The sequence below is a fragment of the Sprattus sprattus genome (genome assembly GCF_963457725.1).
Source record: "Sprattus sprattus genome assembly, chromosome: 16".
NCBI classification, from domain to species: Eukaryota; Metazoa; Chordata; class Actinopteri; order Clupeiformes; family Clupeidae; genus Sprattus; species Sprattus sprattus.
In genome coordinates, this window is record NC_137914.1 from 30,109,465 (window position 1) to 30,245,301 (window position 135,837).

Below are 135,837 nucleotides of genomic sequence, written 5' to 3' on the forward strand. Positions count from 1 at the left end.
CATAAATATCAGTGTATGTAGAGGCTCAGAGTCTTTGAGATGTATATAAAAAACTACGGATATTTAGCTTTTGGTTTTGTTGATTTTTCTGTTTTACTATTCAACTTTTAAAGAAAGACGGTATTTTGTACAGTGGGTGTAACCTGTGTTGAGTTTTGTTGCGCCCGTATTAGAGGAGGGAATCCCCAAGATAGTAGTGAACTCCGGTGTGGTTCTGGTGTGGTTCTGGCTCTTGCTCTAACCAGGCCTCGGTGGGGGTAAGAACCGAGCTGATCTGTGCCAGAGGCGCTCGCTGTGTAGGCAATAAGCTCCAGGTGTACGTTGTGGTGCGGCTTCTTTAGATGCATCAAGGTCTATGGTATCTGTGAAATCTATGGTACGGCTGTCAGTAGATCCCCTCTGCTGATCGTACACCTCCCGTCCCCCCTAGCAGTAGATCCCCTCTGGTGATCGTGCACCTCCCCACTAGGAGCAGCAGTAGATCCCCTCTGCTGATCGTACACCTCCCGTCCCCCCTAGGAGCAGCAGTAGATCCCCTCTGGTGATCGTGCACCTCCCCACTAGGAGCAGCAGTAGATCCCCTCTGCTGATCGTACACCTCCCACTAGGAGCAGCAGTAGATCCCCTCTGCTGATCGTGCACCTGCCCACTAGGAGCAGCAGTAGATCCCCTCTGGTGATCATGCACCTCCCCACTAGGCGCAGCAGTAGATCCCCTCTGGTGATCGTACACCTCCCCACTAGGAGAAGCAGTAGTGCAGGTGCTGTGCTGTGTGGCCGCCGTCAGGATCTCCATCTCAACAACATCAGCAAATATTTGCAGTCACAGTGTGGAGTTTAGATTGTGTGTGTGTGTGTGTGTGTGTGTGTGTGTGTGTGTGTGTGTGCATGGGTGTGTGTGAGAGAGTACTTGTCATGTCATTATTGTCATTATCCCTATTTTAAGCTTGTTTTCTTGCTTTTTTTACAATGCATTTTTCCAACTTGGCATTTGTACAGAATTATTTATACTTTGCTTTTAAATTGTGGAAATCGGTTACAGTTATTTATTTAACGTTATGTTTCTGTCCCAGTGCTTCAAAATAAATAAGAAATGTATTAAATAGAAAGCATTGGCTGTACAAGGAATCCACACTGACTTCCTGCTGCAGCAGAGAGAGAGAGAGAGTGGGTTTACACAAACACATCTTATCATCTAACCGATCTTTCAGTCCCAAACCACTAACTTATCAGCAAGTTCTGTTATTGTTCATTATGTTTTATGAAACTTCAATGGATTTGTCCATGAGGATATATATATATTTTTTTTTTACATAATTCTTCACTCCGCCATATGAATCTCTTTGAAGGCAATAGCAGTGCATATACATAAGACTTCATGACTTTTGAGCTGAGTGTTTCATATTCGCCCCGCGGCTTTCCGGAAACCCTCTTGTTCTCTGACATGCATGGATGTGGAAGAAGATAAATGCTTTTAACATTTTGTACCATCCCATATGAAGCCTTTTTGTATGTATGTCTCAAAAGTAACATTTGCAGGATTGCTTTGTGTAAATACATCAGAACTTAAAAACAAAAACAAAACAAAAACAAAAACACTTTATGAAGAGTTGTTTGTGTTTAAGAAAAAAATGTGTCTGTGCAATTCATGTACAATTGCAGCTAGAACTATTAAAGTTTTATTTAGCTATTTTAATATTCTACTTTGCTCATTTATTTCTCTTCAGCTTGTGCCTGTGTTAAAAGCTCTCTGCTTCTGTCACGTAGCAAACTTGGCTAACTGGCAAATAACCTGATGTGCATACTCCCTTAAGACTCTTCAAACGAACTTGCCTGGATTGAAATCTAATTAGTCGGGTTAGTGGCCTGTATTTAATTGACCCTTCTGTGACCACTCCCCAAAACGGTAACTGATCAATCATAGCATAGCAACGGTTACTAAGCTCGGGACTTCAGTCAAGCGAGCCATTTTGATGAATGGAAGTCAATGAGAGAGACGTCTGCTCGACAAGAGAAAATGAAATGTTGCGCTTATGGAGTGTGTAATTCTGGCAGCCGATATCTAAAAAGGCTGGAGGGAGGGGTACAATTGTATCCCTTCCCGAAACCCAAGACCCAGAGAGAGAAATGCCTGCTGTGGATCAAAAAATGTGGACGACCCCCCCCATCAGCTGAATGTCAGCAACGTAAACAGAAGCACCTACGTTTGTTCCAAGAAGCTATGTCGCTAAAATCTGCCCACTGTATCGAAAACGTGAGAAACCCCTTGCTTAAAATACGATTCAGTTTTACCACCTTACATGTTTGCGTAGCGGCGACTGTGTAGACAATAGAACACATAAACATAGCTGGAATGAACCTGTTAGCCTTAGCATTTGTCTGTCTACAAACACGGCATGTAATGTCGTGGTTGTAGCCTATATAAGCATATTGCAGACCCTTTTGCCTGCTTCGATCTGAAATCTTGCCGTTTTTCCAAAAAATGCTTGTGATTTCTTTGGGTAGAGCTGAAATTGACACGGGTGAAAACATGTTGCCACGCCATTCATACCAATGCTGAGAACCTGGGAAACGTGAATGCTTGACTGATATAGCAACCGTTGCTAAGGGGGGCGGAGTTTGCGGAAGGGTCCATTGTATGTGTTTAGCCTGAAACGTAAATGAGTTTGGTCGACCACCAGGCTGCTCCAGTCATCTACACACAGACAAGACAGACGTGACGGAGCTGGAACCACAAACATGTGACTCTCAGGCAGTGGGGTCGCAGCCAAAGCAACACCGCTCAGAGGGGTTGTGTTACAGACACCATGTGATTGCCGTTAGTGTGTGTGTGTGTGTGTGTGTGTGTGTGTGTGTGGGCCTCATTTATAAAACGTTGCGTAGAAACCATCCTACATTTTGTCTAAGACATTTCCTGAAATGAGCGTAAGTGAGATCAACAGTAAACAGACGTACACACAAAAAACACGTGTACGCCAATCCTTCAAATGGTCGTGAAATTGTGCACAACTAAATCTCCGCCCTCAAAACGCCCCTATTTAATCTAATCAGCATATTATCAATGCACAAACAGAGCACATCCTCAATGCACAAACTCTCTGTGACAGTGGCAAGCAAGAAAGAAACATGTAAACAGAATAATTAAAGTGAGGCTGGCATCGACGTTCTGCTGACGGAACAGCAGATGCGGGCCAAAACATTGTTAGAAAGCCTGTCTGGTGGCGTAATGGCAAAAGCAAAGTATTTGACATGTAGTAGACACGTCTCCGAAGCACCAGCACCTGCGGTACGAGAGGCACCAGAAGCCGCATCTGCGGCAGCAGCACCAAGGCTTTGGTGCGCTCCACTACTGACCTGTGCTGTATTGAAGTGGGCTTCCTAGGCTTTCTGAGTGTGCGAAATATGGACGAGAATACATTGGGAAACTTGTTTTACGCAGGAAATCCTCTTTCACATTTTGCTGGGCACTGTATGGAAATCTAATAAATTGCGGGCATATGGGATAGTATACTGCGAAGAACATCGGGCAAAATTCTGCTTAATGATGACGGGGATTGCTCGACTGGTCCCATCGGAACGTTACTGTAGGCAGGAATCCAAGAACGGACAATAGCCTGAACGTGTATGGCCTGGTTGCCTCTGGTGCGCCTCTCTAGACGAGAGGCCATTTGGGCACAACCAGTGGTGTAGTGGTCCCTGGAGAAGTGGGTGAACTCTTTATTTATTTTTAAGCAGCCCATACAGCACATGATAAACGCCCTGTTTTGAGAAGTGGTTAATCCAATGCTGACTGAAAAATAAGTGGGTATACTCCGTATACCTGCGTATACCCTGTACTACACCACTGTGCACAACGCTCTCGGCAAGCGGTAGCTACCTGCTTATCAGACATACATCCTCCTGTGTCAAAAAGTCTGCATAATCACAAAAAAAACTTTTCTCTCCTTATTGCGCAGTTGGCAATATCCTCTAACAACGCCAATGCAGCCATATCTCCTACTGAAAACTAAGCCACTTTTAGTCTTTTTACAGGCTATAAGTTTGAGCGAAATGTTTTACACGTGTGAAATTAAAACGGAATGCCTATAAGATGTGAATATCATTCATGTGTAAATTATTCTAATAGTTTATTTGATTTTATTGAGCGAAACATTAATTTGGCCTTTCACCATTAGCCCAAATGGTGACGTTGATGAAACTGCATGTCGGCTGTCGGCGCTCGGAGAGTCCTGAATTCCTGCAGTACTCCAGTATTGCCGCAAGGAAATGTACTTACAGGAACTGAAACCAGACAGAGGGCCTCATTTATAAAACGTACTTACGCACAGAATTGATCTTAGACTGTGCGTGCGATCAAATCCACGTCTAAGTACAGATTTATAAAAAACGTCTTAGACGTAGAAAAGGACGTATCTCCACGTCTGGTTTCAGTTCGCGTAAGTACATTTCCTTGTGGCAATACTGAAGTCCTGCAGGCATTCAGGACTCTCCGAGCGCCGGCAGCCGACACGCAGTTTCATCATCATATCATCAGCACCATTGGTGAAAGGCCAAATTAATGTTTCGCTCAATAAAATCAAATAAACTATTAGAATAATTCACACATGAATGAGATTCACATCTTATAGGTATTCCGTTTTACAGTATTTCTCTGTTCCTAAAACACATTTTTTCAAAACATGCCACTGTTTCTCTGAACACTAAACCCAAGTTCCAACTCCCTAAACCAATTCTGCTAAACTTTAAGCACAATTCTCTGCTTTAAACACAGATTTCAATTGTTAACCGCACTTTCTTCAAACCACAACACACAATTCTCTGCTTTAGACACAGTTTTCAATTGTTAACCACATTTTCTTCAAAACACTAAGCACCGTCCTCTCTACTTTGCATGCTTCATCAATGCCAAAACCTCATTGTGTTCAAACAGAAAACACTGCTAATCAAATGACAAAACTTCCATTTCCAAAGCTGTTGTGCAATTTGAAATCAAAACTTTAGCTCCTAGTTTGGAGAACAATTTATGGCAACATTGAAGTGAGTGGTGATCAGAGGGGCAGAGGAGTGAGAGTAAGAGGAGGAGGAGGAGGAAAATGATGAACAGGAAGAGCAAGACGGAGAGCCATTACTGTATCTCTGATGAGATTCAGGCCAATGTGTTCAACCATGTGGTCAACATGGGTTTGACCATGCAGGAGGCTGGCAAGGCTGGCCAGAGGGTTCAACCAAACATAAGCCGCTTCTCAGTTGCACCGATTCTCCGGACATTCAGAAGAGAGAATGGGTAAGAAACACTACTATGACAGTAAAACACTAGTTTGAATGCCTTACTGTATCAGGAGCATAGTATTCTTGTATTTTACTGTAGAATATTTTACATTGTACTGTATTTGTAAAATTACAGTATACGTAAACAAATACAAAGTGCAACCATTGATGACCAAGACATATTCCTAAACATCAATACAAAGAGCCTAGCCACAGTGGACCATGTTCTAAGGCAGAACATCTCGAGAATGAAGCAGGTGTACAGGGTGCCTTTTGACAGAAACTCTGATAGAGTCAAACAATTACAGTATGATATGACTATGTGCAAGTAAGTCATATACGTTTCCACAACTGATTACGTCCTATCAGCACAGAAACATTACTGTACTGTATTGTAATCCAATCAAATGTTCAAATCAAACTGTATTTTCAGATGTTTCACAACACAACAATTGTCGATATTGTCTTGAGCAAGAACAGGATGCAGTCTAGTTTTTTTGGCCTTTTATTATTTTACATTTTTCTTTCATTTTTGAGTTAAAACATTATACAGTTACAATATTTTACAACAGGAGAAAGTGTACAGTAACACTGGAGATGAAAAGGCATAATACTCCTGATAAGGCCTTCATACTAGTGTTTTCCCATTTCATAGTAGTGTTTTCCATTGAGCACATCAGTGTTCAATCAATGCTTAGAATGTCTACTCAAATAATGGTCTGTGTTTGTTGTTTGAAAACAAAATGCCCTTTTGAGGTGATATAATAGTGTTTTGAAACCAAAGTGTCATTTTGCAAGAGGTATAAAGGGTTTTGCATTTTGTGTGAGTGGTTTTGGGATTTGTGTTTAGAGCTAAGAGAAACCGAGGCATGCTTTGAAAAAATGTGTTTTAGGAACAGAGAAATACTGTAATTGCACAAGTGTAAAACATTTCGCTCAAACTTATAGCCTATAAAAATACGTATGTGGCTTAGTTTAGATATGGCTGCATTGGCGTTGTTAGAGGATATTGTCAACTGCGCAATAAGGAGAGAGAGGGTTTTTTTGTGATCGCACAGACTTTTTGACACAGAATGATGTATGTCTGATAAGCAGGTACCGCTTGCCGAGAGCGTTGTGCCCAAATGGCTTATCGTCTAGAGAGGCGCACCATAGGCAACGAGGCCATACACGTTCAGGTATTGTCCGTTTTTGGATTCCTGGCTAGAGGAACGTTCTGATAAGAAATTGGAGACCAGTCGAGCAATCCCAGTCATCATTAAGCAGAATTTTGCCCGATGTTCTTTGCAGTATACTATGCCCGCAATTTATTAGATTTCCATACAGTGCCCAGAAAAATGTGAAAGAGGATTTCCTGCGTAAAACAAGGTTCCAAATGTATTCTCATCCAGATTTCGCACACTCAGAAAGCCTAGGAAGCCCACATCAATACATTACAGGTCGGTAGTGGAGCGCACCAAAGCCTTGCAAATACTTTGCTTTTGCCATTACGCCACCAGACAGGCTTTCTAACGATGTTTTGGCACACATCTGCTCTTCCATCAGCAAAACATCGATGTCAGCCTCACTTTAATTCTTCTGTTTACATGTTTCTTTCTTGCTTGCCACTGTCACAGAGAGTTTGTGCATTGAGGATGCGCTCTGTTTGTGCATTGATAATATGCTGATTAGATTAAATAGGGGCGTTTTGAGGGCGGAGATTCAGTTGTGCACAACTCCATGATCATTTGTGATTTATAACCGAAGGATTGGCGTACACGTGTTTTTGTGTGTGTACGTTCGTTTCTGTGGATCTCCCATACGCTCATTTTCGGAAATGTCTTAGACAAAATGTAGGATGGTTTCTACGCAATGTTTTATAAATGAGGCCCATAGAGATACGTCCTTTTCTACGTCTAAGACGTTTTTTATAAATCTGTACTTAGACGTGGATTTGATCGCACGCACAGTCTAAGATCAGTTCTGTGCGTAAGTACGTTTTATAAATGAGGCCCTGTGTGTGACAATAGAGAAAGCGTGGCAGAAACTTATTTCAGGTGAAACTTGTTCCAAAGTAAAGAAGGTAGAATAAACATGTCCAGTAAAATAAATAAATGTGTGTCTCATTCTACCGTAGGCTTAATGAGTGTTTGATTGTAGAAACATGCTTCATTATCCTGATTGCCTTCAAGTCATATACCCTAATATGGCGTAATACAATGCCATGTAATATTAGCTTCAACATTCATATACACATGCAAATCTTTAAACGCATCTAACATCTTTATTGAAACTGCAAATCGCACATTTTTGTTCAGCCTTTCAAAGCAAGTGGTGCATTTAGTACATTGACTGTTGCTTAGTGCTAAAAGGTTATTAGAAGCATACATGGGTAAGTGTTTATCATACATTTGAATGACACGCCGGTGGAATACTCCAAAGATTAGTGGAAGTTGTAGTGCTTAGACACACCTTGAGAAAGGCCCTTCTTACGCTCCAAGCCAGTTTGAAAATATTTTAAAATGTTCCTCTGTGTCTTATAAAATAATGGGTAGCCTCTGTGGTCTCTACAGGCAACCCAGTAGATGGTTAGATAAGGTATCAGGAGATGCCATATTATGAACCGCTGTGCTCCTGGATGGCGGGATCAGGAGGTGCCATATTCTGAGCCGCTGTGCTCCTAGTAGGCGGGCATCAGCTCCTCTCGGATGGACGGCAGGTAGATGAACTTCTGGTAGCCCTGGTAGGAAGCCTGCGGGAACTCAACCAGCTCCACCGTCCTCCGGCGGCGAGGCTTCAGGCTCAGGTTGCACACGTCGTCCAGCGGGGTGCACATCACACACCCCATGGCGGCCCGCTGGAGCCCAAACTCTGCCCGCTCCTGCGGTCACGGCACTGCTCAGCTCCTACGGGCGAGTTCAGGCTTACGCCCACGCCAGTCCTGATCGGAGTACGTGGAGGTGAGGTTGACCGCAGAAATAATGGGCCATTCCGCGGCCCCAGAAGATAGAAATGTGTGTGTGGACCACCTGCAGTACATCAAACAAAGAGTGTCCATTCACAGAGTGCCCTCACTGTGGTCCTGGGAATAATCAATTGGGCCACAATCAAATGATAATGATATTTTACAGTTATTATTTTCTAAAAATATTCCAAAAGTGTTTTATTTAACTGATTTATGTTTTGATTTAAGTGATATATTGTTACATTTTCTGTTTTGGTGGGTTACACTATGCAGTCACTCAGTGGTGAATAAAAGTCTACAGGCAAGCTGGCCATGTCAACATTGTACACATTGCAATGAGATCTAAGACGTGTAGTTAAAAGTCACCCAACATGGAGACATAGTTCTGCATTTAGTAATGTGACATCTAAAAGTGACCTTAAAGCCTCTCAGCATCTCCATGCCTGTTTTACTAAGCTGCCACTCAGTGCACGGGACATAAAGACGTGTCAACAGCATGTCCATGGCTGACTGCACGTTGTCCTGCCACTAGCTGTGTCTTTAGACAATTTCACAAACATAGTTCAAACCAGCTGCACAAGTTGATGTCTCCACTGATTAAGACCTGCTGCAGGTGGGAGAACAGACAGTGTATGCGCATTGCCTTGACAGGTAAAGGAGAAAACAAGCCTACCTTGAGTGTGCTTCTTCCTCAGGACCGTCTCTTGACTGTCAGTGTGTGTGTGCATTTGGGGGGAAAGCCAGTGCTGAGAGGCAGTTTGTTTTTGAATGTGGTCTTTGTGTTCCTGTACTGGCTGTCCACACTAATTATCTATTTAGAATTAGGATTTATCCTCGTGATTCTCAGGACTAATCAGCCCCCACTCAATAAGCACTCAATGGCGTTTACATTCCTGGAAGAGGCCAGCATTTAGCATCACGCAGTACAGTATACCTGCATGTCCAAGCCAGACAGTGGACTCAGACACAGCTTTGGCCAAAATCTGACAGGCAGCATTATTGAATATCATCAGTCACAGACATGAAACACTTTTATCGTAACATTTTCTTTCCTCCATGTTAAGAGGATTATTTATTAGTGCATAGCTTTCAACAGTGTTTTCACACACACACAAAAATGCAACCATAACACATAAACAAGTAACAAGTAAAACCACAAAGTCAAACTTCCATCTTCTGTTAAGTGTCCCTTTTCTTTCTTTTTAGATGGTCACATACTATCTAGAATAGAGAACCATTATGTGCAGAATGCATACATACATATACAGTCCCACTCAGCAGTATTGGCACCCCTAGTGAATATGAGCAAACAGGCTATGAAAAAATATGTCTTTGCTGTTTATCCTCTTGGTCTTCCACTCAAAATATTCATAAAAATCTTACCTTTTCATTGAGGTAAAATAATTGAGAGAAAAGGTTTTTTTTTTTACATTAAATAAATATTATTCTTCAAAACATGTGTGCACAGGTATTGGCACCCCTTAATTTAATGTTTTGTGCAGCCTCCCTTTGCCAAGATAACAGCTCTGAGTCTTCTCCTGTAATGCCTGATAAGGTTGGTGAACACATGGCACGGGATCTGACACCATTCTTACATACAGTATCTCTCCAGATCCTTCAGATTCTGAGGTCAACGCTGGTAGACTCGGCTTCAGCTCATCCCACAGATTTTCTTTGGGGTTTAGGTCGGGGGACTGTGATGGCCATGGCAAAACCTTTATTCTGCGGCCGGTGAACCATTTTTGTGTTGATTTTGAGGAATGCTTCGGATCATTGTCCTGCTGGAAGGTCCAACCATGTCCTATTTTAAGCTTACTAGAGGGGGCTGTTAGGTTTTCATTTAATATCTGCTGGTATTTGATCGAGTCCATGATACCATGTATCCTAACAAGATGTCCAGGGCCTTTGGAAGAAAAACAGCCCCACAACATCAAAGATCGGCCACCATACTTCACAGTAGGTATGGGGTGCTTTTCTGTATGGCTATCTTTCTGTCTACGCCAAACCCACCTTTGTTGTTTTTGCCAAAAAGCTTTAGTTTTTTTTTTTTGGTCTCATCTGACCATTTAACTCAGTCCCATTGAAAGTCTGACTTCCATTTGGCAAACTGTAGGCACTCTAGTTTGTTGTTGATTGACAGCAGAGGCTTTTTTCTGGCAACCCTTCAAAACAACCTGTGGTGATGTAGGTGGCGTCTGATGGTAGTTTTGGAGACTTTCTAACCCCAAGACTCAACTAATGTCTGCAATTCTCCAGCTGTGATCCTTGGAGATTATTTTGCCAGTTGAACCATCCTCCTCACGGTGCGTGGGGTCAATGTACACACACGTCGTCTTTCAGGCTGATTCTTAACATCACCTGACGCTTTAAACTTCTTTGTTATTTCCATGATAGTGGAAATGGGTATTTTCAACTGGTACGAGATTTTCTTGTGTCCATTTCTTGATTTGTGCAGCTCAACAACTTTTTATTGCACATCGTCACTGTGTTCTTGGGTCTTTCCCATTGTGATGAATGACTAATGGAATTTGGCCTGTGTCATCTCATATTTGTACATCAGTGGAACAGGAAGTCATGGTTAACCTCTTAAGAGTTCATAATTAAACAGGTGAACTTAAAAATGTAAAACATGACTGGAAATATACTTCAGTTAGATTTCAATTATAAGATTTTTCTAGGGGTGCCAATAATAGTGGTACACATGCTTTTGTAAAAAATATTTATTTAATCTCAACCGTTGTTTTCTCTTACAATAATTTAACTTCAATGTAAAGGTAAGATTTTTGTGAATATTTTGAGTGAAACACCAAGAGGATAAACAGCACAGACATATTTTTTCATACCCTGTTTGCTCATATTCACTAGGGGTGAATACGGTACGGGTATAGACGACACTTTTGAAAAGGTCGCCGACACAAATGACGTCATGGAAGACACTTTAAACCGTCGTTTTGAAGTGTCGGCTACATGGAGAAATTTCTACTGGCGCTCAAGTCGTCACAAAGTGTCGCGCAAGTGTGATTGGCTAGATACAACTGGCCCCGGTGCCTGTGTGGGGATATTCTCAGCTTGGCTATGGTATCTGCTAGGGGGCGTCATAGAGACGCCATTTTGCCCGTCGCGTGTTGACGTATCGAGTGCTCATTTGTCAACGGAGCATTTACATTCCGCTACTTCATTGGTCAGAATTGTCTTTGCTGTCCGATTATTTTGCCGGTAGGACCCCCGTAAGCAATGAATTACCACTATCGTACAGTAGCTACTTAGCATGCTAATAGCTAAGTGATCAAGCTATTCAGGAAAGTCATGATTCATTCCCGACACGACACACCCGTTTTTTTCTTGTAATCAACAACACAAGTATCAATAATGGCTCGGCAGTTAGAAGGATAGGAGTTGTGCATACAACGTTATTGATACGTCCCTGTAGTTGTAAATAGCTCGCAGGCAATGATGAGATATGACCAGGCAAAACTTCTGTCTGGCTGGGGGACTACCCAGTTTTCCGAAAGCTCAATATTTCGAAAAATTGTCCGAAATATCTTTACCAATTAAACCATCTGTTCAGAAATGCCTTTGTTCCAACCAGTGGTGCGGGATTCATGTTTGTGGTGTGGCAAAAAGTGCGTGTGCAAGGTGAAGAATGCAAGAGGTCAGTTCACTGGAGGAATTTTCAGTTTTTAGCCTACACATAGGCCAAACAAGGAAGCTGCAAGTGCAGGCTCTGGCATAATTTAGAAATATTTTAAGTGGCACAAAACACATGCAGCATTTAATTTACGCAGCAGAGACGCTTACCGTATGGAAGTTTATTAGACTCTTTATTCAAATGGCAATTCAATGTGCAAATGACAATGCAATCCGCAATCCAGTTTGTATTATTTTGAATATCAATTTGAATGAGCGCTTATCGCATTGCGTTTCATATTGACACGGTCTTTTAGACTCTTTATTCAAATGGATTCAATGTGCAAAGTGGCAATGCAATCCGCAACATATCAATATCCACGTGATGTCAGTCACGTGATATGTTAGTATGAACCTCAACTGAGGGGAAAAAAACCGCCACCAGCACACAGCTGAATACAGGTGTTTACACGACTTTTATATGTCTACATCGACTCGGTTTGTTGTTTATATACTATACGAACACTGTCAGGGCAAACTGAATATTGTAGGTCTTAAATTAAGCTCTCAACCGTAGCATGTAGCGAGTGTCAAGTAGCAAGTTCGGCTGCAGTGCAGCGCTAATAGCATTTTAGCAGCTACCTTTTACATGGATCTTCAATTGAAGTGTTAGCAGCACGCTAACCATAACGGTCGAGAGCTTAATTTAAGACCTACAATATTCTGTTTACCCTGACAGTGTTCGTATAGTATATTAACAACAAACCGAGTCGATGTAGACATATAAAAGTCGTGTGAACACCTTTATTCACATACAAATATTTCCAGTTATACAGTCTCCCGAGACCTAGGATTAGCAGCTAGCTTCTACATTGATCTTCAATTAAAGCGTTAGCACCCAGCTAACAACAACGGTCGAGAGCTTAATTTAAGACCTACAATATTCAGTTTGCCCTGACAGTGTTCGTGTAGTATATAAGAAACAAACCGAGTCGATGTAGATGTATAAAAGTCGTGTAAACACCTGTATTCAGCTTTATTCATATCAAATATTTTCCAATAACAGACACGAGAGGCTCCGCCATCTTGTTTGAATTCACCGGGCTTCTGCACTACGTCGAGCTCCAATTCTGACACACGCCGCGCTGATTGGTTATAGGGGTAGAGACCCGCGCTGATTGGTTATAGGGGTAGGGACCCGCCTTGATGGGGCGACTGACAGATTGCATTTTCATTTGAATTTTGCAACAAAAAGAACGTGATGACAAGTAATGCTTATGCAATATACTGGGGGTGCTGTTTAGCTACTACATTGAATTCCCATTTGAATAAAGAGTCGAAAAGACCGTGTCAATATGAAATGCAATGCAATAAGCGCTCATTCAAATTGTTATTCAAAAATAATACAAACTGGATTGCGGATTGCATTGTCATTTGCACATTGAATTGCCATTTGACAACTGCTTTTCCATTTGAATTGCGGATTGCATTGTCACTTTGCGCATTGAATTGCCATTTGACAAATGCATTTTCATTTGAATTAAGAGTCGAAAAAACCGTGTCAATATGAAATGCAATGCAATAAGCGTTCATTCAAATTTGTATTCAAAATAATACAAACTGAATTGCGGATTTCATTGTCATTTGCACATTGAATTGCCATTTGACAACTGGTTTGCCATTTGAATTCCGGATTGCATTGTCACTTTGCGCATTGAATTGCCATTTGACAAATGCATTGCCATTTGAATAAAGAGTCTAATAAACTTCCATATTACCGGGCCTTTACGCATATAACTTTTCCTATTTGTTAACTTAGCCTACTCTGCTTTTGAATATAGGGTACCAATCGTGAGAAGGAAATCACCGGCAGATTGTCGCAGGACATTACGCAGATCTTGTTAAGCACTGACAAAGCATGCATGCTAAAAGCACATCAAAGGCTTGATTTATTCAATGCAATGCCATTTTGGAAAGTGTTGTGCGTGTGTCTGCTGGTAACAAGAGGTAGGCTAATCAGCGAATGTTGCATTTGTTTCGCCAACTTTATTAGGAGACGGGCAAACCCTGTCTCTGCGCTTAAGCTGCGTCCTCCACATGAGAAAGTGGAGGCGCCTGGAGAGAATTGCGCGTCTCAAACGCGGTTACAATCAAGGGTTCCGCACGCTGCAGCAGCTGGGCAGCAGTTCAGATCTTGGTCCACAACTGTGTTTGACTTGTTTTGAAAACATACATTTTACCCAGGCCAGAAATCATCATTGCAAATCTGAATAGCCTAATACAAAAATACCAAAGAAAATAAGAACGTATTAATTTCATTGTATCGTGTTTTAATAGTTTATGTAGTGTATGTTAGATTAGCATATACCTTTATTATAGCTTGCTTCCTCCACAAATAATACCTACCTGTTAAAACGGATATATATATATATCACTAATGTATATGTATATTTTATATACACTCTTCATAATTATGTCAGTGTGATTAGCTAGATAGACGGCACGCGCCGTTGATTTTCAAAAAGTAAAATGTAGTGGCAGAAAAATGTCGTTAGCGCCTCTCCCATTATGACGAACTCGGCGACTGTTCACCTGAAGTATAAACAAACCTGGCCTGGAAGACACTTTTTTTTGTGTCGGCGACCTTTTCAAAAGTGTCGTCTACCGAAGTATAAATTAGGCTTAAGAGTGACACATTAATCATATGGGCTATTCTGAATAAGACTTGCACAGCGATGATTTCCACTGCTGATACTGATCCTGAGAGTATTATTCATTTAGCACTGAATGGTACATTATAACAACATTATTCTGATGACTTGTAACAGACAGTCTATGGACTCTGAGTTCCCCTGTCTTCAGGGTGCAGAAAGAGTTACAGAAATTGTTACTACAGTAATAAGAGTTTGCCAACACAGATTCAACGCTCATGAGACTGGTAAGTATAGATACACACAATGGTAGGTAACAGAACCCCACCAGTTAACAGATATCACCATTCCTCCTTGTACAAATGCTTAGTCGCTTTGACTGACACATGCTTGATCACTCTTGATCAGCGCTGCCAAGTCACTCAGCCTCAGACCAGGCTCCAGGCCCCAGGCTTCAGACATCAGGCTCCAGGCTCTTGGCTCCAGGCTCCAGGCTCATGAGGGGCCCATGGTGATGGCCTGCAGGGCGCTGGTCTTCTTCATGATGTTGGGCACGAACAGCAGCCCTGAGGCCCTTTCGATGCTCTCTATGGGCACCAGGAAGCGCTCCAGCGGGATCTTCTCGTCCACGGGCATGTTGGGCATGACGTAGGAGCGCAGCTCCACCTCCCCCCGCTGCTTCTCCAGGATCAGCACCTTGAAGAAGTGCGTCGGCACGGCAACGTGATTCTTGCCCACCACCTGGTACTTCACGTACAGCTTCCCGTCTTGTTCTTGCCTGGGTATGAAAAGAGATTGTAATTGCATATGCCTCAAGTTTTATGTCAACATCAAGGTCCAATGATCTCTAACACACTTTGCTATTTTTCCCAGTATTACCTCGGCAGGTAGAGGGGTCCAGTGCACACAAACACATTCAGGTAATGCTTTGTGAGAGAGCGGCAGTATTGCTCCAGGTTATTCCATGCATTCCGATTCATATGGGGATCCTAGTTAAAAGAAGAAAAGAAAATGTTGGTACCCGTGGGTCTATAATATTATGGCAGTTTAAACATCTAACAGACTATGGTTACACACATTAATTAAGATGTCAATCACGTATCTTTCCACCTCGTGATTCTCTCCTGTAAACTCACCTGCGGTGACACATTGCTGAGGTAGAACGTGTCGTCCATTGCCTTCTGACTCCACTTGTGATTGGCAGCAGCGGCTAGGTGCCCTCGGTCAAATCCGGTTCCTTTGTAATCTGCATTAGTCGCCCTATGGTACATATGCACTGAATCATCAGCTTTGAAATCGCAATTTTTCCGGTCTGAGGACCCCGTGAGTGTTTCGGGGTTCAGTTGCTCTATGACCCACGCGGCAGTCCTATTCCTGGGGTCATAAGATGTCACATAAGACTCTCTGGTTTTAATGTTTGCCAGAGATGGGAACCCATACTTCATGGCTGCAGTAGATTTGGAGACCCCAGCCTGACTTGGCTGATACGGTATCAAATTGGAAGCGGCATCAACGCTGGGGATAGGTATGACAGGGACCCTCTCGAGAAGTCCTCGGTGTGATTTAAGTCCCCGGCTCTCATCGTTAGTATTAAATCCTACCAAGGCAGCACCTACACCGACGCCAACTACCAAAGATGCCCCAGACACAAATGACTTATAGGAAAACAAACGCTGCATTTTGTTACAATAATTTACGTACATTTATTTTAAAAACAGAATGCACTCAGTCCTGTCAGTCCATGACCCTGAGCTCGCATAATCTACACATGCTGTTGAGTCTGTTTTCGGCGCAGAGTGATGACGCACTCTACTTCTCCGCCAACATGGTGCTTGTTTTAGTTTATAATTCTTTTTTCTGAAGTAGTGCACAGCCTTTTCAACATGATTTTACTTCGCGCTAATCTGTCTTAAACGTTTTGTTATTATAATTATTATTGTAGAATTTCACAGTTTTCTTACATTTTCATTTATAGATTTGTGTTTGTTTGTTTGGCTTTAGTTTCACATAGCCTACAGACCATGGAGCAAAATGCAAATGTCTCAAAAGAGAAAAGGAAATATCTTACTAAATAATTCACTGTTAAGTACAAGCTGTAGCCTACTGTAGCAAGAAATATGAGGGTTGGTTTATCAGTAGTGCTGACATGAGAGTTCTGGGCTCTTTTACCTGCAGCAGAGTTAAGGTAGAGGAGGCTTCCATAGCAGCAGAACAGGTTAAGGAGTGAGCTGGAGAATGACAGAGTGAGACAGACAAAGACCACTTCGATAAGAGTTCTCCTGTGGAGACCGAAGAGAGCTGAGGTAAGAGACAGAGTGGGGCGAGAAAAGAGGAGACTAGCGGAGTCCTAAGAGACACTGAGAGGGACAGACGAGGAAAAGGATGTTGAGGAGGACAAGAACCAAGAGAGCAGAAGAGATGACAGACAGCAGGAGACTGATAAAGTGGAGGAAGAGATAAATTCAGACCTGGAGAAGACATCTTGTGCAAGGAATAGACTGAGTGTAAATGGAGAGAAAGCACCAGAGAACAGAGAGGGTGGGTCAGAGGGGGCGGAGGGGGAGGCAGAGATCCCAGAGCCCATGGGTCAGGTGGTGGAGCAGACGGTGTAGATGCAGTGGGGATTCTGGGCTCCATCCCAGAGGATGCTGGGTGTGCCACAAGTGAGTATTTACACATCTGGTCCAGATCTAGCAGAGAATCACCTGAACAATGTGTAGATATAAATTCATCTAACTCATTGACCTGAAAACTATTTTGTAACATTATAAACAACCCATCTAACCGTTTCACCTGAACACTTTTGTGTTACATTATAAATCGACCTATCTAACGCATTCACTCAGTAAGCTATGCTCTCTGAAGTTGATTTAATAACAACTCCTATTGAAACTCCTGTGTGGTATTTTTAGCTATGACAGAGAATAACAGTTAGTGATGATAGAAGGGTGTTGGGGTCAAGTCAGTTTGTACGATTGAACGTCTGCAGTTGTTCATTCATGTCTACTACTGAACATTATATATTCATGTTCCTAAGCATATCTCTCCTATCACAAGAAACTTCTTTGAATGGTTGGAATAGATGCCCAGCACAATATTTCCATTCGATTCTAGTAGGGCAGTTTGTGCAAAAGAACAGTACAGGAAAGAAAAGGAGAGACTTAAGAGACAAAGAAGCAAAAACGTATTCCTCGTCTCTAAATAACACATTGCCTGAACCTGCACCTGCAGGGGACCATAGGAGGTTTGTATCCAAACCTTTTTGGCTGACTTAATTTTAAACTCTTGGATGTCAAATGAACATAATAAATGACTAGATAACATAGGACTTTAATAGACTAAGAGTGTGATGGATTTAACCCCAAACTCACACAGGAAGATGAGAGGACATCTGGAGTTGAAGCTGAGGTAGCAGCCCTCTATAACCCCAGAGAGGGCCTCCGCCATCTGGGTGAGTGAGCTAGAAGACTCCCTGTGTCTGACTCCAGACCTAGAATGATGGAGAAGGGGGGTGAAGTCCTTTTCTTACTCAGTGGTCTGGTGTTGGTGTGGGGATGGCATGAAGCCAGATGGCCGGGTGGGTCCTATTTATTATTCACCCCCTTGGATGTTTTACCCTTTTATTGCTTTTATAAATCAGTCATGGTCAATATAAGTTGGCTTTTTGGACAAAAATATCCACAAAATAGCCTTCTTTAATGTCAAAGTGAAAACAGATTTCTACACAGTATTCACCCCCTTTAAATACTGAACTTATTCAACCGAGGTCCCGCCAATTGGTGCTAGAAGTCTCACAATTAGTGAAATGGGGATCAGTGTGCAGTGAATGTGTCTCGACACCTGTGTCTGGAAGGTCCATTCACTGGTCAGTATTCAGTAATCAGTATTCCTGGCTACTGTTACACCATGAAGACCAGAGATCACTCTAAGAAACTCAGAGAAAAGGTTATTGAAAAGTATAGGTCAGGGGAAGGATACAAAAAAAAGTCCAAGGCACTTAACATCCCCTGAAATTCTGTTCAATCCATCATCAAGAAATGGAAGGAATATGGCAGATGTGTAAATCTGCCTAGATCAGGCCGTCCTTACAAACTGAGTGACCATGCAAGAAGGAGACTAGTAAGAGAGGCCACCAAGACACCTATGACTTCTCTGACGAAGTTTCAAGCTTCAGCAGCTGGTATGGGAGAGACTCTGCATACAACAACTGTTGCCTGGGTTCTTCACCAATCAAAGCTTCATGGAAGAGAGCCACTGTTTAAAAAATGCTCCACTTTGGTCTCATCAAACCACAGAACCTTCTTCCACTTGACCATGGAGACTCCCACATGCCTTTTTTCAACAGTGGCTCTCTTCCATAAAGCTTTGTTTAGTGCCTTGGACATTTTTTTGTATCCTTCCCTGGACTTATACTTTTCAACAACCTACTACTCTATCTGCATCAAAACCCTGGAAATCGCTTACACATGAAGAAAATATTTGTGATAAAAAAGATAGTCATCTCTTTGTCTCTTGCAATCGATTGAACTGAATTCAGAGATTCAGTGATTAAGTGTACTTCCTGTAGGGAGTCATTGGTTTGACTTTTTATGAACTGTGCTGTACTGATCACTTTGATTCCCCCTCTGCAGTGAAACCCAGAGTCAGGCTCCTCCAGGAGAAAACTCCCAGACCAAAGTGCCAAAGTGACCTGCCTGGCCACTGGTTTCTACCCCCGTCACATCAACTTGACCCTGCTCAGAGACGGCCCGCCCGTGTCTGACCACCAGATCACTGGGGGGGAGCTGCTACCTAATGGAGATGACACATACCAAATGAGGAAGAGTCTGGAGGTCAGCTTAGAGGAACTAAGAGAGAAACACCTTTACTCCTGTACAGCCGAACACCTCATCCTGGACAATAAACTAGACATTTACTCAGTTATGCCTCTTGTATGTGATTTCATTATCTTCTACCTAGGCAATTATCATACAATTATCATACCCTTACATTGCGCCATACAGATTTCCCTTGAGGTCAAAATTGTTTTCTTTAGTGTCTCATTTTATTTGCAGATATTGGTCCAGGTGTAGATCCTGTGCCTACAGTGCCCCTTGTGATAGTGGTTCGAGTTGCACTGCTTTTGATGTTTGCCATTGGAGCTACAGTAACTGTTGTCATGTGACGCAGACATTATAGACACACGCGCACACACACACACACACACACACACACACACACACACAATCACACACAATCACACACACACACACACACAAACATAGTGTCATGTGTTTACCAGTAGTGGCTTGTGACCAATGTTGGTGAAGCAACTCATTCACCCCATCAAACCCTACAAACACACCCACACACACACACACACACACACACACACACACAAAATTCACCTCTCATTCTTGAAACAAAATAACAACTGAATTTACAAGTGTGTTTGTTTGTTTATTACCCAGTGACTGAAAGAGAGTGTTTGAGACCTCCCCAGTGACAGTGACTGTAAGAAATGTTTGAGACCTTCCACGTGACTGTGACTGTGAGAGAGTGTTTGAGACCTCCTCAGTGACTGTGTCTGTAAGAGAGTGTTTGAGACCTCCTCAGTGACTGTGACTGTGTCTGTAAGAGAGTGTTTGAGACCTCCTCAGTGACTGTGTCTGTATGAGAGTGTTTGAGACCTCCCCAGAGACTGTGACTGTGAGAGAGTGTTTGAGATCTCCCCAGTGACAGTGACTGTAAGAGAGTGTTTGAGACCTCCTCAGTGACTGTGACTGTGTCTGTAAGAGAGTGTTTGAGACCTCCTCAGAGACTGTGACTGTGACTGTAAGAGAGTGTTTGAGACCTCCCCAGAGACTGTGACTGTAAGAGAGTGTTTGAGACCTCCCCAGAGACTGACTGTATGAGAGTGTTTGAGACCTCCCCAGAGACTGTGACTGTGAGAGAGTGTTTGAGACCTCCTCAGTGACTGTGACTGTGACTGAAAGAGAGTGTTTGAGATCTCCTCAGTGACTGTGACTGTAAGAGAGTGTTTGAGACCTCCCCAGAGACTGTGACTGTGACTGTAAGAGTGTTTGAGACCTCCTCAGTGACTGTGAGTGTAAGAGAGTGTTTGAGACCTCCCCAGTGACTGTGAGTGTAAGAGAGTGTTTGAGACCTCCCCAGAGACTGACTGTATAAGAGTGTTTGAGACCTCCCCAGTGACTGTGTCTGTGAGTGTAAGAGAGTGTTTGAGACCTCCCCAGTGAAATCCATGTAACCGTAAATATTACTGCGAATTGAAAAAGTTTTGTATTTCTTTTTGTAAAAAGAAAATGTGATGCGTAGATCAGTAGACCTCCTGGAGTCCTGTGGTAAACCGTGGTGAGGGAAGCTACCTGATTTGGCTGGTCGGCCACAACCTCATAACTGTACAGATCGACTCCAGAAATATTCGGCTCAGATCGTATCCAAGTCATCTGCTGTAGTAGACTGTCTTCATGCTGTCACAGTTGGTCTCCTTGGAATACTTCTCAGCACTAGTCCAATTTTTTTTCTTGTGTTACGCACCAGATCCTGTCCATAGGCTTGGTTTTATTGTGTGTTAGACTGTGGAACAAGCCTACTATAACAGCATTATTGTTCCCAGTGACAAAAGTACTTTTGCGAGGTCTCAAGAATCCAAATTGAATTACTGTTTCAAGTTTTTGTGTGAAAAATAGTTTTTTAATAAATTTACTGGTTTTTGCAGTGTAAGAATGTTCTGCAATAATTAAGCTAGAATTCAAACAACTCCTTTCCCTTTTTCTAAAAGATGGAAACAGACGTATACAAGAGGAAAGAGAAGGAGAAAAAAACAACCATGCCAAAGCTCCAATTTATGAACTTCTAGTCCATTGCGCCCTGTCCTAGACAAGTCATTTCGGGGAGACGCAGCTAGAAAGTCATACTTTAATGTTTCAATGTCAAAGTAATGTTTATGATGTGCAAAATCGTTCATCTCCAACAGATACAATGTCTTACATACATGATACAAAATCTTCATTCTTGTGTGGGTTTGATCTTTAATGCCCCTTCCAAAGTAAGTAACACAAATATGTTTTCTACCTGAACTCTTCTCTACTGAAAAACCTCTTCTTTGTGCCATGTCCTTCTGACACCCGTACAATAAGGGATGGCTAAGAGCAGTACAGTAAGGACACATTCCTATAGATGTGTCTTGGTTCATATCTTACAGTATTGTCCACAGACATTGCTCTTTCTAATGCTGTACAAAAATATCAGAATATGTAGTTTTTGGAGAAGACTTTATTGATTCATTAATAGAGAATTAAGAAGATTTTATGTCCATTTAAAGAAGTAAGAAAAAAGGTTTGAAAATGAAGCTAGTGGTTATGGAGCCAACAATGTAGCCTCAAGGCCTGCTGTGTAGTCATCTGTGCTTCAGCTCCAGGAATATCCACTGGTCGTGTGTGTCTGTGTGTCTGTGTGTCAGTGTGTCAGTGTGTCAGTGTGTCAGTGTGTCAGTGTGTCAGTGTGTCAGTGTGTCCGATGATGTGTAAATGGGGGACTTTTGTACTTGCGGGCTGCACAGAGAGATGACACACGTCAAAAACTCAACAGCAATATAAACTTTAAACTCGCTAACACTACATGTTCTACAGACTACTCTACTGATCTCTACAGACTACTCTATTCAAATCTACAAAATTCTCTACTCAACAAACTTCACATTACACACAAACGGACACTCTACATTCCACAGCAGATCATGATGACAATCTAAGGCTCCAACCACCAAAAGTTCCAGAGTCTGCTGCTGTGTGCTATGTTGCCCTTGGAGATGATGTGATCAGTCTCACCTGTCCTTCTTCAGACGCCCTCAGACACACACACTCCTTTAAGTCCTTCAGTCAGCTTCACAGAGTCCATATTCACTGGGTCTGTGCTAGAGTTGAACAGGTCGGAATGTAAACTCAGACACTACAACACCACAGCCAAGAGTTAGGACACATAATGCAACACTAAGCAATATTATAAAATAGAGCATTTCAATTTTTCGATTTTAGGGGAGAACATTGATGTTACAAAATGGAACATTCTAAAACAGACATAATAAGGGACTATGAACAGAACTAGCCAATACTATGCTCTGGCCTTTACTTTACTTTGGACTATGAAGAGCTGGTTTTAAAAAGATGTTTTAAAAAGTTATAATATTTGATTGAAAGGACCATACTGAAAACGGCAAACATATTGTTTAAGTGGAATTGTAATAGCTCAGTGTCCTACCTCTTGCTGCAGCCCCTCTGGTCGGGAGCGCAGTGGGATAGTCCCTCACAGGGTGCAAAGGTGAGAGGTCACTCTCCCACAGAGGGGCGCGCTGGACTGACTGAAGGGGGGTTATCCCCAGAGCTCACCGCTTGAAGACGCGGTAACCTCGAACAGGGAGTCGGGTTTTCATGGTGAAGGGGTTGGGCCTCAGTAGATCCAGGGTGATGAGGTTGCTGTCAAGACCAAGAACTCTTCTGCCTGTAGAGGGGACCTTCTCCAGAGGGACGGCCTCCTCCAAGATGACATTTCTGCTGTCATCCTAACCTCCCTTCTTCGTGCCTGGTGTGGACAGGTTTGTGGTTCCCAGGGCGGGGATGAGGGGAGGGATGAGGATCCTGAGGTACTCCTTATTGAGCGCCCGCTGGCCTGGCACACATAGGCATCATCTCTGGGCAGCTCAGGGCCGCTGTAGGGGGGGAGCTGGCATGCAGAGTATCCACCCATCAGCACGGCGATGCATCTCCGCCCGCAGCTCCAACAGGGGTCACCTCCCAGACAGTTGGCGGGACAGGGTAATGAAGCAGCGGCACAGGTCGTCACGGCGCTTGCATCACTGTCAACAAACGCACGGATCTGACTCTGACTGAATTGCTCTAGGGGTGGGGGCTATGGGTAGTGTGTGATGCCTTTTCTGGGAGGCTTCAGCTCAGGGTGTAGTTCCTCCATGTGGTTCTGGTTTCGCTGGCTGGCTCTGTCTCCGCCTGGAGGTGGAGTCGGTTCCTGAGAGGGCGCGCTGGGGATAAAGACAGAGGAACTGGATGCCTTCGGTGGCGGCTTGGGCTTGTAAAGAGCCTCATCAGTTAGGGTCAGGCATGGCTTTAAGGCTCTGACTCTGGTTCTGACAGCAGCGGTTGTCCTCTCAGGCTCCTCAGCCTTTGGGAGACTAGAGCAAGTCTCTGCCTTTGCAGGAGGTTTGGGCTTGAAGAAAAGAGGCTGAGCAATGGTGCTCTGGAGCAGTTCCACTCTTCTGTTTCTGCGCCTGACAGAAGATTTTTTAACTGTCTCTCTGGTTCTGTTACTCACGGTGGAATTATTTGGATTGAACGGCACCTTTACCTCAAAGGGTGGCACCAGTCTTCTGTATCTTCTGACGTCTGAAGCTGGGGATATCTCTCCCTCCTGGCTAACCACAGCGGAACTTGAGCTCTTGACTTCCCTAGCTAGAGGCTTGGGCTCCCAGAGAAGCTCATCCATTGGTCTTGGGTGGCGCTTTGAGAGACGTTCCCTTCTAGCTGCGGCTTCCTGGACAATCCCTCCGGCCCTGTGAACCCCAGAAGAGCTCTTGACCTTTGCTGACGACTTCAGATCAAAGAAAAGCTCATGATTGGGGATGACAGGAGGCTGCTGACCTCTGGTTCTTCTCCTGACGGCTGCTGATGCTACCACCCCAGGCTGGGCAATGCGCGCAAGACTGGAGAGTTTAGCCTCTTGTGCAGGTGGTGTGGGCTCAAATAGAAGGTCATCACTGGCCATCACAGGAGGCTGCTGGCCTTGGTTGTCCCTTTTCTGGCCAGGTGCCAGGGAAGCCTTCGTAGTCTGGCAAACCATATTGGGCCAAAAGGAATTGGCGTCTGGGCTTGGAGGCTGTATATGAAGGATGAGTACCTCTGCAGGGATATGGTTATATTGGGTGAGTCTGTCCCTTCTCCAAGCGGCAGAAGTCTCCTTCGCAGCAGCAGCCTGTGTCAGCCTTCGGTCTGATAACTGTGGGAAGCTCGTGTTTTCATCACAAGCTGCAATTTTACCACTGTCCTGTGTGCTTAGCACTTGCAGATGGTTCAGCCGACGTCTCCCTAATTGTGCCTTCTGACGTGTCTCGCTGGGTGGACCTGGGACCTTCATACCAGGGAGCAAGTTCTCACTTACACCCATCTTGGCTTAATCGTACACACTGATTTATTGTTGTTTTTCATTAGATTAACGCACATGCGATCTGATTGGAGTTACTTACTAATCTCAAGTGCTGCATGCAAACAAGGTACGTGCGTTAAATGCTGCGCTTGCGCTACCATTTATGACATAAGAGGACCTTTTGTCTATGACGTTATTGTCGCACCTAATGGGTTGTAGAATTGAGCAATAAGCCCCAAGAGGCCGTGGTTTGCGCTGATTTTAGAACAGGTAAGGGGAGTTGTTAGGCAATATACTACAAATATTTTATATGGTTTCATAAATAAAGACAATTCAATTTAAGAAACAATAGTTTAATGATAAACCGTCATTCTTCCGCCACTAAAAAAATCGTTGCCACGCAACCCTTGAAGCAACGCAACAGCCAGATAGAACACTGGGTATGAAATGCGCTATATGAATACACAGCCTTGCCTTGCCATTCGCTGCGCAGTTATATGGAATGTTATCATAGAATGTTATGAGGACAAATTGTAAGGTTATGCTGGATTTTACAACGGCTTTTAGCCAATCACAATCAGTTTTAGAACGTCTAATAATGGGTTAGACATCGTTTTCAATCAATGCGTCGTAACCGTTAAACGAGGCCATTCCTTTCATGAAAAGTCACCTGACACTGTGTTGTAAAATGTATTTAAATAGGCCTGCATTCTTTCAGTGAATTACGAAAATGTAAATATATGTTTTATTATTTAACAGTTAGTTTGATGTTTTCTTCTGATTCTTCATATGTTGGTTCGGGCGATTACCTTCGAATGTGCTTTTATTTGGCTATATGGCTGAATTTGTAAAGGATACAAAGTGAAGTATTTATTCAGTGGCAACGCCAGGGAGATGCCATACCACCTGATCTAGGACAATGACCACGGGTCAACTGGACTAAATTACCTGGGCCCTGTTCGGCGTACAACTGAAGCTAATGTCACGGGGTGACTATGTTCTGTGGGGGAGGAACCACGCCCTCGGGAATTGGGTCCCCAGGGGAACACTTTGAGCGTAGCACCCTGGACCTAGAAACAACAGCCCAGGTGTAGCCCATTATCTGCCGTATCAAGCAAACTAGCTACAGCTGCAAAGCAGAGAATAACCTAGCTAGTCATTGGCTAACTGCAGGAGTGGAGTGCTTTTATACACAGGTAACCGTCAGTATGGAGAGGGGGGAAGGACTTGGAAGATGGAAGGAGCTAGAGAGGCAGAGAGGCCGAGAGGCCTGCGCTCTGTTCCGTTTTCCCTACCTACCGTACCTACCATCCTTAGTGTGAGTATGTAGGGTGTTCCGTATCTGGACCCGTATCTGGGTCCGTATCTGGACCCGTATCTGTACTCATAACGGTCAAAACGCTGAGTGTGGAAGCAGGGTACACTGTCCATTCTCAGCGGCCGCCATCTTGTCAACGTAGCGGAAAAGGCGGACCCAGGCAGAGCCGCTCAGCTCGAAAAAGACGAACGCGGGGCTTGTCGCGATCGTAATTTCCGGTAAGTGCACCACGGAGTATTAGATTTGGAGCAGCACTCACCTGCTGAGAATCTGCGTACCTAATGAGTGTGTACTGTGTACTGCGTATAAGTATAGGTACGGTAGGTACGGTATGTAGGGAAAATGGAACATAACGCTGGATCTGAACGGGGTACGGCGCCTCAGTCCCAGACGACCAAGGAAGGTCGGACGGACTGACAGACCGACAGACCGACATGCAAGCCACGGAACGGAGCTCACAGAACGGCATACTGCCGGAGCTGGACATCGTGGTCTTCCCCAGACAGAAACCGGCATTGTGTCGGAGCTGAACGTCGCGAGCTCCCCCCTGTAACGCTAAGTAACCTAACTCCTTGTTGTTTTACAGACTGTCAACTTCAGGTTAGCCGCTGGCTAACGGTTAACCTGTACTGTTCTGAAGGAAGCTACCTTTTGTCTGCTGCTGCGTTCGCTTTACCCCTGCTCCCCAGAAAGACATTGGTGCACCACCCAGCTAGCCTATGAAGCCTATTGCCCGGACTGTTCCAATTGTTTTACTTAAGTCACGTGAGTTCACTGTGTTGAGTGCCACTGTTGGAGTGACGTTACTGAGGTACACGTAAGAGTGATTGTTACAAGTTTCCACCAAGTCCCTGCACTGTCGTTCTACTACAGTTCCGAGTGACTGGCTATACGTAGCCTGGGTAGGCGTTACCAATGCATATACAGGGCTCGCCTGATGACTTGTTTCCGCTAATCTTCCACGGCCTAAGGTCCCCTGCTGAAGGAGGCGAGGAGCAACACGCACCAACTGCCCCAGACCCCTCTACAAGAGGCATGGTGAACGAACGCCGTGCCACGGACTAGGCACCCACTGCACCATTCCTCGGCCCTCTACACCACCATTATAGAGACTCTTCTTTTTAAAACTATTTAAATAAACTAAACTTTTGAAATGTTGATTCCTGCAGTCTGGCATCATCTTTGGGGTGGGGATACGGTTTTGCTCCTCAGTCAGGGTGACAGTTTATAAATTAAGTGGAGGCCCCAGCGCCTCCTACCTGTGACACTAAGATAATTAATTTAGCTCGCGACTGGAGATTAACTAGCTTGCTAATTGAGAACAGGCCAAGCCCGTCTGGCGACGGGCGCTAATTTATTTTAACCTCTCGTTAATTTGTCCCAGGCTAAAATCATCAGCTAAATTGCGCGTGCACGTTTACTTCAAAAGGCAGGATAGGTCGATCACTGAAACCATGATTTTTTTTCCCGAACAAAAGTCTAAACTCAAAGAAAAAGACTCATTTTTTTTCTCCGCTAAGGCAGGATATGACCATGAACGCGTTATGAAGAATTCAAGACCATAATCATGTCAAAATTCAACACTGTCTCGTCTGTGACAGCGATATAAGAAACTGTCTTTAGGCTGTCTAAGTTGTGATTTCTTTTCCAATGTCTAATATGTGACTCTGGTGCAATGGGTAGAACTCATGGTTTGCATGCTACAGATCGCTAGTTCGTACCCCTTTGATTCCCTAGAAATTGTAGTTTTACATCTCCTTGTAAATAGCTTTGAATAAACCGTCTGCAAAATGACTAAATGTAAATGTATTTATAAGAAATTCAATAAATTGAAGCATGAAAATATATTGTGTGCATTTCTCTCTTCTTATCATGCATCCACCTTTTCTACAAAAAATATATGCTGTGAAGTAGACTGAGGTAGACTTTATTAACTAGGCTACTGCACAAAAACTAGACACGTTTGCAAAACTATACGTTTGCAATGATGTAAGTTGCATTTGTTGATGACTATGGTTAATAACATCGTGATTGTGGGACAAGATCTTAAACAACTTTCGCCAATATCTCCGTAATGGAGATGGGTTGTGCTCAAATTTCCTGGGATCAAAGAAAACGTTAGGCTATTCATGTGCAAACTAAAAATCACATCTCAGGCTGCGAATGAAAGTTATTTCGGGTTTATCAACTGTACCAATATCATATAATTATAAGGTAAAAGGTAAAGGTAAGGTAACTTTATTGATACCCGGAGGTAGATTTGTTTGCAGGTGAAAAGTAGAAAGCTTGCAACAACAGCACCACACAATACAATGACAGTGACACAGGACAACAGACAGGAAAATAACAAACCAAACATTGACAAACAAACAGACACACAGAACAAAAACAAATGCTCTGGGTACTGTTCGGCGACGCTCGCTAAGCGGTTTAGCGAGCTAAATTCCAGGCTAAAAAAAGACAACACCGCTTTAGCCAGATCGGCGTACCAACTTTTGCTCAATAACCATGGTAATTAATCGCTTAGCACTAACCTGCTCCAGGGCAGGCTAACCAAAGTTTAGCTGGCTAAACGTGCCACACCCACGCCAAAAGGAGGGATCCCATTGACAAGGAGTCATATTAATAGTTTGATTAGCGTAGGAAGAGTTCTTTGCGATCGCCAAGAAGATCCATTTTTCCATCATGATGAGTTCTTGTATGAGTGCTACCGATCCACCCGACAAGGAATAATTAATTTAAAAGACCTTCTCGAGTCAATTATTGCATACACCACCGTCGAACATTGAATGTCTTCTATTTTTGTAATGTCGGTGATGCGGAGAACAAAGCACTTATAATTATATGACATTGGTACAGTTGATAAACCAGAAATAACTTTCATTCGCAGCCTGAGACGTGATTTTTAATTTGCAAATGAATAGCCTAACGTTTTCTTTGATCCCAGGAAATTTGAGCACATACCTGTTATATCTCCACTTTACCATAGCATTACTGAGATATTACCGAATTGAATCTAAATAATATGGACCACACTTGGACACGTCTGTTGCTTACCGAGCACGAATTTTTAATGAATACCCACCACCTCCACCTTACCCATAATACCATTGAACATTCTAATAGGGCGTGTTACTCATGGACATGACATCCCCCCTTTTCTTAGAATTAAACTGTTTCAGTTACAGAAAATAAAACTCAAGATTATTCTTCACTTTCCCGGAATTCTGAAATCATAAACTTCCTGGGCAGTCAGATTTGTAACATAGCTTAAGCATATTCATTTGTGGTGAAGCTATCAAAATCACTTCATTGCTTAGTAAACATATTGCTTTCACTTAAGAAACCTTCAAAATCATGAACTGTAATATTTTTCTATTACTAGATATCAAACACATCCTGTATATCTACCTATAGATTTTAACTCATGTACAATGTGAGAAAGCTCTTTTTAGTTTTTAAATCATTCAAGAATGAATTCAGACAACCCCTTGGGTGTTCGTTTGACCCTTTGTGGCCTGGATGGCATGTGTGTTTCTATCTGTGTGTCGTCTTTGTTTTTGGTTTGTGGACTCTGAGTGTCAGTGGTGTGTGTGAGTTGTTCTGTCGCCTCACTGGTTCCTGCGTCATCCTCAGCTTCCTGTATTTCCCCCTTTTCTTGGAATGTTCCTTGTTTCAGTCCATTTTCTTCGTATTTCTTCACGAAAGTGGTGTTTCTTGCATACCTCACTCCGGTTGGCGATTCCACTACCACCTTGTTTCCTGTCTTGCTGTAGATCTTGTGTGGTGTTGCATTGAATGTGGTGGAGAATTTGTCAGTTTTGTCTTGTCGCAAGAGCACAGTGTCACCTACACTGACCTCTGATGGCTGTGCTCCTCTGCGAGTATCTGCATACAGCTTGCTCTTTGTCTTTTGTTCTCTGTCACGATCACATACTTCCTGATCAGCGTGTATTTCAATCAGTTCAGGTAGTTTTCCTCTTATTTTTCGGTTGAAGAGCAATTCAGCAGGGCTTTTACCTGTCGTTGGATGGCTGATGCTCCTGTAGACTGAAGCATACTTTCGCAGTTCTTTTTTCCAATCTAGTCCATCTGATTGAGCAATCCTGATTCTTTTCATGAGTGATGCGTTCTGACGCTCAACTTCTCCGTTGGCCTGAGCATATTTTGGTGTAGTTTTCAAGTGTGTTATGCCATTTTCCTCACAGAACAGTCTGAATTGTTCGGAACGGAACTGTGGACCATTGTCAGATTTACATGTGACTGGCAATCCGTGTCTGCTGAACATGGATTCCAGACTGTCTATGACTTTCTCTGCTGTGGTGGTGGTCATGACATCATACTCATAATATCGGCTAAAGTAGTCTACTACCACTAGAATTGAGTGATTGGACGGAAGAGGTCCCAGTAGATCGACTGCGACGTCCCGCCAGGGTCCATCAGGTAGCGGTGTAGGCCTCAGTGGTTCAGGCAGGTCAGGTCTAGCGACTATTTGGCATCCGTGGCAGGCTTTACAATGTCTTTCAGCTGCCCTGTCCACGCCAGCCCACCACACTTTAGTCCTAAGATGTTGTTTTGTGCCAACTATGCCCAGATGTCCCTCATGGGCTAGTGCAAGTGCACGTGTTCGCAAGGCCTGGGGCAGCACTATACGTGTGCCTCTAAGAACAAGATACCCTATTTTGCAAAGCTCATTTGCAACAACAGCATACGGTTTGCACTTCTCATAGTGTCCAGTTTCTATGGCCTTGCGTACCTCTTGTAGCTCTTGATCAGTGGCAGATGCTTCCTCCACTTCTCGTGTAGTGAGTGCCTTTGGAGTCGCGTTCACTGCCACAAATCGTACGTACTCCTCAGCTCCATGAGCATGTTTCGCCTGTTCCCCTGTGTTTGGCAGAAGTCTTGATAGAGAGTCAGCGATATTGTTTTTTTCCTGCTATGTGTACTACTTTAAACTGGTACGGCTGTAAGCGAAGAACCCACCGCTCTATTCGTGCACATGGTTTTGAGCGGGGACCGTATATTACTTCCAGTGGCTTATGGTCTGTGACTAAGTCAAACTGTCACCCATACAGATATGGGTGTAGCCTCTCACAGGCCCAAACTAGACCTAGTGCCTCTCTCTCTGTCTGGGAGTATCTCCGTTCACAGTCGGTTAGGCTACGGCTAACATAGCACACAGGGACCTGGATTCCCTTCTGGTTCTGCACTAAGACTGTACCTAACCCCACAGGGCTTGCATCCGCTATTACCTGGGTGGGTGCCTCTTTGTCGAAGTAAGCAAGGGTGGTTGCTTTTGCAAGGGCTGCTTTGAGAGCACTGAATGCTTGCTTCTGCTCCGGTCCAAAATCAAAAGGTATGTTTTTCCTGGTCAGGCGCCTCATTGGCTCTGACAGAGTTGCAAACTGTGGGATAAAGCGGCTGCTGTATCCAACGAGCCCAAGGAAGCTACGCACCTCTGTGGCGGTCTCCGGCTCCCTTGCTTCTGTCACAGCTCGCACTCTCTCCTCTGTTGGGCCAATGCCTTTTTCCAACAGCAGAATGCCCATAAAAATCAACCTGTCCATGTTGAACTGGCATTTTTCTGGATTCAACGTCCATCCTGTGTCTCTGAGTCTTTCCATGACTGCGTGCAGCCGTTTGTTGTGAGTCTCTTGGTCAGACGCATGTATGATCACATCATCAGAGATGTTCTCCACCCCTTCAATACCAGCTAATGCACTGGCTATCTCATGTTGATATTGTTCGCTGGCGGAGGACACACCAAACAACAGTCTTTTGTACCTGTACACTCCGTTGTGCACAGCAAATGTGGTGATGTCACGTGAATCAGGAGTCAGTTCAAGTTGATGGTAGCCCCATTTTAAATCTAACTTGCTGAATATGACTGAGCCATTCATGCCTTGAAGTACCTCATCCACTGTGGGGATCGGAAAGCGTTCCCTCACTATGGCCTCATTGGCCCGTCTCATATCCAAGCAAAGTCGGACATCATTCCCTGGTTTTGGGACAATCACAACCGGATTCACCCATGGGGTGGGTCCATTTACCGGCTCAATGATGTTCAAGTCCACTAATTCTTTAATTCTTGACTTTACTGCCCCCCTAAGGTGGAATGGAATGCGCCTGAGTGGCTGGGCTACTGGTTTCACCTCTGGGTTAATGTGTAGACTGACCTGTCTTGTTTTCAGTTTCCCGACTCCACTGAACACTTCGGGGTATTGCTGCTGGAGTGTTTGTTTGATGTCTGTGATGGCAGCAATGTTGGCACCTATTCTTAGCACCCCCAGTCTCATTGCTGTCTCTTTTCCTAGCAGCGGTTCACCACTTCCCCTGACTACGATGAACTCAGCATGTTCCGTCTTTTTTCCTATGGACACTCCACACGTGAATGCCCCTTTGACTGCTAATGGCTGATTAGAAGCATATGAGTAAAGTTTCCTCTCTGTCTTAGGCACATAGGAATGGCATTTAATGTTTTCTGCTTTCAACTTTTCCCATGCATCTTCTCCCATCACATTACTTGTTGCGCCAGAGTCAATCAGCATTTTTATATTTACTCCCCCAACACAGAAGTTAAGTCTCTCTGGCATGTGGTTATTTTCAATGGCAAATGCAAAGTCCTCACGTACATCAACCTGGTTCACGCTTTGTTTCGGTTTCCCGCCTTTAGTGCGGCATACTTTTGCAAAGTGATCTTTCCCTTGGCACTTGTGGCACGTTTGTCCTCGTGCAGGGCATTTTGGATCACGGCCCATATGATCAGTGTTCCCACATCTGTAGCATTTCCCATCATTTCTACTGTCTCTGTTCGGTTTACCTTTTGCGTTCCCATATCCATGCTTTCCCTTCTTTTCTTTAAGCGCAATTCGGTTGACGGTGTCTGTGGAATGTTGAGTCGACACGTACATGTCCGCCATCTGTTCATCGATGCTCTCACAACGGGCAGCTATTTCCAGTGTAGATGCTAGCGTCAATCCACCACCCTCTTCTAAAAGTTTTCTTCTCACATAGTCTGACGTTCCTTTGCTTAATATTGCGTCCCTTATCTGATTGTCAGAATCACCCCCGTAACCACAGTCTCTCACAGCTTGTCTCAGGCGTGTAGCAAATTGCTGTACTTTCTCACCTGGCTTCTGGTGCAGTTTTTGAAATGCGTGTCTTGCTAACGCTGCGTTGACTTGGGGTACGAAGTAGTCGTTCAAAGCATTCACTGCCTCGTCGTATTGGGTTGGCTCACCAGTGGACGGTAGAGTTGAGAAAATGTCCTGTACGTCTGGTCCAGCAAGATGAAGTAGCAGTGCACGTCTCCTTTGCTTCGTAGCGTCAGGTGAATCCCCGGTTAAGATGAGCCCTTTGCCATCAGCATATAGCTGGAATGACGTTAGCCAACGCTTCCATCTTGAGCCTAGCGTGGCTGGCTCAGTGTAGCATGCAAAATGTTGAATCCCGGATTTCTCCATACTAACTAACTAAACTGTAATTTTAACTAGCTAACGCAAATTAATCCTCGTCGCCAATGTTATATCTCCACTTTACCATAGCATTACTGAGATATTACAGAATTGAATCTAAATAATATGGACCACACTTGGACACGTCTGTTGCTTACCGAGCACGAATTTTTAATGAATACCCACCACCTCTCCACCTTACCCATAATACCATTGAACATTCTAATAGGGCGTGTTACTCATGGACATGACAATACCCATCTCCATTACGGAGATATTGGCTAAAGTTGTTTTACCTACTTCAACTTATATCATTGCAAACGTTTAGTTTTGCAAACGTGTCTAGTTTTTGTGCAGTAGTGAATGGTGGATGGTGGAGGTGGATGGTAAGGTGGATGCATGATAAGAAGAGAGAAATAAACACAATTTATTTGCATTGCTTCAATTTATTGAATTTCTCACATTTAGTCATTTAGCAGACGGTTTTATTCGAAGCGATTTAAAACTACAATTCTTACGAAGGTGAGGGGAGTCGAACCGGAGATCTACTGCATGCAAGTCATACGCTCTACCCGCTGCACCAAAGTCACATATTCGGCGTGAGAAAAGATATCACTTCTTAGACAGCCCATAGACAGTTTCTTTAATGCTGTCGTAGTCGCAGCAGAGTTGAATTTTGACATGATTATGGTCTTGAATTCTTCATAACACGTTCATGGTCATATCCTGCCTTAGCAGAGAAAAGAAAATAGCCTTTTTCTTTGAGTTTAGACTATGGTGCCGTTATAAATATCATGGTTTTGGCGATCGACCTCTCCTGCCTTTTGAAGAGGGACGTGCACGCGCAATTTAGCTGATGATTTTAGCCTGGGATAAATTAACGAGAGGTTAAAATAAATTGGCACCGGTCAATTTAGCTCGCAACTGGAGATTAACTAGCTTGCTAATTGAGAGCAGGCCAAGCCCGTCTGGCGACCGGCGCCAATTTATTTTAACCTCTCGTTAATTTATCCCAGGCTAAAATCATCAGCTAAATTGCGCGTGCACGTCCTGCTTTAAAAGGCATGAAAGGTCGATAACCAAAACCAGGATTTTTTGAACGGCATTATAGTCTAAACTCAAAGAAAAAGACTAATTTTTTTCTCTGCTAAGGCGGGATATGACCATGAACGCGTTATGAAGAATTCAAGACCATAATCATGTCAAAATTCATCACTGTCGCGACTGCAACAGCATTAAAGAAACTGTCCATAGGCTGTCTAAGTAGTGATATCTTTTCTTGATCCGAACATGTGACTTTGGTGCAGCGGGCAGAGCGTAGGGCTTACATGCAGTTAATCACAGTTTCGATTCCCTTCACCTTCGTAAGAATTGTAGTTTTAAATCGCAATTGAATAAAACCGTCTGCTAAATGACTAAATGAAAATGTATTAATAAGAAATTAAATAAATTGAAGCAATGCAAATAAATTGTGTTTCTTTCTTTCTTCTTATCATGCAACCACCTTACCATCCACATCCACCACTGCACAAAAACTAGACACGTTTGCAAAACTAAACGTTTGCAATGATGTAAGTTAAAGTAGGTAAAACAACTTTAGCCAATATCTCCGTAATGGTGATGGGTTATGTGCTCAAATTTCCTGGGATCAAAGAAAACGTTAGTATTCATGTGCAAACTAAAAATCACGTCTCAGGCTGAGCATGAAAGTTATTTCTGGTTTATCAACTGTACCAATGTCATATAATTATGAGTGCTTTGTTCTCCGCATCGCCGACATTACAAAAATAGAAGACATTCAATGTTCGACGGTGGTGTATGCAATAAATGACTCGAGAAGGTCTTTTAAATTAATTATTCCTTGTCGGGTGGATCGGTAGCAGTCATACAAGAACTCATCATGATGGAAAAATGGATCTTCTTGGCGATCGCAAAGAACTCTTCCTACGCTAATCAAACTATTAACCTTGTCAATGGGATCCCTCCTTTTGGCGTGGGTGTGGCAAGTTTAGCCAGCTAAACTTTGTGGCAAGTTTAGCCAGCTAAACTTTGCTTAGCCTGTCCTGGAGCAGGCTAGGGCTAAGCGATTAATTACCATGGTTATTGAGCAAAAGTTGCTACGGCGAACTCTCTAAAGCGGTGTTGTCTTTTTTTAGCCTGGAATTTAGCTCGCTAAACCGCTTAGCGAGCGTCGCTGAATAGTACCCTGGTAGAATAAATGATAAAATAAATAAATAAATAAACAGGCCTAGATGGAAGATGGCTGCTCCTAACAGGAGATCATATCCTTACAATTACTATTCAGGGCCTTAATAGCTGAGGGGACAAAACTAGATCTATACCTTTTGGTTTTGCACACAGGTATTATGAACCTACGGCCAGAAGGGAGATACTGGAGTTCACCATGTAGTGGTTGAGATGGATCATCTAAGATGGACTCAGCTAGTCTCAGTAACTGCCCATTAAAAAGGCATTCTGAGTTTTGTTGGGGCTCTCCAATTACTTTACTGGCCCACCTCACAATCTGATTCAGGGAGTTTTTGTTTTTTAGGGGTAAGTTGCCAAACCAGGACACTAGGCTAAATGAGATTATAGATTCAATAAAACATCTATAAAACATAGTGAGCATCTTTTTATCAATGTGAAAAGATGACAGCTTCCTTAAGCAGTATAAACGTTGGTTTGCCTTTTTATAGACGGCCTCACAGTTTTCCACAAAAGAAAATTTGCTGTCTATGATTGTCCCAAGATATTAGTACTTTTCAACACATTCCACTGCCTGACCTTTTATGCTGATTTGTTCCTTGTCTTTGGTGAGTTTCCTGAAGTCAACATGCATATTTTTTGTTTTTAAGATGTTTAGTTGAAGAAAGGACTGCTCGCACCAATCCACAAAGTCCTGGACAATTGGACCATGGCCATTCTCATCTGCCCTCCCTGCTACTCTGGCACATATTAGTATAGAGAATAAACAAAAGAGGGGAAAGAACACAGCGTTGAGGGGATCCAGTGGAGGTACACATCTGGTCAGACAGTACTCCGTTGACCCGTACTCTTTGTGTCCTATTGGTTAAAAAATGTAGCACCCAGCCCAAAAGATTTTTGCCCAGATTAAATTGGTCTAAAAGTCTTTCTATTAAAATATGGGGTTGAATCGTATTAAAAGCAGAAGAGAAATCAATAAATAAAAGTTGGGCATGTGTTCCTTTACCTTCCAGGTGTTTAAAAAGCGTGTTTGTCAAAGATAGAGTTGCGTCTTCAACGCCTCTTCGTGGCCTATAAGCAAACTGGAATTGGTCCATATCGGACTGAGTCTCTATTAAAATTACATTTCTTACTAATTTTTCAAAGGTTTTCATGACAAGAGAGGTCAGAGCAATAGGCCTAAAATCATTCTGTACTTTGGGGCACTTTGTCTTAGGAACTGGAACAATAATAGCATCCTTCCAACATTTTGGTACGTGCTGGGTTTGTAGAGACTTATTAAAAATATGGTGGAGCATAGCTTGAGGAGTTTACCACAAATGTTGTCAGGACCACAGCTCCTGTTTGCATTAGTGTAGTGTAAGGCTTTTTCAACAGCATCCTTCACTATTTCAAAATGATTCTGATCTACTAAATTAAGACCAAGCTCCTGTATTTCTGTACTGAAATCATAAGTATCAAAACGACAAAAGAAAGTATTAAGAACATCAGCAAGATCAGAATCTGAATAAAAAAATTCTAAAATGACACTTCTCACATTCTTCGGGTTACTAATACCTGCAATAGATTTCATGCTTGACCAGGCGGAACCCAAATTATTAGCAACCATTTTATTTTCCACAGTTGTTTTGTAATCCTGTTTAGCTCTGAGGATTTCAACTTTCAAGTCCTTGGTGGCTGTATACAGTTCAGAGGCAGTCCCATGTTTAAAAGCATGTCTCTTGGCCTGTATGCAGGCTTTCACTGATTTTGTGACCCAAGGCTTGTTATTTGAGTAAACTTTAACCTTTTTGCATGGAATAATTAACTAATTCAACTAATTGATCTAGGTCATCACCACAGGCCTCTGTGAACACATCCCAGTCCGTACATTTAAAACAGGCCTTTAGACACATAACAGACTCTTCATTCCAGTCTTTAATGTTCTTGGTATGGACTTTTTTTTTAATTATGGGTGCATCGCCGACATTACAAAAAGTGAAGACATGCAATGATCTACGGTGGTGTATGCAATAAATGACTCGAGAAGGCCTTCTAAATTAATTATTCCTTGTCGGGTGGATTGGTAGCGCTCATACAAGAACATCATGATGATGGAAAAATGGATCTGCTTGGCGATCGCAAAGAACTTTTCCTACGCTAATCAAACTACAATATGACTCAATGGGATCCCTCCTTTTGGCGTGGGTGTGGCAAGTTTAGCCAGCTAAACTTTGGTTAGCCTGCCCTGGAGCAGGTTAGTGCTAAGCGATTGGTTACCATGGTTATTAATAAAAAGTAGCTTCAGCGAACTCGCTAAAGGGATGTTGTCTTTTTTTTGCCTGGAATTTAGCTCGCTAAACCGCTTAGCGAGCGTCGCCGAACAGTACCCTGGTCTCTGAATCAAGTCACACACCAAGGTTTAGGGACAAGATGTTTATTTCTTATATTTTCTAAAACACCTTGGAGAGGGAGCAAATTAGGTAACCTACAGGGGGCAGCAATTAGGCTTGTTTAAAGCCCCTGTACAACTGCACCCTGACGTTTTTTTAATAGTTGTTTTTCCATCACTCATGTTTTCCCCTTTCTAAGCAGGTGGCCTAAATGATGTCCGCTTATAGCCTATCAAGAAAAAGATGTAGAATAGGGCACTGATCTCCTAATGTGAATCATCAATGTGCCTACTATACCCCATCCATACAAAACTACTGATCTAATTACGTCTTTCCTTGAGCTCATGATGTTTTCCATTGAGGTTAGGGAAGTGGTTAGGAAAAGATGATCCTATCTACTTTTCCTGACAATTTTTCCTTAACCTCAACTGAATAAATACACGCCATATATTCCACCAACACTCTTGTGATGTTTATTTTGAAGAATAACACAATAAAACAAACTCCATATACAGCAAAAAAAAAAAAAAAACTTGCCATGCCCAATCTTTTCATTATACTTATTTTTCATCTTTCATTCAAAATATTGGGCTTCTGGACCCATATATAATGCAGATTACTCCTAATGGTGATTTTTCTGGTACAATATTGAGCTTCACAATAATCACGAAAAAAGTCAGGGCCATCTGCAAGTTTCAAAAATCCTAACTTTCATGTAGGCAAATTTACAATACACCTGAACCCAACCATTATGTGAGAAAATTGTCCTACAAATTTCTAAAGACAAACCTGAAAAAAAAAATAGTTTTTAAGTAGTCTGCAGTCAGACAACAGACAGTGAAGACAAAAACCCTGCATACAAAACTAGGACAAAATTATGATTGGGCCAAAATAAAATGCATACAGCATATGCCAACAGAACTAGATTTGAAGCCCAAACCAGTTATATTTGACTGGATTAAATGGTCTGTGAAAATAAATTGCGACATCACAATTTAAAATGATATTGTGTATATACACACACATCTCAAACTTCATATATGCATATATACACTATGCATGATGGTACATCACAGGAATTTAAACATATCAGCTAAGTTTTACAGTCACTGCATTACAGCTGATGTATATTTACAAGCATTTTTACAAGCCAAAAACACTGTTTTAATACAATGCTGAAATGTCTTGTTTGTAGCCTCTGACAAATGTTTCCTCATGCCTTGTTCTCCAGAAGGGCTTGGAAATCAGGGGAACAAACGAGCTTATGCTTGATGTGCCCCAATACAGACATGGTTCCACTCCGGCCCTCAATGCCCACTGATACTAGCTCCTGAAAGACCAAAACATTAGCTGATTAAGAAACAAGTACAAGCAAGTAAGGTAAGGTCAGCTTTACAATTCAGTATGCAAACATTGCATTGAACATTCATGAACATTCAATTAATTAATTGACTATGAAAACAATGGCACTCATTCTCGACAGCAGTTGGGAAGACTTTCAGAAGGAACTCCACTTCGGTGGATTTAGGAAAACATTTGCCATTCTCCATAGTTTTTTCACCTGCGATTTCTTCTGAACTTCAGAAGACTTTCAGAACGCGAAATAGCAGTCGTAACTCTTCCGGAATCTTCTCAAATGCGAGTCCACGGGGCCATCTTGTGGTTATTTGAGGAATCGCGTTGAGGAATGACATTTGAAAAAACTGTGTTTAAAGGGTTAACGTCACGGTATAACCTATAGGGGACCAAATAGGGACATCACCGAACGTCCCCAGGACGTCCTATGTTAGGTGGGAACGGTTGAATTTGTGAGAACCCGTTGGTGATTGCGTTCAGGTCAACTCTACAGACATCCTCGGATTAAAATAATTATGATAATAATAAATACGAGAATATTTGTATCATTAACAATTAGGTTTCACATTTATAGTCATATTTCTACGAGGTAGTTTTTATTGTTACACTAGGTCTCTATTGCTCGTAGCTTGACTGTTCTCTCCCTTGTACGTCATTTTGGACAAAGGCGTCTGAATGCGAATGGACACGAACACTGCAAATGTAAGTGAATAGATAAATAAACGCTAAACCCAATCTATAAGAACCAGGACTTAAGAATGCACTTACTGCATTTTATACTCCTACTCGTGACCAGTCTTCACACTTATGGTGGCCATTTAGATAGTCGGCACTGACTGCATTTTATACTCCTACCTCTGACCTGTCTTCACACTTATGGTGGCTATTTTTCGATTTAAAAAAAAAAAGTGACTACTTAAATGTGTTTTACGGACTTCGGAAGTTCAACCTAATAAAAGATCTCCACCTTATTAATGAACACCACGAGTTGCTTTCGTGTGGATTCGGGAGATTGCGACAGCACACGTTTCTAAAATTGCGTCTCCTAATAAGGAGCTGGCGGGGCGTGTATGTATGCAAATCCACTTTCACGAGAACGCGCATCAATCTAATCAGAAACTAATCGGAAGGAACCCAGCTGAGAAGACTTCGGCTGCTTATGAACGCATTTTCAAGCGTGCGGGAATGCAGTGGAAACGTTTCCCTACGTTGTTTTTGCGAAGTCGTGTAAGAAACATTTCTGAAGAATTACAGAAAAAGATTGAGAATGAGGGCCATTGACAACAACAAGTGTGAATTGTTAACAGTCAACCACTGCCCCAAAAATATGATGTCAGCCTGTGTGATACTGAATTCATCATAGACATCTGTATGAGTTTGAGATTTGAATGTGGGCATGTTTGTTTGAATGTGGGCATTGCTGCTTCAGTGTCTTTAGATAATTTTGTCAGATGGTAGTGCTAGTGTTAGTGTGCAAGACTGAAGTATAATTACAAGCATTTTACAAGTGTCAAAGGCTTTTATTGACAATCAATTGAAGTTAAAGGCACAATATGCAACAATTATGCTTCAGGATTAGGGTTAGGATAAGCAGTTTAACCTTAAAATAACAGCTTAAAAAAAATTGGGGTGCTACAATGACTTTTAATATGGAGAATTGCGTCCGTGTCAATGGCATAGCAGGGTCGATAGGCATATAACTGCCTTCTGTAGTTTTGCCTGCCGATGCCCGCCGACCTGACTTTGATTACCTTCTGCCGATCTAGTAAGTAGCTTATTTGCCGTCTTGCTTAGTCTTGTGTTGCACATGATTGATGTTTGACTGTGTAAGGACAGTCGTTGAGTAATTAGTTTGTCATAATGTCAAAGTCAGCACATTTCAAGAGATTTCGTTAGTTTTAGCTGCTAGCATACCTTTAGCGAATAGCTATTAATCCTTAATGCACCTTTAAAGAGTCAATATTTGCAGTGTTGACCCTTCTTTTTCAAGACCTCTGCAATCCGTCCTTGCATGCTGTCAATTAACTTCTGGGCCACATCCTGACTGATGGCAGCCCATCCTTGCATAATCAATCAGGGTTCCCACACTTGCCTTGAAAAATAATTCCATACTACCTCCTGATTTTCCAAGTATCATATTAAGTGATGATTTATAGGCCAACTGAAGCCTTCCGCCCCCATCCGCGACCCCCTCCCCTCACACACTCAACCCCCTAGGACAACTGACTACTTACTTGATTTAAAAGATGTGCCAGTCAAGTCTACATTGTAAATGCTTAGAGATAATGTCTTATTGATAATATCAATGCATGAAATAATGCAACAAGCTGTAGTAGACTGCTTAACAGGGGCGAATCTAGGTTCCGATTTTTTTGGGGGGGCTAAACCCCTAGATAAAACCTATTATTATTATTCCTGTTACCCAGCAAACCTAGGGGGGTCTGGGTGCATGCTCCCCCATAAGCATTTTTTGAAAATATCCTTTTAAATAGTGTCCTCTAGTGGGTTTTAGAAAGAGAAATTAACACATTTATAACAATAAACACATTAAAGACATCTGCTGAGATACAGTGGGGAAAATAAGTATTTGAACCCCTACCGATTTCGCAAGTTTGGCCACTTGCAAAGAAATGTGTGATCTAGAATTGTATTGGTAGGTGTATTTTAACAGTGAGAAACAGAATATCAACAAAACATTTCAGAAAACTGCATTTTATAACATTTATGACTTAAGTAAGTAATAAGTATTTGAAACCCCAAGCAAACAGCAAGAATGCTGGCTCACAATGACCAGTTATGTGCCCAAGAAGCACACAGATTAGTCCTCCTCATTAGGTCTAACAAGGTACACCTGATCTCAACTGGTGACATTTATTAGAAACCTGTCCAAAGAATCATACTTCACACCTTCAACCTCACCACCATGGGCAAGACCAAAGAGTTGTCCAAGGACGTCAGAGTGTTAAGATTGTAGACCTGCACAAGGCTGGAATGGGCTACAAAACCATTGACAAGCAGCTTGGTGAGAAGCAGACGATAATTCGTAAATGGAAGCAACACCAAACAAATGTTAATCGCTCTAGGTCTGGGGCTCCATGCAAGATATCCCCTCGTGCGGTATCAGTGATCATTCGAAAGGTGCAGAATAACCCCAGAACTACACAGGGGGAGCTTGTGAATGATTAAGGCAGCTGGGACCACAGTCACCAAGAAAACCATTGGCAACACACCATGCTGTCATATTTTGAAGTACTGCAGCACTCGCAAGGTCCCCCTGCTCAAGGAAGCGCATGTACAGGGCCATCTGAAGTTTGCCATTGCACACTGGAATGATTCTAAGGAGGATTGGGAGACAGAATGTGGTCAGATGATACCAAAATAAAGCTCTTTGGCATCAACTCGACTTGCCGTGTTTGACAGGGGGGGGGAATGCTGAATATGACCCCAAGAGTACATCATTCCAGGTGGAAACATTATGCTTTGGGGCTGTTTCTCTGCCAAGGGTACAGGACCACTCCACCGCATCAAGGGGACTATGGATGGGGCCATGTTACGTGGAATATTGGGCTTGAACCTCATTCCCTCCCATTGAAAACGCAACCTTAAAGATTTGGAGAGGATCTGCAAAGAGGAGTGGACCAAAATCCCTCCTATGATGTGTGTAAACCTGGTGACCAACTACAAGAAACGTCTGACGTCTGTGCTTGCCAACAAGGGCTATTCCACCAAGTACTAAGTCATTTTTGTTTTCTAGGGGTTCAAATACTTATTTTTTGCATCAAATGCAAATAAAGTCATAAATGTTATAAAATGCATTTTTCTGGATTTTTTTGTTGATATTCTGTTTCTCACTGTTAATATACAGCTACCATTACAATTATAGATCACACATTTCTTTGCAAGTGGCCAAACTTGTGAAATCGCCAGGGGTTCAAATACTTATTTTCCCCACTGTAGGTGCTAATTATACTGTAGCATGATAGGGGTTTGTAGTTCAAGTGAGTAGGTTAGCGTTGTAGGCTACTACAGTTCACTAGCTAGTTATAGCTGGCGGAGCTACTGAATAGGGTAGCATACCCACAGGATCAATGACCGGCATGATAAAAGAGAGCCACGACTACCATTCTACCATTAACTCGTGGTGATTTATCCATTTACTTTCTTTTACTATTTTAAACTTCATGTGCTATACCTTTATATCCAGCAGCTGATTATGGAAGTTTTTACCAGCTTAGGTCGGACAGTTGCTCCAAGTATGTTTACTAGACGTTATCACTGTCTACCTGCACGCTGGCTCACTCACTCACTCACTCACTACCAAACAGAGCCGTGCACTTGCCACAACAGTCTCATACAGGCGGGAGTCCTGTGCTACTCAAGACTATTTTATTCTAACTCTAAACTTTAAACTAAATAAGTTCATTAAATCAGTTGCAAGGTGTGAATTTGACGATCTCAAAATAAAACTAGAATGCGTTTCGTGAACGAACTGCAAGAGTGTGCTTGCTCTGTTGCAGCTATGACCGAGAGAACAAGTGCCTTGGAATTGGGGCAGGTGTCAGCTCTCCAGCTCTCCCTGCTGGATGAGCATGCACAAATGAGTATGCATGAGTGAGTATGCATGAGTGAGTATGCACAAGTGAGTATGCACGAGTGAGTATGCACGCGTGAGTATGCACGAGTGAGTAAGCACGAGTGAGTAAGCATGAGTGAGTAAGCATGAGTGAGTAAGCATGAGTGAGTAAGCATGAGTGAGTATGCATGAGTGAGTATGCATGAGTGAGTAAGCACGAGTGAGTATGCATGAGTGAGTATGCATGAGTGAGTAAACATGAGTGAGTAAACATGAGTGAGTATGCATGAGTGAGTAAACATGAGTGAGTAAACATGAGTGAGTATGCATGAGTGAGTATGCATGAGTGAGTCAAAATGAGTGAGTCAAAATGAGTGAGTATGCATGAGTGAGTATGCATGAGTGAGTATGCATGAGTGAGTGTGCATGAGTGAGTATGCATGAGTGAGTATGCATGAGTGAGTTAATATGAGTGAGTATGCATGAGTGAGTATGTATGAGTGAGTATGTATGAGTGAGTATGCACGAGTGAGTAAACATGAGTGAGTATGCATGAGTGAGTATGCATGAGTGAGTATGCATGAGTGAGTAAACATGGTGAGTAAACATGAGTGAGTAAACATGAGTGAGTATGCATGAGTGAGTATGCACAAGTGAGTATGCACGAGTGAGTATGCACGAGTGAGTAAACATAAGTGAGTATGCATTAGTGAGTAGAGCCCTGGTATGGAAGGTGTCTCTTAATATTCCTAGTTATACAGTTGAATGGAGAGGGACAGAGAGAGAAGAGGAGCCCTCAGAACTTTGCGCAGGTGGGGGGGGGGGGGGGGGGGGGGGGGGTCGGGGGGTCCAGCCCTGCTGCTTACTAACTAACGTTGATAAACCCAGGTTTACCCGACAGTTAAAACACAGCTACTTACATTTGAGGATAAACTTGCATAAGAAGTTTCATTGTAGATGTCAAGGCTCCCGTGTTTGCTGGGATATGCATGTATTTGACCCTTCTATTGAGATCGCGAGTAACGTTGCTCGGTTATTATTCCCGAAGTCCACCAATCCTAAACTATACTTTTAAAGTCCATATCACCAGGTTGCCTGCATCATCCAACTTGTGGTCAATCCTCAAGAGGCAGGAAAAAAAGAAGAAAAAACTATTTCTGACAAACTCCAAGCATTGATTATGCAAGAATGGGCCGCCATCAGTCAGGATGTGGCCCAGAAGTCAAAATATTGACTTTTTGCATTAACTTCATGTAATTGCCAATAAAAGCCAGTGACACTTATTAGGTTTCCTCCGGTAGGAGGTAACCTATTGTTATTGTAGGCTTTCTTATTATTATGTTAGTACCATGGGAGTCAATGGCAGCCCCTAGAACCATATGGTAACTTTTTGTGAAATTTGGCACACTCATTAAGGACAGTCCCTTCTTCATTCACACTAAGTTTCATGGCTCTCATTACACCACTCTAGCGCCACCAACAGGTCAAAGTTGGACTTTTGTAACACACGCAACTTTTGAACCGTGTGACCGATTTTCAAAAATGAGGCACCATTGGATTCCCTAAAACCCAACCCATGGCGTCAATTTCCGGTTATATAGATTTTTCGCTATTTCCGGTTTCATCAAAAACCTTTGAAAGCCTACTCCTCCTACAATTTTTGGCAAATCTTCTTCAAAATCACCAGAGATGATCTTCAGACCTAGCCTCACAAAAGTTACTATTTAGAGTTTTGATCCTCATAACCGTTTGTCCGGTACAGCCACTCAAATTCAGCAGAAAAGGCGCCAAACAGGAAGTGAATATTTGAGTGATATTGACGTTATAGAGTGTGTTTAATTCGTCTTGATCCAGGGAATCTAATGGTACCTATTTTTTGAAAATCAGTCAAACGGTTCAAAAGTTGCATGTGTAAACACAAGTCCAACTGTGACCCGTTGGTGGCGCTAGAGTGGTCTAATGAGAGGCATGAAACTTGCTGTGAATAAAGAAGGGACTGTCCTTAATGAGTGTGCCAAATTTCACAGCTTTCTAGCACAGTATTGCATTTGAAATTTAATATCCCATTGGTAAGTCTGCAGCATGAATTTTTCTTTACGGTGACAAATTGTCACAAAACTACATTTTTCCCTGGTTTGCTATGTTTGGAGGAGGAAACCGCCATCGCTGCTTGCAGCTATATTTAAATGTTTGTAATTATACATCAGTCTTCCAAAGTAACATCTGACAAAAATATCTAAAGACACTGAAGCAGCAAACTTTGTGAAAATGCATATTTGTGTCATTCTCAAAACTTTTAGCCACGACTGTATATCAATAGACAGCTGCCTGCTCTGGTTTCCTTTTTCTACGGTGATGACTTGCCTGTTCTTCAACCCTGAAAGTCAAAGCTAAAATTTAAGTTTTTTAAATTAAGATTATAGGAATGCTTTAAAATAAACTCATAATCTGGTAAAACAAGATTTAGTTTTATACTTAAAAAATAATTAGCGCAGATTCATCATTCTCAATCATGTCCTGTTGCATTCCTTAATTTATATTGATTCATGTTTAATTACTAAACAGGCCTTTTCTAGATCCCATATAACAGGAACAATGATGAACAAAATAAGTGTTTGACCTTTTCTTTAAAACTGCCATGGCTCATATATTTGTTGTTACACAAGTATATCTTCCTTTAACGCTATTCCATTTGTTTTCATTGAATTAATGAGTTTGGTGATATGAGTAAAGACATCAAATATACACAGATACACAAACTAGTGTCAATGCTTTTCATTGGTAGACCTGGAGGAAGGAGCTGCTGGTTCCCAGATCCACATCTAAGGTCACGTTCCCAAGCACAAACTGCACCCGACCAGACTTCCTCACCAGCACACGTCCCACCAGACCCTCCTGCAGGTCCCGCAGGTTACAGCTCCCGTCCTCCTCCACCTCCTAAAACACCCACACAGAAAAACAGATTGCAGCTCCCGTCGTCCTCCTCCTAATACACCTACATAAAAGAACAGTCAGATACCACTCTGAATTCTAGTCCATTAAGACATTTTGTACTGCGCCTAGGCATAACCTCGGTGTGAGAAACTCTGAGTTATGATATTGATCAGTTGATTGACCCTTGACTGGAAGAGGAGGCTGATTACTTCTGAGTTATGAGATTGATCCGTTGATTGACCATTGACTGGAAGAGGAGGCTGATAAATTATGTGTGTTATGATATTGATCAGTTGATTGACCCTTGACTGGAAGAGGAGGCTGATTAATTCTGTAAATTCAAGTTTAAGTGCTTTATTTGTCACGTAATGGACATGTAGTGAAATGTAAAAGGGTCTACGCTCCAAAATGTGCAAAAAATAAATAATATTATAAGTGAAAAGTGCTGAATTAAAAAAACTTAGTGTGTAACTAAAATTGAGATCAATAGTCTCACTGCCTGTGGGTAAAATCGCCTCCTAAGTCTCTCAGTCCTTGAATTGAGACTGCGGAGGCGTCTACCCAACAGCAACAGGGTGAAGAGGCTGGCATTGGGGTATGAGTCATCCCTCGTGTAATACCCACCGGTGTCTCTGTCTTCTGGAGGACCGTTTGACCGCACTCAGACGGGACCTCTGTTTTGGTTTGTCTGACATCAGTTGTTGGTGGCTGCCCTGGAAGGGAATCAGGAAGTTGCATAAAAAACAACTCAACACCTTTGGGCTGATTCCAGGACTCCAGAAGCTTTGAGAGCACATCAGGTTGAGGGGTAGGCGGAGGCCTGTAAGAGGGCTCCTGTTTTTTCACTTCTGCAAGATCTGGCTCCTGCTTAACTGAAAAACAAAGAAAGGGTCATCATTAAACTCAGATCCAACTAAGACAAAGAATCCATTTCTTGAGGTTTTTGCACTCACTATTAATAAGAGGTGAAGTTTCTGTACTTAAATTTCCAGAATTTTCCTCAGTACTCTCATGCTTGTCATCCTCATCACTGTCTTCTCTGAACTCCTCCTTGAACACCCAGCCGGACACAGCCAGGGGAAGTTGCACAGGACAGCTCTTTGCATCATTCTTCAGATGGGGGTCATCCAAGAACTGTGAGATGTTATTAAAAATAAATTATTCAAAATGTGAGGACACGAATTAAAAAAATTAAAAAGTTACACACACTTAAATCACACATAATGTTTGAAACTGAACTGAATGAGGAAATCACTCTATAAGGAGAATAGAACTAAAATCTTGCACATTTCAGTCTCTGAGTGAGGGAGCAGCTCCTAACGACCCGCCCATTAGCAAAATGATGGCTATCCATTTGATAGGGGTATGGTCATTTTAAATGAGGGCTATCCATATGATAGGGGTATGGTCATTTTAAATGAGGGCTATCCATATGATAGGAGTATGGTCATTTTAAATAAGGGCTATCCATATACGGGGGGTATGGTAATTCGGTATTTGGTCATGTTTGAGACCTGAAGTATGGTCTTCTTGGCACGTTTGTATTTCAGACTACATCATGTCAGCTCCCGCATACAAAACAGGCTTCCAAACCGATGCTCCTAGTGTCACACAACTGTCCTCGAAATCGATAAGACCTCACCTCCGAAGCAAAAGTAATGAGTGCATTGAAAAACTACACAGCCAAGTTGCAAACAAGTGCTTGTGTGTCTTTGCATCTTCTGTGATTATTGTAAAACTATCCAAACATTTTCATGTTACATCAGCACTCGGGTGGTGTACGTCTTCCTTCTGCACCAAACTAATAACAACCACTGGGTTAACAGAACATTATCTTAGAAATGGCTCTCCTTGCTCAAATGTCATTTTCTGCTGTGTCTTTTACACACTCCACATAACCCTAAAATATACATTCAATGTCACTACGCACACTTGAAAGTGGACAATTCAAAGTTTCTGAGGATGTTTCTATTGTTTTCAATGGCAAAAGTCATATATTGTCAGAGACTATATAAGGGAGGAGATAAGTCACTGACGGAAGAACAAATGGGGTTGAAAGTGGCAAATTTGGAAGTCCTGCCTAGAGCCAATCACATTAATTTAGATGGGAGCCTGATCTCTTCCCATTAATTTAGATAAGAGCCTGATCTCTCTCCCATTAATTTAGATAAGAGCCTGATCTCTCCCCATTCATTTAGATAGAAGCCTGATCTATCCCTATTCATTTAGATACGATTCTGATCTCTCTCCCATTCCTTAAGATAAGAGCCTGATCTCTTACCCCATTCATTTAGATAGGAGCCTGATCTCTCTCCCATTCATTTAGATAAGAGCCTGACCTATCCCCATTCATTTAGATATGAGCCTGATCTCGCTCCCATTCCTTTAGATAACAGCCTGATCTCTCCCCCATTCATTTAGATAGGAGCCTGATCTCTCCCCATTCATTGAGATAGGAGCCTGATCTCTCCCCATTTATTTAGATAAGAGCCTGATCTCTCCCCATTAATTTAGATAAGAGCCTGACCTATCCCCATTCATTTAGATAGGAGCCTGATCTCGCTCCCATTCCTTTAGATAACAGCCTGATCTCTCCCCCATTCATTTAGATAGGAGCCTGATCTCTCCCCATTCATTGAGATAGGAGCCTGATCTCTCCCCATTTATTTAGATAAGAGCCTGATCTCTCCCCATTAATTTAGATAAGAGCCTGATCTCTCCCCCCCCATTCATTTAGATGAGAGCCTGATCTCTCTCCCATTCCTTTAGATAAGAGCCTGATCTCTCTCCCATTCATTTAGATGAGAGCCTGATCTCTCTCCCATTCCTTTAGATAAGAGCCTGATCTCTCCCCATTTATTTAGATGAGAGCCTGATCTCCCCCCCATTCATTTAGATAGGAGCCTGATCTCTCTCCCATTCATTTAGATAAGAGCCTGATCTATCCCCATTCATTTAGATATGAGCCTGATCTCGCTCCCATTCCTTTAGATAACAGCCTGATCTCTCCCCCATTCATTTAGATAGGAGCCTGATCTCTCCCCATTCATTTAGATAGGAGCCTGATCTCTCCCCATTCAATTAGATAGGAGCCTGCTCTGTCCCGATTCATTTAGATAGGAGCCTGATATCTCCCAATTCATTTAGATAGAAGCCTGATCTATCCCTATTAATTTAGATAGGAGCCTGATCTCTCTCCCATTCCTTTAGATAAGAGCCTGATCTCTCTCTCATTCATTTAGATATGAGCCTGATCTCTCCACCATTCATTTAGATAAGAGCCTGGGGCCTCATTAACAGAAAAAAATCCAAACTGCTCATCCTAACTTAAATTAGGGACTCAAAGATAGGAAAAATCCTAACTTCCTATTACAGAAGCAATCCTTAACCTGTTGGTCGTTTCCTATCTTATCTTTGGCCTCCTATCATATCTTAACTTAGGAAATCCTAACTGTTCTGTCAATCAAATTTTATCGATCGTCAATCGTTAAGTTATGTCTTTTTCTGCACTTAGAATGTGCACGAGATTGATGGAACACATCACTTTTAACGTTAAAAAGCGTTGGTTGTTGCGCTCTATGATCTTTGGTGAACATACAAGACAACACAGAGGGCAAAAAAAGAAGGGCATTCAATTTTAATTCTGATGAGCTTGAGGCTTTGGTTGTGGCAGTGGGGGACAGAAGAGATATATTGTTTGGGCAATGTACCCCGGTATTAACATCTAAAACAAAAGATGTCAAATGGCAAGAGGTCACCGAAGCGGTCTCGGCGGTTTGTGGAGTGACTCGGGCGGTGGACAGCATAAAAAAAAGTGGTCTGCTGTGGCCAGTGATGCTAAGATCAGAGGGGCGTTACTGAAGAGGGACCAGGCTAAGACAGGGGCTGGTGTCCCTGAAGTGAAGCCCCTTACCACCTTGGAGGAGAAGATCCTGGCCGTCATGGGTCAAGTCTACACCCAAGGTAAGCTGAGTTCTAAGCTAGTTTCTATCGCTAGTTTGCCATCTAGCTTAGCAATCGCTGCTAATTTTAATGTCTGACTTCATTAAGACATATTATTATTATTATAAGGAAAGAACGCTCGCAGTAAAGTTAAATTAGGCATAAACCTGTAGAGTGAAGTATTACAGGTTTTAACAAGTATTAACTAGTGTCAGTGTGTCCGCATTTAAGGGGCGGGGGTGTATAGTCAGCTGGTACCTGCTAGTGCTAAGCTGTAACGAAGATACTTCAAAATGTAGCAACTACGTTAAGCCTGTCGATAACGGCTTTGAGGAGTGGCTACATAGTAACCATAACCAGGGTGACCAATTAACAGCAAAACAAAAGCCAACGCTGATAACTCCCCTAACATTAAATAATTTCTGTATCATTTGTGTTATGTATTATAGGCATTCCAACCGGCACAGAGGTGGGCCTGAATGAGGTGGAACACGACAGTGTCAAGCTTCCCGCCTCAACTATCATGCTGACATTGATAAGTTCAGATTGTGATAGCAGAACTCTGCCACCTGCAAGAGTCAACCCATCGCCTGGTAAGTTGATTTTTGCTATTTAAATATTGAAATTACTAAATGTGCATTTTTACAATGCTATCTCCATCATGACCAGTTGAAGTTTGTAATGTATCTGTTAGTCTAGGCCAAGAGCGTAGTTTATGTTATGGACGGTAGGGACATGTCCACACCCACTTTGCTGAAAGCTTGAAATTGTCCCCACCACTTTTTCTGATATAAACTTAACTGCACTTGCGATTAAATCGTGGTGCGCATATTGAAGTCACATCAATTATTCTCGGTTGAATTACTCAGAGACAAATAGGCTACATTCCAAAAAAAGTGAATCCATAGGCATACCATGAACCTTCATCTGTACAGTAAGGCAAGGTTGCAGGGGGGGAATGTCCCTACAACTTTTTGATACAGAACTACACCCTTGGTCTAGGCTACTGTTTCACAGTTTTAAATTTTTCTCTACAGCTAAAAAGAAGTGCACAGGCCTACAGGAGGAGCTTCTGGAGTTGGAGAAGGAGAAGCTGACAATAATGCGTGAAACATTAAACATTGAGAAGGAGAGGCTACAATTAGAAAGAGACAAATTCCAATTTATGAAAGAAAATTTTAAATCTGGAAGCTACTTAGATCTCTATGAAATATAAAATTAAGTAAATTGCACACTTTAAATTTGATTGCACTACATACATATTTATTCACAATCTGAACTCATTAATGTCAGCATGACAGTTGAGGCGGGAAGCTCGACACTGTCGTGTTCCAACTCATTCAGGCCCACCTCTGTGCCGGTTGGAATGCCTATAATACATAACACAAATGATACAGAAATTATTTAATGTTAGGGGAGTTATCAGCGTTGGCTTTTGTTTTGCTGTTAATTGGTCACCCTGGTTATGGTTACTATGTAGCCACTCCTCAAAGACCGTTATCGACAGGCTTAACGTAGTTGCTACATTTTGAAGTATCTTCGTTACAGCTTAGCACTAGCAGGTACCAGCTGACTATACACCCCCGCCCCCTAAATGCGGACACACTGACATAGGGCTGGGCGATATGACGATATATATCGTGAGGACGATAGAAACGTGTCTATCGTGACCTTTCTCCTCTATCGTTTCTATCGTGATAAACTTATTTTTTCACTATTACAGCTAATATACATTTATAATATAATTTCACATCCTAATATAACATTTTGCTTTTCTTATTATGCAAACTCTAAGTTTATACAACTGTAAAAAAAGAATATTAAGATACATTTTAGAGAACGTGGTTTTGCGACACGACACCGCTTTACATTACGCTGCTTTGCATCATACGCTTGCGACATGATTGACGGTGAGAGCCCGCGAAATTTAATTCTGGTTTAAAAAAAAAAATGAATAATGGACGCGCTGCAGGAAGGTGTAACTGTTACCACAGCCGCTGTTATACAATTGGGCATCGACACCCATTGCTAATGACAGCGTCATTACTTTATTGCAGCAGTGAAAATCAAGACATTACAGACGTGCAAATGCTGGGGTGGCCCATTCAAATCAACGGAACTTTTTTGAACATTTTGGAGAGCCGTATAATACGAGTATAATACAAGTGTAGCCATTTATTAGCAGATTCTGTTCCATTTTTCTCAATGATGGTCAAATAGTTGTAGTTTAAGATGCACTATTTCGTTAGTTTAGATTTCTTTTCAGTATTTCAAAAGTGAAGGAGCTGTGGGAGCACAAGAACAGTGAGCATCTAGCAGCGATTATCATAGACATAGCATATGTGTATATGTCTTTGGCGTTTATAGCTTAACTATCTAGATTCTAAGTAGCATGGAGGTTTTTTTTGGTACTCCACGTAGATCATAAACCCTTGAAGATAAAAATGAAATTGGTTGGGAAATGTAAACGCTAATATGCTTTTTATCCAGATAAAACGCAGCTCCATCGTTTACTTGCGTTTGTTTACAGGACCATCTTCACTGTTGCACCAACGGGCTGAAGCGGTCAATGGGGCGTATGTGTAATGGCCAACTTCTTAATTTTCTTATTTTTATACGTGGCCATATAAGAAAATGTTTTTCTCATCATTATTGCTATAGCATATGAACAAACATTGAAAAGAAAGTTTTTTAATTAAATTAAACTTGATTTATCTTCTGAAAGTAGGCCTACATTAAAGAACCACTAAAAGTCACAAGCACTGGACTAAATGTCATGCACTTTGTTTTAATCTTACTATTTAAAGATTCAATGGAAACGTTCAGTACAATCTGCGTAATTGTGGTACAGGTCGTGATGGATCACACTTTTAAGTACACCCCTATCCAGTAAAGCAAGAGGGCATATCGTGATATATATCGCTATCGTGATATAAAATAATCCATATCGTGATATATGTTTTTTTCCATATCGCCCAGCCCTACACTGACACTAGTTAATACTAATTCTGTGAATCTGTGGTTCACTCTACAGGTTTATGCCTAATTTAACTTTACTGCGAGCGTTCTTTCCTTATGTCTTAATGAAGTCAGACATTAAAATTAGCAGCGATTGCTAAGCTAGATGGCGAACTAGCGATAGAAACTAGCTTAGAACTCAGCTTACCTTGGGTGTAGACTTGACCCATGACGGCCAGGATTTTCTCCTCCAAGGTGGTAAGGGGCTTCACTTCAGGGACACCAGCCCCTGTTTTAGCCTGGTCCCTCTTCAGTAACGCCCCTCTGATCTTAGCATCACTGGCCACAGCAGACCACTTTTTTTTTTATGCTGTCCACCGCCCGAGTCACTCCACAAACCGCCGAGACCGCTTCGGTGACCTCTTGCCATTTGACATATTTTGTTTTAGATGTTAATACCGGGGTACATTTTCCAAACAATAGATCTCCTGTTCCCCACTGCCACAACCAAAGCCTCAAGCTCATCGGAATTAAAATTGAATGCCCTTCTTTTTTTGCCCTCTGTGTTCTCCATAGCTTGTTGTCTTGTATGTTCACCAAAGATCATAGAGCGCAACAACCAACGCTTTTTAACGTTCAAAGTGATGTGGTCCATCAATCTCGTGCACATTCTAAGTGCAGAAACAGACATAACTTGACGATTGATAAAATTTGATTGACAGAACAGTTAGGATTTCCTAAGTTAAGATATGATAGGAGGCCAAAGATAAGATAGGAAACGACCAACAGGTTAAGGATTGCTTCTGTAATAGGAAGTTAGGACTTTCCTATCTTTGAGTCCCTAACTTAAGTTAGGATGAGCAGTTTGGATTTTTTCTGTAATGAGGCCCCTGATCTATCCTTGTTTATTAAGATAGCAGCCTGATCTTGTTTGCTCTAAATAGCCACCAAGAGGCATTGCCAAAATGGCTGCCAAGAAGTGAGACTTCCCAATTAGGTCTTTGATATAGTTTTCTGCACTTCAGAAACATCTCCGTCCTATGTTTTTGGTAGGATATCTGACTCCACGGTTAACAATTCCTTAAATACATCATCACAGAAGTCTTTGGCCAGTTTGAAATGGGAAGCGGTTTTCTTGTAGAGGAGGGGCTCCCTCCTTGCCCTCCTCTCATGCAAACAATGATGCAACCGCTAGGACTTGCAAACTCCAACAAACCACACGAAAACTAGTACCAAAGTCATATGTGGAATGGAAATGTTTTCATTGTCTTGAACTGTTAGGACAAACTTTTGTATTACCGCCACTTACAGGACTTAGAGGATTAGCTGATAAAACAGGCACAAAATGTCAATACCAAGAATATTTGTTGAGGGCGTCACATCATCTGTTTCTGGGCCCCAAGGAAAAGCAATGGCCTTGTTTCTGAACCATTTTGACTAGAGCGACAAAAACAAACAAACAAACAAACAAAAGAAAAATAGAAATTTCGCTAGAGCTACAAAAATTCTGCAAAACAATAATAAAGGAATGGAAAAAAGTAGAATCCAACAATTCCAAAGGACTATGTTTTGATTGACAAGGGTAGCCATATTTGCCTGATAGTCTGGGTGGACAGTATTCTAAAGTTGCATGGCAATTACAAAATGAATGACAAATACTCCATAATAAGGGAACAGCACAAATAGAAGCTTACATTATCTTTCTCCAACTTGCGTAGAATCTCCTTGGTCTCTTCCTCAGTCTCCCTCTTTTCTTTTTTAATGTTGATTATGGGACTTGGGCCAGAGTTGGGGGTTTCTCGAGCATCATCAAAGCCAGCCGCAGCTTATTTTAGGGTGAAATTGTTAGATAAGCTGTTGCTTTAAGAACAACAGTACAATTTAATATCAACTGAGTGATTAAGCATGCTGTGTGATTGCATTGTTATGCTGATTGCTCAATCACACTAATTACATAATAGTTTCCATACATTAATTACGATGATGTGTAGGAAATAGATACCTACGTCACGCTTTCAGTATGTAAGTCACAGAATAATAATGTTTTCTTTTTTTCTATGTAGGGCCAATAGTTTTCCGCGAAAACGGAAAACGGACGGAATACGCGGAATGGACCATCTGAAACGGAATGGACCACTGAAAACGGAATTGCAACTTTTCAAACGGAAACATAATTTTGTGCATCAAAATCGCCCAAAACCCCCTGTATTTTATCCTGTAAGACTGAATTTCTTTCAAATAAACACAACAACGATCGCAACAATGAACAAACATTAATTAAAGAACAAAAGCAGTCAGAAAATGTCACGTCTGCGCTGAACTCTGCTCCGGCCACGCCCCCCTTTTCAACGGTAGTCACAGTCACGTTCATTTGCTCATCTTCCCAATCGCATTAAAAACAAAAAATGTTAAGTCTTCTGTTGTGTTGATGGCTGGCAAACAACAATCTAAGAAGGGCACGTATTATTCACTGAGTTACCAAAGCAGTCTCATTTATGGGGACTAATTAGCACTGCATTGCTACACAATAACAATTACACAACTAATATTACTAGATACATATAATAGTGGACATTACACTAGGCAACATGGATCTCATTCATATCTCATCCAGTCGAAATCTTAACAGGATTGAACGCATCTTTATTACAGCGTATCAACATAAGAACAGAACATAGCTAAATCTCTGCTTAGCATCATGCTAATCACTACTAATAGCACGAGCAGGTAGCCCAAAATTTGGTATTAATACACGATCTATCACAGTAGCAACTTCATGAAAACCCTTACTTTCATTAAGTATGCACATAATGCCTCACATACAGGTCGAACAATGATGATTTAAGCATTGGAAATGTATAAGGCACAGTATGGTCAACTACTTTGCGACAAACTGAACTCGACAGTATCTTAACTGAGGGTGCTGCACGCACGGAAACAGCGTTGCTAGGCAACATCACTATCAACAGAGTTTTTCATACAGTTAACGTGCGGAAAGGCATTATACGGCTGTTTTTATTTTTTTGACGCGGAATCACGGAATTACCAAAAACGTGACACGGAATTTGCTTTTTTTTGACGCGGAAAACTATTGGCCCTATCTATGTTATTGTGTATGAAAGGGGCCATAATCATAAATGTATGTAAAACACAGTCACTGTATAATAAAAATGCCTATATGTAAAATATATATAAACTACTGAAATTCATCCCATTTTCATGCGGACTTAAAACAGCCAGCCTCTAACAATGCTTTTATAGTTTTCAAAAGTTCCTTACTTCTCCTTTTTGCCATCAACTCTGCAGGGCCTTGCTCAAAGATGGAGTGTGACTGGATAACCTCTGGCCGCCCACGTCCTCTACCACGCCCGTCTCTTTGTCGTCCTCTATCATTGTCTTTCTTGTCTCGTCTTTGTCCTCCATCAGCCTTCAGCCTGCCGAAGACAATTGATACAAAGTATCAAAGTATCAAAGTATTTTTATTTGTCACATACATCTATGGTCACCATTACAAGACAGAACTAACAGGTGAAAAGGATACAAAGTTTAGCTTGAGGGTTGGAAGTGGACAAAAGATACGGCCATACACTGATTATTCCATATATTGGTCCTATCTAAATAGATCCCCTACAAAGACTGTACATGTAAAAATGTGCATGAAGATGGACAAATGTGTCCATATGGACAACATCTGCATAACTTGTGAACACTTGAATTTGTTTAGTCGCAGGTATTGTGATTATTCATTGCTGATGTCCAGATATTAAAATGGTAGCGGATACTAGGAAACATTCTTCTAATACACTCCAGTGGCTACACTGGCTCAGAATCCCTTCAGATCAAAGGTTGATAGACACCTCTGTTCTCCTTAGATATACTAGGAAAGGACATGGTGTTGCTTGTCTGGTAACCATTACAATACAGCAGTTTCTGGTTATGGTAGGTTTCTTGTTGATTCTTTATCTGAACAAGAGTGAACTACCTGCAGTGCAGCAGGTCTTCAGTAGCCTGGATACCAGCCCGAACCCCGCCCACAACATTTTTGGTCAGGGAGATTCGGTCTGGCGTTGTGCATATTGGGGAGGCAATATCAGTTTTCAGCAAAACGATCTGACCAATGAAATTGTCAGAGCAGGCTTTATACGATGATGGACAGATGATCAACCAACGCTTGAGGTGAATTAACCGGTAGATTTGAACTAGTACCAAGATGGCGGCGTCTCGGCCTGTTAGTGGGAAATATTTTATGTGAATTAAGCTATCTACAAGACTTTTTAAATGTTTACTTTGACTTGGTTAGTTGTGTATGTGCAACACAAATGTTGCAGAGTATTGTTTGTCTTAACTAAAGCTCTCTAGACCATTATTGTAAGGTTATTGCTAAACCAAAAATCCATTAAAACACATAGTAGCTAGCTAGCCTTGCTGCTAATAAGTATAACGGGAGCGAGCATATCTCACAGATATTGACGGCGCATTCATTTTGAAAGAGGAACAGAGAAACGCGATAAAGGCATTTGTCGATTGAAAAGATGTTTTTGCCGTCCTTCCTACGGGATCAGGTAAAAGTTTAATGTATCAGATGGTAATACTACGTTGCTCTGATTGGTTCTAGGTACCCAATTCAGCGAAGAGGCATTTTCTTTCCTGGTCCGTTGAAACACGCCCCATAATCACAGCCCAATGGGTCAGGATCAGACTCATATTCTGACTAGAATTACGAGTATGACATCGTCAGGCTAGGTCTTCAGCAGTAACCAGAGCTGTTGCATGTTTATGATTAATCAAAGTATATGTCAATGACAGCCTTTACAAGTTTGCTTCTGTTCTATGGTGCTTAATCAGCTTTTTGTTGCTGGGAGACATTTAACATGTTATTAAATAGTTAACCCATTTAAGCCGGGAAAGCATTACCGCTGTTCTACCTTTAAGGACGGGAAAGCGTTTGTGTCGTTTTCCGGTATAAGGGGGGTTTTTGCCCAAATTGTCGGCCTCTGGGCCAATGAAATGCATCAGAATAGACACGTGATCGTGTCGTTTGTTCTCCAGACCCCCCAAATGTTTTGGCTTTTAAAAAAAAAATCGTCTCTTCAACAACATCCAGGATTATAGCCAAGGAGTTTAGCTCAAAGTAAATTAGGCAAGGAGTGAATTGTGAGTACTGTTAGTTACAGAAGGTGGTTATCTGTAGTTGTTAACGATTGTTACTTGCTTAAATGTAGGTTTACTTGAGGTAAATGAAAGGGAATATGGTAGAGGGCTATGTTAACACTAAGCTAGCTAGCTAGCTTGCTATGTTGTTAAAACTTTCTCCAGTGAGCAAGAGTGTAAACGAGCGAATTTGAAATACAATTAATAACTATCGACATCTCTCTATTCCTTGCATTATTATATCTCTCTAGTATTTCGAAACAATAATCAGTCCCTATAGAATGTTGTTGTTTATAATCAGTTAATGCTACTGAATCCTAGTTTGACTTTATTATAGTGAATGCTTTGGTTGCCTTCCATTTCAGCCCAGCATACAGTATTTATCAGTTGATAAATAAGATGTACTTGAAATGTTTTGTTTTTTATTTGAATTATTCCCTTTGAATGGAATATTTGACACTAAACTAGTTCATCTGTTTCTCAGTGATAGCCTAGTATCCAAATGAGCATACAAATATCACTGGTATGTAAAAACTACATGGACAACAAAATAGTTATAATTGTTGATCAAAATCTTATTCCCTTCTGTTCATAATAAAACAAGTAAACAACTCTGAGGTTGACACTGTCAGGTCCATTCTCCATCCATAGTGTCCAAATGAGCATAAAATATCACTGGTATGTAAAAACTACACCGACAACAAAATAGATTCCCTTCTGCTCATAATAAAACAAGTAAACAACTCAAAAGTTAAAACATTCCCTTTAAGAATTATATACTTATAATTATATAGTTATAAACTTTATTTCACTTTGTTATACACTTTGTCATATAGCCTACTTTATTTTATTTTTTACTGTTTTGTGCTGTTCCTGCACTTTTACATATATTTTTTTACTTTTGAGAAGGTGTATGTAAATATTGTAAATATTTGTAAATAAAAATTCCCATGAAAGCCACAGGTGTAAGCTCTCAAATACTTTTTGAATTGTGTTCCTATCTGTTACAGGGGCTGAGAAATCAGTAATTTAGTAGGCGTTGACACAATTGCTAAATTTCTAGAAAAACTTCAGGTTTTAGGGGGGTTTTCTGAAATCGCCCATAGGTTTTCCAGGCATTTTTTCCAGGCGTTTTAGGCCTAAATGGGTTAATAAATCACAAACATTTGTCAGTTTTTTTTGTTAAAATAACAATCGGTAGGAACATTCAACAAGTTAGTGGCAGTAACAGCCAAAGCTCGTACAGCTGGCATAAGAGAGATGCGACCACCAGGTGAAGTTTATACGAGTTCATTTATTAAGCTAAAAGTCAATGACTGAAGTCAGAAACACAGATGCCAAGGTGATATTATAGGCTACTGTTTGAGGATGTATAACGCTGGTGTTACGGATCTAAGCTACAATGATTGCTGACGTTTTAACTTGATTCACCATTTCCTTGATATTACGCAGGAATTATCAAATACCAAGCCACAGAGCCTATTTAAATGTCAATATTGCCTTTGTAAGCATAAATGATTAGCCTGGCTACTGGGCCTTGTGAAATTATGATGAATACCATAATCAGGAGAAAAATAAAAACTAGCATGAACGCAAGAGTTTCAAACCGGCGACTCAGAGAAAAGTAAGCTCACTCTAAACCTAGGGGGGGGGCTCGAAATTGGCACCCGCCAAGCGTCAATGGCGTGTAGATTTTTGGGCTGGCGACTAAATTGTCTCCGATGCTCCGCCACTTGGCGAGAGCGACCGACTATTGCGCCCGTCATGGTTAAAAATAGCTTGCAACGCCAATACGAACAGTGGGAGAAGGGAAGGGGTAACATAAAGTTCTTAGAATTTTAATACAACAATTTTGCCAGCGAATACAAAGTTCTAATACTTTGCCGGCAAATTACAAAGGTTATAAAGTTCTAATATTTCGAGCGCGATTTTAAAGTTGAAACCGACTTAGTTGACCACACGCAAGTTAACGCAGTTAAACGAAAGCTAAAATAATGTGCCGATTCATTGCCGTTGCATCACCTCAAGCAAAGGTGCAGAGAACATCTAGGGAGGAAGAAACAACAGCCACAACAGCAGCTACAGCTACACCAAGGGCATGTTGTAGTAGGTGGCTCATTGTATTTTGTGTAACACATGTATTCATAACATCAAGCCTTTCGCCCACTACACGTTCATGCTCCGGTAAGTTTTTTTCCTTTGCTCTTGCACGCCCCCTTCAGTGAAGCAGAGGTACTGTTTGCCTTCTCTTCGTTTTTTTCAATGCGGTTTTTTGTCAGATCAGTAAGACTATAGTATAATAAGCTTTTGAATATCCATGCTGTAGTGTTTGTTGGACAATATTTATCTATCATATAGGTGTCATTTAAAAGCTTAATTTAGATTTTTTTTTTAGTAGACCTAATGCAGCGATTCTTATGAGGTTAAATTAATTCATCTGAAGTACATTTTTAATAGCCAACTCTTGAATGTGCTTTAATAAATTGTGGTCATGCAAAAGTAAATTAAATAATGAATGTATCGTGAAGGAGGGCCTTTAAGGATTCCCGGGTATAGCATACAGCGCGTGTTGCGGCAGTCACCAGCCAATTGGGCAATATTGGTTGATTTCTTTTAATCCATTCTGAGAGTGATAAACAATGATATTAAAATCATAGGTAGAGGCTTCCTGTGACGTCATGACCGAGGCAACAGCCTGATTCGTAAGCTCCCGGAGGAGAACTTTTAAAAAACTGTCCGGAATTTAATTACACTTTTGTTTCCCATCAAAACTGCTCACAACAACTTTCTGAGATGACTACTGTTCGAAAGGAGACCGAAAAAAAGAACAAAACTCCAAGACCCTGCAAAGACCATCAAAGTGACTCAGGCAGTGACGAGAACATGGCGGCGGTGCTAGCCGAGTTGCGCACATTTAGAAGAGAACACTCTGAAGCCTCTACAGACACCAAAAGCTCGTTAGCAAGAGTTGAAACGGCGCTCAGTGAGGTTGCTGAAAGGACGACACAGCTTGAACAACGAGTAACGGAATACGAACAGAGGCTAGGGGCTGCTGAAGGTAAGACACAACAACATGAAAGAGCACTTTGTTACCTGCTACAACAAGATGCCAGCCTAACAGCAAAATGTGTGGATCTAGAGTCCAGAGCTAGACGCAACAATCTCCGTATATACGGAGTAACAGAAGATAACGAAAACAATGATATGCTGAACTACATAAGCAATCTCATCCAAAGAGCACTGACATTACCAGAGGATTTGAACTTAAATCTAGTGAGAGCACACCGATCTTTGACCATGAAACCGACAAACCCAGGGAGCCCTTCGAGGTCGATCATCGTCAGATTCCTCGACTTCAGAACTAAAAAGAATTGGTCATTCAAGAAGCATGGAAACACCGAGGAGGAGTAATTTACAAAGGGCAGAAGATCTTCTTGGACCAAGACTACACATCTGACATCCAGAAGAAACGTAAGCAAGTTAGGGAGGTGATAAAGCAGCTTAAAGAGAAGAACATAAAAGCTCAATCGCCGTTCCCTGCCAAGCTGAAAATTCACCTGAGGACGGGAACTAAGACCTTCATGACACTGTCGGATGCGGCACAAACTCTTCATACCATTGGTATCCATGTGCATCTGGATGAACGGGAGACGCTCCGGGCGGAACTTTTACGGAATAGCTGGGCTGAGACTTCAACATCAAACAGAGCCAACGTGATGTCCAATGCAGATCTGAAGAGCTTCCTTCACGGCGATAAAGAAAGGAGCGAGTAAAAACACTGGGCTGTGAGTAGACTTTGAGGGAAATGTAGATGCAACTTACTGGTAAGATTAATATGTTCTGGCTAGTTTTATCATAGAAAGTTTATTAACATTATGTTTAAAAAAAAAAACAAGTTCTCCTCATTTGAGGAGCTTTTTATTTTTTGTTTCTTTACGCTCCACTTTGACGAGCACTACAGGCTATAGCAAAGCCATTGGACTTGCGTGTAGCCTAACCACACTGAGTGCACACCCCCGGAGAGACCTGTCACAACTCTCTGTCCTAGTTGAGACTGATTTTATGTTCGTTAGATCAGTCGGGTTTTTGGAAGTCTGCTTCTTCCTTGTTTTGATTGTATGTTCTTGTTTTCCACAACGGTGGATATTACATGTGTATTTTATAACTATGCAGTCACATAAGATGTTTTTTGAATACGGGTGTATCTCTGGAAAATATATGTTAACTTTTAAAGGCAGAAGGAAGGGGTACTGTTATCCTCATGGATAAACTAAACATAGTGAGTTATAATGTCCATGGGCTAAACCATCCTATAAAAAGGAAAAAGATGTTCTATCAGTTAAAGAAAATGCAGTGTTCAATTGCGTTGCTACAAGAAACCCACTTATCCGAGAAAGAACATATAAAATTAAAGAGGGAATGGGTTAACTTAGTGTATAGTGCCTCAAATGGGAAAAAAAGAGGGGTGGCGATTTTAATTAGTAAAACTCTGGCCTTGAGTGCAGAGAAGGTGGTGCAGGATAAATCAGGAAGATATGTCATGGTGGTTGGAAGTGTTGGAGGAACTGAGATTTCCATTTTGAATGTATATGCTCCAAACGAATATGATCCAGGTTTTTTCAAAGAAATTGCGAACATCATTGCAGAAAATTCAAAAGGTATGCTAATAGTTGGAGGGGACTTCAATGCAGTGCAAGATGGGGAAAAAGACAGGAACCCAACAGAAAAAGGACCTCAAAGTCCAAAAACACATACACTGAATAATTTCATTTCTGAATTGGGACTTGTAGACCCATGGAGAACTAAAAACCCTACAGGGAAAGATTTCACCTTTTTTTCTAATGTACACAACAGTTATTCAAGGATTGATTGCTTCTGTCTTCCTCAACAATACATGTACAAAGTAATTGATTGTCACATTGAACCTATAACTCTGAGTAATCATGCCCCAATCCTACTGAAGATAGACCTGGGCATGCACTCTTTTTTCAGATATTGGAGGTTGAACGTGTCTCTACTGAACAACACAGAAACAGTAGAGGATCTGAGACAACAATTAACAGAATACTTTGAGATAAATGATAATGGAGAAGTTAACCCGTCAATTTTATGGGAGGGAGCAAAAGCAGTTAAGAGGGAAAATAATATAGATATCATCACAACAGAAGAGAAAGCGACTTGAGGAACAGTTGAGCCTAGAAAACAAGATAAAGCTCCTAGAAACACAACACAAAAATAATAGAGCAACTAATACTGCCACAGAACTTAAGGAGGCAAGAAAATCTTTGGATAAGCTTTTATCATATAAAGCAGAGCTCTAAGATTCTCGAGACAGAGATACTATGAGATGGGCAAAAGAGCCAGCCGCCTCCTTGCTTTCCAACTTCGCAAGGCTCAGGCCAACCGAACTGTCTCTAAGGTTGTTCATCCAACAGTGGCAAGAACAGTATCTCATCCCAAAGAGGTGGCAGATGCATTTGCATCATTTTACCAAAATCTGTACAAAGAACCCAAATCACAAACTACAACAGACAATACTAATACCTTCCTAGCTAATTTAAACCTACCTGAACTGTCAGAAGAAGTATCACTAAGCATGGTTACACCAATTTCGGAATTGGAAATAAGAGATGCAATAAAAAGATTGAAAAATAATTCTTCCCCAGGGGTGGACGGATTTAGTGGAGAATTTTATAAATGCTTTATAAATGATTTGGTGCCGATCTTAACCAGGGTGTTTAGATATGCTCTCTCCAAGAATGACCCCCCTGAGACATGGTCACGGGCCATTATATCTGTGATTCATAAAGAAGGTAAAAACCCAACACTCTGTGAAGGATATAGACCTATTAGCCTGATATGTAATGACCAGAAATTATTGACAAGTATTTTAGCAAGAAGAGTCCAACAACATATTACCACACTGATTAACCCGGATCAAACTGGATTCATCCCCAGCAGACAGGGTGCTAATAATATAAGAAGAACCCTAAATGTTATTACCTGTGCCAAGAAAAATAAGCAGACATCAATGCTCATAAGTTTTGACGCACAGAAAGCATTTGATACGGTGAACTGGGACTTCTTGTACAGAACACTATCGGCAATGGGGTTTCACTCGGAGTTCATAAATTGGGTCAGAGTCATATACAAAAACCCAAAGTCGCGTGTCAGAGTTAATGGATGCTGTTCTGAGTTCTTCGAATTACAGAGGGGGGTGAGACAGGGGGACTGCCTCAGTCCCTTACTCTTTGCTATAAATATTGAACCCTTAGCAGCAGCTATAAGACAGAATAAGGAAATAAAGGGTATAAAGGACATGGGAAATAGAAAACACAAGATATCTCTCTATGCAGATGATATCCTGACTTACATAAGAGATCCTGTCATATCTGTTCCTGCATTGATGGACACTTTAAAAGAATATGGAGAACTCTCTGGCTATCAGATCAACCAATCAAAATCAGAGGCAATGATGATAATTGGACAATGGCCTATACAACTAACAGGAAGGCTTAATGCTCACTGGTCACAGGGATTTAGATACCTGGGAATCATTATTACAAATGATTTATCAAAACTGTTCAAGGTCAACTATGGAAAATTGTTGGGCCACATAAAAGCAGACCTAACAAGATGGGAAATCCTGCCACTCTCTTTGATAGGGAGAATAGAAACGATAAGAATGAATGTCCTACCAAGATTGCTTTTTCTCTTTCAATCACTACCTATATATGTCCCTGCGGCCACTTTTACTGCACTGAACAAATGGTTATCCAAATTTACATGGCAGAGCAAACCTCCCAGACTTAAACTTAGAAGACTACTATGCCCAAAAGACAACGGAGGCCTGAACTTGCCTGACCTGAAAAAATATTACTGGGCAGCCCAATTACGAGCAATGGTTGCTTGGGTATCTCAAGAAACAGACACTTTATGGGTGGGAATGGAGCAAAGTGAATGCCCGGACACACCACTGGACTCATTCCCATTCCTGAATTTGACCTGTGGGAAGAATAAGATTTCCAACATATGGGTTAAAAATATGGTCAGTTGTGAGGAAAAAATTAAAACTTCCCATGACTATATCCAGAGCTATAAGAATTGCAAGCAATTCAGAATTTCTTCCTGCTAGAATGGATAGGTGTTTTGAAAGATGGAGGGAGATGGGCATGGTAGTCTTGGACCAGATGTTTGAAGGAAGTGTTTTGAAGTCATTTGAACAGCTTAAAGAGAAATATGAGTTAACAACCCGAGACTTTTACAGATATTTACAATTAAGACACTATTTACATACACACCGGGATTGGGAAGAGCTCTGCTCACCACCATCCAAAATAGAACACTTTTTCATATCGACAATTGAAGGAACGGTCAAAGCAAGGTTCATATCACATTTATACAGGATATTGCAAGAAGAACTAAAGGAGAATAATTTGGATATTAAAGAAAAATGGGAACTAGAGATGAACACAATAATTTCTGATGAACAATGGGAAAACTCATGTGAGCAGGGACAGAGAGTAACCAGTAGTCCTAACTGGAGGGAATTTGGATGGAAGATTAAAATGAGATACTTCAGAACTCCACTTATAACATCTAAATGGAGCAATACCTCAGCACTATGTTGGAGGGGTTGTGGCAGGGTGGGAGACCACACACATATATTTTGGGACTGTCCAAAGTTATCAGAATACTGGAAAAAAATACAAAAGGAAATAAAAATATGTTTTTTTTATTGACTTACCATTAGAACCATCACACTTCATTTTAGGGATATTGCCTGATAACATTGAAGAAAATAACCAAACAAAAATTTTGAGAGCCCTTCTTCTAATAGCAAATAAAGCAATAACAGCCTCCTGGCTGAAGCCACAACCCCCCACAATAAACCAATGGAGGGATAGAATTCAAGATATGTACAGGATGGAACACTTGACTGCACTATTACAACTTAAAACAGAGGCATTCATAAACAACTGGTCTGTCATTGCTATACACGTCCATTTGGTATGATGAAGGTACGCATGGATGTGTGTGTGTATACAAGTGGATATGCATAAAGATATATACATTTATAGATATATATTTCTTTTTGCTTTTCTTAGTCTTTTCTTTTAAAGCAATGGTCGTCTGCAGGCCTTTTTCTTTACAGAATACTTTCTTAAAGTAATATCATGTGGGATGTTTTGTGTTTGTGGACAATGTTACATTTAGATACATATGTGCATGTGGATATGTAGGCTACATGTATGGATATATGTTTCTTTGTTTATTTATGTTTTAAGCAATGGACCTTTGCAGGCCTTTCTATTTCAGAATGCCTTCTTTGTGTAATGTCATTTGTGATGAGTGGTGTTTGTGGACAATGTTAATGAGTAACTAAATTCTGATATGCCTGGAACCGGAAGGTTTGGGCCCAAGACATCCATGGACTGTTAACCCCACCAGCCTAAGATTTGTACCCGTAGCACTTAAATTCATGTAACGATGTGATGTACTGTATGACTGCAACTGATAAGAGGAATTAAAAAGAAGTTAAAAAAAAAAAAATCATAGGTAAATATTGTTTATATCAAACAATGTCAGAGTAGGTCTGAAATGGCAGGTTTAATTTTGGCCGGTAAAAAATATGATTGGCTGGTAAAAAATGTCATCTACCAGCCATGTTGGCTGGTAAGCCAAAAAGTTAATTTCGAGCCCTGGTTACACTTAAAGACACATAAGTAAATAGATCAATGTTACAGTGAGTATCAAAAAAGTATGTCTTAAATGCATGTTTTAAGTTTTCTACAATTTCAGCCATTCTTAGGTATTCCGGCTGAGTGTCCCAAAGGCTGGGAGCATAGAAACTAAAAGCTGCTTTCCCGTGTCTGTTTGTCCTGGCTTTTGGAAACATCAGAAGTTCAGTGCCAGAGGACCTCAGGGATCTACTGGGTGTGTACCTTAAGAGAATGACTGTTATATGGTGCATGCCTATGGAGTGATTTATAGACTAGAAAGAGAATCTTGAAATCTATGCTGAAACTAACAGCTAACCAGTGCAGTGATTTTAATACTGGTCGTGTAGTATAGCATCCTCATTTTTCCTTGCATAAAACGCCAATAGTTCCTTGCAACTAAACTAGTTTTAATGTTCATCCAATCTGATTTTGATGGTAAACAAACATCCATACACAACGTGTTCATTTTGGCCATCAGTGTTTTGTATTGAAATTAGGGCTGAACGATTTGGGAAAATAATCTAATTGCGATTTTTCCCCAAAATATTGCGATTGCGATTCGATATGCGACTTTTAAAAATGTTATCCTCTTTTTTTCTCCAACAAAACGTACTGAATGATTTAAATATGACACAATATTAGATACATTTAGTGTGAAATATTCTTTCCCACATTTTACATATAACTGCTCATTACAGAAACAAATCAGTGGCTTTGCCACTGTGCATTTAAGTTATTTAAACAAAGTCAAGTATAAACACAAGGCATGCACTTTTTAAATTGGCCTTATGCCGTAATTGTACTTCAGGGTTAGGGTTAGGATTTGCAGTTTTACCTTTAAATAACAGCTTTGAAAATTGGGGCGCTACAATTACTTTTAATATGGAGAATCGCCTCTGTGCCATTGCCATACCAGGGTCCGTAGGCAAATGACTGCGTTATGTAGGTGAGCCTGAAGCCGCCTGGTTTTTACTGTCTGCGGAACTAGTAAGTAGCTTATTTGCCGTCTTGTGCACTTGCTTGATGATTGACTGTGTTGGGACAGTTGTTGACTAACTAGTTGGTCATAGTGTCAAAGTAAGCACATTTCAAGAGATTTCGCTAGTTTGAGCCACTAGCATCTTGTTAGGATTAGCAAGTGATCCGTTATGCTGCTTTAATCACTGTGTGCAAAATTTTCCATCTTAAAAAAAAAAAAAAAATATTTTAAAAAAAATGTAATCGCGGTTTTTATTTAAGTCATCATATCGCGATTAAACCGCAAATGCAATTAATCGTTCAGGCCTAATTGAAATATGTTGAGATTAGAGCCAAGAGTGTTGTCATGACATTAGGCCAACATTAGGTCACAGTGAAATGCATTGGCAGAAGTACACATAGAATTAAACGAAGCAACAAGCTCATCACCACCTAACAGTACAACTGAGGAACAGGTATGTATAAGGCAGAAGAGAGTAGAGACCCTTATCGGCTAGGTGAGGTAGACAAACATTTAAAACTATCGTACATGATCCGAAATCTATCAGATATTACAAAAAGGAAAACCATGGGACAAAACTTAAACTCAAAAGTCAAGCGTATGCCCAACCAACAATTCAAATTCTGTCCACACTCGGAAGGAGAGTACCCAGGAGGTCTGTTTAACTATGAAAGTTTTGATAGCTTCTTGGGCCTGTGGACCCGAGCACAGAGCAATGGTTTTGAGTATGACAGATCAACTTTCAGAAGTTGGACTTCAAGATGTGGCATTTAATTGTTAAAAACAGTCACAAGACCTCTGCCACATCCAGATGATCTGGGTGTACTATAAAACTGACAATCTGATGGACAAAACTTGGATTTACCAAAGTCTTTGTCACAAAGATAAAAAATCCATTTCCTGCGACATGACAACATTTAACAGCCATTAACCAAAGACATTTGCAAAATCAGTGAGTGCTCAGCTAAAGTGTGAGTGCTTTCTCATTGCTGCTCCCATCACAAGTGTTGCTGCACTTCTGAAAAGGTGTGATGACACTGACAACTCTGGACCGTTTAATTTCTAGCCATTCTCTAGTTCATCATGTCATTATGCTTTAGAACTGAAATAACAGTGGACTGTGTTGATAACCTTCAGTGAACCATATAAAAGGTGAGGTCATGTATTATCATAAAGTCAAGCTGTGTTTGGTTGGGCACATAGCCAGCTAGTTACAGCGAAGCTTGCTTAACACATGCAGCAGGATAACTGTATTGCAAGGGTCATAGATGTCTGTGGCTAGAATTTCCCTGAGCACTCAAAATACGACCACTCTTCACTCTTCATTTCCCACAGACCATTCATCACTCTTCACTGTCCACAGACCACTCTTCACTGTCCACTGTCACTGACGTCCTCCAAATTTTCACTAACAAAACAAACCAAGTTTGTTGCACGCCGCGTCTGGGAGACTGTTGCTAACTTTGGTTGAGGCTGGACAGTATTTAACCAGAGTTTTTCAAAGTGCAGTAATCAACCATGATTGTAAATTTGAAATGTCATAACTGTCAGGAATTTGACTGTGAAACCATTTCATCCATAGTACTGGGAACCATATATTTTCAAGCAATATGCAATGGTGAAAATTCTGACTTACTCTTCCTTGACCTTTCGTCCAATGATGTTAGGTGTGAAGGTTTTCTGTGGAGTAAAAAAAGAATGTGCTCAGTAAGATAAAGAAAAGTGTCATTAAGAAACATAAATATAAAAAGTAAATCAATGGCTTTGAGTTTTTCTCAAAGCTACTTCTTTGATATTAAAATCACCTCACTCCACTCCACTCCACATTTTGTGAGAACCAGAACAGCAGCCTAGGAGGAGTTTGATAAAGAAGGTTTCTCAGAATTTTTTAAATAGAAGGAACATTTTGGGGGAGGAAACACCCCATATGGTTCTCAAGATCCAAACCACAATGTCAATGTGGCCGCCTGATTGCAGACATGTGCCATCGGACAAATGTGTGATTTAACCAATTTGGAATCTAAAGCCAACATGTTTCATGTGCGACTTAAGGTATTTCCTGCCTAGACACTTTTAAGTCAGGAAAACAATAATGAAGAGAATTATCAGAACAAAATACAGTTAATAAACCTAATAAGGATAGCAAAATACAGTTAATAAACCTAATAATGACAGCAAAACACAATATGTATCTACTCCAAATGCTGTTCCAGCAGCTTAATTGCTTACCTAAAAAGAGGAATAAGAACAAACATAATTTTTTTCTAACAATTGGCCATTCACGGTCAACTATCGAAAATTTGACCGGCCATTTTCATTGAGCGAGGAAACTGACACTGTAGGAAATGTGGGCAAAAGTAAAGGCTGGCCAAATTTAAAATGTGTAGCCTAGATTTGCATTCTCTAGCGCAGGGGTTCTCCAACTTTTGAAAGCTGGGCCCCCCTAAAGCTGGTAAGGGGTAGTTGGGGCCCCCCCACCACCCGCCGCCACCGCCTTCAACTACACCACCATACATAGAAAGATAGATAGCATATTGTTATTGATAGGTCTGGCATATCAAGGTTAGGTTATTGTTAGGTCAATACAAGCAATTATTATAACTATTTATTATTATTATTGTTATTATTTTCAATAGTAGCAGACCTATTAATAGGCGATGAATATTAGCAGCTATGTGAGCCTGCATGCTTTCTTATTATAATAATCGTCATTATTATCACCAACATTATTATTATATTTAATGATTATCGACCATTTATTATTTTTGTCATACTATTATCATAATCATAATAAAGTCATAATAATAATAAGTGTTATTATTGCCATCATCAGGATACTGTTATTATTATGGGCCTCTTGTGATCTTTACAAAACAAATCTTACAGGTCTGTAAATGTGAGACGGGAGCTTTCTTTGCCTGGCAAAGGTCTCAAATCTTGTGGCAATGTTTGACAAACATATCCTCAGGTCATCCTCGATCTCTGCGCTGTTGCGGTATTTAGTTTTGAGCGCAGTCAGTCTTGAAACGCACAAAATGTTGACGCGAAAAGAACAAGCATTTTTAAGGCAAGCTCGCAAAGCTGAGGGTATTCCGTTATCATTGCTACCCAGAATGTCGAAAGAGGGGAGGTGGTAAACAGATGATTAAGTCTACTGCCACTCTTCAGCTCAATAAGCAATATCTTGCATGTCTATTGACAGCTCGTCTGCTGAGCAGAGATATGGATCACAAACCAAGGCGAATGGACGGTAGTCCTCTTTGAAAATAGGCCCCAAACTGGTTTCTGATATTAGGCATGATACAGTGTCAATTGAAATAGGTATTGCGCCGAGTTTAGCAGCTGCACTCTGCTACCATTATTCTACACGTCTTCCCGGACCGGCAAAATCAGTGTTTTGGCTATTGTATGGGGTTTGCCAAGCTTAGCAATTCTACATACGGTGCCTCCAAAACTGCTTGGAGACAATGGTTCCTAACAAAACGAACTGTACACAATGTAGACAGGAACAGCACAAAATAGTGTTCAAGTGCTGGTGTTTTATTTGCTGCAACACGGTGGATGTTCAAAAAAATGTAAAGATAAGGTGTTAAGGAGAAAAGGGCTAGCTGCATTTGGAAGAAGTTAGTTAGATAGAGGGTTAGCTCTCGGGGCTACAAGCTTTTTAAAAAGACTGGAGAAAATGACTCCTTAGAATAGGCCACGAATAGACCTACTGCAAGTGCAGTAAGGCAGTGGTTCTCAACCGGGGGTCCGCGTACCCCTGGGGGTACGTGAAGGTAGTCCAGGGGGTACGTGAGATTTTTTAAAAGATATATTTAAAATAAGCCTCCATTCAAAAATCATTTAGAAATACTTATTATACGGCTCTTCAGAATGTTCCAAAATGTACGTTGATTTGTATGGGCCATTTGTGGGTTAAATGTCTGCGTTCGCAGGTTTGTAATTCCTTGAAATTCACTGCTGCGGAAAGTTTATCACCGCTGTCATTGGCAACAGGTTTTTTGCTTCTAATTCACATTGCATATCATTCCGCAAGTAGTCCGGTTAGTTAACCCTCTAGATCCCATAGCGGCCATCGACGGCCGTCTTGTATTCTCCCATAGCGGCCGTCGACGGCCATAACTTTTAAAGACACAGTGTTAATACTACAACATTAATATATGAAAAAATACCCCGCTAATGGATAGATTAACATCTTACTTTTATTTTGAAACCGGAAACTGGATATGCTGTCATTGGCTTTTTTGAAGTATTTGCTAATTTAACCTCGCTAGTCGCTAGTACTGACAGATCGCCTGAAGATTACAGTGTCTCTTGGAGTAAAGGCAAGAAATCAGAGACGTCTACATCTGTTCTCACTGGATGATACGGTATTTTTGTGCACCAATGACGACGACTAATCACGTTTGTATGACAGTAACGATCCTGTTTGAGAAGTCAAAAATAAAAAACCGTATTCAAATAGAAATATAAGTATCCTCCTGTTTATTTCTGACTAGCTAACTCGCCAGTAACGCCTTCGTATGGCAGTTACTGAGAAGTGTTGGTTTACAAATAGCACCAGTCTCATCGTATACATAGACAAAAGGCATAGCTAGATCAGTGATGTTTGAATAGATTGTAAACCCATGACACTTTTATTAGCTGAGATATGTAACATTTAATAATTGGTCTTTGAGGGACGTTCAGTAAAGCTCATTTTCACGTTACCTCACTTGTGGAAATGGCGGCCAATTCGTGACTTTCGCAATTTACGAATGAAGCTCCCGCGTCTGTGGGTGAGAGCTATTATTTGCACAAATAAACGACGTGGGTAATCGGTTGTGTTTTCTGGTTTTCAGAAGAAATGTCTTACAATTTGTATCGTCATCTCAATTTCCATGACCAGTTTGCCAGCTAACTTGCTAGCTATCTACATTGTCTGAGGTAACGTTAGTCTGAGGAGTTCGTCTGGAGTTGGTTGATAGCCAGCCTCATCACTTACTAAACTGATCAGATTTAGATAAATAACATGTATAATAAAAAAACGTCGTCTCTACTAGTATTTCAAATCCCTCCTTTGTTTTGAGCTGTAAGCTTATGGTAACAACAGTAGATACAATCAATAGCAAGGTCATCATTGAATATTGAAAACCTCATATTGAAATGGTATTCAGCAGATTATTCGACAGCCAACTAGTAATATGTTGTGATGTTGAATTTTAAGCTTGTACAGCTTTTATGCTGTAGAAAAGCTAATCACAATGAAATCAGGACCAGGGTATAGGACATCACTACTACAAAAATGTATAGTAGATGTGATATAGCTTGTCCGTATGTAGTACACACTCGGATATTGAGCTGATGTGGCATAAAACAATTGACATAAAAATGGATGAAACAATAATGACTTCCACTGTGATGGCTTACAATAATAGGATCGTTTTTTTTCTTTTATGTGTGACAGGATGTCAGTTGTTCCACCTCATCTGAAGGTAGAGAAGTGAGTGAGGGTGCTGTGGCAGCAAAGAGAAGTGAAGACATGGGGGGAGAGGAACAGCGGGAGGCCTGATGAGCCTAAGGAAGCTTCAGTAGGACATAGGCCTAGTAGGTTTCTCACTGACGGAATTGAAGATGAAAAGTTGTCAGCTTACAAGTGGTGGTGTTTGTATAGGTGGTCCGACATTACAGTGTATAGTCTATGGTAGTCTGACATTAGATCCATTACTACCCTCTATCCCGAACCAAGATCAACTGCCACGCCCCTCTATGCCTGTTTATACATTGAATGCTAAACAGTATCCTTTCAGGAAGTCACAGAGACACCAAATCTTAATACCCCATCTGACAGGTTTCTTAGGCATAAACTGTTTCCAAAGTAACATGCCGTCAAATTGAATCATGGCCTCACTGAAAGATTTTTACATGGTCAAAGAAGTTTAAGGACGTAGTTGCACAGCATTTTGCTGGTGGTGAACATTGACTGAGACAGGTATCCATGAATTTTGGAAGTGGTCATTGACTGCATTTTGTATCTAAGCAATGGAAAAGTATCCCATTTAGTTGGTCTACTGCTGGATGTGTTAAGTGTTTTGAGAAAGAGTACATGGTATTGAACCAAGTGTGAAAATGATTGGGAAAAAACTGTAATGGTCTCACTTTCTGAAGCTTGTCACCAGAGTCTGCTTTGAACAGGGTAGGTATCTGCATAACTCCTCATACTTATTTCATGGCATTGGTGTCTGCCACATAGGTCACTTGTAAGGCTGGATCAGATGAACAGTAGTCAAGAAAAGAGGGTATATGATGGATACCCATGAGGATGTTTATCCTCACAAACACCTTCACCTCCTCCACAAATGTATTGCACCAGGATGCTTTTGAAGAGGCATAGTGTTTTCCACCAAATTAGCAAAAATGTTGGTAATCTGTATGGTTAAGTAGTGTTAATATTTTAATATTTATTCATTTATTTACAAGATATATAACAAATACTAATTAAATACAGTAAGAATATATTAAATATAATAACTACATCTGCTGTACGGTTCAAAACTTATGAATTTGAACTTTAGGGTGTATGTAATGATTTGTATTTTAATATTTGTAGAAGTCACTAATACATATTTGATATCATATTAACAAAGAATTTATGCCCTTTCAAACAAAACAAACTTGTAATTTTTCTTTTGTTTTCTAACTGTAACTGTTTGTCTACAGAATAACAAAAAATGAATGAATTCTCTGTTTTTCGTGGGGTTTTGCTGGAGTGTTCTAGAATTCTATTGGGGTATAGAGGGTTAACGTAACGGAAGGTCATTGAAACTTGAAGTCAGAAGGTGGATTGCTCAGCATCAAGTAACTGTATAATAAGCAGATATATTCAGCAAACTGAACAAACTGAATGTGTCTGCAGGGAAAGGACACCAGCATTTTAAACCTGTATGACAAGGTGGGAGGCTTCCCGAAGAAAGCAGAGCTGTGGAGAAGAGCCTCTGCACAGGGGGATTTCACCTGCTTTCCTCAGATGGATGATTTTCTCTCTAGTGAGGATGTGGACAGAGCTCCAGTCCAGTTGGTCATCGTGGGACATTAGACCAATTTGATTCAAAATTTTAAATTTTAAATTTCCTACTTTCCTGACATGGAGGAGAAATCTACACAGCTGGATTGGGTGAAAAACCCATTTCTCTTGTCCGAAGCATGTGGAAGCTCTGTCACTAATCAGGAAACACTCATGGAAGTGTCATCTGACCGTGGGCTCCAGATGAAGTTTGCCACATCCACACTCACACAGTTTTGGATGTGTGTGAAGCAGGAGCACCCTGACCTGGGAGAGAAAGCTTTGGAGCAGCTACTACCCTATGCCTCCACATATTTATGTGAGGCCTCCTTCTCTGCAATGACTGTGATCAAAACAAAGCAGAGAAACAGACTGTGCCTGGAGAAGAGCTTGATCACAGCAGTTGCCTCCTTGCCACCAAGACTGACAAAGATTTTCAGCGACGCACAAGCACAAGTTTCTTACTAAAATGTAATTGCAAACGCACTCAGTTCAATGCAACAATATTCAATGTTCAATCTTCAGTGCTGACAGTTTAATAAATCAGACAATGATGGCATTTCGCTGTGTATAACATATTTTTTTCAATCAAAAATGCTTTGCGCTGATTAGGGGGTACTTCACACCTTTCTCATCAATATGTATAGTGGTCTAAGTGAAGAAAAGTGTCACTTTCTAAATGACTTATAAGTAGTAAAGAAACCACACACACTTTTTTAATGCTAAACTCACCTTTTTGGAGCAAACACCTTTGTTTACAAGGTGCAGAGTAAAAATGAAAACTTCCAAAATGTTTACAATGTGTTTTTTGTACAAAGTCTGAGCACCTCTAAAACTAGATATCATTTTAGTGTCTTTATATTTCATTTTAAGGCGAGACATGGCAGGTGAATAGGGTAAAATTTTTAAATACAAGGGATCACCATGAAACTTTACCAGTTGATTACATACATCATTATAAGAAAAAAATGTATTATAAGTTTTTTAATTTTGCATATTTAATTATGCTAATTAGGCTGGAAGTCATTAAATATGCACGTTTTTGCATATATTTCCGGTACATGAATCTTAAACTGTGATAAAGCCAGGACCAAAATTCTTTTTTTATTTTGTTTATATATCAAATGACAAAAAATCCTCATCCTTTTAGGATATCTGCTTTTATGACCTGGGAAATCAAAATATACTATCCATGGCCTTAAAAACCCTATTTTCGGCATGATTTCCAGGTAAAATGACCCATAAATCTGGCCAGGAACAATTTATAAATAAATCCGTCTGTAGATGTCTTCATAACAATGCTATGTGTGAAACTGGGAAGTGTGGTGTACCTAGGTTCTACATAGGCTGAGAAATGTGTACCTAAAAATGAAAAAAACACTCATTTTGAGAAAACCGCATTTAAAGACAACACGTGACGCACTGAGCGAATCACGTTAGCAGGAAAGCGCCGTCAGCCAATGAATCCCTTCAGAAAGTCAGGATTGGTTGCTGAAAAGAAAGGAAATGCCCACATTTGGATTACACAGCCTTCTTATCGAGGCTCAGAGCTTTAAAATCATTGCAGACATGACAGATGTCGTGTAAAAAGACGAAACGCTGAACGCGGTTCAAGGGAGAATTCTTGGTTAATTTAGGAGAAAATGGATGCCGCAGCTGAACTAAATGCAGTGAAACAGACACATAAATGTGTAATTTTGACGTTTTCTTTATGGTAGTATGAAAGATAACAAGTTAAAGAGGCAAACTAGCCCAAAATCTCGAATTTGACCAGGGCATGAAAAAATCGATATTTCACCTGCCGTGTCTCGCCTTAATACAAAACTTAGTTTTACTACATTCCTTTTAGTCACATTGTATTATTGCTGAGTTGTTCTAGAATATAATCATAAATGCCACTTTTGCCTCATGCTTTTTAGTTAGATGGAATATACAAAAATATCAGGCATGGCAAACTACCTAACAGAGTCAAAAAAAGCCCTTGGGGTTGGAAGTGTTAAACTAACATTACACTGAGAACCATAACTAACAGCAATTTACCATTCGCGAAACTCCTCCCTAGAACAGCCCTCGTCCAATCCTACGTTAGCAACCGCTACTAAGAGAAGACGTCTGGGCAGCATGGTAAAACAGTGTTCCTACGGGACTTTAAGATCTGACAGAAGGTACTCTGAGATTAGAGGGACATATCAGTTTTTTTCCGCATTTTCAAAGCACAAAACACAGGAGGAAAGGTGCCGGCTGTCGATTAAACAGTGTGAGAGACCCCACTCCCAACTTAGTATATCAAAGATCAACAAACACACATATGTCTGCTCCAAAGTTAATGAAGCTGCTTGCAGCTAGCTATCTAGCAAACTTTGCTATCTAGCTTACTATCTAGTTGAGAACATCCCGGAACAGTTATGGTTCATGTAAATTAGAATTATTACTGTGACGGTCGTGGTGCGACCGCACATTAACTGCACACTTCTGCCCCATATTTGCAACCACAAGCGCACCCAACAGACAAGGTTTGCACACAGACGCACACACAAACACTCACACCATTGATTACAATTGGATCCACCTCATGAAAACGGCTATCTGCCTAGACTGGCAGGAGGGGAACTTAAAATGGTCTGGGCCAGAACACCTGGACAAGGTGGTTGGTTTGACATACCTTTTGAGACATTATTTATTACATTGTGAATTATTTTGTTTATGATTGTGGGGAAATTTTATGTTCATGTCTCTGTCTTGTTATTGGGTATTGTTTAGTTTTTGGTGTGTAGAAATGGTGCTGGCCGCCACATGTATATATGTTCCTTGGTTTGTCTTGTTGGGGAGTCAAGTCTTGTCAGGTATGTGCCGGTATGTTGGCCTTTGTTTTGACTGCTGATTTTTGTCCTCTGCATCATTTAGAGGCTAAACAGGTATTTTTAATATAGCTTTTCTACTGCTGCATGATGTCCTCTACCCCATTTAGAGGCTAAGCAGGTGATCTTCAAAGAGACTGTTGCTTTTTGTCCTCTGCCCTTTGAGAGGCTTAGCAGTTCTCCAGTATAATTCGTTGCTTATCTTAATGTTTTGGATACATCCTTCCACTGCATTTTGCAGTCTCTTTTGCCTCGATTTGGAGGATATCGCGGAGATATTATTCCAACAAGAATCACTGACACTGACAGATATAGTGCGTGTCCCCGTCCTCGCAATGCTTATGGCTTGACAGTCCTGGGAGGTGTGTCTGACGTAGCAACAGTAACTAAGTGGACAGGTCCCTGGCGAACTGAACTTTTGCTGTCAAATCGTGACAAAAGTAAAACTATGTCTGTCAAAAAAGAGAAAAGTGGACACAGAGTGCAGAATTTTCAAAGAAAAATGGACCACATCCTATTTTTTTACAGTGGTAACTGGAAAGCCTGTGTGTTTGTTGTGTTCTCAGCAAGCTTCTGTGCTAAAGGAATACAATATTAAACGCCACTATGAGACTCACCATGGCGAAAAATACAACCGCTTTCAAGGACAAGTAAGAAAAGAAAAGATGAATGACCTGCTAGCAAATCTAAAGAAACAGCAGTCCGTTTTTACCCGGATCTGAGATTAGTGATGGAGTAGTGAAAGCAAGCTACCTTATTGCTAATGAAATAGCATCAGCCTCCAAGCCATACTGTGAGGGTGAGTTTGTTCAAATATGTATGCTGAAGGCTGCAGAAATTGTGATCTTAAAGCAAATTTGGATAGCCAAAAGAGGCAAAAAGTCAGGTCATTTGTGGCATTTTCAGTTGCAATCGAGAGAGCACTGACATTACAGATGTTGCTCAACTGGCTATTCATTCGTGGTGTTGATGAGACTTTGGCAGTCACCGAGGAGTTCCTTGAGTTGGTACCTATGACAGACACCACTACAGCGAATTACATTTTTAGCGCTCTCGTTGAAGGGCTGGACTGGGCTGGAGTGGATTGGGCCCGTGCTGTCAGTGTGGCTACAGACGGCGCACCATCAATGGGCGGGAGAAAAACAGGCGTTGTGACAAAATTCAGGGAGAAAGTACAAGCTGCAAATGGAGGACAAAGTTTTTGGACATTTCATTGTATTTTGCACCAGGAGGCATTGTGTAGGGCCAATAGTTTTCCGCGAAAACGGAAAACGGACGGAATACGCGGAATGGACCATCTGACACGGAATGGACCATTGTAAACGGAATTGCAACTTTTCAAACAGAAACATAATTTTGTGCATCAAAATCGCCCAAAACCCCCTGTATTTTACCCTGTAAGACTGCATTTCTTTCAAATAAACATAACACAATCGCAACAATGAACAAACATTAACAAAAGAACAAAAGCAGTCAGAAAATGACACGTCTGCGCTGAACTCTGCTCCGGCCACGCCCCCCTTTTCAACGGTAGTCACGTTCATTTGCTCATCTTCCCAATCGCATTAAAAACAAAAAATGTTAAGTCTTCTGTTCTGTTGATGGCCGGCAAACAACAATCTAAGAAGGGCACCATGCAGTCTTCTTTATGGGGACTAATTAGCACTGCACTGAATTACATTAACATGAGTTATTGCTACACAATAAGAATTACACAACTAATATTACTAGATACATATAATAGTGGACTCTACACTAGGCAACATGGATCTCATTCATATCTCATCCAGTCGAAATCTTAACAGGATTGAACCCATCTTTATTACAGCGTATCAACATAACAGAACATAGCTAAATCTCCGCTTAGCATGCTAATCACTACTAACTAATAGCACTAGCAGGTAGCCCAAAAATTGGTATTTAATACACTATCTATCACAGTAGCAACTTCATGAAAACCCTTACTTTCATTAGGTATACACAATGCATCACATACAGGTCGAACAATGATGATTTAAGCATTGGAAATGTATGGACAGTATGGTCAACTACTTGGCGACAAACTGAACTCGTCACTAACTTAACTGAGGGAGCTGCTGCACGCACGCAGACAGCGTTGCTAGGCAACATCACTATCAACAGAGTTTTTCATACAGTTAACGTGCAGAAAGCCATTTTACGGCTGTTTTTTTTTTTTACGCGGAAACACGGAATCATCAAAAACGTGACACGGAATTTGCTTTTTTTTGACGCGGAAAACTATTGCCCTAATTGTGTTGCAAGTCGTTAAAAATGGATCACGTCATGAAAGTGGTTGTCCAAACTGTTAACTTCATTCGAGCGAAAGGGCTGAATCACCGTCAGTTTGACAGCATCCTCAGTGATAAAGAAATCACCTGTGGCCTACCATAATACACTGAAGTAAGGTGGTTAAGCCGAGGTGCCATGCTAAAGTGGGTTTTTGATCTGCGAGAGGAAATTGGACAGTTCATGGAGAAAAAGGGCAAACCAGTGCATGAATTAAAAAAAAACTGAATGGGTGCAGGATCTTGCATTTATGGTTGATATTAGAGAGCATTTAAATATCCTGAACAAGATGCTGCAAGGCCGTAAGAAAGTTGTCACAGAATATTATGACAGCATACGCTCATTTAAGTTGAAGCTGACTTTGTGGGAGACTCAGCTGTCAAGTGGTGCCGCTACTCATTTCCCTCATTTAAAACATTTGCAAATGCTAACTGCTGACATGAGTCGCTACAAAGTAAAAATTTCAGAATTGCTGCGAGAGTTTGAGCAGCGGTTTCAGGTCTTTGGTGAGCTTGAGAACAAGTTTGCAGTTTTTCGCTCGCCATTTAAGGCTGCGGATCTGCCCGTCGATATGCAGCTTGAAATGATCGATTTACAATGTGATCAGAATTTAAAGGACAAATGCGTCTTCGGACTTGAATACATTTTATCAGTATATTTTGCCAGGATACCCCAAATTGACAGCCCTGGCAGCACACGTTTTGAGCATGTTTGGGACCACCTACCTGTGTGAACAAGTGTTCTCTGTAATGAACAACACAAAAACCAAGCTTCGCTCAAGACTCACACACAAGCACTTGAATGACAATTTTAAATTGGCTGCTACTCAGGATTTTAAGCCTGATATTGATGCACTTGTGAGGGCTAAAAGATGCCAAGTTTCAGGAGAAAAATGATCGTCAGTTGACCTGCTTTATGTAAAATAAGATTTCAGACACTTTTTCACCTGTTCATCTGAAGTTGCCTAATGCACATGTAAATAATAAACTGAAGCACAGTGTTGATGAAATTGCACTTGTTTTCTTAATTAATGTCAAGGGTTGTGAATCAGAATGTCTCTTAAGAATATGTAAGTTTATGAGTACAAACGTTTTGTCACTTTTTTCTAATTCACATTAGAATAAGTATGAGCTATAAAAAAATGAACAATTTATAACCAAATATTGAGGTTTTTATTACTCAAAGCAATGCTGTTGAAAAACATTCAACAAACTTCTGAAAAAGTAGGCTTGAACATAGCCTAAAAATATGAGGGAAACAACACATAAATAACCAAATAACTTAAATAACTTAAACTATGATGGCAATGTATGGCCAAATGTGACAGACCCTAACTGCCACGTATTTTATGAACAGGGCCCAGGCTAATCAAATGAATGAATATCGAGGAGGCAAGAGTTTAGCAAAATAAAACGTTTTATTTCTGTAGTTTAATAAATATCTGGTCACTGGTATTTAATGACATGACAAAAACAGTTCTCACACACGCACCCCCTCATACACTGCCATCATAGTTACCCACGATTACCCGCGATATACAGGCTACTGGCAACAGTAACACACCCACCAAAAAGAGCTATAAGATCTGGAATAACCCAACTCACGCACACGAACCAGAGCAATCAAACGTGTTACAATGTTTCAGAACACTACACACATTAGTGAATAGCCGCCACACTACTACACCACGTATTATGGTATGCACTTCCACACAATGCGCACACTTGGGAACCACTACAAACTGAACGTAAGGGTTACACAGTAACCCTGTACTTCAAAAGATGGCCGTTAAGTAACGAAAGCACACACACACATTCATACAAACAAAATACAGAAAGAGCCAAAGAAAGTAACATAAAGTACTGGTGGCTCTCTCACAGCCTATTAACTCAAAACAATTTAAGTACGGGAAAACAGTGGTCAAAACACGACGCAGTGTACGTCTTTCTTCTGAGGGAGCGTTAGACCACCCGCAACCAAAACTCCGGAGAGGGAGAGGGAGAGACAGCTACGGAGCAATTAACGCACACACTTCTATTCTCCGTGCAGAGCAGTCCTCCAGCGACAAACAATCCGGCAACCACGCGCCAACAATTCAAATGGCCGATTCAAATGTCATCTGAGGTAGCCATTGCGCACAGCACATGTGTAGGCTTAATAGCAAACCAAACTTTTTGTATCACGTGACCGCTGAGGGCATGTCGCGGTTCTGCCTCCTCGCATCGCGATGCAGGTTCGTGGCCCAGAGTGTCACGATTTCTCGGTTCGATCCAATATCGTTACAGCCCTAGTTATTATGCTATGATTTTACTGGTCCGTCACACTTCAAAGTGGGCAGTATGTGGCCCCTTAACCATTGGCGTTGGCAGACCCTTTTCACCGGGGCACATGCCCCGTTGTAACAAATCTCGGCTAGACGCTCGAGTTTCGTCAACAAAAATCAGGGTTCGTAAAAGCCACGCAAAACAGAAAATAACGTGAATGTTCTATTTATTTAAAGTGTCTTGTGAGTGATTAGGGGATAGGGAATAACAACAAATACTCAAGAGTCCACAGGCCACAGAGTTAATATCTAGTCCACATGAGAAAGCAAGGTGCGCAAAAATAAACGCGTCAGTTTATCCACACAAAATAATATAAGGGAACAATGCTCCACGAGCTCCGACGTGCATTCACTGTCCCTGTCAAAAGTATATTCCACGGCAATTGTCCAAGAAGCAAAAAGATAATCCTTCCTTAAAAAATGCCACCAGTGCAAAATAAGGAAAAAAGGGATCGCTCTCACCTCCTTAGAGTGCTCGTCGTATACAATCCTTAAATAGGGCGGGCTGTATAAGGCTTAATCCGTTTAAGATTGTCACTGCAATATATATTCCGGTCTCTGCGGTAGTTCACGAGGACATCGGGAAGGTTTCGCCATTGGAAGCAACTACCTCCATTCATCCCCTCTCTCGGGTTTCCGCGTTCCCATTTAAAAAGAAAACATGTGATCGCGCATAGCGCAGCAATAGGACAGACAGGGAAAGGGAGTGAGTGAGAAGGTGAGTGACGTGAGAAAAACCTATCCTCTGCCCTAGCCTTCCTTGCTCTACAATCTGCTACTCTCATAGGGAAACAATCGAACACATTAATAGAGATCTTATATTATGATTACAATCATTGAAAAGCAGAGCCATATTTATGTGGCTGATGTCACACCGTTGTGGATCTGCGGTGCCTGGGTATGCCTGGGGCACTGATTTTTTAATTTATTTATTTATACCTTTAATTTTTTTTTAATTTAAGTCTGACTCATCTGGCAATCTACAGAATGCATGCTTGCACTTTTTTTTCTTAAAATAGGCCTATAGACTACCACTTTCGTTAGAATTTAAGTCCGACATACGGACAGAGTAATTAGAATCCACTTGCGGCCACTCGGAGCATGTTGCAGCCGGAGAGTTGCCTGTAACACAGAGCCAGGAGTTCGTCATGTCTTAGGCTATCTACACGGTACTAGTCCTCCTAGTAAAGACACACTAAAACATTGATTGTACAAAATTTGACACCCTGAAGAAATTTACTATTACGTCAATAGAATGAATGGTGCCCCCCTCATTGGCCGGCCGCTGCAATGAAATGTACGTGACGAATGCACACACTGAGGAGAGAATCATTCTCCTTGATATCGACTTTTTGAACCTGTCCAGCACAGCGTCAGCGACCATTCACACCGGCCGGCGTGAAGTGAATTAAACAGTAAGCGTTACATTTTTATCCTCTGGAAGCATAGAATGTCTAACAAATGTGTATGCCTTTCATCAAATAAGGTGAAGGGGCGTCTCTGAAGTGGTGTTATTAGCTAATGTGGTCACGTCTGTCGTTATGCTATAGTAGCCAGACAGTTCGGTAATATATTAAACTGTAGCGATAACTGTTTAAGCTGGACCTGTTGATCGGAGAAAGATCACAAATGTCGGGTTCACACTACATGCCATCTTATGGTGTTTCTCGATTCTTTACGTTCGTGTTTTCAGGGGGTGATGATCCCGTGATGGGGAATCCAAGTTGTCTTGTCAGCTTAGTTAGCTAGCTATCGGCATACTGTATAAGACATCTTCTCAAGTTGCCTGGAACCAATGGCACCGATGTTATACTAGCGCAATTTATAACAGAAAACAACACTCGGAGGTGGAAGCTGTTTTGTACGCTGTTACTTTTAAAAAAAGCCCAGTGCATGCTTAAATAAGCAGGCTGGCTTAAGCAGCTCAAGCACACGTTGGTCTCAAAGTTGAAAATGAATGATTCTGAAATTATTCTCATTCTGGTGTTTTCTGCTCGAGTAGGCCTACAGACAAAAGCACAGACATTAAGGGGGCATGATGACATACAGGTGGTTACTTTCAAGACAGTAGAAAGATAATGTAGAAAAAAAAACAATTGATAGGTATCATTCATAGCATGCATATAGACGAATGTCCTGTTTTTACTATTCGTTTTTTTGGTGTGTCAGGTATGTAGAGAGTTATGGAAGAAGTATGTTGTACTATGTAGGCTATGTTATTTTATGATCTTTTGCTGGCATTGAATTATTTGTTATCTCAGTGACCGGAACTAGATAACAGCCTACTGTATAGTTATGATTTTGATCTCAATTCAACTCAAACAACATTGTTCTTGTAAATGGACATCAGAAAGTTATTCGCTCGGAGCAGGGATAAAGCAGCAAGGAGAAATGAGAGAGGTACGCTAGGTAACAAGGCAATGCAAACCACTTTTAGGTAACAACCCAGTTGAGTTGACAACTGGTCATTAGCCCAAGCCTAACAGTTACATATCTGTCCAGACAAAGAGGAGCAGCAGAGTGCCGGAGGAGGTGACGGAGGAGTTGAAGGAAAAGGTGAAGGAGAGAGGGATGTTGATGAGCACGAGCAGAGGTGATATGACTATTACTTTCATATTAATTAGGAATAACTGCAAACAGGTTATACACAAGTAACTTTACATATGCATATATAAAAATGTAGATAGTGAAAATGCAGACAGGAGACTGTAATATGTTCTTGTTGCTTCAAGACTCAGTGCAGCAGAGTGCAGAGGAGGAGAGGAGCAGATTGAAGGGATGCAGGTAGAGTTGGCATTGAGAGATGACACTGACAGGTGAGACTCAGCTTAGATTTGATTCATTTTATCTGAACTTTTTATGGTTATCTGAGGTAACCATTGATCATATGATTTTTTGTATGTTGCACCAGACAGGAGAATCAGAGGGCAGAAGAGAATGAGCTGGTTGAGGCAGGGGAAATGCAGAGAAGGAAGGACAACAGGAGACAGACAGGCCAGAGATATCACACCCCAGATATGAGACTGAGAAAACAGTTGCCACAGTGGCAGAGAACATTAGACTGGGGGCAAGAGAAAAAAGCAGTGTCCACAATGTTGAGGGACATACAAGTGATCTTGGGGGAAAGGAGTCTGGCCCAAACCAAGTTAAGTTGTCAAAATATCCCCAGCACAACTTTGGTGCCAAGAATCGATCCTTTAACGCCAACTGGTTTGAAAGCTTTACATGGCTGGAATATTCCAAGTCTAAAGATGCAGCCTTTTGTTTTCCCTGTAGAATATTTGGGAAACATTTGAAGAATGACACCTTTGTAAACACTGGCTTTCAAAATTGGAAAAAAGCTCTGGATGTCTATAGAGAGCATGAGAAATCACCAGCCCATAAGGCAAGCATGGAGTCTTGGTGTAGTTATAAAGCCAGTGCGGCTCATGGCAGTGTTGTCGAGCAGTTGGATTCTGCAAGTGAGCGTGAAATCAAAGAGAGACGCGAGTACCTCAGCCGGGTTGTGGCTGTTACCAAGTTTTTGGGTAAACAAAATATCCCATTCCGTGGCCATGATGAGGGCATGTCCAGCGACAACCAGGGAAACTTTCTGGAGTGTATGAACCTCTTGAAAGAGTTTGATCCTTTTCTTCAGGCATATTCACCACCATCTCACAGTACATACTTATCACCTTCATCCCAAAAGGAGGTCATTCAATGCTGTGCCCAAGAGATAGTAAAAGCTATCAGTCAAGAAATAAAGGAGGCTGGAATGTTTTCAGTAATGGCAGATGAAGCGAGAGATGGCACCACTGAGCAGCTAGCTGTGTGTGTTCGTTATGTTGCTGGGGGGAGTGTGAAAGAGCATTTGCTAGCCATGACAGATTTGAAAGGGTTTGACGCAGAGTCCATTACCACTGCAATTGAAGATCAGCTAAGATTTAATGGCATAGATCATGTGAAGGTGGTTGCACAGGCTTATGATGGCGCCTCAGTCATGAGTGGGACTGTTGGAGGGGTAAAAGCTAAGTTCACAGAGAACCATCCCATGGCCATTTATGTGCATTGCTATGCACATCAATTGAATTTAGTGCTGTGTTGCACATGTCAAGCCATACCAGAGGCCAGGAATTTATTTGACCTCCTGCAGAATGTGTATACATTCTTTTCAGGCTCCCTTGTTAACCACGACAAGTTTAAGGAGACCCAGAAACAGCTTGGCTTACAGCCTTCTGAGCTGGTACAGCGGTCCAAGACCCGATGGTCGTGCCAGCTGAGGTCAATCAACGCTATGATAGAGAATTTCCCCGCAGTTCTCACGTGCCTGTCCAACATCAGCAACCCCACGGCTGTGGGTTTGCATGCCAACCTTGCCAGGTTCACCACAATTTATCTGTTGATGGTCTTCAAGACTTTTTTGTCTGTGACAGAAAGTCTTCACAAATACCTGCAAAGTGAAACTGTGGACCTGGCAAAAGCAGAGGAGTTTAAATGCGCTGTGTGTGCCACTCTAAAAGAAATGCGCACTGACCCCAAAGCTACGGAGGTATATGACCGTGCAAAGGCCTTGTGCGAAACGCACCAAATCCCTGAGTCATGTGTTCCAAGACAAAGGCAAAAGCAAAGACGCCTGGAGGAGTACATGGAAAACCCCTTTGCTTAATATGCAGACGTCACGGTCGCATTTTAAAGCCTTGAACTTGGATGCTAACATAGCCCAGGAGTTCCTAAAAGCAGAGCTGGGCAAGCACAAGGTACATTCTTTGATACATCAGTCAGAGACACAGACTCGGCTAAGTACTCTGAAACGGTCACGTTGGCATCGTATCAGGTGTCATGGAATATTGCTCGATCAAAAAAGTAATATAGTGAGGGAGAGTTTGAAAATTGAACAGAGGATATCTGACATTAACTATAATGAGCACCTTTATACCATTATAGTCTTCAATATGTTTATTTTTGTGCAATATTTTAAATCTACATTTGTTAATTTCTCTTCCTAAAACAAAGGGAAGCAACTGCTGATACCAAGCTCTTCTCCAGGCACAGTTTGTTTCTCTGCTTTGTTTTGATCAGTCATTGCAGAGAAGGAGGCCTCACATTAATATGTGGAGGCAAAGTGTAGTAGCTGTTCCTAAGCTTTCTCTCCCGGGTCAGGGTGCTCTTGCTTCACACAAATCCCAAACAAAATCTCAGCAGATGTCTTCAATATGTTTATATTTATGCCATATTTTAAATCTCAATTTGTTAATTTATCTTCCTAAAACCCACTAGAGGACACTATTTAAAAGGTTATTTCAAAAAAAAATCTTATGGGGGAGCATGCCCCCAGACCCCCCTAGTTTTGCTGGGTCACAGGAAAAATAATAGGTTTTATGTAGGGGCTTATCCCCCCCCCAAAGGTTGGAAGCTCCTGCGAAATCAATTAGGCCGAAAAAACATCCCCCCCACCCAAAGTGGTAAACCGGTAAACATGCGCCCACCGCGCTTCCCCCACCACCCCCGGACATGTTCGCGCCACGCACCCCCTCCCCCATAGTCTCCAAAATTTCTGTGGGAAACACTGCACAGGTCATTAAAATATGTCTGACCATTCCTGTGTCCAGCTGCAGTTGTGAAAGGACATTCACACTTGGTTGAGGAGCACAATGGGGCAAGACAGGCTTCATCATCTTGCCATCATGTCGGTTGAGCGAGGAGAACTCTCCAAATTAAGCCAGTCACAATTGATCGACAGCTTCGCAAAAATGAAGCAGAGGCGCTACCGTTTACTGTTAAAAAAAATGAACAGCTCCCCTATCTTTCTGGCCATGATATACACACCTCATAGGATCATCACCATCACACCATCATAGGATGGTCTGAAATAGAAATGATAAACACAGACATGTATGTATGTATGTATGTATGTATGTAGGTGTTTTTTTGTTTTTCCTTTTACAGTTGCACATTTCAAGTTTTCAGTTTTCAAGTTCATGTTTGCTGACAGATATTTAATGAAGATACGCTTTATGATAATAAATAAGTGCTATAAAATATTTGCTTGCGTGCTTGCATTAATTATCTGTGCCCATGCTTTTTTTTAAATAAATAATTGCCCAAAATGTTTTTAACTCGCGTGCTCGCATTTTTTTTTGGTGCCCTATTGTGCCCCTGTATGGTATTGGGTGAGCAGGGCCGTAGCCACCATTGAGGACACCGAGGTCATGTCCTCGGTCATTTTTTCCTTAAGTTTCGTTTCATTTTAATTTTCCCCCTTATACTTCAGCAAGTAAAAATGTTAACATAAAGCAGGAAAACCATAAAGCCCAACTGATCATGTCGTGCCTCTGCTTAGGCCAGCAGTAGGTTACTGTTGTCATGGACACGAATATAATTACTCCTTCAAAGTTCGTTGCGTGAGAAATGCAAGGGTATCGATACGCTGACAGTAAGCCTTGTTCCATTACGCCCGGCTCGAAAAACAAGAACTGTAAGTTTTATCATACTGTTATACACCACGTGTAAGTCACCTAAGATAAATATCTACGAACTAGTGTTAGTTGTAATAGGTTACGTTCGTGAGATAATATGAAAATGATTCTTTCATAATTCCGTATTGTAACAGTAACGCTTGTTAGCCAAATGTACGGCAATACTGCTGTAATCTGTAGACTACTTGCTCTGGTTCTCGATGTCATGATAACTTGTTCTGTTTTGTATAGCTTCTAAGTATTTTCTGTTTATTTTCCGAAGATATAACACGTAACGAGAATAGAACAGCAAAGATGCAACGTGGTGGCAAGAGGCTGCATCAGTCAAAGTTCTAGTTTGCAAGAAAGACAGAGGATGATGACCAGGCAAAGAAGAGGAAAGGTAAAAATTGGCAGTCGCAGTATGAATTATCCATCAATAATATTGTTTGGATGGACAAGCAGTAATGTCACTATCTAAATATGGCATTAACATATTAGGTCAAATTATAGTAGCCTAATTATGACTCAGTAGTATAGTACTTAGACCTTTCATTTTAAAATCCAACAGAGGATGAGACAGGAGAGAGAGATGAAGAGGTTGATACAGGAGGAGAGGAGAGAGAAAGAGCAGGAGAAGGAACCAGTGAAATGCATACAGAGTCAGCAAGCTCATTATCAGCCCATGACCCAGCTACATATAAAGGCCAGAGTCACTACTCTGATGAGGAAAAATTATTGGTGCAATGTACTCCATTGCTATATTGTTCTATTCTCACCAGAAGTCACAATTTAAAGGGTTATTTTTCTTCAGGGGGTGCATGCACCCAGACCCCCTATTGTTGCTAGGTTACTAACTCAGAGTGGAGTTAGTAAGTAAGTAAGTAAGTAGGTTTCATTTATAGAGCACATTTACACACAGCATACACTGACCAAAGTGCTGTACTGTGTAAAATTAAAATAATAATAATAATTTTAAAAAAGTGAATATAATACAACAATACAAAAAGGGGAACATTCATTATCAGGGCACACCACATAGACATGAACAGGAGGTAAAAGGTCAAGGGGCAAGGAAGGCCAGGGAGTAGAGGTGAGTTTTTAGTCTAGATTTGAAGGCAGACATGGAGGGGGTGGGTCTAATGTCCGGGGGGAGCTGGTTCCACAGATGTGGAGCAGTGACGGCAAAGAGTCGTTACAAAAAAATATAGGGGAAACCCTTGACCTCGGTATTTCAAAAATCCTGGCTACGGCCCTGTGGGTGAGCTGACGCCCCTGCCCTTAACTGAAATGAGTTTGACACCCCTGGCTCAGAGCATATGAGAGTTGCCTGGATCTTCTCTCAGATTACTCAAGTATTTACCTTTTTCACCCCTCCGAGCGTCAGGTCCCGGGACCGCATCGATGGCAGACGACCAGGGGAGAGAGACGCAGGCAACCTTCGCCCCCTTGGAACACCCCTTCCAGCCCCATCTACAGTCTGCGTCTTAGAATCTCCGGCATTGGGTGCAGCCATCCTCTCTCTCAGTTGTGCCCAGGAACAGGCTATGAAGTGACAATATGTATGTATTAACACCTGAATGAAATTGATAACTATTAGAGCTTTACGTTAATCCAAAATGAGATAGCTCTCCTATATCTAAAGATCAACGTTCTGAAATTGATTACACAGCCTGCACAATCCCATGGAAAATAAGATAACCTACTTGTGGATGTATCTTACTAACTAAATATAACTACCTGCGTAATAACGGGGCCATCTGAACTTGCATCTCAGTAGCGCTAGATACATAAATTAGTGATAGGAAATGTAGCAAAGTTAGCTAGCAAAATAGCTATAAGTTCCGTTAAGTTCACTTGTGATAGCTAATTTAGCGTAACTATGTCGAATATCGGCGGCTTTGTTAAGAAATCGCTATACTATGTCTATTTATAGATTAACGTTAGGTATAAACTTACCCAAACCAACGGTTTTCGAGAGAGATTTTTGTCCTTTTCAACTTGTAAGACTCGTTTAAAACCGCAAGAAACCGTATTTCTAAATATCTATGTTAATGTTTACGGCAGGGGCGGATCTAGCCCCATTTTGGGGGGGGCTGGAGCCCCCCCAAAAGTTTCATTAGCCCCCCCAAACAAAAATGGTTTAATTTTTTGTATTCTGAGATCGTCAAACTCACACCTATCAACCGATTTTGTGAACGTATTAAGTTTCATTTTTAGGGTTAGAAATAAAATAGTCTCGAGTTGCACAGGACTCCTGCCTGTTTGAGACTGTTGTGTGGCAAGCGCACAGCTCTGTTTGGTCGTGCGTGCCTGCGTGCGTGAGTGAGTGAGACAGAGCGTGCAGACAGACGGTGACAACGTCAAATAAACAGACTGGAAGCGACTGTCCGACTCAAGCCGGAAAAAAGCTGTGAAAGTTGCCATAATCAGCTGCTCGATACAAAGGTATATATAGCGCATTACGTTTAAAATGGTAAACTAAACGAAATGGTTAAATCATCGCGGATTTATTATAGATGTCGTGGCTCTTTTGATCATGCCAGTGATCATCATTGATCCTGTGGGTATGCTAGCCTACTCAGTAGCTCAGCCAGATATAACTAGCTAGTGAATTCCAGCCTACAACGTTAACCGTTGATGCCGCCCCATGTTAATAGTTTGAATTATACTGAGGATTGGAAGGAGAAAGCGCCGGAGAAAAGTACTCGCACTGCCTTTATCACAAGGTACGTTTCATCGTAAATACACACACCCAACAAGGCCCGCCCATTACAGCTGCCCCATCGTAAGTCTGAGCTACACATTTCAGGTCCTCAATACCATGAGCAACTAATTGATCCTCAATTACCGTGCTAATTAAGACAGCATCAAAGTGAGTCAGTTCTGTGAAGGGATAGCAGCCTTTCCCTAACAGCATCCTGTGAAAGGGCCAGCAGTGCAGTCTTTCCATTTCTGGCCTCATTAGCCATAAAGGCGTACATCTTTGACTCCCTCATCTCTCTTACAACAGCTGCTGTTATTTTAAAATGTTTTCTCTAAAAAGTGTATCTTTCTATACATAACTAAATAAAATTCCAGTATCAACATTGTATTAATTGGCTTTCATTAATTCACCTGGGGTAGATATGCATGTTTTAGGATCTTTATCTTAGAACACATAACCGAACAATGTTAATAGCTGGGACACAATGTCACATTTAATTTGATTGTCTTCTGTGAAACAGGCAACTAATCTGTCTCTTTTCATTAAATGATTATGCTACAGTATAATAAGCACCTCTCAGCAGATGTCTTCAATATGTTGTTGTGCCATATTTTAAATCTAAATGTGTTAATTTCTCACCTAAAACCCACTAGAGGACACTATTTAAAAGAATATTTTCAAAAAAAATCTTCTGGGGGAGCATGCCCCCAGACCCCCCTAGTTCTGTTGGGTTACAGGAAAAATAATAGGATTTCTCTAGGGGCTTAGCCCCCCCAAAAGTCGGAACCTAGATTCGCCCCTGGTTTACGGTGACACGTTTTCGAGTACGTTTTTAAATGAGCCGAATATCGAGCACTCCCACTTTGTTCCACTTACCTCGTTGAATTCGTGATAATAAAATGCTTTTCCTCTTGCTTTGACATATCCTGGTTTAATTTCTGTACAAATGCCTTAGTCACAATATGTTTTGTCAAGAAAACTTTAATCTCAATAGTGTTATTTTAGTTTAATTAGGGTATTTTGTGGGCTTTCTTTGACCTGATTCAGTTGTAGGTGCAGTCTATTCACTCAAACCTGCACAAAACAAACATGGCGTGATTATGTATGTTATGTATTAAAAATTAAGACATCAATATAAGGGTATTGTAATTGTACTATTGTTAGTGGAAATACAACATTTTTATCTAATTCAACTTTGTTTTAGGTAAACTGTAAACGCAACTACGGAAGGCGAACTTCTTCCGTCCAATTTCTCAACTAGTGCCTTTCATATTGACATGGGTCTAAACGACCAGAGTAATCGGATTTGATCTCTGTGAGCATCCGTACTTACATTACGTCATGGTATCTGTTTTGGCATTTGATATGACAGTTTAAAATGACAGTTAAACTTCATCTTAGAGAGAACTAATCCGACGGTACAACTTAAAGACCAAACGAAATATTCGTCGCGCCACTGAGTGGTCCACACTATTAGGTACACGCAAAAGTGCACTATAAAAAAAACACTATTTCGCAAGCTTAAATTAGGTCTACAGAGTTACTTTTTTTCCACAAGTAAAGCTTAAATGCCATATTTTTGTGGGAGATTACGTTTCTCTCCATTGGTGTCCGAAGTTGATCACGAGAGTGAATGTAAACATGTCAATGCCGAATTGTGCCGATATTTGAGGCATGCTGATATTCGACAGTTCCGCTAGCTAGGCGAAATGAGCATAAATTCAGAGGAATAACGTCCGGGTGCTTATCATACTACAAAACACTTGATGTTGCATTAGGTTGGTCAAGTTACCGGTATTCAGATGCTAACGGAAAACAGACTTCAGCTCTCCAGTTTAAGTCCACGTGGTAGAATCAAAAAAGGGTTGACAAACCGAGATACGGAACAGGTGGTGTGCCGACTTCACTGCAGCAGCGTGTAACCAGCGACAACAAGGACAATTTCAATATGGCCGCCATTCGTATAGTTTTCGAAATAAAAGTCTTATTTATTAGTTTTCAACTATACAGGGACGAAACATGAAGGAAAAAACGCTAATTTAACAAACTGCATGTGATACCAAAGGTACAATAAACGTTAAGGTGGGAAAATACAAACCATAATGAAAAAAGTCATGTGCAGCTGAAAGAAAGTAATTTGTCTCAAAAATGTATCCACAAGAGAAAAGGAGTTTGAAAACATGACATGAGTCATTCCACCTGTCTGACACTGAGAGTGGAAATGTAGGCAACCTCTTTTTTGTGTTTTTTTCCCAGACAGATCTACAGATACTACAAGTTACAATTTACCCTTTGTTCACCATCTTTCATTGTTCCATTATATAAATATTATTTTTGCTGTGTGTCTTTTTAGAAATATTGTGTATTTATATTAAGATCTTAATCGCCTTTGTAGGTACCAGTGTATAAAAACCCCAGTCGAGTCTAATACCCTAGGTCTATATATGTTTAGAAAATATAAGGACTGCCAAAGACGGCTCAGCAGAGTATGAACTTCCTGAGGCTGCTGAAGATGATCAACCTGCCAAAGGCCATGACGGTGCACTTTTACACTGCCATCATTGAGTCCATCCTTACCTGCAGCGAGTCCATCCTTACAACAGCGCAATGGTCTAACAGTCCAAGAAGTCTAAAAAGTATATACAAGGAGGAATAGTGCAAAGTGGGGAGTCCAGGAAGTGCAGGAATAAATAAATACTATACGGTATGAGTATGACGGTTCTACACTAAGGGTGAAACTAGACGTAACGCAAAGCGTTACAAAATATGACCCCCGAACTGTTCAGTAGGTTTTGGCACAGAATGAGTCATGGTTGTCAGTGTGTTTGCGTGTTTTTTTGTGTTTTGTGTGTGTAAATTGGTTTGTGTTTCATTTTTATGTATTAAAGGAATTATTTGTGATAGATTTTGATGATTTGGTTATGTAATGTTTTGTGTACTACTTTTTTGTGGATTTTTTTGGTATATTTTTCTTTTGCAATGTAGTTTGTTAAATCAGGTCACATAAAGTAAAGAAAAGTTGAATTGACCCAAACACAATATGTTGTTTTCAGAATTGTTCTATCTATTTTAAACTGTTTACACACCCATCAAAAGCAGACATTCCCTTAAAATCTCTTATGTTTGGCCAATGGTAAATGTATGTATTGTCATTTGTTTTCAGGCCAGTTGGTGTACAGTCACATAAAAAAAAGTATTGTATGGCCCCCCATGGACGAAACTTGGCATGCATTCAGAGGGTCTCATAATGATCCACCACTTTCAATTTTGTGCACTTTCGACAATATATGTACAGTGGGGAAAATAAGTATTTGAACCCCTGCCGACTTCGCAAGTTTGGCCACTTGCAAAGAAATGTGTGATCTAGAATGTTAATGGTAGGTGTATTTTAACAGTGAGAAACAGAATATCAACAAAAAAAATCCAGAAATCTGCATTTTATAAGATCTATGACTTTATTTGCATTTGATGCAAAAAATAAGTATTTGAACCCCCAAGCAAACAGCAAGAATTCTGGCTCCCGATGGCCAGTTATGTGCCCAAAAAGCACACAGATTAGTCCTCATTAGGTCTAACAAGGTATACCTGATCTCAACTGGTGACCTGTATAAAAGAAACCTGTCCAAAGAATCATACTTCACACCTTCAACCTCACCACCATGGGCAAGACCAAAGAGCTGTCCAAGGACGTCAGAGATAAGATTGTAGACCTGCACAAGGCTGAAATGGGCTACAAAACCACCGGCAAGCAGCTTGGTGAGAAGCAGATAACTATTGGTGCGATTATTCATAAATGGAAGCAACACCAAACAACTGTCACCCGCTCTAGGTCTGGGGCTCCATGCAAGATATCCCCTCGTGCGGAATCAGTGATCATTCGAAAGGTGCAGAATAACCCCAGAACTACACAGGGGGAGCTTGTGAATGATCTCAAGGCAGCTGGGACCAGAGTCACTAAGAAAACCATTGGCAACACACCACGGTGTAATTTTTTGAAGTACTGCAGCACTCGCAAGGTCCCCCTGCTCAAGGAAGCGCATGTACAGGGCCATCTGAAGTTTACCATTGCACACTTGAATGATTCTAGGGAGGATTGGGAGACAGAATGTGGTCAGATGATACCAAAATCAAGCTCTTTGGCATCAACTCGACTTGCCGTGTTTGACAGGGGGGGGGATGCTGAATATGACCCCAAGAGTACATCATACCCACCATCAAGCATGGAGGTGAAAACATTATGCTTTGGGGCTGTTTCTCTGCCAAGGGTACAGGACGACTCCACCGCATCAATGGATGGGGCCATGTAACATGGAATATTGGGCTTGAACCTCATTCCCTCATTCCCTCCCATTGAAAACACAACCTTAAAGATTTGGAGAGGATCTGGAAAGAGGAGTGGACCAAAATCCCTCCTGAGATGTTTGTAAACCTGGTGACCAACTACAAGAAACGTCTGACGTCTGTGCTTGCCAATAAGGGTTATTCCACCAAGTACTAAGTCATTTTTGTCAGCCAGTTTTGGGGGTTCAAATACTTATTTTTTGCATCAAATGCAAATAAAGTCATAAATGTTATAAAATGCTTTTTTCTGGATTTTTTTGTTGATATTCTGTTTCTCACTGTTAATATACACCTACCATTACAATTATAGATTACACATTTCTTTGCAAGTGGCCAAACTTGTGAAATCGCAAGGGGTTCAAATACTTATTTTCCCCACTGTATATGTTTTAAGTGACTGGAGTTGTGAAGAGTGCATAGTTTGAGGGTCTGCCACGCCCACACCCTTCAAACTTTGTAAAAGATTCTCATAACTTTTAACTCCCCATTGCTTTTAACTCCCCAGTAACCTGACCACGTTTGAAGGCATTACCATTCAGTGGAGGCTGGTGGTTTTTAAAGTGAGGGAGGAAGGACTGTGCGCCTGGTTGCCATTGCCCTGCTTATTCCTTTGGTGGCATAAGTATGTGAGATACAAGTTGTTTCAGGGTGTTTTTGTGGACTAGAGTACTACAAAATAGCAGGCAGGGATACAATTGATACAAAGCCACCAGTGTGGCACCATTGTACTTAAAAAGCTGGTGGACAGCATGTCTTTGGACTAGACAAGGCCAGAAGGAAAGGATGCAAAGCCAATTAGTCAAACCAGGCCTACTCTTGATTTGAAAAACTACATTCTAAATGTTGGGCCTACCATTTGGCCTTTTTCCCCCTCAATTACTAAAGCTATTGGTTACTATTTGACTCATTTTCAGCTGCAATTGTTTTAAGAAAAATTAAGACACAAGACCAAAAGTGATGCATCATGCTCTGAATCATTCACTAACATTATTTTTCACTAACTATAACATGGGCTGTTAGCCTAACATTGTTTGTGGCAAATGTGGATGTTTCAGAATGTTGGTCAATGTTCATTGATCACTTAGGGGTGGACTGACTTTGACTAAATTTTGTATTAAACAGAAATATATTTTTATGTTTGGCTTTGTGTCTGTTTTAGAAGATGCTTTAAGCTTATATTAAACAAATAGACCTATGGAAATTGAACAAACCCTGAGTAAATTGTTCTCTAAAATTGCAAAAACAAAAACTTCCTATAATTGCTGCTCAGATTATGCCAGATTATTACAGCTATCACTCAAAGTAGCCAAGTATGAGCCCAATGCCCAAGTGACAAGTAGGCTAATTAGAATAGATACGAAACACAAATTTCCATTCAGAATGTCAGCTGAACGTGAACAGTCAGACTATCAATAGGCGTATGAACGATTTAAACAAAACAGTACAGCCGATTGTTTTTGTATGGTACCAGTGAGCTATAAGTATTTAGCATACCATTTAGTATTAACGGAAGCGGTTTTACCATTGGGTTTAGTGACTTGGATTTTTGGAACAGGTTTCCCTGTTGTTTTGATACTAACCTTCTCTCTGTAGCTCAATGAATGAAACGGTTTGTTCAATAAAACATGAACAATATCTTCGTTCTCCATTGCACATCCTCTTTATTTGCAATCTTTCTACAACAATCTTTAAGGGTGACGTGTTATCCATATCCTTCTGCAGAATGGTTGAAGAGGGAAACTTCGTTCGGTATTAATGTCTAATCCCCTCCCTTCAACGCCAAATCCGTTGTTTATTGGTTAAGCGATATTGGCGCAGACTCAGACTCTATGGAGATCTTTCCTCCCCTGGGAAATGTAAGTGAATGAGCCCCACGAGCCGCCAGTATCAGAGACAGATCCCATTGATCTCAATGGGAGCCAAGGGGAGGACGTCCTCCGTGCAGTAATTTCTTGTTACGATAGGGGGTGCTAATGTTATTTTAACTCAGGGAAACAAATTATAATATTCATAGTATTAAAAACTAGCCTGGATACCAGCCTGAAATCTGCCCACAAAATTTTTGGTCTGGGAGATTCAGTCTGGCTTTGAGCTAGTTGGGAGAGATTCAAGTCTTCGAAAAAGTCGAAAAAGCAATCTGACCACCAATCAAATTGTAAGGGCGGGCTTTATACGATGATGGACAGATGATCAACCAACGCTTGAGTTGAATTAACCGGTAGATTCGAACTCCGACCAAGATGGCCGCTTCTCGGGAGCTTAGTGGGGAATATTTTATTTGAATTAAGCTATCTACACAACTTTACGTCTACATTGACATTACGTCTACATGGTTAGTTGTGTATGTGCAACACGAATGTTGCAGAGTATTGTTTGTCTTAACTAAAGCTCTCTAGACCATTACAGTTAGGTCATTGCTAACGCGTACACCAAAAACCCATTGAAACACACTGTAGCTTCTAGCCTTGCTGCTAATTAAGTAACGTGAGCAGGCATATCTCAACAGATATTGACAGCGCATTCATTTTGAAAGAGGAACAGAGAAACGCGATCAAGGCATTTGTCGATTGAAAAGATGTTTTTGCCGTCCTTCCTACGGGATCAGGTAAAAGTTTAATCTATCAGATGGTAATACTACGCTGCTCTGTTTGGTTCTAGGTATCCAATTCAGCGAAGAGGCATTTTCTTTCCTGGTTCGTTGAAACACGCCCCATAATCACAGCCCAATGGGTCAGGATCAGACTCATATTCTGACTAGAATTATGAGTATGACATCATCAGGCTAATTAAAAACTGATATCAAACTGCATTTTTAAAGGAGTTTAGTCAGTTCAATTACAAAAATACATTCTCAAAAAGTTTGAGGAGGTTCTTCCTCCGTTTCCTCAATGGAAGAGCCTCCTCTGTCCATTAAATCTGTAGGAGGAGTTCAATCACATGCAAGGTGTGGAAACAAAGTGAAGTTTCCAACCACCAACATGTGGCGCTATAGGTGATATCAGTCAGGCATAAGTACGTGTTCGGGCCGGACCATCATCCAGCCTAAGACATTGTCTCTGGATCAAACAATGTACGCAACAGTTATAAGAGACTTTGTGTTTTGTGGCAAGCACTAACAAGTTAGCAAAGTTTGAGGGTCTGCCACGCCCACACCTTTCGACTAGTGAGAAAATCCAATAGAACTTTTAGTCGCCCAAAACTCTACCGAAGATGGACGGTTACAGGCTTGATGTCCCTGGCAAATTTGGTATTTTTTGAGCACTTTGACATATATTCGATTAAAACACCTCATTTTTGCTTTTTAATTTTTTACTAGGTGGCGCTATACATGTAATGACTGGTTATGGTATGGGTTGACATGGCCCCTTGACACAAACATACAAGAACAATTTGGCCCTCCAAGGCCCTACGGTTCTCGGGATATTTGAAGAAAACTGTGTCGCGCCACCTACAGGCCAGTTGGTGTATAATCATATAAATCAATTTATTGCATGCCCCCCCCCCCCCGAACGGAATTCCACGAAACTTAACGTGCAGTCAGAAGGTGTCATAATGAACCCCCACCTCCGATTTCGTGCAGTTCTGACCTTGTCAACTTACAATTAAAAGTTTTTAGAACACTCCATTTTTGCTTTTTCATTTATAACTAAGTGGCGCTATACATGAAATAAGTGGTGGTGGAATGGTTGATGTGGTCTCTTAAGACCAACATACAAAAAAAATGTGGTCCTCCTAAGCCCTTCGGTTTTCGAGATATTCACAGAAAACTGAATCGCCCCACTCTCTCTAAAACGGGTCCAGTCCGATGGGGGTGCAACGGATCAAAACGAAACTCAATGGTTCCACGCTCATCTAGTGGGGCTACATGCCCACTAAAATTCGTGCACCTCGGTGTTTCAGTGTCCCGGGAATCGCTGACAGAAAATCGGCAAACAGAAAAAAAAAAAAGAAAGCGGTCATAATAAATAGATATAATTGCGGGGGTAATTGTACATTGGTAATTATAATGATCATGGGTTATTTCACAGTGCCACAAAGGGTTAGCTGTTCCGAAGAAAGATGGCGATATTCAACCTCCACACCTGGCTGAGAGCGTCCTGCTGAGAGATGGTCCAGACTATTCAACCTCCACACCTGGCTGAGACAGCCTGCTAAGAGATGGTCCAGACTATTCAACCTCCACACCTGGCTGAGAGCGTCCTGCTGAGAGTGAAGTGAAAGTGAAAGTGACTCTATGGCAGAGGTGGTGTAGACACACACACACTCTGAAATCCACCTCTGCATTTAACCCATCCAGGGAAGTGACACACACACAGTGAAGTGTGGTTACACACTAACCCGGAGCAGTGAGCTGCCTTTGGCGGTGCCCGGGGAGCAGTGATCGGGGTTAGGTGCCATGCTCAAGGGCACTTCAGCCGTGGATGTGGGCATGGGAGAGCAGTGGTCTACCACTTCCCCCGCCCACATTTTTCCTACTGGTCGGGGATCGAACCGGGCGGCCACCCTGCGGTTTCCGGCCGATGGTCCAGACTTTTCAACCTCCACACCTGGCTGAGACAGCCTGCTGAGAGATGGTCCAGACTATTCAACCTCCACACCTGGCTGAGTGCGTCCTGCACCCCCCGGAACATCTCCTTTGTCAACATCTATGACCTGTTCTGGGAGGGGCCTGGTCTGATGAAGCATGATGGCCTCCACCCAAACCCAATCGGAGCCAATCTGCTCTCGGACCACATAAAGACCACCCTAAGGCATTGACATTCTGTAAAAAGCATCACAGACTCCAAGGCATCAATTCTAATAATACTATTCATGTAAATGACTCTGAATCTGGTCTTGTTTGGTACAGAGCAACATACAGAATGACGTTGCTACCTCAGAACAGGCAGCTTCATGTAATATTATGGCATGCGCCTATTAGATTCCAACTTTAATCTCCACCCAACGCATAGTAGAAGCAAAGGCCATAGATACAATGGTAACGCTAGAAACCCAACTTATTATATTATTCCTCCTTCATGTCAGACCCTCTATCCAGAAAATATTTCAATGGCAATTCTGAGGTCCCCATCAGGCAAAACGTTTCTCATTAACGATGTTATGTGTGAACATAAATTAGACTGTGATGGAGCTCATTTCCAAGAACTGTTAATGACTAATGAATATAATAATCCACTGTTGAAAGCCACTGTTGAAAAAAATTATCGACTACAGTTTGCCAAAAGGCATATGGGAGTCTTCATGGTCAAGTGGAAGAAGGTTCTGTGGTTTGATGAGACCAAAGTGGAGCATTTTTTCAACAGTGGCTCTCTTCCATGAAGCTTTGATTGGTGAAGAACCCAGGAAACAGTTGTTGTATGCAGAGTCTCTCCCATACCAGCTGCTGAAGCTTGAAACTTCTTCAGGGTAGTCATAGGTGTCTTGGTGGCCTCTCTTACTAGTCTCCTTCTTGCATGGTCACTCAGTTTGTAAGGATGGCCTGATCTAGGCAGATTTACACATGTGCTCTATTACTTCCATTTCTTGATGATGGATTGAACAGAATTTCAGGGGATGTTAAGTGCCTTGGACATTTTTTTGTATCCTTCCCCTGACCTAAACTTTTCAATAACCTTTTCTCTGAGTTGCTTAGAGTGATCTTGGGTCTTCATGGTGTAACAATAGCCAGGAATACTGATTACTGAATACTGACCAGTGAATGGACCTTCCAGACACAGGTGTCGTTATACTACAATCACTTGAGACACATTCACTGCACACTGATCCCCATTTCACTAATTGTGAGACTTCTAGCACCAATTGGCTGGACCTCTGTTGAATTATGTCAGTCTATTTAAAGGGGGCGAATACTTATGCAATCACTTATTTTCATTAAATATTTTTATTTAATTTACATAACTGTGTAGAAATCACTTTGACATTAAAGAGGGCTTTTTTGTGATTTTTTTTGTCCAAAAAGCCAACTTATATTGCCCATGACTGATTTATAAAAGCAATAAAAGGGTAAAACATCCAAGGGGGTGAATACTTATGCAAGGCACTGTATGTACAAGTGCATGTTTTAACCAGAGGTGATAAGAAGGGAACTGTGCTTCTTCCGATCTTGTGCAAAACTGCCATCCTTGCAAGACAGGGAGCTTCGCAGCTTACTGCTGGAAGCTAAACTTCTGCCTATAAAAAACATTTTGCGAGGGGTTTATTATTGCTTCACTTTTAGCCTTGTGCTGGGAGGGGAGCCCGATTGCAATTGTTGTTGTTGTTTGTCTAATAAATATACTTATATGCAGCTCCGGAGTCCTGACGAATTTTCACCTATCAGACTGCATGTTTTGAACTGAAAACTGAAACCATTATCCATACAAATTATGATAAGATTATTATCACTGGTGATTTAAATTTACATGTGGATAATGTGGACGACTCAAAGGCCAGGAATTGTATAAATCTCCTCCTCTGATCTAGTGATTACAAAGGGTCTTACAACGGTCATATCATCTATCTGTGATCTCGCCCTTTCTGACCACTTTTGTATTTGCTTGACATCATTGTTACCTAAAGTTAAACATAGTACTAAATGTTTTTGGTCTTTTTATGGTATGATTCTTATAAATACATCTTTCTCAACTTAAAAATTATACTTTGCCCGTGCATTTTTCGTGAAATGTAATTTGTAAATCTATAATTATCTGTCTGACGGTTGATCCTCAAATGCAGTCAATACAACACTCGCATTCACTTTTTTCAGCTTCCACTGAGTATTTTGATATACACAAACACACATTCCACATGGCAGCTTGACAGATAAACTACCGTATGCATTGCCCAAACTCACCTTACCCACATTCTGTGAAACAAAGTCATAATCAAGTCATAATCCTCCAATCCTCCAGTAGCTGATGTATACATGGGTATACATCAGCTACTTTTGCCCTTTGGCTCAGTTACTTCATTCGAAGTGGGATTTACAGTCTTCACAGGGAGTCAACCCTCTCCCCACATAGGAGAGACAATCCGTCACCCAGCATCTGTCCTGTAATACAACATGAGGTGCTGTGCTCCGCAACAACTGGCAACAGGGCTGATACGTGGTGGCAGGAGGGACAACAGGGCTGGTACGTGGTGGCAGGAGGGACAACAGGGCTGGTACGTGGTGGCAGGAGGGACAACAGGGCAGCTATGGGGTGGCAGCAGGGACAACAGGGCTGGTACATGGTGGCAGCAGGGACACAAGTCCAAGGCGGTAATCTACCCCACACAAGATGCTCAGTCACTCTTCATCCTTAGTGTGCCTACCTAATCTAGGATGGACTCACCTTTCCATCTCTCCAGATTAGTCAGAAGACGTAGAAACTGCCTGCTGTCCTCCTGACCGACAGAATCAGGCTGACACGCTAGAAACTATCATTGGACATTGTTCCTACAATCAATGGAATTGCCTGCCTCTCAACAATCAATAATGGGACTGCAAAATGGCATCCATACATCTCAATTGTGACACAACACCCAGAGGACTAGTCTGCTACCCTCCACAGCCAATGAGGACAATATTAACAGGGTCCTGAGACTCATCTGGCAACACACCTGCTTCCTCAGATGCGGCACAACGTCTGCACTAAGCATGGTGGCCATTGTGCCAGCAGTACACTGGCCCAGCTTGGCAAAACAGTCAGATGAAAAGTGGTCAGCGCATAAGGATCTGCTCTGTGCAGAATAGAGAGTTTGCTTCATGGAGCTGGCTAACGTATCCAATGTTTCCAATGCTTCATGGAGCTGGCTAACGTATCCAATGCTTCATGGAGCTGGCTAACGTATCCAATGTTTCCAATGCTTCATGGAGCTGGCTAACGTATCCAATGTTTCCAATGCTTCATGGAGCTGGCTAGCGTATCCAATGTTTCCAATGCTTGCAAGAACAAAACTGCAGCGGGGGCGGAACAAGGCCATGTAGATAGACTCCCTACATGTCTCAGGGGCAGTCGCATTCCAATAAGCTCCGCTTGGGACGTCACAAGTAGCAGCAAATCTGAAGTGCTCGCTGAAGCAAATCTTTTCTGACACAGAGAAACAATAACAAACCATTGATAACCATTAAACACTAAAAAAAGTGATATTTTCATATGTTCCATTTAATGTCAGTTCTCTTACAAAGGGTCAAATGGTCCTCAAAGCCCACACAAATTTCCAAACATATTTTATTGGTAATTTCACACCATACAAAGAAACCACCTACAGAGCCATCAAAAACCTTTACAGAAATCTTCCTAGGTGGCTAAAACAAATCTAAAACAAATTGCACAAAATTGCAATCATTACATATTACATCACACATTTGAGTGTTTATGTGTATGCAGTTTATATATATTTGACCTATGATTTAAAGCTTGAGATAAAGCATTCATAAATAATATCTTTGACTCTTCTATTTTACATCATAGTAAATGCATTAACATCTTGAGTGTGTATGTGAGTGTATATACACCAGCTGGGTCATGATGTAGTGTTCAGTGACACATTCCTCTCAGTTTCTTCCCAGAACTGACACCCTTAAGGAAAGAAAATGGTGATTAATCTCACAGGCTATGAAAATAAACTCTTATCAATACAACATCAACATAAACAGAAATGTCTTCAGTGATACACATTCATTAATAGTACTGTACATTTTATAACAACGTGCAGTAACAGCTTTCAACACAAGTGGGGTCAGTCTTACCAGTTAACCCTTCTCCTGCTCCAGAGGGGTTGCTCTCTCTTCATTCCTTGCAAGTGGGATGTTACCTGGAAAGTATTAAATGAAATATTGCAACTTCACTCATAATGATAGCAGTCCCTGAGACACGCATTAGCCTCACTGTAACATATTCTGTTTCTCCACATGCTAACTTTTAAGGTCTAATGTAGGCAGCAGCATACAAAAAATGAACGCAAACTTTAAACTCATTTGTTCAATTTAGAACTTAAGAATTAATTAACCATCCACAGAAGATAAATGCTGTCCACACCAGACTATGTTTTAAACATTAGGAAGTCAAAGTCAAAGTGTGTTTATTGTTGCATGTACCAAATTGCTTCAGCACAGCAAAATTCTTACGACTTGGCCAGCATCATTCATCTACGCAGTAGACGTCATACATATGACATATACCAAAAAATACCAAAAAATAACATAAAACTCTATAACACTATGACAATAAAACATATAAAATGTAACATTAACATACAACAATTTAAAGAACAACATATAGCTCTGTAACACTGATATTATAACAATATAACATATAACATTAACATTCAACAATTAAGAGTAGGGCCAATAGTTTTCCGCGAAAACGGAAAACGGACGGAATACGCGGAATGGACCATCTGAAACGGAATGGACCATTGAAAACGGAATTGTAACTTTTCAAACGGAAACATAATTTTGTGCATCAAAATCGCCCAAAACCCCCTGTATTTTACCCTGTAGAACTGAATTTCTTTCAAATAAACACAACAACGATTGCAACAATGAACAAGCATTAATTGAAGAACAAAAGCAGTCAGAAAATGTCACATCTGCGATGAACTCTGCTCCGGCCACGCCCCCCTTTTCAACGGTTGTCACGTTCATTTGCTCATCTTCCCAATCGCATTTAATACAAAAAATGTTAAGACTTCTGTTCTGTTGATGGCTGGCAAACAACAATCTAAGAAGGGCACGTATTATTCACTGAGTTACCAAAGCAGTCTTCTTTATGGGGACTAATTAGCACTGCGCTGAATTACATTAACATGAGTTATTGCTACACAGTAACAATTACACAACTAATATGACTAGATACATATAATAGTGGACATTACACTATGCAACATGGATCTCATTCATATCTCATCCAGTCGAAATCTTAACACAATTGAACCCATCTTTATTAAAGCGTATACTATCAACATAAGAACAGAACATAGCTAAATCTCCGCTTAGCATGCTAACCACTACTAATAGCACTAGCAGGTAGCCCAAAATTTGGTATTTAATACCTGATTTAACACAGTAGCAACTTCATGAAAACCCTTACTTTCATTAGGTTTGCACATAATGCCTCACATACAGGTCGAACAATGATGATTTAAGCATTGGAAATGTATAAGGCACAGTACGGTCAACTACTTACGGTGCGGTGCGTAAGCTCAAGAGAGCGAAAGCACTGACACCAATCCTTAGCACTTTCTACCGGGGCACCATTGAAAGCATCCTGTCCAGCTGCATCACTGTGTGGGGCAGCAGCTGCACTGTACACAGCAGAAAAGCACTGCAACGCATAATGAACACAGCTGCTAAGATCATTGGTGCCTCACTCCCTTTCCTGCAGGACACATACACCACCAGGCTCACACGAAAAGCCACCTCAATTGCGAATGACACCAGCCACCCCGCACACATCCTGTTTAGCCTACTACCCTCTGGAAGAAGGTACAGGACCCTCCGTTGCCGCACCACCAGACTCAGCAACAGCTTCATTCACCAAGCTGTCAGGACACTAAACTCTCTCCCCTCACTCCTCCCAGTCATATCCAAATTCCCCCCCCCACTCACTGTACCAAATTGCCCTTTTTTGCACTACATAACCTCACTTTATGTGCTATTTGTTTATCTGTATGTTCTACTTGTAGTATGTAATGTCTTGTCTGTATGTTTGTATGTCCTCTCTGTTGTGCCAGTGCACTTACAACCCGAATTCCAGAAAAGTTGGGACGTTTTTTAAATATCAATAAAATGTAAGCTAAAAGACTTTCAAATCACATGCGCCAATATTTTATCCACAATAGAACAAAGATTACATAACAAATGTTTAAATGGAGAAATTTGACACTTTTATCTACTAAATGAGCTTATTTCAAATGTAATGCCTGCTACAGGTCTCAAAATAGTTGGGACGGGGGCAACAAATGGCTGGAAAAGCAAGAAATTTGGAAAAAATTCAGCTGGGAGAACATCTAGCAACTAATTAAGTTAATTGATATCAGTTCTGTAACATGATTAGCTATAAAAGGGATGTCTTAGAGAGGCAGAGTCTCTCAGAAGTCAAGATGGGCAGAGGCTCTCCAATCTGTGAAAGAGTGCGTAAAAAGATTGTGGAATACTTTAAAAACAATGTTAGTCAACGTCAAATTGCAAAGGCTTTGCAAATCTCATCATCTACAGTGCACGATATCATCAAAAGATTCAGAGAAACTGGAGAAATCACTGTGCGTAAGGGACAAGGCCGAAGACCTTTATTGGATGCCCGTGGTCTTAGGGCCCTCAGACGACACTGCATCACTCATCGGCATGATTGTGTCAATGACATTACTAAATGGGCCCAGGAATACTTCCAGAAACCACTGTCTGTAAACACAATCCGCCGTGCCATCTGCAAATGCCAACTAAAGCTATATCATGCAAAAAGGAAGCCATATGTGAACATGGTCCTGAAGCGCCATCGTGTCCTGTGGGCCAAGGCTCATTTAAAATGGACTATTTCGAAGTGGAATAGTGTTCTATGGTCCGACGAGTCCAAATTTGACATTCTTGTTGGAAATCATGGACGCCGTGTCCTCCGGACAAAAGAGGAGGGAGACCTTCCATCGTGGTATCAGCGTTCAGTTCAAAAGCCAGCATCTCTGATGGTATGGGGGTGCATAAGTGCATACGGTATGGGCAGCTTTCATGTTTTGGAAGGCACTATGAATGCTGAAAGGTATATTAAGGTTTTAGAGCAACATATGCTCCCCTCCAGACAACGTCTATTTCAGGGTAGGCCTTGTGTATTTCAGCAGGACAATGCAAAACCACATACTACAGCCATTACAACAGCATGGCTTCGTTGTAGAAGAGTCCGGGTGCTGAACTGGCCTGCATGCAGTCCAGATCTTTCACCTATAGAGAACATTTGGCGCATCATTAAACGAAAAATACGTCAACGACGACCACAAACACTTCTGCAGCTGAAAACCTATATAAGGCAAGAATGAGACCAAATTCCAACACCAAAACTCCAGACACTGATAACCTCAATGCCCAGACGTCTTCAAACTGTTTTAAAAAGAAGAAGAGATGTTACACCATGGTAAACATGCCCCCGTCCCAACTATTTTGAGACCTGTAGCAGGAATCAAATTTGAAATGAGCTCATTTTGTGCATAAAATTATAAAATGTCTCTGTTTAAACATTTGCTATGTTATCTATGTTCTATTGTGAATAAAATATTGGCTCATGTGATTTGAAAGTCATTTAGTTTTCATTTTATTCAAATTTAAAAAACGTCCCAACTTTTCCGGAATTCGGGTAGTATATGTTTCACAGTAGGAGAGTGGGTAACGTTTTTTCGAATACTTTGTATGTCTTGACATTTGAAGTAATTGACAAATAAAGCTACTTTGACTTTGACTTTGACTTATATGTTAATATTTGACAGGTTTGGGGGAATAGGACCTGCTAATAGCCTGCTCCGACCATCTAAAGTTGCCTGGTTGGAATAAGGTGTTGGTACAGTATGATGTTAGAGCAAGAGCTTCACATTTAAACCAATTCATTTTCTATCCTAAAAATCTAACAAAGGAGTTGATAATGGATAACAATGCAGGGATGAAGTCTCTGAACTGCTGACAAAAGTCAAGGTATCATCTGCATATAGCCAGGTGCATGGTCAACTAGTTAAAGATATCATCTGCATATAGCCAGGTGCATGGTCAACTAGTTAAAGATATCATCTGCATATAGCCAGGTGCATGGTCGACCAGTTAAAGAGATCATCTGCATAAAGCCAGGTGCATGGTCGACTAGTTAAATATATCCATTAAAAATAAGCATCAAGACACATGTGACTGAGACATTATGATCATGCAAGTTGTGTAGGCCTTCTATGTTATTGTGTGACCTTAGGTTTCATTTTAATTTGTGCAATATTCTTCCCAGTAGGGGTGATGTGCCAAATTACGGCAATAAGTTTGAGCCCGCTATTGCCGGTGGAAGAAATTAGTTGATGGCCACTTAAAAGCTATCTGTTCTGAAACCAGTAGAACGTTTGAGTTTCTTGTGTGTAGCCATCATGATAAGGAGGCCTTGCTGGAGTGTTGCTAGTGAGACAGATACATTTCTTTGTTTTTGTGTTGTTTTTTTGTTTGTTACTTTCCTTTTCTTCATGTTTGGTGTGCCGGAGTTTTTGACAAATGGGACTTCTTCTCGTTCACATGGAAGATAAAAAGCATTTTTGGGCTCCTCAGTCCGACTTCTCCTATGCCACTCGATTACCCTACAACATTTAGTGGCAGTGGTGGGATGCCAGTGAAACACCTTCAGTGAGGTTCAGCCAAGGGCATTTTCTCTTTCTTTCGTTTTGTTTCACATTGTTTCTATAATGGCAGTGGTAGAGGCATGATGGAGGTATAGACACAAATTGGATGTGTGTGTTCATTAAGCAGGGGAGGTGTGTGATTGGATGTGTGTGTGTGTTCATTATTCATGGGAGGTATGTGATTGAATGTGTGTGTTCATTAATCATGGGAAGTGTGTGATTAGATGTGTGTAATGTGTGTTTTCAAACTCTCACTCCAAGCCCACATCAGTAAAACCACCAAATCTGCTTTCTTCCACCTTAAAAAACATCTGCAGACTCCGGCCCTCGCTGTCAGACACTGTTGCGGAGACTCTAATCCATGCCTTCATCACCTCCCGCCTGGACTACTGTAATGGTGTGCTTTGTGGTCTCCCCACAAATGCACTGCACAAACTACAGCGGGTCCAAAATTCGGCTGCCAGGATCCTCACACACACAAAGCGGTGGCAACACATTACCCCTACACTCAAGAAACTTCACTGGCTCCCAGTAAAGTCACGCATCACCTACAAAATCCTACTCCTTACATACAAATCCCTCCATGCTCTTGCTCCCCAGTACCTCCGCGATCTCATCCATCATCCCCCCTATTCAAGGTCCCTGAGGTCCTTTGGCATGGACCCACTTGTCATCCCCCGGTCCAGGCTACGGACTTTTGGTGACAGAGCCTTCTGTGTTGCTGCCCCCACCCTTTGGAACAGTCTACCTCTCCATATCCGCCAAGCCCCCACACTGGCTACGTTCAAAAAGCACCTCAAATCACACTTATTCTCTGAGGCCTATGGTCCCTAAATCACTCTTCCCTCTTCTCTTCTCCCCCTATTCCCCTGCCCCATCTCATTTTGTAAAGCGACCTTGGGTTACTTGAAAGGCGCTATATAAAACTAAGTTATTATTATTATTATTATTATTATTATTATTATTATTAAGCATGGGAGGTGTGTGATTGGATGTGTGTGTTCATTAAGCATAGGTAGGGCAAATAGTTTTCTGCGTCAAAAAAAGCAAATTCTGTGTCACGTTTTTGGTGATTCCGTGTTTTCCGCGTAAAAAAAAATAACAGCCGTAAAATGCCTTTCCGCACGTTAACTGTATGAAAAACTCTGTTGATAGTGATGTTGCCTAGCAACGCTGTCTGCGTGCGTGCAGCTCCCTCAGTTAAGATTGTGACGAGTTCAGTTTGTCGCCAAGTAGTTGACCGTACTGTGCCTTATACATTTCCAATGCTTAAATCATCATTGTTTGACCTGTATGTGAGGCATTATGTGCATACCTAATGAAAGTAAGGGTTTTCATGAAGTTGCTACTGTGATAGATCGTGTATTAAATACCACATTTTGGGCTACCTGCTAGTGCTATTAGTAGTGATTAGCATGCTAAGCGGAGATTTAGCTACCGTAAATCCTCAAATAAGGGCCGGGATTCAATTAGAAGCCGGGCTTCAGATAGTAGCCGGGGTCGTGGTCCATACGGACAAATAAAGGCCGGGCCCCGAATACAAGCCGGGGGTAAATGAAAGTAGCCTACCGGTATATTACTATAGCCTACCAGCATCAGTCCGTCGGCTCAAAGGCATCACAATTGAATTGAATGCATTTCACAAATACATGTTCTCCTCATGTTTAATATTATATTATATAATATTGTTGGCTAATCTCATGGGCTGTTTGCAATTAAAAAAGAAATGTCCTCACGTAGGACTACTAGGCGTATATTTAGCCTAAATGCACGTATCGTATAGCCTACTGTTGTTTATCTGTAACGTTTCAGTTGGCTAGGTTACTTTTTCCAGAAGGGATCATAAAGCAGTAGACTTACGTAACTTTGATATTAAATTCAAAGAGATGGTGTATGCTGATTGCTGAAGAACATTCGGGAGAAAAAGCAGCAAAGAAGTTTGATATTGACCCGAGACGAATGCGATAGGCTACGACTAGCAGGTGGAGGTAGAAAGTAAGTTAGGCTGAATATCAAACCAGCTCGTTGAATACATGTTTTCAGTCCGCAATAAGCATAATAGAGTGTCTAGAAAAATTATTAAATTCAAGGCTTTGGGAATATTTTCCTCCGTGACTGACAGTGGAGACCATAACTTCGATGTTTATTTTTTACGTTGACACACCCCGACCTAAAGCGCTACGCGATGTGCAGGAAGTGTTGAACGCATATGCAATGAATTATATTCGCCTACTGCAATTATGCCCATTATTTAAATAATACAATTCTATAACAGAAGATAAGTAAGAAATAAAGGCCTGCCCCTAATACAAGCCTGCCCCAAATAAAGGCCGGTGCGCTGTGCAGCCTAAGTAAATACAAGCCCTGGCCACTATTTGAGGATTTACGGTATGTTCTGTTCTTATTCAATTCAATTCAATTCAATTCAATTTTATTTGTATAGCGCCATAACAATACAATTGCCTCTCGGCGCTTAACAGAGCCCAGAGCCTGAACCTTATGTTGATACGCTGTAATAAAGATGGGTTCAATCCTGTTAATATTTCGACTGGATGAGATATGAATGAGATCCATGTTGCCTATTATATGTATCTAGTAATATTAGTTGTGCAATTGTTATTGTGAAACCTCAAACTCATTAATCTTGGTCTCCCTACCTCACTGTGCTCATGGATCCTGGACTGTCTCTCAAACAGACCACAGAATGTCAGAATAGGGCATATGACATCCTCAACTGTAACCTTGAACACAGGTGCGCCCCAGGGGTGTGTACTCAGCCCAGCCCTCTACACGCTCTTCACCCATGACTGCGTGCCTATACACTCATCCAACACCATAATCAAGTTCGCCGATGACACCACTGTGGTGGGGCTCATTAGTAACAACAACGAGTGCCATTATAGGCAGGAGATCGAACACATGGCAGAGTGGTGTGTGGACAACAATCTGGTCCTAAACACAGCAAAAACAAATTAGCTCATTGTGGACTTTAGGAGGCCCAAGAGGACCACGCAGACCCCACTTACCATCAACAGGGAAGAAGTGGAGAGGGTGGACTGGCTTATTTGACACTGGTTCTAGTGTTCAGCGATTGCTAATTTGACACTGGTTCTATTGTGTAGGGGTGGCTTATTTGACACTGGTTCTAGTGTGTAGCAATGGCTTATTTGACACTGGTTCTATTGTGTAGGGGTGGCTTATTTGACACTGGTTCTATTGTGTAGCGATGGCTTATTTGGTTCTAGTGTGTAGTGATGGCTTATTTGACACTGGTTCTATTGTGTAGCGATGGCTTATTTGGTTCTAGTGTGTAGCGATGGCTTATTTGACACTGGTTCTATTGTGTAGCGATGACTTATTTGGTTCAAGTGTGTAGCGATGGCTTATTTGACACTGGTTCTATTGTGTAGCGATGGCTTATTTGACACTGGTTCTAGTGTGCAACGATGGCTAATTTGACACTGGTTCTATTGTGCAGCGATGGCTAATTTGACACTGGTTCTATTGTGTAGCGATGGCTTATTTGACACTGGTTCTATTGTGTAGCGATGGCTTATTTGGTCTATTGTGTAGCTATGATCTCTGTTCCAAGCATTGATTGAAGTTATGGGCCAGTACATTAAGGTTGCTTCTGAACAACTATTGTTTTGAGTTGAAACTGGAATGCAAAACTTTCTTCTAATTCCCTCCTGAAAAGACAATACACCTTTCTGCCTTTGAACCAAATGAGCTAGTTTCCAATTGCACTGTTGACACAACAGATGTCACACTTTTGCCCACCTGTTGGAGCCACGAAGTACTCATCAATGACTTGACTAGAAAGATGGAGCAGCTCTTCAGCACATTCTCCCTCATTTATGGTGTCCTTCCGCAGGTATAATGATCTGGAAAGAAACCACACATACTTTAGATTAGGGAGATCGCAAGCTGATACTTTTTATCTAAATGATACATTTTGATCTATTCAATTCTGATCAGTTTTTTTCTCAGGTGTTTATGCCTTCATAACACAAATTAAACTAGTTGACCATTTTTATGTCCTAGAGATAGCCCCAAATAATCAAATGAAGCCCTGAAAAGAACACCCCTTTCCATTTTCAAATCGAGACTAAAGACACTCCCCCTTAGTGCATCCAATAGTCATGAATAATTGCGTCAAAAACTAATCACCTGTTGCAACATTCTTCACCTCTTCTTGTTGGTGGCCAAGCAGCGAAGCTGCGAAAGCCACCTATTGGTTTTCTATTTATTATTATTAGGCTATTACACACATGGGAGTCTATGGCAGCCCCTAGAACCGCATGGTCAAAAGTTGTGAAATTTGGCACACTTATTGGGACCAGTCCTCTCATCAATTTCACCAAGTTTCATGTCTCCCACTCCAACCCTCTAGCGCCACCAATGGGTCAAAGTTGAAGATGTATTTACATGTATGTTACTTTTGAACCATATGCCACATTTTCCACAATTACCTCGTTTCTACCGGGGCCGGCCCGGTGCCGGAGTCGGGCCGGTGCCCAATCTGGCACCAGTTCTTGCGTTTCCACCGGGGCCGGGTTGGTGCCGGAGCCGAAAATCGGGCACCGGCCCGGCTCCCTAAAATTGCTGGGCCCAAAATCGGGCACCAACTATGTCACAGAGGTGGGCGGAGTTAACTCACCAGAAACAGACATTTCCGCCGCCATTTTTTTCAGCCGTTACTCAAGATGATGAGTGAAAACGGTGACAACATACATGGAAAATCGATCCAGCAGTGGACCACGGATTAAATACATACCTCGACAGCAATTTAGCCATCAACAGAAATGCAAGACAAAATTGAAAAGTCAGTAAGGAAAGCTAAAATATATGAGGAAATACGAGGAGAGTCGGAGACAGCAGGGTTCAAAAGGACAACAGACCTGATAACAAACACATTAAAACTAATAAAGAAAGCTTTCATCCATCAAAATGTGTTGGTTTGTCTGCCTTGTATACATTAAGTCTTTCAATCTGGCTTGTTGTTTTTGTGTGATATTACACTTGAAATTAGTAGTTGACTTAGCAAGTTCTTGTAGCAGCTAGCTAACTAGCACTAGCTGTCGTGAGGTACTACTATTATAGCTGTTATGCTAGTCAACTTCCATCATGAGCTGCATTGCCTGCTCGTAGAAAACTCGTAGTTGCATCATTAACTGAGACCGTGATATAGTGCTGGTTTTGTATTGTGTGTACTGTAGAAGATGTGCCACTTGAAAACGAAAAAAAAAATAGCTCGACTAAGCAAGTTCGTGTAGTAGCTAGCTAACTAGCACAAGCTGCTGTAAGGTATGCTAAGGTTGTTATGGCAACTGGTTAGTATCAGTGTAGTAGCTAGTCAACTCCGGTCATGAACTGCATTGCCACTCTTTTGATCTACGTGAGGAAATATAGAAACCCGTGGCCAAGTAAACAGAACTTTAACTTTAGGTCGTATGGTACTACATGGTATTAAAAAGTTAAACATAATTAAAGTTTTTATCGAAATGAATTTGCCTTCTCGCTGGAAGAAGACCACTCGTGAATAACTCACAACTGTAACCATAGGAGCATGTCATAACATTCCATGACGTTTAGTTTTGGTGCAGAAACCGGCTCCGGCAGTGGAAACGCAGGCCGGTGCTGAAAGGAACCAGCTCCGGCTCCGGCACCGGCCCGGCCCCGGTGGAAACGAGATAAATGAGGTATCGTTGGATTCCCTGGATCAAGGCGAGTTCAACGCACAACGACATCATAAACAGTTATAAAAATGTTCTGCTAATTCCAATGTTAAGGAAAAGCATTTTTTCGCAACTCCTCCTACATATTTAATGTTAATGCCTTCAAACTTGGTCAGGATACTCTTCAGCCATGGGGGATCAAATTGTATTGAGGGATTGTTCAAAATCTCAAAGGTGTGGGCGTGGCAGACCCTCAAACTTTTACTTATTATATGTTTCTTCTTCTGCAATGGGGAGTCTATGGCAGCCCCTAGAACCACATGGTCAAAAGTTGTGAAATTTGGCACACTTATTGGGACCAGTCCTCTCATCAATTTCACCAAGTTTCATGTCACCCATTCAAACCCTCTAGCGCCACAAGTTGAGGATGTATTTAAACATGTGGTCAAAAGTTTGTTAGTTACACTCAATCAAATTGATGTTGCCGAAATTATGTGGCTGCCATTTTGAATGAATGACTATATCGTTTTTGGTGAATATCAAATATTCACCAAATTTTGGAACAGATTATCTTCAGACCTCAATCACCTCGACTTGTCAAAATAGGACTGAATTACAGCTGTTTAAACTATTTAAACTTGGTCCAAATTTGACAACCATTGCCACAGGAAAAAAAACGCTTCTATTTTGGAAGAGTAACTGAACTCTGTGATTTCCATCACCGACAATAGCTCACTAGGTAAGTGAGTTGGTGATTGGTACCCTGTCGTAGGCAGCCTCATCGGTTCGAATCCCGCCTCGACTAAGTAAATCAAAAGCCTCTTCTGAGTGAATCGAAAGCTTCTTCTGGATCATCTGACCAGCTTGGCCACCACATCGCTGCTTGCAGCTATGTTTTAGTGTTGGTGTGGACTATAGTGAGTGCTTGTTGTAGTGTCAAGGCAGGCCTTTGCGTATCTCGGGTATCAAATTGACTTTGCATAACATTGCCCCTCATCACCATATCCATCAAGTACATCTATGCATATCTGTAGCCGAACTCTACCCACTGACTTTGTTTATTTTTTCCCCTCCTTCTTCGCTGTGGGATGCTGCTGTAGTCTCCTAACTCGATCTACTTGTAGAAACCCTCAGCTCACACGTACCCATCCCCACCATAATGTTATACACTTACCCCATACTCTGTGCTAGCATTTTCGTGCACTGTAAATAATTGCTACCATCGGTGTGTTTTTCTGTTCCTTCTCTACTTACCCTTGTATAGTAACCCTAAAAGAACACTGAATACCCACGTAGCTGCATAATTTGGATGCATAATGTATATACCATAACATTTACCCCATATATGCTGTGTAGCCCCCCCCCGTCTGGCACCCCCCCCCCCTTCTACCCAGCTGGCCTCCAGCAGACACAACTATAAACCAATACAAGAGGATGGTGTGTGTGACATCCACAGTTCTAAGCTCACCTGTCATATACAACAGAACAATACAAGAGGATGGTGTGTGACATCCACACAGTTCTAAGCTCACCTGTCATATACAACAGAACAATACAAGAGGATGGTGTGTGACATCCACACAGTTCTAAGCTCACCCGTCATATAAAACAGAGTCCATTGGCTCCACAGCCACTGAATTGACATTGAGAAGTTGATCAGCAAATTGGATGGCTTTCTCCAAACAATCTATACCCTCCTGGTTACGGAAGTCCACCAGAGCAAGTCTCTCCAGTTTGTTCACTACTTCACTAGGTACTTCCATTGCCTAAAGGGAAAGGGAAAAATAGTTCATTTTTATTCAGTAATAGTTCAGTGATATTAAAATTGGTGGTTATATGGGGTGTATTGTTTTTACATGGATTAATATCACCTCATATGGATAGTAATCCTGAAGGTCATAATAAAGAAGTTGCAAGGCAACACAGGTGGTACAATTCCACATTGAGTGAGCTGAAGACAGGTTCAAGAGCTTAGAGAATAAATTGCTAAAGCAATCAGAACTATTGATTAAGACCTTCCTGCCTGGTGAACTAAAACTGTTTGGACATAAATAAAAAGGACTACAATGACTTGTTTACCTCTTCTTGTTCGCTCTTTGTTGTGGGTGTGGAACGTAAGCAACCCCACAAAATGTGATTGGTTGTTTGCATGTCACTTGTGTAATGTGATTGGTTGTTTGCATGTCACTCGTGTAACTCCCCTACTATGCTTCATAGGATATAATGCAGTCTAAATGAAAAGGATTTTCACAGAAATTAAGTTGAAGTTCATGAAGGACTTAAACTTAATTTTCATTAAGTCATCCTTATTTGGGGCTTTTATAATCTCATTTGATAAAAGTAATAGAAAATCAGTTACCAAAGAGGGTCCAGTCTTCATAGCTGCCTGCCATTTAGGCGCCTGTGGTACCTGAGAGAATAAAAGATGCACCTGTACTTTAAGATCTGCTGTTGATATTCATCAACTTCTCATTAATCAATAGCATGTCATTGAGTGACAGCTAGCTGCTGTTGCTCTGTTTCAACACTTAAGCTAAGCAGCAAATGCACACGAGCAAAACAATTTGAAGAGGATAATTTCTGGGTAATAATAATAATAATCTTTATAGAGCACATTTCAAGCACCGTGTACAAACAGACAACATTGGACCTAATTCTTGAACGCAGTTAAGAAAAAGTTAAGAAATTTCTTCTTAATAATGATAATATTTTTGTATCATTTCCAATTATGTTTCACATTTATAGTCATGATGCCGACACACTACACGAACACTGCAAATGGCAGTGAATATAAGCACTAAACTCGGAAAAGTCATTAAATATGAAACAATACAATTATGTCAAATCATTTATTTTAGAGACATTAAACATTGAACAGTGTATACCCACTAAACTGGTCTTGCCTGTATCATGTATTTACCACCGGATGTCTGTATATATACTACGTACATGGACCAAATGCTGGCTCTGTACAACCCCTGTCAATTCCCTTCCCCTTCTGTCACACAACCATCCCCCTTCCCCCATTTTTATCTCCACCCGGCCGACCTCAAGCAGATGGGTCCCCCGTGATTCTGCTTAAGGTTTCTTCCTGCCTAACAGGGTTTTTTTCGTGCCCCTGTGCTTGCACTAAGGGGGTTCAGGCTCTGGGCTCTGTAAAGCGCCTAGAGGCAATTGTATTGTTATGGCGCTATATAAATACAATTTCATTTAATTCTATTGAATGGGGTCAAATTGACCCCACAAATAATAGGAGGGTTGAGAAGACACTGAAGAGAATGTTCGAGAATGAGGTCCACTGTGAATAACATAATAATATGAAAAACGAGCTTTGCATTTCCTAAAGGTAATACCACGAAAGCAAACACATTCAAATTGCTAAATAAATACGAAGTAAAATATTAGAATATTGAATGCAATTCAATGGATGCAAAGACAGACAAACAATGGAGAAGGAAGGCCTAATGGAAGATTGGAGAGGGGCGTTTAAAGACTGATAGATAAAAAGATAGAGATCGAGAGATCTGGCAATGTGTTAAGGACATAAAGAAAGATAGAGTTAACGAAAAAATAAAGATTGGAAGATGGGTTGCAAGAGCTTCACTGTGGTGGTCAGTGTGGCTGACATGGTAATTATCAACCAAGACCTCGTACTCGACTCAAACATAAAACAGATCTCAGACATATTTTTTCCATCTACACAATATTGCCAAAATCTGAGCCTCCAAATAATACAGAACGCTGAGACGGATCTCACCCGTGCTTGCCTCTCTATACCAGCTCCCTGTCATATAGAATTGTAGCCTGAAGATGTCATACTCATAATTCTAGTCAGAATATGAGTATGATCCTGACCCATTGGGCTGTGATTATGGGGCGTGTTTCAACGAACCAGGAAAGAAAATGCCTCTTCGCTGAATTGGATACCTAGAACCAATCAGAGCAACGTAGTATTACCATCTGATACATTAAACCTTTACCTGATCCCGTAGGAAGGACGGCAAAAACATCTTTTCAATCGACAAATGCCCTTATGGCGTTTCTCTGTTCCTCTTTTAAAATGAATGCGCCGTCAATATCTGCGAGATATGCTTGCTCCCGTTATACTTATTAGCAGTGAGGCTAGCTAGCTACCATGTGTTTCAATGGATTTTTGGTCTAAGCTTTAGCAATAACCTTACAATAATGGTCTAGAGAGCTTTAGTTAAGACAAACAATCCTCTGCAACATTCGTGTTGCACATACACAACAAACCGAGTCAATGTAAACATTAAAAAAGTCGTGTAGATAGCTTAATTCACGCCGCCATCTTGGTACTATTTCAAATCTACCGGTTAATTCAATTCAAGCATTGGTTGATCATCTGTCCATCATCGTATAAAGCCCGCTCTGACAATTTCATTGGTCAGATCGTTTTGCTGAAAACTGATATTGTCTCCCCAATATGCACAAAGCCAGACCTAATCTCCCTGACCAAAATTGTTGTGGGCGGGGTTCGGGCTGGAATCCAGGCTAGTAGAATTGATTACTAAGTGCTCCATCGATCATACAAAGTCCTAAACGGTTTAGCTCCAAATTACCTCAAGCAATTAGTTGTCCCCTATTGCCCATCAAGATCACTTTGTGCAGGTCACCTTGTAACTCAAAGGATAACAAAAAGTACAATAGGAGGTAGAGCCTTTAAAAACCCATCCAAAACCCTGTCGCAACATTCTTCACCCCTTCTTGCTGCCCATGTTGCTGTGTGTGGCAAGAGTGGGCTACAGACAGCACATGTTGAAATGTGTAGGGGGGCCTTTACGGATCCCGGTGTTGTACCCGATTCAGCACCCCCGTCGGCAGATGCACCCCCTTGACGCACCACTCGCTTGATCGGAAAGGAAAGCAGTTCGCCTAAACAAACGCAGGGAAAAATACTATACTACGATTTCATTATTCGTGAAAGAGATGGAAGAGAAGAACACAAGTGATTGTACTCTCTAGAACAGTTCTAAAGACTGTAAACAACCGATGTTTTTCTTCCAAAAACCTCGGATAATAGCAAACGCAAAAGAACACCTTTTTGTTCTGTGGAAATATATAGCCTACCCCAGCCATGACTACAAAATGAATTAACGTAATTTTGAATGAGCAAGTTGAATGTATTTGACACGCGGTTTCACAAGACTAAATAACGAAATGCAGTTTAGTATCTAACAGGAAGTGCAAATAAGCAGAAAGTGCAGAATATGTGCATATGAATGGCAGTGGTATATACATAATGAGATACTATTGTATATAATAAGATACAGTATGTGCAATGTGAGCAGTAAGGTTGTTAACTTATTAAAAGACTATAAATAAGATACAGTATGGATAGATATGTACAGTAACACAGAGTAGTAAAATATGACAAAGACTATAGACATGAGGAATGAATGAAGAATAAGCAGCATTTGATGTTGGGGTCAACAGAATTCTTTTAAAGGGGGGGGGGGGTGCATATTCTGCCTGGTGTGAAAATAGGCCTGTCGTGATATGCACCCCCCCCCCTTTAAAAGAATTCTGTTGATCCGATCATCAAATGCTTTTCAGAGTACAGACATGGGACTAGTATTAGTAAGCAGAGTGAGTTTCATGCATGTGCCACCTTCCTAGTAAAAGTGAACAGGGGGTGCTTATTCTTCATTCATTCCTCATGTCTATAGTCTTTGTCATATTTTACTACTCTGTGTTACTGTACATATCGGTTGTTTGTACTCTTTAGAACAGTTCTAAAGACTGTAATCACTTGTGTTCTTCTCTTCCATCTCTTTCACAAATAATGAAATCGTAGTATAGTATTTTTCCCTGCGTTTGTTTAGGCGAACTGCTTTCCTTTCCGATCAAGGGAGTGGTGCGTCAAGGGGGTGCATCTGCCGACGGGGGTGCTGAATCGGGTACAACACCGGGTACAGTAGATTTTACACTATTTCCACATGCTACGACACGCCCACTCAAATTAAAGCGAGCATTTCGATCCACCAGAACCACACCTGGCAGGCATGTAACAAACTGAAATAGCAGGCTAGTTAGCATTATATTCAGCAATATGTCCTGTCACTTTCAAAAAAAAATCTTAGAACCTTTCTTATATAGCTTTTTTTAAGCAAATGGAACGACCAAGCGAAGCCATAATCCTACACTTTTCAAGTGGATTACTAGTTTTGGACCAAAACTCTTTACTGCTGAAATTTCAAGTCGGAAATATCCGAGTTCTGAGTTGTTCTTAATGCACCACTACTTCTCGTTTTCCCGTGGATTTCATTGATTAAAAGTAGGCTTAAGAGAAACAAACACGTTGACGAGTAGACGGTCAGTGAGTAACGTTATCGAGATGCTCTTACCTTTGAATTGTGAACATAATTTACGTCACTGAAGTAAGGAGTTAAAACCGTAAAGAAGGAACACTGCGCCAATTGACCTGGTCCAGAAGTCACCAGTGCATTGTGCTGATGATTGATACATCTTAGATGAATTGCAGCATGTTGCAAATTTCGCCTAATTGTTCGCGAAAACATTGCACTGAAAACATTAGAACTTACAGCGAAACTGTAAACGCCTGAGTAGTGGCGGTCGCTTCCGGTCTCGATTTCTGGATTGGAGACGGTACAAATTCAAAGTAAAAGCCCAACAATACTGCAGTATAACAACAAAATTATATTTCATTATATTAATTCATAAAGTGGCGAGGAATTTTTACATTTAAGGCTCTAAAAACACATGTAGGCTAATAAGACCTGGAAAGGTGACAAAGACATCAAGATAGATAGAGTCAAAGATGGATAGATAGCTAAACAGGCAGAGAGAACTTAAATTAGATTAGATTCAACTTTATTGTCATTGCACAGAGTACTCAGACAACGAAAAGCAGTTAAGCATCTAACCAGAAGTGCAAAAAAGCAGTAAAAGCACAGAGTTTGTGCAAATGTAAAGTGGAATATGTAAATAAATGAGATATGTACAGTAAGAAATAGATATGGAATATGAACAGTATTGATACAATATTAGTATAAGTACATAGTGCAGGTGTAAGTATAAGTGGGCTATCACCGTGGTGCAAAAGATATGTCAGAAGTGGGATGTCAAAATGAAGGCAAACACTCAATTGCCATAGCAACCACCATGACAACCCAAGCAACCTTATGAAAGAGAGACAAAGAAACATCAAGAAATGCATGCCATCTCCGGATGCTTTGCCAGTGTGGGCAAAGTAGCTACTAGGGCAGCGTACTAGGTACGTCATAGAGACGCCATTTTGTCTGTCGCATTTTGACGTATTGACTCAGTGGCGTAGCTGTTAAATATATGCCTGAATGTTAAATACATAATTTAAACAGGACCCCAGCCTGTTAAAGCTGCCGGTCATTTACAGTGGTAAAACGAAGTAATTATACCCGAAACACTGTTGTGAACAAGTAAGGTCCACGTTTGTGTAGCGGCAAATAACACAAAGCCACAACGTGACGGAAGTTTTTTTTTGCGTTTTGTCTGCCGTGGTTTGGCAAACAAAACGATACAGTTAGTTAGTTTGGCTAACGGGAGTCAGCTACCCAGCTAGCGGAACCGTTAGCTTACGCAAGCCACGCAAACCTCCACACATCCTCTCCAAGCTGTTCGGATCGATTTCAACTTCAAGTTCAACCGCAACTTAACACGTACGACCTCCTGTAAAGGTAAGTGCTATCTTCGGCTATTTTATGTTTTGCAGTTAACTTAGAACTGCTGTTACACAAAGTGTAGGGGCTAGCCTACTGTCATTAGCGACGGTGCGCCTAAAACATCTTATTGCCATTTGCTACGGTTGATTGACGGGAATGTATTTGTTTTCTCCTCTTTTACCCGGACGCATTTAGGTCTCGAAAAGAGGACATGTTAGGGTAAAAGAGGACGTCTGCCTTGTCTTGTGTTTCAGTTGCTTGATGTTTGACTGTGTAAGGAATGTTGTTGACTTGCTAGTGTGTCATAAACAGCCACTAGCAAGACATCCCGTTAGTGATGTTAGCAAGGTTGTTTTAACACTCTTGGACATTGATGCTAGTATTACAGTTTTTTTTCCTTCGTTTTTCCGCCTGATGCTAGTATTAAGTGCTCTTGCGTTAACTTCTTTGCAATGTTATTGTGAAAGCTATGTTGGCTAGGTTGCAAACAACTTCCCTAACACAGTCAAACATCAAGCAAGTGTCAATTTGGCTGCAAGAACGTAGCCCAGTTCATTGTTAAGCAACAAGCCCCAAGAGGTGGTTTGCGCTGATTTTAGAACAGCTTTTCTAAAACTGTTACAACAAATATTTGATATGGTTTCATATATCAAGACAATTTAATTTAAGAAACAATAGTTTAATGATAAACCGTCATTCTTCCGCCACTAAAAATGATAGTTCCTAAATAAATCGTTGCCACGCAACCCTTGAAGCAACGCAACAGCCAGATGGAACACTGGGTATGAAATGCGCTATATGAATGCCTTGCCATTCGCTGCGCAGTAATATGGAATGTTATCAGGTCAAATTGTAAGGTAATGCTGGATTTTACAACGCCTTTTAGCCAATCACAATCAAGGATTTGAAAAATCAGTTTTAGAATCAACATTAAACTCTAGTAAGAAATCGCTATACATGCTAAATAACCAACAATTTCATGTATGTGGGCCTATATGATCATCAGGTCAGAATGCACACAAAAGTGTACCAAATAATACACACTTGATGCAATAGGCTACATGCTGAGGGTGGATCTTGAGCTAATTATTTTATTTTTAGTGAAGGAAAAATTATTATTCCATGAATTAAGATAAAACATGAATGTGAATGAATTTTACATCTGTCAAATTATGTAATTCATACTTATGGAAATAACTATGTAGTCGTATAGTCAAATACGGACAATAGGTCTAATAGCCCTGTATAATCAATGCAATGATGTCACCATGTAGTTTTCATTAATATCTTGCTGTAGGCTATTACTAATACGAATGCCATTTGTTAAGTGTTCAAAACCAAGTGTTTTGGTATTGTGACAACCATATGCTTCATCAGTTTCAGTGACATTGCGTTTTTGGTATGGTGCAGATTGGCATTTTGTAAATGTCTGCTAAATGAATTATCGTGTGTTTCTTTTTTCCTTCAGGTTTACCTACAGAGAGGCAAAACTGGGAACCATAGCAACATCCATACATCCATCATCCAACGTCCATTTGTAGTTCCACGTTGGTGGGACGAACTGCCTAGCACTACCAGAGCAGGGGTTCAGATGTCATGCTGTATTTGGAAAAAAAAACACTGGTCAGGAACTACCATGCTTAATGTTTCATCAATAGTGAGGTTACGGCTGCGATGTCAGTGGTACACTGCTCTACGGTGTCCTCGACATCGCCCACACTGAGGAGTGTGAGTGGCAGAGACTAGGCTGCTGAGGTTAATGTTCCTGTGATCCTGATTTTCATTGGAATATTATGTCTGGTCCACTGTTTTAATATTGTCGCCTCCCCAAACTATGACACACCATGCTCTACCTCCAAATGATGGCACTGATCTCACTTCTATTGAATACTAAGATATTCATTTAGAATCATTGATGTTTGCATGCTCATTCATGAAGAATGACCTTTTGTATTTCATTTGATAGCTATATGAATGTTCAGAAAGGGTATGGGGTGGTAGTAGAGTAGTTCAGTAAGAGGATGACGGTAGTGCCAAAATACAAGCGGCACCAATGCATCAAACATACAAAGAGAACAGCAACTAGCACCCCTGTGTAGCTACGAGGGTACACTGTAAACACATAAAACAAACACTGGTTAAAAGGTTGCTGGTACTTAACCATAGTTCAAAACGGCAAATCACCAGAATCATCAGCTGTGCTAATCTCCAGCCTTAAAACAGCACACATGTTAAAGGCGATGGCAGAACATTAATTAAAAACAGCAATACATTAAATACAGGCTACATTACATTGTCATCAATTGTCCGTGCAAAATGAATGGCCGCTGGTACGCAACACAGTACACGTTTCAGGTTAACACATACCTTTCCAAGATCCAAATACACAGCGTCACTCCCTCCACGCACATCACGCACATCCAACTACAGCGGCTCTGCCACTGTCTGCCCTCCTATACAATAGTTAACAAGTAGCCACTTAGCAAGCTAGTCATCAGTAACGGAAGAACTTAGAAACCTTTGCTCAAACATACCTGTTGATCACGCAGCACCTGTGCCTCTGCTACACATCACAAGAACCAGTGGTGTTGACAAGCTACCGGCTTTAGGACCCCAGGTGCCTATACATAAGCCTGTGGATAATATGTCAGGTAGCCTAATCAATTGCAACCCATTCCCCAATTAGTGACGTAGTACTGTTTGACAGAAAGAAAGAGAGATAGAGATAGACTAACTGTGAAACTGGAGAGGAAGTAGGCACCAAACTATCACTTCTTGCCCACTTGCTACATGTAAAACAGAGAGTTGAATTATTAAAGACAATGAATTTAAATTAAATGATATTGGAGAAAGTATTGATGGCATACGTGATGTAAATATCAATGTGTTTTGACATTCAGAGGTAATAGTTGGCCAAGCGTTACATTCACTCTCGTAAAAACACGTTAGTAACATTTTCTTAATCTACCAACCGATGTATTTATCAAGTGAGTTATTACTAGCTACCCCTACCGCTGTATTCAAAATCAGGTTAGGTTAAAGGTAAGTCTTGTAGCTACAGTCGCTAAGTATCAGGTGAATATGCTACATTTGTATTGCAACGGATGATTAGTTTAGATCGTTGTGTCGTTGATTACTTTTTTCTTCAATCTAGTTTTCATTAGCACTCCCCCCATAGTTTCACACTCCTCAGACAGGTTGCTCATTTCTTCCCCCCACCCCCTGTTCTCATAAACCTATAATTACAGTGCATGAAATGCCCTGTATTGTTATTCCTAGGCTTCTTCTTATTATTATTCTGCGATTAATTCAGCCCGAACCGCTTAACGTAGAAACTTCTCTCTGTCCCTCTCCATTCAACTGTATAACTAGGAATATTAAGAGACACCTTACATACTCTACTTTTTTCTCTCTCCATCTTTCTCTCTATCCCTCTCAATCCTCTTTCTCTCACACTGCATCTCACTGCTTTACTCCTTTTTTTCCTCCTTCTTTTAGTATTTTCCTTCTTCACTCTCTCTTTACTGTCTTTATCCAGAGCCACTCTTGTTCAATCTTCTTTCCTTTCTTCTTTCTTTCTTCCACTCTTCTTTCCTTTCTTTTTTCCTTCTTTCACTCTTCTTTCACTCTACTTTCATTTCTTCTTACCTTCTTTCACTCTCCGTTTCTTCTTTCACTCTTCTTTCCTTCTTCCACTCTTCTTTCCTTTCTTCACTCCTTTTTCCTTTCATCTTTCCTTCTTCCACTCTCCTTTCTCTTCTTCTTTCCTTCTTTTACTCTTTTTTCCTTTCTTTGTTCCTTCTTTCACTCTTCTTTCTTTTCTTCTTCCTTTCTTAACTTTTGCATTTCATGCACTGGTATTTCCTTCAGGAAATGCATTTTCTAGTTATATATTAGTCCAACTCTAATAAGTCCAATCTACTTAACTCTATATCCTTTATTATATATATTAGTCCAACTCTAATTAGTCCAATCTACTTAAACCTATATCCTCTATCATCTATATTAGGCAATGGTATTTAAACTCTATCTCTTCTTATTTAACTATTAACAAACCAAACAAAGTAAGGAACTTCCCATTAGAAAGGCAGTAGTATTTAAAACTCAAATTCTCTTTCTTTATATTGAACTATTAAACAAACTCAACAACATAGAACACTAAAGGCCATCACATGACTTTGAGATTCCTTGGAAACCACACTGGATTTTCCAGAGGAAAACTTTAGATACTATTGGACATAAGACACACGCAGAGGTCTGATCTACCTACAGCGGGGCCGCCTCAGAGGAGGGTGTTTTGTTACTAAAGGCCTGTGAACCTGTGGTGAACTACTGATGATGTGCCTTAAAATTCACCCACAGACTACTTTGCTAGCAAACACACAGGCAGAAAAACACACAATCAAATTACTCCAAAACAAGACTATAATGCCTGTGAGTCAAGTTTATTCACACAAATATTTACGCTAAAATATATATATAGTTTGCCACGAAGTAGGAATGGATTGAGACTTCTGCACAACAGCGCCATCTAGTGGGTCTGGTGGGGGTAATTATACATGGAAATGGAGCCCTAGTGACTAGGGACTGTTTTAACGGCAGATATAGTGACACACACACACACTCTGAATTTAGTCTCTTTTTTTTATTTTACCCATCCAGGGTAGAGAAGCACACAGTGAGGCACACTAACCCGGAGCAGTGAGCTGCCTTCAGCGGCGCCCGGTGAGCAGTGATCGGGGTTAGGTGCCTTGCTCAAGGGCACCTCAGCTGTGGATGTGGGCATGGGAGAGCAGTGCTCTACCACTTCCCCCGCCGACATTTTTCCTACTGGTCGGGGATCGAACCAGCCACCCTCCGGTTACCAGCCCGAAACCCTAACCAGTAGGCCACAGCTGCCCCTATACATGTTATAACAATGTTAAAAATAGTGTGGTGATAACAAATAACAAATGTTATGATACATGTAGGCAATGCACTGAGTCTCGGGTCTCTAGTTAAATACATTGTGTATCTCAGGAACCGTAGGTCGCAGAGACTTAAAACCACCTCTGTTGTGTTCAGTGTGGTATTAGGTATACATGCATAGGTACACATGTTATGAAAACAAATAACAAATGTTATGATACATGTAGGCAATGCACTGAGTTTCGGGTCTCTAGGAACTTCCTAGTTAAAGATATTGTGTATGGCAGGTTCACACCACACGATTTCAGCCCGATTATGAAAAGTCTGCGACGAGGCGAGGTCTTGTAGTGTGACACGCTTGCGACCTGCGATGTTTTCGTCTGCGACGTTCGAAAACCCCACGACGAAAAGTCTGGCATGTCAGAACTTTTTGGGGAATCGCAATGACACCAACTCACTACCATAATCACACCATTGACCTTGTATTAACGCATGGTCTAGAAATTGACCGCCCTATAGCTCTACCCCAAAATACTACCCTCTCGGACCACCACCTAATTACATTCAACATGAAATTAGAAATCCGTCCAACATCGGAAATATCCCACTTCTACAGCCGTTGTCTATCTGACAGGACTACAGCTGAATTTATATCAAAACTACCCGTCGCCCTCACCTCAGCTCCTACCGCTGGCAAAGCAAATGACATATGTACTTCCCCACCTTATATCGACCTACTGACTGAAGGCGTCACATGCGTTGCACTCAACCTTTGACGCTGTTGCACCACTAAAAAAGAGAATAAGAAAACTGAAAAAACTAGCCCAATGGTACACTGACCAGACTCGTGCACTTAAACAAAGCACATGAAAACTAGAAAAGAAATGGTACTCCACCAAACTTGAGGTATTCCTCCTGGCGTGGAAGGATAGTCTTCTAAGATATAAACGAGTACTCTCTGAGGCGAAATCAGCTTACTATTCTTCATTGATTGATAGTAATAAAAACAACCCAAAGTTCCTATTTAACACTATTTCTAGGCTAACAAAAAACACAACACAATCGAACACTCGGTTCCCATAATCTTTAGTGGTAATGATTTCATGACCTTTTTTCAATAATAAAATACTCAAAATAAGAGAACAAATTCAAAGTTTCCTCCCCCCCTATGACCCTACACCCCTTCCAAAATGTGCCATGGCAACACCCCTTCAACCGGGTGCTATCCTTGAATTCTTCGCACCCACCGACCTCCCTGAACTAGACTCCTTGATCCTCTCATCTAAATCATCGACGTGCCTACTAGACCTGTAAGAAATGATAGAGGTTTCTTTGTTTCTGATGCAGCAATCTTTATTCCAATAATGTGCAGTGACGAAGCAGCCTTACTCCGGATTCAGCGGTGTAGGACTGAATAACAAGCATTCACAATTCTAGGCATATATACTGTTTTAAGACCACTCCTAGGCCTCTAATGTAAATGAGCTAGGCTTGTAATGCAAACAGGTCTGGCAACCTTTTGTTGTGGTATATGATAATCTGGGTTCTCTGTCTGAGATGGTTCTCAATGGCCTCCCCCATTCCCATACTATGATTCATTGCAGTCACTCACACCTCAGTTTGCTTCCTGACCCCAGGTGTCTGAGGAAATCCAGTGTGGGGACTTTTCCTTTCTGACCATGATAAGATTACCATTTTGGGTATTCCGCTGGTGGTCACAGCAGCTGCTTGATCATGAATCTTCCAGTCCACCCCTTGATGCTATGAAGCCATACATAGCATCAAATCAACTTTCTTTCTCAGAGTCACATCTTTCACAGAGTTGTCCAGTGACGGGTGATGTCCTGCCTTAGGTTGCCCCCTCTGTGGCCATTCGGGAGTCTTACCCGTCATTGGACTCATCACCCTCGCATACACTGGTCATCTCCCAGCCCCAATAGGTAACTTATCAGGGGGTCATTCTGTAATTTGATACTATAAGATAAATATCTTTTATCGGGTTTGGAGAAGCATTTGAGAACCACCACAGCCAAGGAGACAGTCTAAGATAATTGAGCAAAACACAAAGGCATCTGACATCCTAAACACAAGTAAATATAAATGTAAATGTAAATGGTCCCAATTGTTATCAAACATCAAAGCATACATCTTCTTTTCATCTTTTCGTGTTTGTTCGTGTGTGTGTGTGTGTGTGTCTGTGTTTTGTGGGTTCGTTCGGGTAAGGATATGCACACCAGTGGTGGATATGCATATTTGTCCTGGGGAAATCACTTTATCAAATTTCAGAGAAGACGCTCTCTGATTCTCTCTTTGTCTTTCTTGTCCATGCACTCTATTGAGTGTGCCTTTCACCTTTCAGCAGATGAAACTCTGAAAAGTGTCGAGATCTTTGATTGTTCATTGGGTTGCTTTCTTTATTGTCTTCATCAGTTGTGGTCCATTTCGTTCCATCAGTCAATATCTTAAGGTGAATCTCTGGGCTTGTGGATCTCAGATCCATGTATGGTCTCAGGTCCTTTGGATTCCTGGTCTGTAGAAATATGTTGTGTGGTGGCGCTCTGGTCACCCAAGTGGACTCCGGCCCCACAGGTTCCATTTCCACATGTGGTATCCCTTTGCATTTGATTGGTCATCTGGTGTCTGAAATTTTATATAAAAGAAAAGAAATAACGTTGCCCCCCCCTTTCCCCACAAGAATGTCCACACATTCAACAGGTATCAACAACACAAACATAATCAAAACACAACATTAAAACAGGATTACAAATATAAACTCCCCCCTTTTTTATAGAGCGCACATTTTCAAAGTGTGCTACTATCAACATAATTTGGAATTCCAATGTATTGGCTGCTTGTGTCTGAGCTACAGTCATTGTCTTCTTGCAGTGATTTGTCTGGCCAGGTGTGAATAGGTTCCTCTTGTGGTCTTTTGTAGCTTTCCCTTCTTGTCTGTGAAGAGTAACACCTAATGGCTTTGTGGCCTCTCTTTCCACAAGAAAAACAAACAAGGTTCTGCTTTTCTGGTCTGTTATCTCTACAGTTCCTCGCTATGTGTCCCTCTTTACGACATGAATGACAGACAATGCCTTGATGTCTTCCCACTCTGTCTTGGCAATGTGACCCTGTTTTCCACATGTATAGCAAACAAAATGTTCATACCTTCCCCCACTACCAGGGCAGTGTCTTGCAATGTGCCCATCTTCTCCACATGAATAGCATATAGCACCCACTGGATTGCTTCTCCTGAAGCCATTACCTCTGTGTTGCCAACTGGAAGAACTGGTTTCTGGCCCTCTTTGTCTCCTGTTCTGCTGGGAAAGCTTACATCCTATAGCTGCAGTGGGGTGTGATTTCTTAGAAGTGGCCTGATTATTGTAAAATTGTGTCATTTTAGCAATAATTTCACCATAGTCTGAGAGATGAGTCACAAACATTTCTATGGCAGAGCGAGTCTTGGGATCACTTTTGTTGATCAAAGCAAATTTATAGGCAATATTCTCAGTAATGATGTAAGGGTTAACACTGTATGTTCTGAAAGCTTCCAGTAACCTATCTGCAAACGATGCTGGATGTTCCCCTTTCCTCATTGACACTCCTGTTAACTTTTCTGGATCGACAGATGCAATCCCCAAGACCTCCAGTAGTGCTTTTTTTCGGTCCTGATTATTTACCCATCCTATTCTTTACTTTATCTGTTAAGGCTCTAGATAATGTAGATGGAAGGCACAGGCTTAACACAACACAAGCATCAAAATCTGTCAATCTGTAAATGTCAACGCAGGTCTCCAGATGTGTGAGGAATTCTACGGGATCCTGTCTGCCATGTTCAAATTTTCCAACCTTCTTTACCACTACTTCCAACTCTGAGGGTGTAAGGCATTTGATGGTGTGTGACATAACCTCCTCTCCACTTGCTCCAGTCCGTACAATGGTTGAGTTAATTGGTGCCATTGGGTACTTAACTGTGACACCTGAATATTGGCACTGACTATCCCGTGAATCTGAATGTTTCTTGCAACATTCCTCATTGACGGCATTGCTGCTGCCAATATCAGATGTGCTAATGGAGAACTGGCTAACCCTATGTACCACCAAATCTAACTCACCTGACAACACTTCCACTGATGATTTCAACAAGTTGTTTTTAGCCATGAGAGTTTCCATTTCTTTCTGCAACTGCACATTTTCTCTTTTCAAAAGCGTTTCAGTAATCTGAAGATTTTCTATGTGTGCCAAGCCGTCATTAAGACGTGATAAGAGTGAATTATTCTCTTCTTTCAGTAGGTCTCTCTTTGCTTCTACGTCGTCTAATCTTTTCTTGGTCACTTTGTATGTGGCAAGAAGTCCTTGAAGGGCATTTGCAACTTTCCCTTTTTTGTGTTTTGGTATCTTGGAATAATCTTCGAACCGGGACCCTGCCCACTCGTAGGGTTATCCTCTGCGTTCTCTATTCCGTCAAATATTCCATGCGAACCGTGTTTCCTGATGTATTGAACAATAATATCTTCCATTCTAAAGTTAAAACAAAAAAAACTAACAACAACAATCTCCGTTTTATGTCAATCAATCTTGGTATTATGCTTCGTATGTTTCCGTCCTAAACAATGAAATAGCGCCTTTCAACAGTCAACCGCACAATTGAAATTCAAATGATTTATCTTTCCCGTTAAGTCGGATCCTATCACAAGCTTATGGATTTGTGCCGTAAAATCTGAATGTATGTCTATGATGCTTCATGTTCAACTACTGGCTATTATCCAGACAATTTATGCCACAATTCGTCGGGCTGACTACTACACTAGTTTCTCACACTCACCAATACACAGGTTAATAATTATGCCTCTGTCCGTCGGGCACAACAGTATGTGTTCTTGAAATTGCCTTAGGCAACAGGACTTGGTGCCTAAACCACACTACTTTTCAGCTACTTGTTTCAGTTACTTCAAAAACGTTTTCACAGTCTGGCCTTTGTTTCAATTACTTTAGGTTTTCTGATACAATTCTATTACCACACTTCTTCGGGCTGATTCAGTTACTTTAGAATCTTTAGAAAAATTGCACAGAGCTAACCCACAGCCAGACACCTCCTGCTTATTAATGGAATAAAGACATGAAACATATTATTTCTATTCTTAAACCTCCTTTCTAGGTTGTTTTAAACGTGCAAAGTTCCTGAAAAAAAAGTTTTTTTTAGTAGAATACTACTCCCCTCTTCTTTTTTTTTTTTTTTTAAATTGCAAGATAGGCTGGCTCGCCAATTGTAAGAAATGATAGAGGTTTCTTTGTTTCTGATGCAGCCTTACTCGGGATTCAGCGGTGTAGGACTGAATAACAAGCATTCACAATTCTAGGCATATATACTGTTTTAAGACCACTCCTAGGCCTCTAATGTAAATGAGCTAGGCTTGTAATGCAAACAGGTCTGGCAACCTTTTGTTGTGGTATATGATAATCTGGTTTCTCTGTCTGAGATGGTTCTCAATGGCCTCCCCCATTCCCATACTATGATTCATTGCAGTCACTCACACCTCAGTTTGCTTCCTGACCCCAGGTGTCTGAGGAAATCCAGTGTGGGGACTTTTCCTATCTGACCATGATAAGATTACCATTTTGGGTATTCCGCTGGTGGTCACAGCAGCTGCTTGATCATGAATCTTACAACCCTATCCCCACAAAATTACTTAAACATGTACTTCCCTTATTAAGTGAGACATTACTCAATGTAATGAATAATTCACTAATCTCAGGCTACTAATCTTTCAAAATAGCAGTGATAAAACCATCTCTGAAAAAACCTAACCTTGATCCCGATAATCTCGCTAACTATAGACCCATATCTAACCTCCCTTTCTTGTCAAAAATACTTGAAAAACTAGTTGCTAAGCAACTTACTACTTTTCTACAACAAAACAAAATTGAAGAAACCCTCCAATCCGGTTTTAGGGCCCACCACAGCACTGAAACGGCCTTAGTCAAAGTCTTAGATGACCTACTAATCGCATCTGATCATGGGTGCACCTCAATACTAGTTCTCCTAGACCTTAGTGCTGCTTTCGACACTATAGATCATCAGATCCTGTTACAGAGACTTGAACATCACGTTGGCATCAAAGGCTGTGCCCTATCTTGGTTTAGATCTTACCTCTCTGATCACCATCAATTTGTTCATGTCCATGAGAAGTCGTCAAATCACACCAGAGTAAGCTACGGAGTCCCACAAGGCTCTGTCCTTGGACCACTGCTCTTTTCCCTCTATATGCTACCCTTAGGTAGCCTGGTGACACCAGCCTACGTATTTCCGCCTGAATTGATTTCAAGCTCATACTCAGTTTGGCCCAACCCCGTTGACAATCGTCTCCAGGACTCAAAATCCTGTAGGACCAATCAGCGAACAGTTCAGAGCTGTGACGCAAAACTCGCCTTGGAGGAAAAGACACGAAAAGCTATCGGAAAAGTTGTCTCAACTCTCGAGAACATCAGAAAATTAAAAGGAGAACAAGAGTATTTTCTTATAAGTTTTATGATTGGAAAGGACGTTGTAGCTCTTCTCCCAACTGGCTTTGGGAAGAGTTTAATCTACCGAATGCTTACTAAACGTTGCTGATTGGTTAAGGGAACTCCAATGATTTTAAACCTCTAGCTAAGCACCCGCTCATCTCGGAAACGAAAATGCATAGCGTTTTGCCAGACTGAAAGACGGAATGAAATGGAGTCACAGGCTGGTAATGGCCAGGCTAACCCTTAGGTGCTGTCATAAGGAAACATGGCATTAACTTCCATTGCTATGCTGACGACACCCAACTCTACCTATCAATGAAACCTGATGAAATTGTACATCTACCCAAGATAGAAGCTTGCCTCCATGATGTAAAATCTTGGATGACTAACAACTTTCTGCTCCTCAACTCTGATAAAACTGAGGTTATGCTTGTAGGCCCCGATCAACTGAGAACTACACTATCTACCCATCTACCCACACTCAATGGCTTCCCAACACCCAACACTAACATCAAAAACCTTGGCGTAACTATCAACCAAGACCTCCTACTTGACTCACACATAAAACAGATCTCAAAGACATCATTTTTTCACTTACGCAATATTGCCAAAATTAGAAAGGTTCTATCCCTCCAAGATGCAGAAAAACTAATCCATGCATTTATTACTTCCCGCCTCGATTACTGTAATGCTCTCCTGTCCGGATGCAGCATTAACACAATAAAGAGCCTTCAACTTATACAGAACGCCGCTGCTCGTACACTCACCAGAACTAAAAAAATATGAACACATCTCACCGGTACTCGCCTCGTTGCACTGGCTCCCCGTCAAAAGTAGAATCGATTTCAAAGTACTCCTGCTAACATATAAAGCCCTAAACGACCTGGCTCCAAACTACCTCAAGGAATTAGTCGTCCCCTATTGCCCTCCAAGGCTGCTCCGTTCCCAGAGTGCAGGCCTCCTGGTAATTCCAAGAATATCAAAAACCACACTAGGAGGCCGAGCCTTTAGCTACCGAGCCCCTCTTCTCTGGAAAAATCTCCCTGCCTCCATCAGAGATGCAGACACCGTGCCTATATTCAAGACTTAAGACATTCCTCTTCTTAAGACATTCCTTTTTTTTACCAACCTACTGCAGT

General features: G+C 41.3%; 3 protein-coding genes across 4 annotated transcripts; all 3 read right to left on the reverse strand.

The window, feature by feature from the left end:
• Positions 1–13,864: 13,864 nt before the first annotated feature.
• On the reverse strand, positions 13,865–16,256 carry endog (endonuclease G). Its single transcript, XM_080853279.1, has 3 exons — positions 15,626–16,256; positions 15,369–15,478; positions 13,865–15,267 (listed from the first exon to the last, which is right to left on the reverse strand). Exons 1-3 carry the CDS (start codon positions 16,190–16,192, stop codon positions 14,985–14,987), a joined length of 960 nt encoding a protein of 319 aa, XP_080709405.1. The 5' UTR covers positions 16,193–16,256; the 3' UTR covers positions 13,865–14,984.
• A 22,249-nt stretch (positions 16,257–38,505) lies between these two features.
• Positions 38,506–94,187, reverse strand: polr3d (polymerase (RNA) III (DNA directed) polypeptide D). 2 transcript variants are annotated; one of them, XM_080853323.1, is made up of 9 exons: positions 94,073–94,187; positions 90,937–91,118; positions 70,243–70,286; positions 57,033–57,187; positions 55,448–55,578; positions 47,807–47,987; positions 47,478–47,725; positions 46,707–46,856; positions 38,506–39,320 (listed from the first exon to the last, which is right to left on the reverse strand). In XM_080853323.1, the coding sequence occupies exons 2-9, from the start codon at positions 91,087–91,089 to the stop codon at positions 39,204–39,206; spliced, it is 1,179 nt and encodes a 392-aa protein (XP_080709449.1). In that variant the 5' UTR covers positions 91,090–91,118; positions 94,073–94,187; the 3' UTR covers positions 38,506–39,203. The 2 variants fall into 2 exon arrangements, with proteins under 2 accessions (XP_080709449.1, XP_080709450.1); XM_080853324.1 differs by lacking the exon at positions 94,073–94,187 and adding an exon at positions 93,157–93,328.
• Positions 94,188–104,795: 10,608 nt separating this feature from the next.
• On the reverse strand, positions 104,796–122,188 carry gatc (glutamyl-tRNA amidotransferase subunit C). The gene is made up of 6 exons (XM_080853643.1): positions 121,979–122,188; positions 117,973–118,023; positions 117,210–117,379; positions 113,716–113,819; positions 105,335–105,399; positions 104,796–105,164 (listed from the first exon to the last, which is right to left on the reverse strand). The coding sequence occupies exons 1-5, from the start codon at positions 122,150–122,152 to the stop codon at positions 105,338–105,340; spliced, it is 561 nt and encodes a 186-aa protein (XP_080709769.1). The 5' UTR covers positions 122,153–122,188; the 3' UTR covers positions 104,796–105,164; positions 105,335–105,337.
• Between the last annotated feature and the right edge of the window lie 13,649 nt (positions 122,189–135,837).

What these genes read in the sequence shown, in the direction of transcription:
- polr3d (XM_080853323.1), bottom strand. Translation starts at nt 91,089, where the DNA reads ATGGCTGCACCCAATGCCGGAGATTCTAAGACGCAGACTGTAGATGGG. An exon ending in GCAAGTTGGAGAAAGATAAT is followed by an intron (nt 47,988 to 55,447) that starts GTAAGCTTCTAT and finishes AACATCTCACAG; the next exon opens with TTCTTGGATGACCCCCATCT. An exon ending in AACTTCACCTCTTATTAATA is followed by an intron (nt 47,726 to 47,806) that starts GTGAGTGCAAAA and finishes TTTGTTTTTCAG; the next exon opens with TTAAGCAGGAGCCAGATCTT.
- gatc (XM_080853643.1), bottom strand. Translation starts at nt 122,152, where the DNA reads ATGTTTTCGCGAACAATTAGGCGAAATTTGCAACATGCTGCAATTCAT. An exon ending in ATTATGTTCACAATTCAAAG is followed by an intron (nt 118,024 to 121,978) that starts GTAAGAGCATCT and finishes TTATTCTCTCAG; the next exon opens with GTACCACAGGCGCCTAAATG. An exon ending in GTACTTCGTGGCTCCAACAG is followed by an intron (nt 105,400 to 113,715) that starts GTGGGCAAAAGT and finishes AATACTTTCCAG; the next exon opens with GTAACATCCCACTTGCAAGG.
- endog (XM_080853279.1), bottom strand. Translation starts at nt 16,192, where the DNA reads ATGTACGTAAATTATTGTAACAAAATGCAGCGTTTGTTTTCCTATAAG. An exon ending in TCAGCAATGTGTCACCGCAG is followed by an intron (nt 15,479 to 15,625) that starts GTGAGTTTACAG and finishes TCTTTTAACTAG; the next exon opens with GATCCCCATATGAATCGGAA. An exon ending in GGACCCCTCTACCTGCCGAG is followed by an intron (nt 15,268 to 15,368) that starts GTAATACTGGGA and finishes TTTCATACCCAG; the next exon opens with GCAAGAACAAGACGGGAAGC.